Source organism: Haemorhous mexicanus, chromosome 4, assembly GCF_027477595.1.
Source record: "Haemorhous mexicanus isolate bHaeMex1 chromosome 4, bHaeMex1.pri, whole genome shotgun sequence".
NCBI lineage: Eukaryota > Metazoa > Chordata > Aves > Passeriformes > Fringillidae > Haemorhous > Haemorhous mexicanus.
In genome coordinates this window covers 54,870,552-54,992,447 of record NC_082344.1, presented here as the reverse complement: position 1 = coordinate 54,992,447, position 121,896 = coordinate 54,870,552, and the positions used below count along the sequence as shown (strand labels likewise).

The following is a 121,896-nucleotide window of genomic DNA, read 5'->3' as shown; positions in this document are numbered from 1 at the left end:
TCACGGTCGAGGAGAGGAGGCTTCAGCTGTCCACTGTCGCGACATCGGCGCCCCCCTGTCGCCGGCTGCCCGCCGTCTCTGCCGGGCGCCCGTGCCGTCCGCCCCCCGGGGCCGGGACCCGCCGCCTGTTGCTATTTTCGCCCGCGCTGGAGCGCGGCCCGCCGGGTGTGCGGTGTGGCTCCCTCCTCGTCCCGGCCCGCCGGCAGGTAGGGGCGGGCCGGGCGGCGGGCAGCGGCAGGAGGCGGCGGGTGGGCAGTGGCGAGTGGCAGGAGGCGGCGGGCAGTGCAGGAGGCGGCGGGCGGGCAGTCCCTGGCCCGGCCCGGCGCCCGTTACCGGCCCCGCCCGCCTCCCCGCGCGGGAGGTGCCCGGGCGCGCCTGGCAGCCCGCGGCCGCTGCCCGCCGAGGGCACTTCCCTGCGGCGAGCACATCCTGCGGCGGTAAGCGGCGCCCGGGCACCCCCGGCCCCAGGCCTGTCAGGGGGCGGCGGTGGGGCCCGCCGTGCCCCCACTCTGGGCCGGCCCGGGGCAGCGGCGCCGGAGGGGCCGAGCAGTGTTTTGGGAGGTAGGGGGGAAGGAGGAAGAGCAGCTCTTGGCTCAGAGGAAGTGAAGAGTTGTGGAGAGAAGCGCGGCACCCGCCGCGAGCGGCCCGTGCCTGCACCCGCGCTGTGAGGGGGAAGCAGCCTCCGGCGCCGGGCGGGTCCGGCCGGGGCCCCGCAGCGGGAAGGGCGGGCTGCGCGCTCCCGGCGGGTCCCGCCGTCGCTCCTAACGGGGCTCCCGTTAGTAGGCGCAGCTCTGGCTGTGGAAACAGCATTGCTGCCGGACGGGGCGGCCGAGCGGAGCGCAGCGGGGACGGGGGCGCCGGTGCCGCTGTTCTGAGTTGGCTCCTCGTCAGAGTAACCAAAAGACCGGCTCGAATTTAATCTGTCAGTGACCTGAGGTTTAGTTCCTTTTCTGTTGTCTGCTCTTTCCTCGCCCATCTATGCAAAATAGGTGGGTATAACTCCTCCCAGACCGCGCTCCGTCTCAGACCAGCCAAGCGGCTCTTCCCCGGGGAAAGCGGACCTTTCGGACCGCGGCACGGCCGAATGTAACTTTCGGTCTGCCCACGGCGGCGCGGTGTTCCTATGGCCCTTTAAATTCGCGAACTAAGCCAACAGGGGAATGATCTCTCTGCGTTCACGGGAGGTATGAAACGAATGTGGCTATTTATAGCGCAGTTCGAAAAGATTGAGGCCTTTGTGTGCTGTGTTTTATTTGGGAGAGAGGCAAACATGGCAGATCTGCTGTAGAAACCTTTAGTAGTGCAGATGGTGGGATTTGTGGCTGCGTTAAGCCCAGAGATTGAATGGTACATCGTGGGTCAAAATTAATAAATTACACATTTTCTGAATAGCGAATACCTCTGAGCTGATGCATATGACTATACTTTTAATACTTGTAAGTGCTGAAATAGAAAATTGTCACAGTTTGTTATATAGGAATGCTGAAAATCATAGGTAGTGCACGGAAGTAGAAATGTTTGCAGGTGAGAAAAACGACAGGCTGAAAGGAAAGTGAAAGACATATGTGGATGACCTAACACTGTTTTCACTTTAATTTGGTTAACTTCAAAGTTGCATGCAGGCATTTTGGCTGTGGATATGCAGTTGAATGAAAATGAATGGCATTCATAATGTAATTTACCTAGCAAGCTTTCTTTTACAAAGTTTGTTTTTTTTTTTTTAGTGCATTACATTCTTAGAACAGCTCAATATTTTGTTCAGGTCTCTATGAGGCTGAGTCAGAAGACTTCAATCATCAGCATATTCATTTCCATGGACTTGATTAAAGAAATAGCAACAGGTGTTAAGGGCAGGAACAGCCAGCTATTTTCTTCATTTGATAGTTGATCATAAATGTGTATATTTGTAATCAAGAACATACCACCATTTTGTTGCAATTTTTTAATTAATAGCCTATTTATATAACTTACTTGAGGAGTGATATAAATGCTGGCTGTGCTGGTAAATATTTTAGGTGTGTTTATTAGTGGAACTAGTACCAGAGTACATGGTTATGTTATTCAGCACCCAGTCTGGAGTTGCTAACAGCATTTAAGCCTTAAGTCTTTTAAAAGTCAGCATTTAATTAAAAAATAATGGAAATTAAAACTAATTTCTGAGGCAGATTGGTTTCTGGACTTATGTATGCTTTTGGCCACAGCAAAAGAATATCCTTGCAACAAGAGGGATATGTCATGCTTCCAAGTGCCCATTTGAGTTAAATAAAAAAACTTTTTGAACGCTGTTCTCAGGAGAGACCGTGTCATGATATACTTAATATATTTTCTCATTTATGTTTTTCTATATATCCTGCCAGGTGGATAGAGAAATCTGTCCGCTTGAACAAAAACAATGTAAATTTCAGTTAGGGATCAGAAAGAGAGGGAGACAAGTGGTATTTAGTTCTGGCTGGTGTTCCAGAGTTCTGGCTGCAAGCCAGGGCTCCTCATAATCCTTAAGTAGTATGATATTTCTGCTAAAATAATCAGTGGTGAAGTGCAGTCAGTACCAGTGCCTCTGGTTCCATTTGTCAAGAGGGTTCAGTGCTAATGCCATGCAGAGAAGAGCTGAACAAATTTGTACTATTTAAGACCAGCTGTTTTTCATAAGAGCTAGCTGTATGGTTGTATTTTTTGCTTAGCTTCTTGAAGGGGAGGAAAACTGACTTACAGAAACTTACATAAACTAAAGCTGCTCTCATGTCCCGAGCCTGATGTGGTGTAACTGCACAGTTGTGTCTCAGAAGAACTGCAAAGGTTGAGGATGATGGCATCTTTCTGTTCAGCTCCTAGGTCAAACCCCTCATTTATTCCTTGCTGTGTGAAAGCCCTGACTGCTTCCTTGCGTGACGCATCTTCCAAGCTCGTGAGTTCTGCTCTGAGTCCCAGCACTCCAACTGCTACCAAAGCAGGGAAGGAACTGGAGGAGGGTGAAGGGTTGCTTAAGTCTGCAGTTACCAATGTTCTGAACAATAGTTTAAAACTTTTGGCTGCATGTCTGTATTGCATTTAGTCTGGTTGAGAAGAAAGGACAAAAGAAGGATAACACCTCACCACTGTCAAAATTTCTGTTTGTGGGGGGGTTGGGGTTTTTTTGGTTTTTCGTTTTTTGGTTTTTTTGGGGTTTTTTTGGTTTGTTTTTTTGGTTTTTTTTTTTTTTGTAGCGGGGTGGTGTTCTTAGAACATTCTCTCTCCTCTCTTTTTTGTGTATTAGTTTGAGTCTATCCAAGATCTGCCTGGTGTTCCCCCAGGTACACAAACCTGATCTTCAGTACCTCACTTTTCCAGGTTACTTACACAATAACCTCACAAGATTCTCCTTCCTAACCTCAAAGCTTACCTGATCCCATCTAACCAACTAGCACCTGGAGCCAATACCTTGTCCTTGTGATATAGTCTTTGCTCTCTTGAGAGAGGGTGAGTTTTGAGGAATGCTGTCCTGCATGATGCAATGCTGCTTAGACATGTACCTTCACATGGGGTCCAGAATAGCAGAAATAAGAATTTGTGTAGCTCTCCCTTTCATGCTGTCTTGCCATCACCCTCACTTCTATCTAAAGGGGTCCCTTTTAACTTGGTGGCGTAACATGGTGAGACTGTAACTTGATTTTGGAGAGCAAGAGGCTAATATTTTAATTTTTTTTTAATCAGGTTAGGGTTTTAAAAAACACACTATCAGATTTTGCTAGAACAGGACCATCAGTGTAGTGTTGCATGCTTTCTAAGCCCCCCCACTTGTGAGAAGTGGCTGGGTTGATCAGAGCAAAAGAGAAGCTGAGGACGAAGAGCCATGCGTTCCCATGGGTATCTTCCACATTAATGAGTCAGTGTGGTGTTCCCTAGTATATAAGGCAGGGATAGATATATTAATGTGGTTTGTGTGAATATCTTATGCATTACAGTTCGACTGGCTGTTTTTATGCTGATGGAGCAAATACTGCTGAATCAAAGAAGGCTGAACAGTAGGAACAATAATGTTCATATTCTCTATATCTCTATAAACTGTGTCTTAGCAGCAAAGCTGTCAGCTGAGGAGTGCCACTCAAGCTGTTCTCAGTTTTGAGTGCAAGGGCAACCAACACCCTTTTAAAGATGCTGGTGGAGAGGAAAAAGAGGAACTGTCCCAATTATGTTTGTGAGCACTGGGAGAACAACTGGAGACATCCAGTGTGCTAAACACAGCCCAGAGTAATGAAGCTGAATGGTGCTTAGAGCTGCTAAAGGAGCATCAAAGTTGAGGTAGAAGAAGACTAGTAGACAGCTGTATTTATATATCTTTTCTATTCCCTCTTGGGTTAGAAATGAAATAAACACTTAATAAGCATGAGTTAATCAGACACTTGGGAGGAAGAGGAAACTTGTTTGAGCCTACTGTACTAATGTGTATGGTAACTCCCATGGCACCTGCAGAGCCAAATTTCAGAGGGGATGAACTGAAAGGTGGCAACCAGAGATGGGTAAAGGTGCTGAAATTCTAAGCAGTGGAGTCAGGGCAGACATGGATGGGCTGAGAGCATGGCTACTCTTTGGCTTTAATGTGTGTTTAATTTTATGGCTGGGAATAAGCCTGTTGAGAAGAACAAAACTATTTTTAGGTCTAAATTAAGTGTGTACATAAATACTTCATGGTCTTGAAGTAAAACCTCGTCCTCAGTGGAAACTTGAAGGACATGGACACCATCAGCTTGAAACTGGCATAATTTCTGGTGGGATTTGTTTACAATAAGTGGCAGGAGGGGAAAACAAAGAAAGTATGGCTGGGAAAGGGAAATGGAACATGCAGAAACGTAATATACAGAATGATACGGGTTAGATAAGGAGACTTTCTGATGCTGCTAAATTTGTGCTCTGAGAAACTGCACTTTCAGCCTCTCCTAAACATTAGGGAAAAAACCTAACATTTTGACTTCTACTTAACTGGTTTGATTTAGTAGTAAGTGTTTTTCTTTGGAAATAACAAATTGGAGTATTTATGCTGTTGACTTTGCAAGGTGTTTATTTTTGTTAAAAAGAGATGAATGCCAAGAAGCTTCACATTTATATTAAATACATTCCAGCAGTACAATGTTTGTTTGAGTATGACAGAGTATCACCCTTGGGTTTTTTATGTACTGTTCAGTCCTCAGAGTTAGCATGCAAAATAATGTATTATATTGTGATATTCATTTCTCTTTGAGAGAAATGCATTGCCTCACAGATCAAGGGTAAAAGAGCAAAAAGAAATTTGAAAAGTTGCTAGAAACAAGAGTGATTTTGTTGTATTTCTATGTGCCTTTACTTACATTTTTTTAAGAAGGGTTCTCAGAAAATACAGATAAGAAATTGGCTACAAAAAGCTAATACATCAGTGTCTGTCTGGTAGCTCAGTTCTCTTGTTTACAACTAAGAATGAAGTTTTCTAAGGCTTTCTTATCCTGACATTATTATCTATGCCACTGAGTGACAAGAGCAGTAGAAGCTAAAATCTCGATTTTAATGTAGTTTAGACTACACAACATGGTAGTTACGAATTAATCCAATCTTCCCTGCAGTTGCTGAACTATTTTTCGTTGTTGCAGTTAAGGAGAAAAAGTTTGTAGTAGTTTGTGAAAGAGGAGACCATTCTGATTCTTGGCTGAAGGAAAACTATAATGGTAACTGTGTTTATCAGTCTGTGTTGATAAGGTGTAAAAATGCTTCCTTCAGCTGCTATCCCATTTAGAACCACAGAATCACTGATGTGGGGAAAGATCTCCAAGATCATCACGTCCAGCATTTGACTGAACACCGCCAGGTGGATTAGATCATAGCGCCAAGTACCACGTCCAGTTGTTTCTTGAGCACCTCCAGGAACAGTGACTCCACCACATCCCTGGGCAGCCTCTCCCAGTCTTTACCACCCTTTCACCCTTTCCTTTACCACCCTTGAAGAAATTCTTCCTGATGTCCAACCTGAACCAACCCTGCCACAACTTAATGTCATTTCATTTAGGATGTAATGCATTTATATTAATCTAAAGGATGCTTCTTTTCTTGATCATTTGTGAAATAAACAAAAAAACCCTCCCAACTGTAGTATACTTAAAATGAGGCGTACAAATTCTTGATTTTCATGGCCCTTTTCCCCACACCTCCCATGCCCAGACAGACACACAGAGGTTTATGAAAAGACTTTTAAAAATTTGATCTACGCATCTGGAATGCTATTTATTATTAATTCATTGAATGGTATCTTGAAAACTTGCACTCTTGCTAAATTTGCTATTCTTGGAACTGGTAATGCTGGCACAGTGTTCATTTGTCAAAAGATGAAAAAGTTTCAAAAAAGTAAATGTATCCAAAGATGATTTCTACAGCTCACTTGTTTTTACAGTTTGCTAATTACTGCAGAAACATTTTTCCCCAGTGGGACATTTACAGATTGGTTGCATTTTAAACAGCTCAAAATTAATTTCAATCTTGAAAATTTTGGGGCTTTTTTAATCCTGAAATTTCCTTTCATTTTCAACAAGATGAAGGACTGTTAGAAACTCAGTCTGAAAATGTTATTACAAGAGCAAAAGAAGGACAAAGTTCAGTGGAAACTCATGAGAAAAATAGTGCTGGTTTTGATCATATTTATAGATGAACAAAGACAAGAAATACTGTTACCACAGTAAACAGACGGCGCTTATTCAAAACTTGTTCAGATGTAATTAAAATGTTATTTAAAGATATCTTGGTACTATTTATGTTGTTTTAAATATGCCTTATCATGGGAAACTCTCATAAGACTGATGGTAAACCAGTGTCCTGGTATTTAAACACAGGCAATTACAGACCTGTCAGCCTTGCATCAGTCTCACACAATATAATGTAACAGCTGAAACTAGGGGCAGTTAAAGAGGAATTAAAACAGGGTATATAACAAATGCCAGTCTTTGTGTTTTCATGGACTGCATTTCGTGAAATGGAATTTATGAAGAAATGCAATTATTGGATTTCATTACTTAAAGTACTAGTACATAATAAGAGTAGTGGTCATAGATGCTGGGTATAACCGGGTTACAGCAGGGTTGTGTGTAACTTGGTATATTCCATTTGATATTTTAAGAAATGAAAATGATACAATGTCAGTCAGGCTAACATTTAAGTATTCCTGTCTGGCTGACCAGCGTTAAAATGCAACTGCAAATTGTGATTGTCATCTGGTTCCTCCCAGAATGCTGGAAGAATTGTCGCTTTTGACTGCTATCTGACAGGTTTTTCAGCGATCACTCTGCTGACTGCAGCTAGCATTTTTACGTGACAGTGATTTCTAGGGTGTTATTTATTGAAAAAATCTGTTTGGTTACAACCAGTAATCACTGAGCAAACTATACCTAAGGAAACAGCTCCATGTTCATAGCCAAATTCAAAGTCATCCACCTATGGACAAGAAAGCTGTCAAGCTGACTTGTTTTTTTCCCCATATGTAAAGGTGTCTTAGCAGACAGTGACTTCAACTGTCATGAAGGTCAGAGTAGCTCAGCTGAGTTCTTCCTGTGATAACAGGATTGAGATAGGCCCATGTGATCTGCATGTGCCTGCCCCTGAAACAGACAGGCTAGAAAGAATGTTCATTGTAATTTAGTTACTCATTAGATAGTTGAGCTATCTAAAGTCATAAAGCAAAGTTTTAAATCAGCACTGTCTCTTTTCCAAGCAATTTATTTATTACAATTATGTTTGTTGGATCTGAAATAGTAAGGCCCAGTGTAAAGAGGGGAACTTGCTAGATGGGCCATGGTAGCTCTCTTCTGATGTTAAACTATTAATTATTTGTGTTTTTGAAGTTGGTTTTTCATAGAGTTCCAGCACCTACATAACTCTTTCTTTTCCTTCCAGAACTCTTCTGTTCCTTAATCAAAGGAGCCCTCCAGCATCCAGATAATGTCATTCCATGGAACTGAAATATCAGTGAATTAGTCCAGGTTCCCTAAAGGACTGTAAAATGGAGCCAATAACTTTCAAAGTTAAAAAGTGTCAAACACCTAGTGATTTCTCAGCAAGTTTCAGTCTCCAGCTCGTGGGTTCTCTCCCGGTGCATTCCCTAACCACTATGTCAATGCTGCCTTGGATTGTGGCCGAGATCCAGTTGCTCAGTGCAAAGTCTTCCAAAGAAGAACCCAGTGTCAGCCAAATTCGACTTTGTGTTTCACCAGCCAGTTTGCGATGTGAGCCAGACACAGGGGAAACCCAGCAGTGGGATCCTTTAATTTGTTCAAGTTTATTTGAATACAAGCCACAGCAGGTCCACAAACTGATTCACAACAGCCACGATCCAAGCTACTTTGCGTGTCTGATAAAGGATGAAGCAGCAAATCAGCAAAGTATCTGCTATGTATTTAAGGCGGATGATCAGACAAAAGTAAGTATAAAGAAAAGAATCAAAGCAAGCATCCCTGGAGTTGCTTTTGTACTGTTTGAATCCTTTAACTACGCTGTAAAACCTTAAGGTTGTATTTACAATTAGAGACAAGATCTCATTAAAACTTACTGACTTTATTTGGTGTTAATTGCTTGGTGAAATTTGAGCTGCTCAATATGTGAAATGAAAGGTGTGTACATCTCCTACAGAATCAGGGCCTGAATTTCATCAGCTTAAAAAACACTTTAGTTTGGGATATGGGCTGAAATCTTGACCCTCAAGTCAGTGGGAGCTTTTCTGGTGATGTCACTTGGGCTAGTATTTCACTCTCGAGTCACTGTGAACTTTATCTAATCCTGCACTCAGACCTCTCAAATTTCTGTTTTCCTGAGTTGAGACCTATGTGACTGGGAAACAGAGATACCTCCTTTCTCAGAAAGAGGAGAGGGTAGTGTGGAGCCTCCATATGTATCATATTTCTAACAACAGGAGCCTGTGAAAACCTTTTCCTAGCTCTGTAATTCTCAAAGCCTGGCAGACAGGTTTAAAGAGTGGGAGAAAGGCACAGTCTTTGCACCTCTGTGACATGCAGGCTTGCTGCTGCAGGATGTGAGACAGGAACTGGGTATGCATGTCTGGCAGTGGGTGAGATTTGGCTTAGTCTGCATTTCCTAACCAGTTGCTAACCAGCTGTGTCTTTGCCAGTAAAGTGAAAGCTTTGAAATTGTTGATCTCTTCTGTTTGAGAGTAATGTGAGACACTGACTCTCATGAATGAGTAAAATGAGTAAGATTTAACACAAAATTATTGTGAGCTACTGAGGACAAAATGGTGACGTATCCTTCACCTCTTGAGTGTCAACTCTGCTCTCCATAATGTTGGAAAACAGCATGCTCACTTGACTCATAGGTGGTGTCCTGCTGAAGAACCCTGGAGGTATTATGTGAATGTACAGCACACATGGGATTTATGCCAACCTGCCCAATAGCAAAACGTTGTACAGTTCCAAATCCGTGGTCTCAAGCTTACAGCCCAAAACATATGGAAACAGCTTTAGTTAAATCCCCCCAGATAAAACTGCAGTTCCAGTAAATTAAAAGGCAAATACATTATAAATCATAAGCATTCAAGTGAGAAATCCTGTCAAGTTAAATGTGGAATACCAAGTTTATGTATGTAAGAGCCAGAAATAAGGAATAGTTATTTCAATACTTGGCATTGGATAGCAGCTGGTGAGTGCATTTTTCAGTTTGCTTCTGCATTTACTTGCACTTGTGATTTTCCAGGATTATGGTGAAAACACAGCACTGATCACTCCAGTACATTTTCTTAAGCATTTTCTTTTGCAACAAAAGATTCAAGTACTTTTTTCTTCATGTTTGATCAAATTCCTGGACATGTTTGAAATTATCAAAACCAAACAGAGTCTCTGGTTAAATTTGCAGCTGTGTCTACTTATTTTTGGAGACAACACCCACTATTTTAGTATGCCTGTTTTAACTACTTAGCTCTAGGTTCACACAGATAGCCATCCTTTCAAAAACTGCCTTCCGCCTGGCCTCTTGCCTCGTGTGCAAGAGTTGTTTCTCTTGACTTTGCAGTCTAGGCAGACATCTAATCAGCATTTGTGGACCTATGTTTTAACAAAAGGGTAATGGAAATGCCAGGTGTTCTTACCATCTAATATTAAACACTGCCTCTTTTAATTAAATTTTGTGCAATTTCCACATTTTAGGTAAGTTCTATGTGCTGTGTAGGATGTTGTTACTTTGCCCTGAATATGATCATATAATGCCTTTTAGCTAATTTATGTTTGTGTATTTATCAGGAGGAGGGAACTGCTGTTACCTGTTTTGCAGATGCCCAGCTTGAAAGGATAGGGAGTGCACACATGCTTTTGTTACAAACTGAAGGAGCTGTTTGTTAAAAGCCAATGAGTTGTGATGAAGGATTTAGGATTGTTAGTGCAATTTATGTTGAATTTCAGAAGAAATAAATTTTAGAAACTGGGCTTTTGCAGCCTGTGCAACTCAGCAGATTCTTGTGTCGGCACTCTTGTTTGTAAGAACTATTTTTTTCCTATTTGCTTCAGGTCTGTAAAAGAACCACAGCAGTTCAGATACGTTTAGTCACAGAATTTTTGTGTTCATTACAATCTTTAGCCAACAATCTTGGACATCCAGACTTTTGTGATAATTACTAATTACAATAATATTTTAAACTGCCACAAGAGCCACAATTTTTTGTGTCTGCATATATAAATGTATAGTAGGGTTGTATTTGATGAAGAGTTCTTGGATTAAGTCACGTCTGACTGAGGATTTGAAGTAGAAGGTACTTTGTGGCTTTGTAAATAAGTTCTGTTGTATATCCTCACCTTAAGATAAGTAGACTAAAAAGGGGCAGAAGTATGTCTGTGGGAGAAGTACAGTAGGAAGATTAGAATGTTAAGATAATGGCAGTTGAGTAGAAGACTAAACAATTAAAGCCTTTAAGAGGAGGACAAGAAACTTGAAAGTCCTGCAGACAAGCATAGTGCTGGAGGTGGTAGTACAGAAATCCAGGAATGATCAGTCTTTTAGCATCAGCATTGCAGATAGACTGCAGTCCATTAACTGTAGTTTTACTCCTTTATAAACACAAATTGAGCAAGATCATACATCTGATTAGTGAGGGATTATTTTACTGTTTAATATGAGAGTTTTGTTAATGTTGCTGGGTCATATTTAGCTCAGCTCTAGAGTTGATGGAGGTGCATGCGATGCCATGCAATGTTTTTCCTGAATACAAGGCTCTTGGGTTCATTGTTGCTGCATTTCCAACATAGCCACTTTAGAGAAGAAATCCATAGACAGGTAATTAACACTAAGTAATGTGGAGATTGTTTGCAAGGAATTCTTTGTTATGCTGCTCTGTAGCAGTGAAAGAAAAGGTAGTGCCCCATTGTAGACTTTGTCTTCCCTCTGTAGGATTTGCTGTAATTATTTCCATTGTACCATCATGGCAATGTGTGGCTCACTTTCTCTGCTGGATAGCAGTAAGTAGGGAAGGATGAGATGACTTTACTTGAAAAGAAGCATGTGAATATGGAGATGATTTCACTCTACTTTGAGCTTAAAGGATGGGTTACTCTGCCTAGAGAGGGCTTCTCTAATGGATTAGAGTCTTCTTTTCCAAGTCAATTTGTCAGACATGGGATCTGGAGTGTTCCTTTCTTCATATATAACTTCTGTAAGTTTCCACTAGTTACAGATAGTGGAGTTTCTTATCCTTACACCCTCACGTTCTGCAGATGTTCTAATGTGGCCTCATGATTGAGTAATTTCTGCCTGAGGGTGGGGCTGAAGCATTAATGCATGTTCTTTGTAGGTGCTCCAGAATGGAGCTGGCTTCAATTATATTGCCTGCAGGGAGCTTTATGAAGGCTACTTATAGGTCAGGTGAGTAATGATGGGGGAAGCTGGGGAAAAATTAAATCTCCCTTAAATCTCTTTGCAGAATAGTCCCTTTAGGATAAGAACACAATCTTGTTGAACACCTTGGTGAGAGTGCTTGGCTACTGTAGGAGTGCAATGGAAATGAAACCATTCATGCTCCACCCTCTATGTCTCCCCAGTGGCCTGTGGTCTGACATTTGCTTATGTACTACAGAAGTGTGATGCTATTGATATCACTGTTGTTGAAAACTATATACTTTAAAAATTATTGGCATTTTAGTCCTACATTTCAGATGTGCTTGTTCTAAACTGTTTAGAACTGCAGGTGAGGAGTGCCATTTCCTTCCTGAGCTCATTCTCCCCAGGTTTCCTTCTGTATGGAAGGAAATCCCTGCTTTATCACAGCATTCTCTCCAAGAAATGGAGGAGATAAATGACATGAGGCCAAGGGCATACTGTAGCAGGGATTCCCCCTCCAGCAGATGCAAAGTAGCCAAAACATTATGGAGGATGAGTAATTTTTGTTCTTATTTTCAGCTTAGAAAAGTAATTCCAGATGTCATTATGTTGATCCTTCTTTGGTGTATCAAATAATTTGTTTTACTTAGGTATGTTTAATCTTACTTGATGGATGTTTGGGCTGGCAAATGGAACATGGGTCACTAGTTTATCTGACTCATGCCCTGAGCTAGTTTAGATTTAAGGCAAGTTAAGGTTGTACTGCTTTTATTATACTTTTATATTTATTGTAAATGAAGATTTACAGCTCTAAATTTAATGTTTTCACAGAGGTCTGAGTCAAAGAGGACATTCAGTATCTCAGCCTTTTCCCATGTCCTGTGCTCCATTCAGCAGCAGGCTCACATTTTCCCAGGCCTGTCTTCTGCCACCTACATAGCTATAAAGACTTTTTTGTTGCCTTTGCTAGATTCAATTCCATGTGGACTTCAGCTTTCCTAATCATGTCTCTGTCTTGGGTTGGCAAATTCTTATCGAGGCTCTCTGGAAACTGGCTGGATTGGCTATGCCCTGCTGTGTTTTTCCTAAAGCAGATGTTTGAGTGGCTGAAGTTCTTCATCAGGACCAGTGTACGCTAATGTGAGGCTACTCTGAGCTGTCTGTAGAGTGCATCATCCACCTATTCTTTCTGATCACAGGGTAAAATAAATTCCTGTATGCGGAGCAGAAATTGGCAGACAGCCCTGTCACTTTTTAGTTTATTTTTTTAGTGAAGCAGATGTTCAGAATGCTTGAAAGTTTCCCCTTTTTTCTTCTGTGATATGAACTGGAGGTTTAGAGAATTTGAGGGAAAGCCTAGAAACTTGAGCCTGATGTCTTGCAAGGAAAATATTTCTGTGACATTACTAATGGAGAACTGGAGTATGAAGAAAGGTAAAAAGTTCATGTCAAATTTTTAAATGGTTACATTTTGTACTGGTGTTTTTGTTTGTGTGGATTAGGGTTTTTTTTGTCCCCAAGACTCTGGACACGAGTTGTCATAACAGCCTGTAATATATGCTTGTGTTTACCAGAGCATTTAATGCTATGATGGCAAAACACTGTGTAGAACTTCTCTGCTTAATAGAAAAATATTGCCTGTGATTAAACAGGATCACAGCTGCACAAGACATGCACAAGTCTATATGGTGCTTCTGAATCTTCTCTCTGTAGTGTCATCAATCAGGGAGAGCTTTTGGCCCAGGCAGCTGCAGGGTGTTACCATGAGAGTTGGAGTGTCTGTATGATTGAAGCAGACTGGGACAGCTGCTCGAAACCTGAGCCTGCTGATTGACTTCACCTGTGCCAAATTTGCCCCAAGGCAAACACAGATAGAACCCATCTCCTTACACCGAGGAACTTCTTGAAATGTAGCACCTGGGCTGTTGTGGAGCTTTTTGGTTACAACTGTGATGCCTTCTGTTGTCTGAGATATGCGAGTTTTTGTTCACCCATTGCTTTAACAGTTATTTTGCTTTTAAACAACCTTCACCTACTTTCATGAGTTAAAATAGCTTATGCACTTAAGTAGATCACGCTGTCTTACCTGGAATGCAGCACTCTGTTACATGTTGTTTATGATCTGATTATGTGCTGAAGGAGCTGGTTTCAGATAATCAACACTTAGCTCTCTGTGAGGCTGCACAGAGCTGAACTTCACATTATTCATCTATAAAAGGAATGGCAGGGGCCCAGTGAACTCCTAAGCAGTTGTTGTGAGGCTTGGCTTCATGACTGTCGATTCTTACACAACTTGTTTTTACTTTAGACTTTAAGGTATAGTCTCACTAAGTATCTCATTTTTAATAGCACCATTTCCCTTTCTTAAAAGAATTCAGGGAAGATAATTCTAAAGGTAGAGGTGATCTTTTTCTTCTGTATTTTACTGCCTGATGAGTCAAGGGAGATTAAAACATGGTTCTTCTTTTGCAAAAAGCCATAAAACACTGAAACAAAAGTAACTGGACTAATGTCAGTGCAAGTGACAGCTTACTTTGGCTGGTTTTTGCCTCCTTGTGCACCTTTGGGGTTTTTGATTGAAGCTGTGTAATTGCAAACTGCTAGCACTGCTTTTTGATTTAGGACATCCCTCCTGTCTCCCAAATACTACCTGAAGAAAATGTAAAATACAGAAGGAGAAAAAAAATGCAGCAGAACAAATGAAAAATCAAATGCATATTTGTGATGTGCATATACACAGTCCAGTTTATAAAGTAGGTCAAAGTTTAGCTATGTAAATCTTAGCAGAATATCCTGTATAATGCAAACAACCAGCTGTGCTTTCAGTACTCTCACAATTAATCAAGCTTTACAGGCTTCTTGAGCGTGTGATGACACCAGTTCTATCCTGGGATCTGTTTGAACAATCCATGTATGTGAGCTCTTCTGTCAGGGAACTTCAGTGGCCAGTGACCCTATCCCTGGCAGTGTCATTCCAAGCCTTTATGGGGTTCTTGTCAAATCTTTGAGTGACTTTGTGACATGCTGCATCAGCTAAGTGCCTGTGTGTTCGCTCTCATTTTATAAAAAAATATTGTGGGATTTCCCTAAACCTTGTGTGATTGCCACATGGAGGAAGTAATTTGTGCAATACCAGTGCTCCTGAGTTACAGTCAGAGATAATGTCTGATCAAGGAAGATGAAATTAATCACTCTTTGTAAAAAGAGTTGCCTATTCCCATTCTTATGGCAGCAGCAACATAAAAATTATATATTCTTGTGATTTCTTATCTTAGTGTAATAGTTAACTGTATATAACTCTTTTTGTCTTATTTGTGGCCTATGATGTCCAGCACAGGTAACTGGAGCCATGAATATCTAAGCATCCTCCATATCTGTTGAAGAGTTTTCTTTAAAAGCTCCTGTTCACACAGAGAAGAACTTCTATGCATATGTCCAAAGAGAAGCTCACTCTTAACTTCTTAACCAAGTTAGAGTCAGCTTTCCATGGCCTTGTAATCCTTTGTTTGCTGGTTTGCACATTCCCACCTTCCCCCCTGTTCTTTATACTGTGGTATCACTCAATGATGTGTTTCAGAGTAATTTGAATATTCCGAAGGAAAAGTGATAAAGTTTCAATGAAATCAGCATCCTAACATGATCACAGAACAGTTTCATGTGCGCCTTTGTGAGAGTCAGGGCACAGCCACCTAGAGCCCAGCCTCAGATCCCCAATTCATTCAGTCTTAAATTGTTGTGGGGTTTTTGTTCAAGTGTAATTTATGATGGTACACTGAGAAGATTTTATAGCTGTCCTCTGTCAAAAGAGGCAATTCTGTTATTATTTTCTCTTCTGATCCATCCCTTTATGTACTTCCTTGGTGTTTTCCCTTGTGCTGGCACTGATGTTTGTCCAGCTCTGTGTTGAGCTGCTTTAGGGACTAAGGTAAAAGAAATTAATTTCATTCTGCTCCAAAACCTATTTGGTGCACCTTGCTAGATCACCATAGATGTTTTTTGTCAAATTTTAAGTTGACATAAATTTGGCAACTAAAGTGAGCATTAAATATTTTGGGGCAAGGTTTTCATAAGCAGGTGAGGGGAAAAGAGTGCCACACCAGGAGTACTCCAAAGGGATTGGGCTGTGGAGCAGAAACCTGTTCTTTCTTTGTAGGATGACATAGATGTTAAAAGTAAGACTATGAGGATGGAGGTGCACAGGTACACTTGCAGGTTTCTTTGGACTCTGCACACAGAGCCACCTTGTTTGGAGCATACCGCTTGTACCACCAAGGTTGTGGATTCAATCCCCATATATGCCATTTACTGAATAGTTGGACCTAATAGTTGGTGATCCTTGTGGGTCCCTCCCAACTCAGAATATTCTCTGAAAGTGTTGCTGGCATTGAAGTCTGTCCTGCTAGTAATGTGTGAGAAGAAATCAGTGCATACTTGCCCAATGAGTCCAGAGTAGCCTTGGTCTAAAAAGACAAACATCACCGGGTGGGTGGTCTTAAATTGGGAAACTGTCTATCCACATATTACCCAAGCACTAATCATTTTAAAAGTCTCAGCTTCACAACTTGTAACAAGAACAAAATATGTAGCAACAAAGTTATCCTGCTGAAGTTGATTTCAGACTAGAAGAAGTTTGGAAGTTTGAATGCTGTTTTGTTGATCTCTAACTCAAGTCAGAAAGTCTAATCTAGATTCAGTAGATGGTTTTTATTTTTATAAAATTTTTTATAATTTAGAGTCACTAGATGGTTTTTATTTTTTGTTTAATTACTTAACACTCTCAAGTAATATGAAGTATGCACAGTTGTGAAGGTCTTAAATTAATTTTGTGGATGCTTGATGCAACGATAGTTGTATGCAATTTAAAGCCAGAAAGTAGCTATATTAGATAGGGGGGAAAACTGCTTTGAAAATAACAGTTTTTATTTTAAAAATCAGTCTTTCCTTAAACAGTGTTAGTTGTTGTGGTGCACAGTACAATAACATATTGAGGACGGTGTGATTTAGGTGGCAAAACTGAGAAGATCATTTTTGTCAAATACATGAATAAACAAAGGCTGTATCTGTCATGTAGGTTAGTACAGTCTCTACAGAGAGACTCAACAGTGTTCTGGCTCCTATCTGGTTGATACCAGTTATCTTTCCTCAAGACTAATAAAACCAAAACCTCCTTTTTAATCTGCTTTGCAAGTTTCATTAGTAAGCATGGGCTTTAGCTCACTTGGAGCTACTTAAACATGGACATTTATGTTCAGGCAGTTGTATTTCTTCTTTTCAGATTTTAAAATGGCTCTAAAAGACAAACACAAGCCATCCACATTCAAATATGAAGACACCAAGTCATAAATTATGATACTGATTAAATCATCTTCCTGAAATAGCTCCTTATGTTTCCATGCAGTTGGCTTTTCATTTAAAGTTTTGCCTTTCCTGGGCTGACATTTATGCTGTGCCCCAAGGTCATCAAATGGGGGCTCTTTGGCTGTAGTGGAGCAGAAAACCAAAGCAGAGGAGGCATATATAACTGCTGTATTTACTTTAGCAGCACAATCTCCCATCCTGTTACATGTCAAAGTGAATAATGGTAGAAAATCATTGTCGTAAAATCAGTGCTTTCCCTTGCCTGGTGTAGACACAGTTGTTCTCTATTTCTGTTTTTTTTACCCTCTCTATGGACGTCAAGTTATGGGAAGGGCTGTGGGAAATATTTTCCTAAAGAATGATTAGTGTGACTGGACAAATACAGGCTTAAATGGATATGTGTGTTTGCCCTAAAGGTTGATCATGGAGGATCTGATACAAGGATTGAGTGGATAATGCCAGCTTATACTTGGTTTGTCCTTTGTATGAAGCTGCTGGTCAACGTGGACTTCCCCTTTCTTTCCCACCCTCCCCCCCACTTTTTCCAGAGTGACAGTAATTGAGATCTATTGCTAGTCATAAAAACAGCTTCACTGATGGTGATTCTTCTTGCATTGGATTAAGTTTGGTTCTTGTGCATAAATGATTGAACACTTTTTCATGTTCAAGCTTCTTTAAAAGACCCCCACAAAACTAGCTTCACACAGGCAGAATTTCCTTCAAAACTGTATTTTTAGTAATCATTATGTGGTTTGTGGTGTTGCTTTGTTGCTTATATGCTATGCTTCTACTTACAATGTGAAGAACTTACACAGAAAGAGGGAATAAAAGCTAGATTTTACAACTCCTCATTTGAGATTTTTGGAAGCTACGTTCAGCACAAAGGTTTAAAGTAGAGCTTGCACTGAATATCTGGTGGTGTATTTGCATCTAAAACTGTGGCTAACTGAAATGGAGATTTTTTTTGAGAGTTTTTTGAGAGTCAGAAAGTAAATTGTACATAAATCTTATCTCTGAGTCTTTGAGGCTAAGATCTGTATGCACTTTAACTTCAGGCTAGGTCCTTTGAAGACAACAGACATACTTGCAGCAATGACTTTGAACATGCTTGTAGATACTTGCTTGGTTTGCACCTATAGCATGTAATATATTATTCAGCTTGGTTTTAGCCTTAGATTTTTTTTTAATGACAGTTATGTTGTTCATGTAGAAAAAGGAGGTTTCCAATACCTCCAGCCTCCAGTTAGTTTATTTAGAAAGATTTTTAATGAAACAGAAGTACTTTTAAAACGAGACAAGAAAAATTATAATTCAAATACAAGAATATATTGAGGATGATTAATATGGTTGATTCGACACCACTATTACAAAACTTAGGTTTCTTTCCTTATTTAAAATTGCAAATAGAAGTATGGCACATATCTATGAAGCAATAATTTACGAAGGTTTTAAGAAGAGCAAAGCCCCGTTCATCACTTTTAATTCTTTACAGACTACAAAAACCGTGTTCTAATGTGCATCTTCAAGTACAAATAGTGTTGGTACCTTCAGAGGTCTCTCACTGAAGCTGAATTCAGAGGCATTTCTAGAAGCTGTGTTGTCATGTTAGAAGTGCCTTTGTTGGACCAGCTGTCCAGCAGCAATGAGGCACTTCATATTCTCTACTTAAGTGCAGATTTCAAAGCGACACAGTAGTGGGTAATGACACACTGGAACAAGGCACTCTGACTCCCAAATCAGGACTGGGATTTAGGAGAGAAAAGCAGTTGCTTCTGAGGAGCTCTCTGCAGATCTCTGCTGCTGTGGAGTGCTGTACAGTGTTCTTGACAGTAGCATTCATAGCCAGGCCGTTAGGAAGCTTTTCTAATTGCAGGAAGAGAACTTCATTGTTCTTGAAAGGGATTATTCCCCAAAGTGCATAACTCCTTTTGTCCCTCCAATCCCTTCACAAGTTTGCAGCTTCATCACGGTTTAAGATGAGGTGTTTAAGTGCCACTTAGTGGCTGTGCAGAGCAAATGTAAGATCCTGCGATTGCTGTGACAGTTTTCACCTCTTCTGCTTTCCACCGGCAGGAGAATTGCTCAGCTTATCGTGGAGATACTGAAGGCTTAATCTAAAACTGGTAGAAATCAATTGAAAGATGCTGGTGGGTTTTCAGTTAGAAAGTTTCAGTAGTGTAACTTCCATTTTACTTTTTTTCCCAAATTGTCCTACTGAAGTTCTGTTTGGGTTCTCCTAGTGGGTTTTTTGGGTTTTTTTTTTGTTTTTCATTTGAGTGATTTTTTTCAATATTTTTGCAGTGCCTCTAAAAGTATTGGAATGAGTTTGTATTTTACTATGTAACAAGAAGCAGTGCTGTGTAAAGTCAGTAGGACAGAAATACTGCTGTTTCTCTAGTTTATTCTTGTGTGTTAAATTTCACAAAACAAGATGTGCTCTAACATTGGTTAGTGTTTGACATCAGCCACTGTTCTGGGGTGTTTCAGCTCCCCTCAGAAGAGTATCTGATAGATGTGAAACAGTTAGTTCTCGGTCATGTTAGGAGCTTGCTATAAAAAAGTTTTACGTGTGCAAGGACAAAAGTTTATATTCTAGAAACTTGCAGGACTTCTGGGTATTCTTTACATGTATATTATTAACCAGGTACATCCTTAAGACACATAAAGGTATAGTAGCCACTTGATCTGTGATTTAAGTGGGGGCAATTCTCAAATGAATAGCTTTTACATCTCAGAGTGCATTCATTGCCTGTATGCAGGCTTCCTCTTTCCTGGGAGGAGGTTTTTCAGTGGGGTTTCTGCAGGGAGTTCATGTACTGCAGAAGACATGCTTCAAGTTTTTCTTTAGAATGGAGTTGTCTTTTTTTCCTTCTCTTTCAGTTTTTGTGTTTAATAGAGTATCCATATGCATGCTAGATTCGGAAGAGTCAGAAAAGTTCCCAGGAACCTCAAATAAACAAAACACAGATTTCCGATTACATTTTTGTTAAAGTTACAGAACAGAAACTGTCGAGGTCTCAAGATAAACCCCTTTGCACATGTTGAGACAATTTACTTCCAGCAAGCCATATAAAACATAGGTATGTGACAAATTTTCCTTAGCCAGATAACCCTCAGTGACCTGACTTTAAGTGCACATGTTTGCACAGGCATGTCAGCCTGTTCTGAAGTCTTGAGGCCAGCTTGAAACATCAGCTGAATTAGACTCACAGGTTTTTGTCTTTTGTTGTGAGCAAATTCAAAGCACTTCTATGGGGATGACATTGTGGATCTACAGTGAGAGAAAGTAATACTTGATTCTTATTAAGTTCTTGTTGTTTGACTGTATATTACAGCATTGCACATGCTAAAAGAAAAAGCTGGGAAGATTGATTAAAACGTGCCTTCATTCAACTCATGAATTATAATTGAAAGCAATGGGACACTTGAGAATTTAATATACCCTGGATGAAATGTCCTGTTAATTATCTTTATCAATGATCTGGACTAGGGGATCAAGGGCACCCTCAGTAAATTCACAGATGACACCAAAGTGAGTGGGAATGTTGATCTGCTGAAGGGCACAAAGGTTCTGCAATGGGATCTGGTCAGGCTAGATAAATAAGCCAAGGCCAGTTGCAAGAGGTTCAGTATGGCAAAATGCTGGATCCTACACTTGGGTTGCAACAGTCCCAGGCAGTGCTATAGATGGGGGGCAGAGTGGCTGGAATGTGGCCACAGCTGGCTGAACATGAGCCAGGGTGTGCCCAGGTGACCAAGAAGGCCAGTGGCATCCTGGCCTGTGTCAGAAGTAGTGTGGCCAGCAGGACCAGGACTGGGACTCAGGACTCAGCACTGGTGAGGCACACCTTGAGTCCTGTGTTCAGTTCTGGGCTCCTCACAACTGGAAAGACATTGAGGGGCTGGACCAGAGAAGGGCAAGAGAGCTGGTGAAAGGTCTGGAGCACAGAGCTTATGAGGAGCAGCTTAGGGAGCTGGGATTGTTTGGCCCAGAGAAGGCTCAGGGGAGACTGGATCACTCTTTGCAACAATCTGAAAGGAGGTTGTAGTAAGGTGGGGATCAGCCACTTTTCCCAGGTAACAAGTGACAGGATGAGAGGAAGTGACTTCAGTTGCACCAGGTAAGGTTTAAATTTTATATTAGGGAAAAAAATCCTCAGTAATTGGGTTCTCAGGTATTGTATCAGGCTGCTCAGGGAAGTGGTAAAATCACCATCCCTGGAAGCATTCAAAAATGTGTGCATGTGACACTTGAGGACGTGGTTTAGTGGTGAATATGACAGTGCTGGGTTAGTGCTTGGACTTGATGATCTTACAGGTCTTTTCCAACCTAAATTGATTCTATGATTCTAAAAGACCTGCTCAGATGACTTCTGAGGTTCACTTACCCATTTGAGTCTTTGCACCTGTGAACACATTCAGATAAGTGAGTTGAGACTTACAAATTATTCAAATATGCTCAAACTTGCAAGTTGTAGCAGTATCTGAACTTACCAGATCACTTCAGTGAAGAATTCAACTGTCTAGCCTATCCATCCAGCTTTGTGCAGGTTTCTCCTGGAATGCCAGAGTTCCCTGTTGGTACTAAGAATACCCAGAAAGGAGGAAATGGCAAAACTGACCCATGATTAGTTTTTTATTTATTTGTGCATTTCAATAGTGTACTGCATGTCAACTAATATTTCAGACTTTATTCTTGAAAATATGTGCATATTTCCAAATTTGATGAGTCTTACATGCGATGATGCCACTCTCTCCCCTTCTTGGTGACAAGATGGTTAACAGAGCCTGTGGTGAGGGGCTGTGTTGGATCTGTGTGGATCCGTGGGTTTTGGATGGCTGACTCAGCACGCAGAGGCTTCCATTGTTCTGGCATAGGGGCGGAAGCGCAGTCAGCACATGTGGGTGAAATGTGCAGTGGTGACTTACAGTAGTAGATCCTGAGCCCTTTGAAGCAATGTAGCTCTGTCAAAACCACAAAAGAGCCATAAGGACAAATCCTGCTGCTGTATTTTAAAGGCCTCTCTATTGTGTATTATATTCCACAAATGTTTTCTAGTGTGTTTTTTAGGAGTTAAAACAGAATTATCTTGAAGTAACTAAATGTGGAATGTTGTTTGTAATGAAACCTGGAACTGTAAATTTCTGAATGGAAAGCCAGGTGTATCATGGGGAAAGTGATTTTTCAGATTGGTAAAGACTGAATCTTGGTTTGAAAGATGGTTTATTGCCATTTTTTGGCTTTCACTGTAATTGAAAGACAGTATGATTTAGCCAAAAATACAAAAGCAAAAGAGTCCACATCACTGGCAAAAATACACTTGATGGGTTAATAAGCCTGCAGAAGAGGGTAGGAAGGGGAGAGATTAGAAACAGTGAGTTAAAAATGTGTGCAAGGGAACATTGCTGACAAAATTTTCCACTTTCAAGACAGCTGAGAAGGAATATAATGAACAGCACAACATAGCAAAATAAAAATCACAGATAATTTAATAAAAAGGCAGATTTATGTGCTCCATACAAAGTTACTGTTCATGCAAATTATTATGTTAGTAGGTTCCAGTAGTATTCTCAATTTCACATTACACTGGAACTACCTAGGGAAGGACTGTGCTTCAGCTTGTAATCAAATGGAAGGCTGGTGATGGGAAGTGATGCAGAGCAAGGGTTGGGCAGGCAGCTGAGTGCGCTTCTTAATCAACTGCAAGGGGCTGCAGTAGTTCTCAGCTGGCTGCTACAGTTCTTCCACCAGGGTTTTGTCCAAGAGCACCCAAGCAGGGAGGCTTATGGTATGAGGCCAGCCTTACATACATTAAAATTTCTTCAGCTTGATTCTGGAAAAGAACAGGACAATATGGTATTTGTTTCCTCCTTTTGTTATCTCTGCTTAAGATGCATAAGGATATAGTAACAACTTGGTCTGTGATTTTAGTGGGGGCAATTCTCAAATAAATAACTTTTACACTCAGCTGCTTATCATATATGAACTGCAATATCACTCTATTGACTGTAGGTAAGTTCTGGACCCTATGCTTACTGAGAGATAAACCTGAACAGATAGTTCTTATTGTTAAGCAATTCCCCGTAAAACCAAGAAATATTTTGGTTTGGCGATAGAATAGTTAACACTTCAAGTTTTATTTTAACTGTTGAAGTTTTTTCAGTTTACTGAAATGGGTGTTGCTTTCAACTATGTGAACTACAATATAAGCCCACTTGAATCTGTGTACTGTCTATGGGGATGATGGCTGAATTAAATAATGAGAAATCAGTGCTGTTAGAAATAGATTTATTAAGTAAATTGTGGAGAAGTGAGAAGACTGGCTACTTTCCATTTCTCTCCATTCTATGGAGCTCAGTATACTTCCCGTGTCTCCTACTGTTGCGACTGAGGTATACAAAATAATATGTCTAGGACAGTGAGACTATTTTTGTATTTGTAATTAATTATGTAAACAAAGAGCTAGGCTATAACTCTGTAAAATGATGCATACATTATTCCTTATTTTATATTACTCATTACTAGAGTGTTCTAGTGGGCTACAGTAAATATATATAACATGAAGGCCCATGTTACGGAAATAGACATCCATAATATATATGCCTCCCATAGCATATAGGGAATTGATAAAATTATAAATATGTTTTGGTTTTAACCAGTCAAATGAGAGGTGTCATGTTCTGTTCGTAGGTTTTCCACAATATTTTTAGACTTTTTTTTACTCTATTACTTATCTGTTATTGGAAATAGAAGTGCTTAGTAATTTGGAGGATTTTTTCCACTGTGATGTAATGCTTCTTCACAAAGGAAATGAGATCTATCTTCAAATGAATTGTCTTTTTTCCCATGTGACTTGAGTTAATCATATAAGCTTCAAGATCAACAAGCACTTTAACTTTTAACTAATTGCATTTTGAAAATGTTTTTTAAACTTTAAGAGGTTTTTTTTTATTCTCCTGAGATCTGTGGTGCTTGTCACAAGGAAGTAGCAGGAAGCTGGTGGAAAAGGGTGCAAAGTCCTTTCAGGGCCATGTGTCTAGTGCCAGGGGACATTAATGGCAATTTGATTTTCACATGTTTTGCATTCCAGTGCCAGGAGAGTTTTCAAATAAGCAGTCTTGCATAATTAATATTTTATAGTTTATCCAGTTGCATCAGGATCTGTGTGCAGGTGTATGTCATCCTTGTGGCATCTGCTGCTCTCTCCCCAAAGCTACCTCAGCATTTTGGAGAGCTCAGCTAAGTTATCCCTCAGCTTGGTGACACTAAGCTACAAAAGCTACAGCCCTTGATTTGGTTCTGCAGTTTTCTTGTTTGCTCTACCTGTTTTTTGCTCTTCCTGCTCGTTTCACAGCTTCCAGAAAACCCTCATTACTAAACAGAATAAAGGTATGGAACCTCTGATGTCTCTTTGTGGCAATTCCCTGCTGTGCTCTGAGTTTCCCCTGTTGCTCATTTGCCACATTGTCCTTGTGAGTTTTCTGCATCAAACTATTCAGATCAAAGTGATCTCCTCACAAGATATCTTCATAAATCTTGCTTGGACTTATCTGTAGATTCAGGCTGTGTTTTTTCACTTATTTATAGAGATCTGATAATTTAATTACAATTAGATAATTCAGCAGTGTACATTTCATCTTGGTCAAATGCAGACATATGATTATGCTTGAGTAGAATTAGTCAGAGCCCTCGGCAAAGTTTCTGACAGCTTTAGGCTTTCTTTTGCTGTCTGTGGGAAGACAAAAAATACGTAATCCAGCATAAAGCTTGCCAATCCAAAGTTTGCTCATCAGTGTTTTCAGAAGTGTTTGAAGTGGCACAATGATATCAGTCCAGATGTGCTCTTTGCATCAGATGCCCCTAATGTTTATGAATGGGCTCCAATGGACCCTAAAGCTAGATTGTGTTACCATTTTACCTTTACAGGATGATGGGTTCCACATGCAGTGAGTAGTATTTTCTCCAGTCCCTTGTTTGACTAAAGACTTCACCAAAACCCTTCCACTCTGAACTTTCTGGAGCAAATACTGAGAAATTATCCATTCCATTCAAGGTAACTGACTGATCATCCCAGCATCTGCTATCACCACAACTGCCTTCTAACAGGGCATAAGAAAAGCACAAACTGTTTTCTCTAGATACAACTTTTCAAATAAAAAAAAGAATGTCTAAATACTTTCTGGTCCAAAACAGACCCGTGGGAAAGAATCTGAAGATAATGGTAGCCAATCAGGAAAGCTGCTTCAACCTTATGAGGTGTTTTATCCTCTAATACTCTCATGACCTCACTCCAGTTGATGTAACCCTGCCTCTAGGATATGACTTGCCCAAGGAGGACTTCAATTCCACTGTCTGCTGAGTGAGCAACATGGCCCATGTGCTCTTACACTTCTCTCCTACAGGTGGGGATCACCTTTCCCTTCACAGATCTTGCTTTCCCTCAGTCTTCTTGCTGAGGTGCAATTGAGCCTCAGCACATGGTAACCCTCTTTTGCTCTGACACTGTTGGAGAGAGAAGGGATAGTGGTGGTAGGGAAGAGGACAGATAGCCCATCACCAACATGACTTTTCATTCCTGAGTGAGAAATCCTAATATCACTTGAATCGAAGCATTTTAGCAATTACAAATTTTGTGGTGGAAACTACACTTATATGTAAGCTAACCTACAGGAGAGGTTAGAAAGGACTCTGCTGCTGAATCAGAGCCCAGCAGTCTGGTGAGGTACTGTTCTCTTCTGTCTGCCACACGGGGAGTGAATTACAAGTTATCTCTGGGCACCAGCCCAATGTCAGCATTTTTCATATTTGCTACAGGTTAGCAAATAGCCAGAAAATTTCACTCCCATTACTAAGAAGATTATCCAAATCTGTGTAATTTCTGCTTCCACTTAGTGTCTAGAAACCACCAAGAAAGTCATCCCAGGTGCTTTGGTGAAAGCTGGATTTCATCTTTAACATGGGTGGTGTGCTCCTATGCACTTTAATTCAAAGGGACACCCACTACGAGCCTGTGGTTAGGTGTTGGGTCTTGCTGTTGTCTTTCATCTGGGGGCTGCTGGAGGTCTGGTTTGGTGAAGTAATTGGTTTTATGATTAATATTTCATTTTGTATTGAGAAAAGTGTTAGCTTATAATTTAGTCAAAAAAAGTAACAAAGCTTACTCTTTTCTTCACCATAGTATCTATTCAGAAGCCACTGAGTTAGGCTTGATTGAGTCTTTGGATAGGATGAAATCCAGAGGATTCATTACTCTTTTCCATTGCTGGATTCAGATAAATCATTTTTGCATCTTGCATTGTGTGAAGGTGCCATAAAAGTCTGGTGTTTCCTTAGACACCTTTGGTTTGGTATGATTTATTACAGCTGCATCTAAGAACCAAAACATTATTACATTTTGAATTCACATCACAAACAGTACTCACAGTAGTTATTTTCTTTCTCTCTTTTTTTCTCTGATAAAGTAGAAACCATCACACCTGGAGCTTTCGGAAAAGGATGAGACAGTACTTAGGGAAATCCTAAAGAACAGTGAGAATTAAGTGATAAAAACACCCACAATTTTTATCCTTTAAACAAAGACTAAATATTGGAAAGTGATAATTAATGACAGCCATAATTTTTTCTTGTATTTTTTCCACCTGATTTTATCAAGACCTTCTTGTGTACAGGAAGGAAAGAGTTAAGTGAAAGTTGCAAGTTGCAAGTGAATGTGGACAGAGGGGATAATTCATGAGAAGAGTAACTGCCAAAGTATGTTTAAGTACCATTCAGAAGAAAAAACTTAAAATGGGGATGGGATCTGCTTTAAAATCTCTATTAGTGGTAATACAAGAGCAAAAGGAGAGGCCAGTTCTCAGGTACCACAGTTGTGGCTATACCCTTAATGCAAGTTCTTGTGAGACATCATTCAGGGATGACACACTGTGAAGATTCACAAAGATATTTATGGTATATGAAGATATTCATTAAACCTAGAGAAACTGAAATCAGAGGAAAATTAGTCAGGAATACTCCTCTTTTGAGTTGAAAGGTCAACTGCACCTTCCTTTCTTCTTAATATTTCTGTATGTCTCCCTTCTCTTTTTATATCTCTTTCATTCTCCAAATGGCTTCTTTAAATGGAGAAAACTTTGTTGGAGAAAAAATCATGGGAGTATTTGTGTAAATTTATGTAGGACATCTGTAGAACAGAAAGATCACCTTTCTGACAATGGAAGCTCTAAGTTGTGTCTTTGAAGTATTTTAATTGTTGCTATTTTAAAAACAGCCACAAATATCTTGCTAATAATTTCCATGATAACATGAAACAGCTTATAGGACTGAGGGGTTTGTTTTGATTTTTAAGAGATCATAGACTTGGATAAGATGGTGTCAAGTGCTACTTACTATTTATGCAAAACAGATGTTATTCCCGGACCCTGAATTTTTCCATTTCCCCAAAATGGGTATGTAGTATTTTTGGAGAGACAGTTATCTACACAAGCCAAACTTAAAATACTAAAATACAGAAGTTGTCTTTTTAGAAATTTGAACATTCTGAAAAATGATTCCAGTTATTGTTCCCACTACATGTCTAAATGCATCTTTTTTGGAAGGTAAGCAACAGAGTGACCTTTTCATTTACACTGAAGAGTTTCAGGCATTACTAAATGTTTTTATAGCTGATCACTTAAGCCTCACTTCCAGCTGTTTCTCAAATGCCAAAGTGTGCCCACTTCTCCTTCCTTCAAGACCAGCATTAACCAAATTTTAACAGATGAACTAAAGCAGAGAGAGCAGCTATGTAGCATGCCTGAAAGTCATGTTAACAGCAGAAGCTGGAATTAATTAATTGTTATTCTGTCTCCTAATTCAGTATCTTCACCACAAGACCACTCTCCTACCCAATCCTATAGAAGCATGTAGAAGTTTTCAGAGTGCATTTAAAATACAAATGTCACTATAACAACTGCATGCAACAGGTTTCAAAATTAAGTAGTGTGAAGTGACACACTGGAAATGGCTGTTTGAGCCAGTTGCAGACAGGGTGAAAAGCCAGATATCCTGACTGACATCTGTGTTTAATGTAGACTCTTGGGCAGGTGTATTGTTAGTTTAAAATTGTGTAAAGATGTCAGTCAGGAAGGGGGAGCTGGAACAACTCCCAAGCTGGCAGGATCTCCTCGGACAAAGGGGGAGAAATAATTATTTAGAAGTAGTATTGTTCACACCCCGCATTAGAGAAATGAGACTCTTGAGACTCTCATGCTACCATCAAATATAGTGGTTATGCTGTACAACTATGAGCACCACATAATGAGGAGGAGCATTCTGCCTTGCTCATGCCCTCAGTTACTTCATGAAATAAAAGTAGAGCTCTTGTCAAGTTCTGAGTTTAAGGCCCTGAGAACAGATGTTATTTTTTTCACGTATGTACTCTGTACATCATGAACAGTAGCAGCAGTGAAAATTTCTCCCTCTGTCATGCCAGTAAGCCTTTAGAGACTGCTACCAGAATGGGTATCAGTCATATTTAGTGACTTATTGGGCTTATGACTAAGAACATCTGTACAATCAAAATATCCATGGCCACTATCATAATCACAGAGAGAGCCATTGCCATAGTTGTCAATTATCTCTAATCTGTAGAACTATTAGAAAATGGAACTCCATTCTCCTTTTATGAAGATCTGAAATGCATTTGTTAAGGTTTTCATTTCAGAAACTGTAGCTTGGGTACAGCCTGAGAAGAATCACCTTTGTGTTGCCCCCTCATCCATCTGTGGCCCGTTGCAGAGATGCAACAGTGCTCAGGCACTCACCAGCACCAGTTAGGAGGTGACAGAGCTCTCTGGCTGCTTGCCTCCTTGTTTGCTTTGCATGAACCAAACCCAGGGCTTCAGGGTCATGCAGTCTGGGGCAGGCACCAAAACTGCCCCTTTTCTGCCTCAGTGAGCTGTGAGATTGGCTCTGCTTCTCCCCAGCCCACATGCGTGGATGTCACTCTTCCCCTCCTGTTTTCATTTTAATAACTCAAACAACTGGAGCAGTGTCAGCTCTGACTTGGAGATCATTCCATTGGCCATAAGTGTGCAAGTGCAAGCGTGTGCAGGGCATACTCACAGTGGAGTAGCTGTCTCAGTGAGAGTGTCTTTGGGCATAAAGAGCTTACATCATCTAAATTTGACCAGTTGAATTTTATTGAGAAGTGCCTAGCAGATCCCTATGCTTTTACTGTTATGATTGTGCAAATCTAGTTCTTCATGTTGTTTCTGAGGTGGTGGAAAATAAAGGGCTTTTTGTTTTGAGCCTAGTGGATTATTTCCTGTGAACTCCAAGCCTTTTTTCCTTTCCTGGTTCCGTACCCTTCCTCCAAACTCAGGAAAATTAGTAGTCTCAGGCAGCCCTACAGCCACTGAGTAGGAGAGGAGGGTGTTCCTAGCCAGCTCAGCCGGAGCAACGTCAGGAATGAGCATTCCTGGCTGAGTGGCAGGTAACATCCCTGGACCTGCTGGAAACATGTACACTACTGCCTGGCTTTCCAGAACGACAGTCTGATTTCTAGAAGTTGAGCTGCTAGCGTGTTATGTCAAATGCCATTAGCTAACACGAATGGCAAGACAGACTGGAAGTGTAACATTTCACAGTGGTTTCAAACAGATGCTTTTTCGCTCGATCCTTTAATGTTAGGAATGGCTTCGATGCCAGGATGTTCCCAGAAAGTTTTAGTTACGAACCAGTCCCGCGGTCAGCTCTGCATTACGTGGCCGGGCAGCGCGAGGCGGCGGCCGGCGGTTGCCTGCGTTGCTGGGCGCGCTGCCGGAGGGCGAGCCCGCTCCCTTCCCGCCCGCCGGGATCGGGCGGCCGCAGCCCGGGGGCGAGGAGCCCCGCCGGAGGCGGAGCGCGGCGGGGGCGGGACGCGGCCGCGGCCCTTCCTTTCCCTTCTCTTCCCGCCCCGCAACCCCGCGGCTGCAGCCGGCGCCGCCACGGGCAGTGTCCCCGGCGCGTAGCGCTCGCGGTGCCGCCGGCCGGCGCTCGGCGGCGGGGACGCCTCGGGAGTCCGCGCGGGCCCGTCCCTCCCGGCGCATGAGGCAGTGGGAGCGGCGGGCGGGAGAGGCGGAGAGGAGCGGCCGGAGCCGGGGATCGCCGCGCCGGAGCCCCTAGGATGTCACCATTGTTCAGCTGGGTGGCCAAGGTAGGCGGCGCGGCGCCCGCTGCCCTCCGCGTTCGGGAAGTAAAGTCCAGCCTTCGGGCTTTCAGATGTTCGCGTGAGATTTCCAGGCAAGTCAGTCATCCCTGGGAAGGGAGCAGAGCCCTGCTTTATTGTTCAGCCAGGGAAACGGAGGAGCACTCAAAGTAAAGTCAACGTGCTGTCAGACATGGCTTGGGTTTAGGGGCTAAAAGCGGCGCTGCAGGTCTGGCCGACTTGTTCTACGTTGCTGCGGATCTGCCAAAGGGGAGAGCTGAGATTAAAACTGCTCGGAAGGCCCGATCTTAGTGCCTTTTGAAGTCTAACGCTACTTTTGCACTCTGGGGAATGTGTAACAGCGCTCCCACTGTTTGTTTTGGAGTCTTTTTTTTTTCGATGGTTTTTGTCATGCCCTTGTTGTAAATGATCAAATCGGCAGCCAAATTTATAAAAAAATAATTTTATAAATTCATTAGATCGACAACTAGATAGAATATCATAAAACCGCCACAGCCAAGACAGCATCAGTCCCGGACTTTGAGGCTGGGTGAACTTGATTCGGACGGACGTAGTGTCAGCATCTCCCCGGTGGTTCCCACCAACTGCTTCAGGTAGCCAGTTTATATACAGTTTATTCCGCCTGAAGCAGAAATGTCATAAGATTTCTGTATGTCCCTTCATATGTAACAGACTCGTACAAAAGTTAGTCCATAGGTTTGGATGGCTGTCTGAGCTTCTCGAAATAGTCTTCTTTTCAATTGTAGCCAGGACGTCGCCGGTCTTCGATGTAATCTCTTCCAGGTGCAGTTCCTTGAATGTTCTGGACGTTCTTGGGAAATGGCTGCTTATTGCCCGAGAAAGACTTATTCATTCGTTAATAGGCATGATTTTATCTGGGCGAGTCCGGGAAATCTTTGAATAGAAAGAAGGCCCTGCTTCTGGCCATGGGGGTCAGAGGCATGGCTGGATCTTATAATTTTTATACAGTTTCAAAGCATGAGTTATCTCTATCATATACTACACTCTGAATTTATGAAGAACAATAAGTTGGATTTTAGTGGGACACTTACATGTTTTGCTATGACAATGCATGTGTCGTGCTGCTTTCTTCATCTGTGTGTCTACAGCTTCAGTAGGATTTTCCACTGTAACTGAAATTACATATGGATACAAAGCAGTAAAGGTGGTTAAAGATTTCTAGACTATAGCTTTGAACTGATGTTTAAAAAAATTCTAAAGTAGCCGTTATTATGAAGGAGCTAAAATGATGTTCTGTCTCAAGGCACAGTTCAACATGTAAAAGAGGACAAGTGTGTGAAACAGCTGTACGGCAATCAAGAATTGTAGGTTCCTTGAATAAATTAGCTGAGGGGAAAAAACCGTATATCTTGAAATTCAACAGACAGCGTGGGCTGCTAGGCAGTCAACATAAAACCTGATTCTCCCTCCTCTGTTGTCATGTGTAAATGGTCAGTTACTTAATTACTTCTGCATCCCCGTTCCTGAATATTTAACAGGTGAAATACCTGCCCTCAGAAGATACTAAGAATGAAGTGCTTGATCAGTGACTGTTGCCTTTGTTCAGATTCTCAGATAGAAGGATTTACTCTATTCTGTTTTGAAAAGAGATTGCTGACTTTTAGACACACCCTGAAAAATGGAAATGTATCCTTCTGTCTTCCACTTGCCTTTTTGTCTCTGGGTGAAGACCTGTTGGGTGGAGCACGTGTAGTGACCTCTCCTGTCACTCCTCAGGCTCTGTCTCATGCATAACCTTAGACCCAGTTTGCCGTGCAATCTGCAGGAGCGATACCGGCTGATGCCCGTCCCGGCTCTGATAAATGTGCCGGTCTCCTGTGCAGGGGGCTGCTGTCAAGGATGAGTGATGCCATTGAGTAAGTACTTCACGGATGCCCCCAAGGCATGGCTGATTTCCTTCCCTCGTTGTTCACTTGCCAGCTGGGCAAGGCAGCTGGTCGCAGAGGAGTTGGTGTCGGAGGAGGTCAGAACTTGTAGCACACGGAGCTCACTGTGTTTTTAGAGAAACAAGCTCTTGCACAAACGCACTTCTGGCTGCTTTTAGGAGTACTTTCTGGGCTTTCAACACTAATTATTTCAATGCTGGTTCCTCACAACTACTTAGTTTTATTCTTTTGATGGCCATTAATTGTCAGCACTAATTTGGGAAGGAAAGCAAGGCAGTGTACTTAGAAATGTAAAATGAGGCTCGTTAATAGACAAAACTTTCCTGCCCGCCAAAATCTGATCAGTTAAAATGTAGGAGCTATTGCTGTGGGCTTTCAACACAAATGCAAGGCTTTCCAGTATTTATAAGATGATGGCCCATTCCAGAACAGGGAAGGACTGTAGGAGGAAAGAACTGCCCCCTTCGAAGGAAAGCTGTCCCCTTGCATCTCTTACTTAAAAATGAATGACCCCCCCCACTTAAGTAAGGTGTTTAGTCTCACCAGGCAAGTCACCAGGCCTGCAGATACTTACATGTGAAGCAATTTACTCCCATGTGCTATAAAATTGATTTCCCTGGTGTTTGTATAAACATTACCTTTTAATATATTTTGTTGACACATTTTTACCTGCAGTTTCACCCAGCTTGTCTCTTACCTACACACAGGTTCCTCAGGGCTGAGTTTTGCAGTGCTGCCAGGCTCAGCTGTGGGGTCTATTCTGGACTGGAGGATAAAGCCCCACTTGAGTCATATGTGGATTGATGTTGCCCCCATTGGCCATATGGATGCTGGCTGAACCCCTCCCTGTATGATGGTTCTGTGGGTAATGAATTCTAAAGAACTGACTCGTTTTACTCTCATACAATAATTTAAATAAAAAAGAATCGTTATACCTGTTTATCCTGCATGGTTTGATACGAAGTTAGACAACTGACTTAAAGGAAACCTTTGACTAAGCACCTGAAAACACAGTCTCTTGGAAGTGTAAACTATGTTTGCACTGTTCTGAGTAGGAAATACAGTTTTGTGCTTTGGTAGATACACAAAGACTATTCATATTCAGTTTCAATCACTGAAGTAACTGTTACTAAAAGTAATCATTGTGGGCTTGAAAAATGTCACAAAAAAGACATGCAGAGTTTTAGTGGCAAACTGGCACATTATTAATTCATTAGTAGGAGGTAATAATACAGTGACAAGTGTTAGAAATAATTTTATTTCTTTTCCTATAATATTTGATACAGCTTTAGTAAAAAAAATATTGTCTTAGTTCTTTACAAATTGCTAATTTTATAATTCAAGTTTCTATTTGGAAGCAGCTTTACAGCAACCAGAATTAGAGAACTGATTGCTTAAGAAATTGAAACAGTTCTTAGTGCAAGAAACTGTATAAATAGAGAATTTTGAGTAAATGTGTCCTCAGATTCTCAGCTAGCTATGAAATTTATACAGTTTGTCTTTCTAGTTACAAAAAAAAGGTGCTGTATATGATTTAATAGCTGTGTTCTACTTATTTTGTCTGAAGGATTATAAACCAAGAAGGAGCCAGTAAAGAAAATAAGATAAAATGCAAAGCAAAGTTACACAATTTAATTCAAGTTTTTTTCTATAATTATTAAGAGATGCTCCCTCCTGAGGGGAGCTGCAAGTGCTAGAGTGTGGTGCTGAAGCTTGAGGAACCTCCACTTATGTGCCACCAGCACTGGAAGAAAAGCGTGGGTTTGCAGTGTAGCTGTCCCCAGCTGGGCTGGCTAATCTTGCACCTTGAGTCGAGAAAGCCAATTGTTTGGATTCCTTCCCCTATGAAAATCAGATTTTAGGGTGTATGCACAGTAGATGCTCTGAAATTCCCAAAAGCAAAACAAGAAGTAAGTTTTAGTTTGGTTTGGGTTTTTTTTCCAAGGATTTCTGAGTCGGAAGGGCCTATGAGCTTTCCGCAGTTTGGGAAGCTCTCAAATCATCAACAAAGAAAGTTTCTGTCCATACAAGTTGTGGTTACATGGCTTGTGCCATGAAACATTACTGACAAAGTAATCAAAATAATATTGGAAAGGCCACTTATATTTCTTGTAATCAAACACAGTTTTTTATTCTGTGTTAGAATTGAACTTGCTGCTGTTTTGCCATCATTCCTACTATTCTCTATATAACAGAGTGCCTAGTAGACCTCTGGAGGAGCATGCATGGGAGTAATGATATACTTCTTAGTTTAGGTCAGAAGCTGCAAAAGAAATTAATTTGCCTTCTGCAAAGGAATGAAGAGGAATGAGAGACTGAAAATTATAATGGCAATGAAATCCCCTCCTTTTTGTTTTTTTTTTTTGGTCCTTTTTAAGAGTGTTTTGAAAGGATGATTTTGGCTTTTTTTGCTGGTCTGTTCTAGGGTATGTCACACTTATTTATGAGGATGTTTTGCTCCATTTTAACTAATATGCCTCTTTCTTTTATTCCCCTCAGCTTCTAGCAAAGTTGAGTACCTTTGGTTATCTTTAATCTCTCAGTGAATGATTTACATTTTAGCCAAACAAATCAAGTTTTGGTCTCTTCAGGAGCCCTCATAACCAGCCATTTTAAAACAGTCTAGAGCCAAAAAATTTACACGTTTGTTAAACCTGTCTTACTTTTAAGTTCATCTTACTTAAGATAAATTATTTGGGTAGATGAGTAAGTGGTGGTGGTATTCTGTGGGGGGGTGCAACTCTTGTTTGTGCTAGTGCATTTATCCCTTAACCCTAATTGTAAAGTAATTTGAATACTTGCATGCTGTATCAAGAATCAAGTAGTTAATAGAGAGCTAGTGCCAGGGAAGAATTGGGAATTGCTGAGGAGGGAAGGCTCAAAAGCCACAGTTTTGCGTGTGGAAGAATCTCCTTGAAGCCATTGATGCTGTGGGTAGGGCTGAAAGGACAGACCCTCACTTGTCTCCCAGGCTGGATGCCAGCAGTGTAGCAAAGAGAAAGTGCAGATTTCTGCCAGAGCCGTGTTTTGGTGCCCAAGCTTGCACAATGCCCTTGTCAGAGAACACTATGTTTCTGCTCAGTGTGATTCTCCAGGTCAGTTTATGTTGGGGTAAAATGTTGATGCCAATTGACAGCTTTCGGATAAATGCCGATTATCACAAACACCGAGCAGTTGAAGTGCACTGTTCTCTGTATGCCAGTCACTCCCGCCTGCCCCTGCGGGGGCCCGGCTGATGACTGAGGAATATGCGCTCAGCATTGGAAATGAAGTCAGTCCTCTGGTGAAACCCCTCAGTTACTCAGCACTTAAGTTCCCTTTGGAACTATTTGCTTTTATTCTTCATCCTTCCATTTCTTTTTCTGCATGCCAGGCTCAAATTGCACCTGCTCTGGTTAGGTGTTCCCCATTTGATGGGAGAGGGCTGGAGTATAGTCGCTCACATGGCTTTTGTGTGGCTGCACAGGTGTAGTAGGGCAGTGTCCTCTGCATTTGTCAGCTACATTAGGGGTGCTTAGTAAGGAGCAGAGCTTTCCACAGAGAAATTCCTGGCCATGTAGATTGCAGTTTAGCAGGGTTTTTCTCTTGAATCATTTATGCCTTTCTGAATTAATTTCTCATGAGTATCTTCTTTCAGGTTCATGTTGACCTTCAGATTTAACAAACCAAGCCTGACAAGGTAGCTGAGCTTGCTCTTTTGTGCAGGTTCTGTCCTCTGCAATTCAAAACACAGTTTGCTTTTCTTTGCTGACAGGCACTCTGAAAGTTGGTGCTAGCTGTCTTCATGTGGTTAATATGTTCTGAACCAACCAGTAGCAAAACTACTAGTAAATCCTGCAGGATTAGGGAAAACCCCAGGTCATTTCAAAAATAGATAATACTAAGGGTTTGTTTGGATTTTTTTCCGTATATACATATGTCTGCAGCATTGCAGTTTATCTTTATTTGCCCTACATTTGATGATTTAAAATACTGTTTCACATTATAAGCTTTTTTTGAAAGGCTACTATAATGAAGCAGTCTTTTATGTGTACTAAAGGTGTTCATGAGAACACCAAAGCAGCAGTTCCACTCTGGGTCCCATAAACAGAAATATCCTTAGGGAAAAATCAGGTAAAGAACCTCTTTACAGTCTGTAACTTCCCATCATTCTGCATGTAGAAGCTGCAGCATTTCTGAGAAACCTCTCTTTTAAGGGGTTGGAATTATTTTACTGGGCTATCTAATAAAAGCTTTAAATACTTTCAAGAAGTCTTCTGAACCATTTTATTTTAAATTTGAAGGAACTGAGGTTGTGGTGTATGGTGTACAGAGGTTGACTAATGACTTAACAAGTAAATCCTCAATGGAATTATTAAATTATTATTCAATTAATAGAATTACAGCTTGACTTTTCCTTTTTTTTTTTTAATTAGAAGCCTTTACAGCTCTACTGTTCAAGCTGAAATACTTATGGATGGCAGTGACTCAGAGGAAAAACATTCTCAGCCTCTGTTTTGGTAGTATTTTACATATCAGTTAAGATACACAAAATATGTCAAGAGGTGCTTACTAATTTGTATGGGGAGATGAGGTAGCAGAGCTGGGAAAAGCAGCCAGAACTCAAAGAGCAAAAGCTGAGGCAGGGGAATGACTTTAGCTACTGTGTATTGGTTTTGTCACGGAGTTAATTCTACTGAATTGTACTTGAATTGTTTTCAGTTATTCTTGCTTTTGAAGCGAGTTACAATAACAAATCATGAGATGCATTAATGCATAAATATAGAATTTTAATGGGAGCATTTTCACAGAATCACAGAATAAGCTGAGTTGGAAGGGATCCACTAGGATGAAGCCCAGCTTTCTGGCCCTGCACAAGACACCCCCAAGAATCACACCACGTGCATCGTCCAAACGCTTCTTGAACTCTGTCAGGCTTGGTGCTGTCACCACTTCCCTGAAGAGCCTGTTCCAGTGCCCAGCCACCCTCTGAGCAAAGAACTTTTTTTTAATATCCAACCTAAACTTCCCTGACACAACTGCAGGCCATTCTTTCGCATCCTGTCACTGGTCATCATAAAGTAGAGATCGTTGTCCCTCCTCTTCCCCTCATGAGGAAGTTGTAGACTGCAATGAGGTCTCCCCGCAGTCTCCTCTTCTTGAGGCTGAATCAACTGAGTGCCCTTAGCCACTCCTCATACAGCTTTCCCTCAGGGCCCTTCACCATCCTCATTGCTCTCCTTTGGGCACATTCTAACAGCTTTATATCCTTATTATACTGCAGCACCCAAAACTGCCCCCAGCACTCGAGGTGAGGCCGTCCCAGGCCAGAGCAGGGCAGGACAATCCCCTCCCTTGCCCGGCTGGTGATGCTGTGCCTGATGCACCCCAGGACAGGATTGTCCCTCCTGGCTGCCAGGGCACTGCTGGCTCATGTTCAACTTGTCATGGACCAGGACCCTCAGGTCCCTTTCCATTGAACTGCTTTCCAGCATCTCATTCCCCAGTCTGTCTGTACATCCAGGTTTGCCCCATTGCAGGTGCAGAATCTGGCACTTTCCCTTGTTAAACTTCTATATTTGGTGATTGTCCAATCTGCTAGTTTATCGAGCTTGCTCTGCAGGGCCTCCCCACCTTTGAGAGAGTCACAGCTCCTCCCAGTTTTATATCATCTGCAAACTTGCTTAGTATCCATTTTTTAAAGTAAAATCTTTCTGAAAAGCATGGTTTTCTTGCTAAGAGGCAAGAGGGAGGTTCAGGCACCTTTACCCTGTTTCAGTGGATTAGAGCATAACAACAGGGTTTCTGCTTCCTCTTTTCCCTTGTGCTTCCAAGTTCCCAAAAGGCCAGGCCAGTATTCCTGGATCAGCTGGCCAGGTGCACAAAAGCTGCAGTTCTTAGCCTGGATGAAATAAATCCCCTGTAGGTGATCTCTAGGTTAGTAAGTGCCATACAGCAACATGTTGTTCAAGGGGGGCTGCTGATGCTGAGGATAGGTTCTATACCTCACTCTGGGAAGTCACTTTCACTTTGAATTGCCCCTAATTTGGTGCTCTAAACCAAATGCCTGTTTGCAGTGAAATGTATCACAAAATGAAGGTTTAGTTCTGTTAAATGGGTGACAGTTCTGGTGTTTTGAGATATCCCCATAATGTAGTCTGTCACACAAGAAGTGGAATGGGAGAATTCCACTCTCAAACACATTCCTGGTTCAAAATAAAATAGTGAAGTAATCACACCAGATTATACTTGAGAGTCCAATTAGAGAATGGGCAAACAGCATACACGTGGCTTTGGCTGTGTGGACACACTGTGGCACAGTGGATGGAGGGAGTAAGGGCCCATCAGGGAATTTTTGTTTTATTGGGATATTGACCTTTTGCCTAGTGCTTAGTGAAAATATCAGGCCTGAAGAGGTTATCTGGAATTTCTGTGCCCTAAACTTCTGTCTGTTACTAACTGAAGAACTGTGAAGAGAGTATAAAAATGTTTGTTGCCTTCCATTCTCAGGGCACAGTGTATGTAAGCACACATGTTGATGGTCACATTTTCAAACCAAACATTATTCTGGAGTATCTGGAAGCTTCTTTCCAACTCAAAAAGTTGCTAGCTTTGGACATGTGAATGTTTCTCTTTATACCTTTGCAGCACCATCACTGTAATCAAAAGCATGGTTTTTTTTTCCAGAGAAAACCTTTGATATGCAGCTACCAAACAGGATTTTCAGGTACAGATATTCTGTGAAATTGCAGGTTTGGGGAAAACAGGCTGCTTATGCATAATTGCACAGGCACACTCCCTGCTACTGAAAATGGCAAAGCTGAGCTAAACTAAACAGCTTCTTTCTTTTTCAATGAACCATTTTGGGGGATTTATATGTTTATTTCAAGAAGCTATATAGCCAAATATCTTACTTTTACCAGATCTTAACAGTTGCCTCACTATATTTACTGAACTGTTGGTCTGTTGCTGTAGTACCAATGAGGTGAGCTCACTGAAGCCGTTGTCATGGAAATTTGGATGGTTGGCACTAAATGTTTCATGCTGGTTTTGTTTCTGCTGAGCATTTTATAGCTTCTAATCTCCTCAAATGCAAGTCATGGAAAAGAAAATTTGTAGAAGTGCTTTGGAGTTCTAGACAATTATGTATGAGGGGCCTGTCTTTAATAAAACTGTTGTTACCCAGAACCTGAACCAGTAATATGTTTTGGAATTTCAGATTTGGGTATGTCCCATTGGTATGTAACCTACAGAGTTTATCATTCTGTGAAAGCAACATTTCTGCTTGACGTACAGTCATTGAGGACTGACCATTTTAGACTAAAGCATGTTTTTTGTATGCAAACAGTTAATGCAGTTGATGTGGTTTTGTTTATGAATTTTGGAATCATATAAAAATTATTTATTGTAGCTTGTTATAATTCCATCAGCATTTTTTCTTCTGTTTTTTTTTTTTCTCTCTGTTAGCAGAGAAGGATGGAAACTGGTGAACTAACTGCTCTTTTAAGTGAAAGTCAGAGTAGTTTTCATGGGATGTTAGTCATTACTTTCCCATCTTGCTCTCCTGGGAGTTGACCTGAGGCAGCTGAAATCTGTTACTATATGACAAAGCAGCAAATGTGCTCATCCACAAGCAAATCAGAAGTTTGTACCAATCAGGCAGAATGCTGGGAAAAGCTGATCAGCTTCTTCGCTCCAGTTCCCCTGGGGCCTTTGTAAGTTTAATGTTCAAGTAAGTTTCTTCCAATTAAAAACCATCTGTCCCTATGCTGCCCACCAGCAGCCCTAGGAGGAAGGGCTGTGTGGCTGGCTGTTTCCTTTGGAAGTCTGTCAACTCTGTTGTCAGAGTAAGAGATGGTGTTTTACTCTGCTGCAGATAAAACTTACACATCATGTCAACCAAAAGTGTTCATAGGTTGACTTCCCCCCACTACCTTCCTTTGTGAAAACATCAAAATAAATTTTGAGAGGAGGGAGATTTTGACGCATTTGGGTCAGCCAGCAAAAAGGTGATGTCAGAAATAACCTTAGTTGTTGTGAGGATACACATAGAGTTTTCTTCTTTTCTTGATTGGAGTTGGATATTGATAAGAAGGACAGAAGAACTTCAGGCTTTTTTTAATTTGTAAAGAAATTATATTCACTTCTGTCTGTTTTGTTAACCCCTATTTTGGCAGTTGTACCAGTTTTGGTAACTGCCAGAAGCCCAGGAGCAAAGGAAACCAGGAGAGAGCCTGTATGTTATTGTAAAAATGAAATTTAATCTGATTAATAATTTATAAAAAAAAGTTACTACCTAATTTCCATTTTTAAGTCCTGATATTGCCTTTCAGTTATAAAAGACAAATTCTCCGCCCTGCCTCAAAAAAAATCAAAACAGAAAAGAACTCTTGTCCTGAAAGCTTTGAAATGCCAATGCTGCCTTTTTCCATTTATAGCTATTTAAGAGTAGGCTTCCTTCTGTTTCCCACCCCATAGCCTCCAGCAAAGTCCCAAACCTGTCTCAGCCCTGTGAAGGGAGCTGCTTGCAGTTCCATCTTGCACCTCTCCCAAAAAAAAGGATTTCATCTCTGTTGATAATGAATGAACACAGATATTTCTAGGCATAGCTTTGCAACAGGTATTGCCTCATTGTTCAGTACTCACCTTGTAAAATGTGAGCCAGGACCCCTGTAGGTATGACCAGCAACTAGACAAGAAATGCTGTTTTCATTTGTGAAATTGTGTGAAAAGAAACCTTTGAAACAAAATACGGAGAAAATACATCTGAAGATGTTAATACCTTATTTGAAATATCTTTTAATTTATTCCACAATTGTTCCATTTACGTTTATGGTACTGAATGGAGGAGCTGATAAAGCTGTGCAGGATGAAAATGATTTTTATTGTAAGGACAGAAAGGACTGGGCAAATATGAATTAGTGAACACCATGTAATAAGCACACCAGGTATATGGCAGAGTATACCTGTATTCTTCCCAAAAGCACAATTTGTAGGAACAACCCCTTCAGAACTAGTCAGGTGCTGTTGCATTTGGAGGTATTCTAAACACACATGGGATTTTGCCAACTGCAGTTTGCTTTTGGGTCATGCATTTTCATGGGGAAGGGTCCAAAAGTAAGAAGCAATCTAGGAAATGGAGGTTTATTTATGGAGAGTAGCCAGCTTTTTTTTGTATTTCAGGCTTCAAATAAGGTATGTCTTAAAAGCATATGTAAGAAACCCTTTAAGTGTATCAGCAACATGGTTCATCTCTCTTGGGGAGAAAGCACCGTCTCAAAACTGAACAGTCCAACTTCAATAGAGTACTGAGTACACTTAACTTCTATTTCTGAGCTTGTTTACCATATCCATGAGCAGATTCTGCAAATACTGGTTTGGGTTTGGTTGTTTTTTTTTTTTCCAAGAGGAAAGAAAACCTTTTTTGCCTCTTTAAGTTATATGGAGTGCTCTCAAACTCACATAATTTTTCAAAAAGTGTACTCTTTTCTGTCTGGCTGAGGAATCATGAGGAATGTTCTCGAGCTGAGATTTGCCTGTAATATTAAAAGGAATGCGATACTGTGAAAGTGGCATACAGTACTCATGACATCAATCTGCAGTACTTTAACAGTCTTCTGGAGCTAACACTTAATGTGTGTGGAAAGTCTAGTCCCCTTTACAGTTCTTCATGATAATGTGTAAACTGTAAAGAGTATGTGTTGACTACATGGAGCTCTATTCTTCAGCTAACTGTGCTTACTGTGTCAGTCATCTGAGACAACGATAGTGGCATTCATCCAGTCATCCAGGTCAAAAAGAACTAGATTTAAACAGAGAACTCTCTTCTGCCCCACACAGAATATCCTCTGAATTTTAGTGCAGATTCATCAGCTTTTTAAAGCATCCCTGCAAAATTTGAGTCTTAGCCTTATCACCCTCACTTATCCCTTTTTCTGTATAATGCCCATTCAAACCTTACTAAGGAAACCATGCCCACAAGTAAACATGTGTATGACTGTTCTTCCTTTCATGGGCCCATGGTGATACTCAGCTGTTGAACTCTCCCTTAGTAAGGCTGAAACAACACTTTTGTCTTGCTTTTGTAGGTTTCACAGCCCTTCCTAAGCAGCACACCTCCACTGTGGTTAGTCCTGCTGGCTGTTACCCTGGCTAGCCCTCCCAGCCCTCTGGTTGTGCTCCAACTTGTTCTCCTTTTCAAAGGACATTCATGAGTTCCCTGGTTAAGTGAGACACCCAGTGCATCTCATGTACTAGAGAGAGAAATGCCTTAGACCAAGGTGTGTGGCTAGTGAAGCTACTAAGAGTGGCACAGTTTATAGCTGTTTTATGAGCAGTGAGGATACAGCAGCTAAATTTTGGTTCATATGTGTTGAGAAGTGAAGTCATGGAGTAAGGGTGGCTTGTCTTTCTGTGCACCTGCCAATCTGAAGTACTTAGGGAGCTGTAGGTAAGAATGTCACTTCAGTTCTACCCCTGGTGCATCTGCTATGCACAGAAGATCTGATAGGAGCTTGCAAGAACAGTAATCAACCAGGGACTGGAATCGCTGTGAACTTTGTTGTTCCCTGAATTAAATCTGGGTTTGAAAGTGGTTATGTGGGTGGAATAAAAATCAAATAAATCTGTTTATTTAGGGTCAATAGGTAAAAATGTTTTAAAACAAGATTTGAAGTTAGTGACGGAGAAAATCGGGGAGGTGTAGGAGACTGTAGACCAGTCTCAAAGCAAGATAACAGAAGAAGAAAAAGCATGTGAAGACACTTAAAATAAGATGTGAATATAAAAGGCCTTTCACTGAAATAGAAATGAACTGCAAAGTTTATAACTCATTTCTCCCTTGAATTTCTGCTAGTGTCAGAGACTAAGAAAATTTTGTCTTGGTATTCCTATGTGGATTTAGCTGTATGTGACCCCCAGCATCTGATCCAAGTTTGAAGTTGTATCTAACTTGGAAGTTTGCCTTGCTTTATGTGGGAGACTGCACCATCAGAGGTCACTTCCAAATTAAGTCATTCTGTGATTTTGGAAGGAGAAATTGTGCAGTATCTCAATTTAAAAGAAGAAGAGTATCTGTAAACTATATTAATTAAAATGATTTTGGTTTAAAAATGCCAAACTTTAAATCCTATGAGTGGAGAAAAGTGTTCAAGAAGTCAGTTGACCACTACTATGGGTTAAGGAGTGGTAAGGACAGGAAATGCTGATCTGCATTGATTTCTGGACAGCTATTTTGCCACCAGTGTGCTGAAAACAGACCAGCTGCTTTTTATTACATATCAAGCTTCTGAAATGAAAACTTTTATGCAGTCTTTTTAAAAATGCAAGTAAATAATGTGCTATATTACCTTTTATCTGTGTTGTATATGTTTAAAAAATTATTTTAATTTCTTCATTCTACTGCTTTTACAAATATTCCATGACTGTAACTTACAGTTGACAAAAATATTGCTATCTGTCCTGATACAAATAGATAGCTTCTCCCATGATATAGCTTCTCCCATAAATAGCTGTGTACCCTGTCTTTTCTGTAGCAATACTCTCTACTAAAATCAAGAAGGAAAGATACTAACAGCAAACAGTATTAGATTTCTTGACATATTTTATTGAGCCTGCTCTATTGATCAGGAAAGAAAAGCAAGTAAAAGCACTTAAAAATAATTCCAATGTCCTCTCTAGCTTGAGTAAGCTAGCAAAATTCAAGCAAAACATCTACTTGTTTGAAGAGTTTTGTGAAAGATTTTCAAGGCTTTGTTCTAGCTGGGATGGTGTGAGACCTTCTGAGGTTCAACCTAAGAATCTGACCCTAATGTTTTTCAGTCTCCAGCAATTTCTGGAGTCTGTTGCGTAAGACCAGTTCCAGTCAGCACAGGTCTGGCTTAGGTTAAACAAAACCCCCTATGTCCTTGAAATCGTTAAGCTGGTGCTTGAGCCTTATGCAGAGACTGGTAGGTATAAACAAGTGGATTTGTACTGCAGATATAAACATTGCGTAGCATCTAGAATAATAAATTATCCCACTTTTTTCTTTTTTCACCTAGTCCTCCCAGCTGATGTGTTAGCAGGTTTTTTTCTGTGGCACATTTTGCTTTTTTAGCTACTATGCATAACAGAAATTAATCTTTTTTTAGTCTAGTCTTACATACCAAAAGACAGCTGTTGCATTCAGCTGTTACTGGGCTCTTTTCATTAAAATAGTTTCTTTAGTAGTAACTCTTTCTTATATCTACTGACAAGATAAAGACCTTGACCTCTTTATGCTTGCATGTAAACTTTCAGGGTGACTGCTAGTTTCAAGGGGTAAAAATGCAACTGGAATTTATGTGAGGGGGAAGAGCTGTTCTTTGTTCTTGAGATGCAGCAAACCTGTGCATGCTTAAAAATTACTGCCTTTTTTCATTATTTGGTTCACGGCATAGAAGCTGTAGCTATTTGTCTTGTAACTGAGTAACATGCACTAGGAAGTCCTAGGTGTTGGTTTGTATTTTGTTTGAATACCCACAAGCCAAGTCACAAGAATACTCAGCATTTCAGTTCCCTGCTTTGTCTCTGCAAAGTAAACATTCTCATTATGGCAGAAATAATGTGGTCCGTTTTAAAAAAACCCACAAGTCCAGTGTTATTTTTAATGGTTATAGATACATGATCTTTTTCTGTATCTAATTCAGACACTCTAAACACAAAACCTTTCCCTAGTACATTTCAGTGTACATTTCAGTCTTGAGTTCAGCTGGCTTGTTTGGCCTGAAGTGATAAGAAGGTAATGCTCTCTGTTTGGTAAAGGTTCATTTTTGCTTACACTGATGTTCTGTACACAGTTTTGTGGGTTTAGGGAAATCATTGTAGGTCAGCAGCAGTGGTTTTCTGACTACAGAAATAATCTTTATCCACTAATTATATATTTGCATTAAGAAACAAGTCAGAAAACACTTTGGAGTAGAAGTATCCTAGAAAAGAGGATTTCCATGGCAGGAAGAAATCCTAACTGTATGCAACAGTCTTTTCCCACTGTCTTAGCAAGTTCAGGTTAGAAGGCACAATTACCAATAGGTATGTATAAAAGCAGTTGGTATCTAAATCCCCAGGGTGGCATAGGGTGGCCCCTCAGGAGGTCATCCAGTTCAGCCCCCTGCTCAAAGCAGGGTCACCTAGAGCAGGTTTCTCAGCCCATGTCCAGTCAGAGTTTGCATATCCACAAGGAGGCAGACTCTGCAATCTCTCTGGGCAACCGATGCCAGCTTGTAATTAAACTACCTTTGTAATTAAACAAAAAAGATAAATATCTTGTTTATATATTATATCTTGTGTAAACATATTGTGTATCTAATTCTTGTGTTCAGAAAGAGCCCACAACCTTTAAAAGACTCCAGGCAACATTAACTTAATTCAGGAGCAATTTCATCCTTGCTGCGTTTTGATACAAATTAAAGAGCCATAAAACCTGATTCTGTTTACATCCTAATTAATTTTTGGAGGTTTGCAAGAGATGTGGTTACTGATCACCCAGTGGCATGCTGCTTAATCTGGAAATGTTCCAGCAGTGCTTAATAAACATTTGCCAAGATAGAGCCTACATCTTTATTCTAATGACCTGAAAAAATTATATTTATTTTTAACTACTGTTTACTTCATGTTTATTTACTAAGCATCCAGGTCTGTTCACTTGGAGAGCCAGTGTCAGAGGATACAGAGGGCAAGTGGACTGTTTATTTTCCATCCTTGCGTAAAAAGTCTGGAGTGGTACAGGTAGATAAAAAGAGCACAAATCTTGATCGGGCAAATAGCAGTTTCAGGGAAATAAGTATTTTGGATTTTTTTTTTCATTCATCATGGATCTTGTCTTTACTAATGAAAATAAATGTTTAACATACATAAGCATCACAGGAAAGTGAGGTGATGATCTGCTGCTTCTACATCAATTGCCAAATCATAAGGAATAAATTTTATTAGCAGGCTGAAAATTTTTTTAGGTCTGTAAGTGAGAACAGAAGAGTCTGTGTTTTTTAGTAAGTATAGTACGGAAGCCAGCTGTTACTTATCAATGACATTATTCAAGCCCTAGCATGTGTGAAAATAAATAAATAAATACTTCCCTTGATTTTTCATCAAGATGTCTCCTTGGTCTCCTCAGACCAAGTTTATTAACTACTGCAAAATCCTTCTTTATGATGTAGTGTCTTTCCCTAAGCACTGTCTGTATATTAGGTATAGCCATTGTTGAATAGCTATTTTGTCAATGTTCAAGGTGTTAACAAAAAACATTGAAGAAGTTGAATTCAGTAAGTGCATAGATGTGCTGGATCCCTAATGCCTTGTCAGGGCTTTAGCTGTAACCCTTGCAGCACCTGCCCTACTGGAAACTGTCCTTATAGTCATTGACATGAGTGTAGCTGGGGGAGCTTAACTGTGGTTGAGATAGTGGTCCTCTTTTGAGAGCTGCTGTTCCTGGCTTTACCAAAGTAAGCAGAGTTCAGAAAATGCCTCAGTCCTTTGCTGCTGCCTCTGCAGCCTCAGCAGAAGTGGAGGTGGGATTGCTGGTCTCTGCATGTTATCCTGGGCAGCTCAGTAGTAAAATTGCCTATGGCTGGTGAGTCCTGACACTCCCAACAAGAGTAAATTGTGTTTATTAAAAATTGCTAAAGCAGTTGCAGCTTCCAATGTGGGTAGAATGAAGTTTTATGTTTTACTGTAATTCTCATATGTTATGCCACTCAGAATTGTTTCTTTGAAGGAGTAACAACTAAATAAAACTGAGGTAGACCTTAAGCTCACTGTAGAGCAAATGCATATTGTTTGAGGTACTAAGGATTTGTTATACCCTCAATGTTGTTCTTGCGTATGACGAAGTTCAGCACAAAGCTGCCTGAGCCCAAGGCTTTCTGACTGGTTTGTGACATATCAGAGAATGGACTAAAAAATTCCTGACCCTGTTTTTCTTGCCTGATCGTCCCTATTGTCTTTGCTGAAAGATTAGCTGATGACTCATGCCTTGTGTTGAAGGGTGAAGTAATGCTTCCTGAGTTCCTATTTTGTAATGTGTTACTGTTTTAAATCCACTAGCTATATGTCTGTGAGTATTTATCAATCTACCTACCTACCTGCCTGCCTGCCTATCTATCCGTATCTTTATCTTTGTTTTCTTGTCTATAAAAGGAATCCTATTGAGCTCTTTATGAGCACCCACAATATTCATTCAATTTTCACAGTCCAGACTTTCTTTCCAAGTCCTTTACTGTTTCCTGAGTTGGTTTGTGCACATTACTGCATTATGATTAAGCAATAGGTAACCATAAAAATGTCTGAAATAAACCAGAGGCCAGGTCTTGAAAATATTCTCTAGGTTTAGGGATGCCTTTTCTCGTAGGGGAGGTGGTTCTTCTGGGCTGCTAATTTAGTCTGCTGCTCTCGGGCTTCCTTCTGTCCTATCTGGAATCAAAAATTTGTAAGTAAAGTGAGTTCCAGTTGATGCTTGACAGGGGAAATTTGTCAGGAAATTAGCACACTTTGCATGGATTTTTCTCAAAGTAAATTTGGTAAATGTAACTGGCAGAATTAGCAGTTCTAATCATAGATGGTGGCCTCACATTTTTCATTACCGCAGGAGCAGCACAGACTGCAGAAGAACCTTAATCTCCTAGGTCAGTCAAAGTGGTGTGATGTAACCAAGCATTGGCCTCGCAGCAGCTTAGCAGAGAGCATATGCCTATCACTACCATCTAACCATATCAGCAGCTGAGACCGTTTACTGTCCCTCAGAATGTGTCACATGGCAGTTTGGGTTCTAATTACAACATCTGTGATCTGTACAGACTGCTGTCTCATACAGATGCCCTGCAAGTCATACTGTATGTGAAGTAATATTATTTAAGAGTGTCATCTAGGATAGTAGAATAAAAACGAACATCTAAAATAATGAATATAGTTATTAAAAAAATACAGCTATTTACATTTAAAAACAACCCCACCAAACTGCCCTAGCAATGTAATATTCTATTATGAAGGGGAAAGCAAATTTGCGAGACTCATTAACCTACGTGACATGAGTGTTTGAGTAAGAGAAGGGAGTGAAAAATAACAGATTAAATAACTTTACCAATTAATTAGTCCATGTCTTCTTGAATGCTTTTTGAAGTACTTCTCTCTTTCATTTTGAGTTGGAATATGTCACATTATAAAGGTTGCTTCAGCAGCAAAAGTTTTACTGAAGATGAAGAACATTGCAAGGGACAAAGTACTTTTGACATAGTGTCAGTGATGGTGAACTCCTGGCAAGGAGACAACTGAGAAATTCCTCTTCTCAGTGTTTAACTGCTATAATGTGTCTCTTGAATAAATGCAAGATCACTTTAACTGGTCTTTTATTTTTGAAACTAAATCAAAGTATCCTTCCAGGAAAATCACAACAGGGAGCCTCTATAATTTGCAATTTGCTTGTCATAAAGTACCAGATGTTAATGTGTATTTTTTCCCCCTCTTGTAGGTGCCTGAGATTATAAGCTCTATTCGACAAGCTGGAAAAATTGCCCGTCAAGAAGAGTTTCAGAATAATCTCTCAGATGTTGAAGACCCTTTTGCAAAAAAGTTTGAGGTGCTCTTCTGTGGACGGGTAACGGTAGCACATAAAAATGCACCTCCAGCACTCATAGATGAATGCATTGAGAAATTTAATCGTGCAAGTTGTACAAAAAATTCAGATTTCAGCTCATCATCCCAGCAACATGAAACTGCCAATAACTTTGGCGGTTTCTCTTTCAGCAGCAAATTGCGGTCTGTGTTCCAGCCCTTGGTCAATGAAGAGGAGGAAAAAAGGCCAATTAGGAAATCTTTTTCTCAACCTGGACTTCGTTCCTTTGCTTTTAAGAAGGATTTCCAAGAGGGAAGCCTTAGGAGTAACAGCTTTGTCAGGTCTTTTGAAGAAGATGCAATTTCACTGAACCTAAAAAGTCAACTCATCTATGGACACAGTGTTGTGCAGCCAACTGACATTGCAGAAAACCGGACTATGTTGTTTACGGTAAAGCAAGATTTGCAGCTTCTGGTGGTGTTTTCACATCTTGGAGTTTGGAGTGGCAGACACCAAAGCAGATGTTCTGACAGATGGCAGTTACTTCTTTGATAACTTAATTGCAATTACCAAAGCTTATCTTAAAATTGCCTATATATCTGGAGAGCATTACTTCTTAGTGCAAATTGGTTTACATATTCTAAATAAGTTTATGGTAAATAGTTTAAAACAGTACTACCTGCAACCTTGGGCTTCTAAAGAAAGTTTTTAGAAAGTTACTGCAAGTTAGTAGGTAGCTGTGCAATTGCAGAATGGTATGTACGCTTACGCTAACTAGTAACAGCAGAAATAAATTTCCAGGGGAATGAATTATCTGTAACTAGAGCAGAAGGACCAAACCGTGACTGATAGCTGGTAGACTTTGTCCCATGATAAGCAGTGTAATTGATGAAGGTGCTCCTGCTGCCAGCATGTTTGTGTAATGATGGAGTAGTAGTGGAATAGCTTCCTATGCTACTCCACACGTGGCTCCACTCCTGCCCTGCTTGCACGTGGCTAGCAATGCCTTTGCCTTGATAGGTGAGCAGCAAAACTATTTTCTAAGAACTGAGAAGCAAGTATGGAATGTGATATTTGCTCCTCTTAAAATCCTCATGATAGATAAGCTATGTAACATACTTTACTTAGCTTGTGTCTTCTGAGCATAATGCAAACCTGGAGCTGATGCTGCAAAGACTGACTCTCCTAAGGTCATTTTGGATCCATCAGCTGCAGTTGGAGCTGGGCATTCTTAAGGCCAGTAATGGAGTGTCTGCAATTATAGGTTTTGTAAAGCAGGGAAAGAGAATCCTTAAGGAGGATTGCTACTGTGTTATAGCCGTAAAAAGTAGCCTGCAGAAAATGTCGTAGTCAGCTATACCTGAATTAAAGCTTCTGTTTGGTTGTGGCAGGCTGGCATCAAACAGGGAGTGCAAGAAGGTGGAGAGATATTTCTTCCCTAGTAAAGAAAGCCATGTCCACCTTCTTCCCCTGAGCACGTATTTCACATAGAAAATACAGTACCCTTTGTAATAATAATGCCTAATTTTAAATAAATTATGACTCCATTATTGATTCATGCCACATATTTTAGAAATAGAGAGATTGTAGTTGGGCTAGGTAGGTCCAGATCCTCTTACTCCAGTGAGTGAATTTTTGATTTATATTAAATAGATGCAACAGTTCTCAAAGACACCTGCAGCTTCAGTCTGAATATAATGTCAGTCACCTGCTGGCAGCCACATTTCCAAATTGTGAGGCTTTGGTGATCTGGCTTTGTGTCTTGGGTTGCTTTCTGCCTGGGAAAATATTGTTTAGTATGCACAGCTGTATTCTTTTCCTATTCAGCTGAATATAAGGAAGTGAAGTAACTCTAGTTTGTGCCTTCAGTATCCACAGACAGCAGCTGATGGCAGAGCTGAATTTGTTGGTTACCTTTCCCCCATGTTCAGCAGGATCTGAGTCAGGGAATGCAGGCAGCATGCTTGGGTCTCATCAGTTTGTGTGTGGCTACGTGAAGTGCTTACAAGTAGCTTAGTATCCAGAGGAAAAAATGGTTGGTATATTCTCATTTAGTTACTTAGATTTTGCCCAAGACTGGAGCAAAGGTTGGTTGATGCATGAGGTGTGAAAAATATTCAGATTAATTATTTCGCAGCTCTCCTCACTTGTTTCAAACAGTCCTGATTTTCATATCTTCTTCCTGAAGAACTGCTTTCCTAGCCAGTTTCTTAGGATTTGAGGAGGGAGGAGGGGGTATTTTTAGGTTTTTCTCCTGGCTGTATATTGAGGGTGAGGGGGAAGATGTTCATTGGTCTGGGTTTCTTCCCCTCGTTTAGTTGACTTCAAATGATCACTACTGCCCAAGGGCCAAATGTGGAAGAATTCTGTGGGACTGGGCAGTAAGAATGAGCCTCTTGCTGCAGGAAGGGGAAGACAGCAGCAATCAGGAGGCTGCTGAGTAGGTGTTGGAAGGAATAGCCCCATGAACAAAGACAAGATCAGCCCCAGAGACAATACTAGGAAACCAGCAGGCATCTGGGGAGAACCATTGTGACTAGTTGAAGTGAAAGAAGAGGTGGAAGGTGAATGCACAGGGCCATTTTTAGACATACAGAGGTGGCATGTCTGATTTGATCTATTCACACATGAAATTCGTCCCTTCCCACTTTCTTAAGAAAATACAGTTATATTGGTGCTGCTGATGGTTTTGTGTGCATCTTTTGGAATTTGGTACTGATTGAAGCAGGTTTCTTCGAGTTATGCTCGTGAGTGGATCCAAATTCCACCCGCCTTCCTAAAATCTGATATGAAACTTGTTTTTAGTATTCTCTGACATGCTATAAAATATGAGGAATTTAATTTTTTCTGTTACTATCTTACAAAGATGTTGCCAGAAGCTGAAAAAATTAAAACAATAGTTTCACCTTAAAAATGCCCTTTGCCTATCCATACTTAGCATCATCTTCTAACTGCACAAGAATAAATTATATTAGAAAATAAACTCCTGTAAATTCGTTTGTATAGTTTTTGAGTTAAGTGCTTTAAATTAAATGTTATGTCTGCCATAAATAAATCAATAAAACTCACAAAAATTATTCGGTAGACTACAGGAAGAGGCACATGCTTGGATTTAAATTTTAAAGCAGTCTCATTAAGTAGCTTCTGCGACTGTGGTACAGTCCAAGACTGCAGAAAATAAGAAAAGGAAGGGTAAGTGTGTTTCTCTTGGTGCAAAGTAGGTTACTTGTGATACAATATTGCTCTCATCTGTTTAAACATTATTTTCTTGTCTCGTTAAACCTCAGTGCCATAATGTGCAGAGCTCTCAATGCCAAATCAGCGTTGTTTCAGTATTCTTTCTGGTAGTAATATGCTAATTGATATACATATACAGGTAGAAAAAAAATTGAGATCTATATCCAGGAAACATTTTTCTAGTGGGACAAAAAGAAGCATAATGTTACTTTTTAGCATCTTGCAATTTATTTTGTTCTTTTTAGATTGGCCAGTCTGAAGTTTACCTTATCAGTCCTGACACAAAAAAAGTCGCAATTGAGAAAAGCTTTAAAGAAATATCCTTTTGCTCTCAGGTAAGATTGCAGTGTATTCTTTTTATCTTTTTTTGTTGTTTAAATATTCTCTACTTGTGAATATTTACTTGTAATCCTCTCTCCTTGCACTCCACATGGATTCTCTCAACAGCAGTTTCAGTGATTGCTATTGAAAAGCTGCTAATTAATCAGTAATTTTATAAGACCATCATTCTTTTTTCATGCTTTGCATTGTGATTTCTGAGATGAAGACTCACTCCTGTGTGCAGTGGGTGAATAATATTAGCTAGAAGCAACACTGGTCAGGAACACGCTCTTGTTTGAGATTGCAGTGAGCATGATTCACAGTTGTGCAAGTCTTGGGATCTCTGAGCCATATTTTTCAAGAAGTGAGAATGAAAGGAGAAAAATTATATGGAAGAGTTATCTGAAAAAAACCTTAAAAATATGTTCTTTTCAAGAATATAAGTTGTATGAGTTTAACTGAGGACCTGCTATGCAGAGGCAGTATATGTAGGCAGGCATGTATCAGGCTCCTCATTCACTCCTAATCCCTGTTCCTTGTGCCACAGAGTTTGCTTCTCTGTCCTTCTGCCTGAGTTTTTATTTGTTTGTTTTGTAGGTTTTGTTTTCCATAAATTACTTTGTTTTTTAATTTGATGATAATAGCTTTCATCACTAAACACACAGGCACATATTCTGAAAATTTCAGAGTAAAATACATTTTGAATAGAATTTATTAATCTCTGGGTCTACTGTATGGGTCTTGTACACTTCCTCCATTAAAAACAAAAATAAAACCATAACAATGTCTGACTTAATTGAAATTAAAGATTTGGGAAGTATTAATTTCTATTACAGGCCAGAATTTTAATGGCCAGATGTCTTTAATGTAGCTCTAACAGAGGTAAGTGGCCTATATGTAATGCTATTTTGTTCTTTTCTTCCTGAAAGAAATACAGGTACAAAACATTGAAAGTAGGCATGACTGTTTCATTGCTGTTGTTTCTTTCCTAGGGAATTAGACATGTGGATCACTTTGGGTTCATCTGCAGAGAGTCTTCAGAAAATGGAGGCTTCCACTTTGTTTGCTATGTGTTTCAATGTACAGATGAAGCACTGGTAAGTGAAAGAAAAGAATAGCCAAATAGAATATTAGACCCTAAATATCTTCTATTGCTCTATGCTCTGTGTTTTGCTGAATGTCCTCAAATCCTATTCCACTCAGAAATACAAGTATTTCAAAAATGTACCTAATATAGCAGTCTGCAAGAGACCTTTTCATTTGTTTTGAGGGCAGAAGTTAAAATCCTCTTTAAAATCCACTAAATCTTCATTTCACCAACTAAGTTAGACCTTATGCTTCTTTTTTGGGGAGAGTTTTCTCTTAGGGCACCTGTTCTGAAAATCAGGACTACACTCCTGTGCTCTAAGTAAGACCCGTGCGTCACAACTGCAGTAAGCTTTTTTGATCAGAGACAAGAAAGGGGTTTGAGATAGAGGGTAGGATCTTTCATTAAACCACAGTAATAAAATTGGGTGGCCCGGAAGAGACATGAGTTCATTATGAGTTTTATTGTGCTTGTGTGTTTGTGCACAGAGCTGACATAGCAACAGCTTGGGGTTTTAATCATAAGCACATTCCCAAGCAAAGGACAGTATAATTCTAAAATACTGTTGTGTTTGTGTTAAGGAAAACAGTGGAAGAGTGAAATTCTGTTCTTCTACATGCTCTTCTTTTCAGGTTGATGAAATCATGATGACATTGAAACAGGCTTTCACTGTGGCTGCTGTGCAACAAACTTCCAAGGCACAGCCCCAGCTCTGTGAAGGGTGTCCTATGCAAAGTTTGCATAAACTCTGTGAAAAGATAGAAGGTGAGGTTTAAAGAATTTTCCGGTTGAATATTTTTTTTTGTGGCAGTTTCATTGGGGGACAGCATGTAAAATCCTAAGGAAATTAATTCTTAAAAAGAGCTTGGGACTTGGGGTGGAAAGTTGAGAGCCAGATAGTTTTGTTGAGAGGACTGTAGTATCAAGTTTTCTGTAAAGTAATAAGAATTTTCTAACAAGAGGTTAACTCCTTTATTGTGTTTTAGTTGAACTTTTGAAAACTGTTTACAAGTGTAAACATTAGTAAGTTGCAGCTTGTTTGGTTCTATTAGCTCTATAAATGCAGAAGACTGTGGATAAGGAACCTCTGAAGGATAGATGCTGCAATAGCTATGACCTGCTGTCCTATTGAGTCCACTTAGAAAGTGGCATTATGCTATCACTAAGCAAGAACTAAAGAGTATACTTTTAATATGTGTGTTTGTCTGCTCCTACATGGAAATGCAGAAGTTAGAATTGTAGCTGTTGCCCACAAGCAGATGTTCGATTCATAAAGAACCTACTTATGTTTCAGCAAATTTCACTGTTAGATTTTGTTCATTTAAGTGATGTTTGGGGTGAATAAAGGGCAACAGCAGCTTGTCAGATCACGTGGCAGTGGCTTGTTGGACTAAAACCTGCCTAGTGCTAATTTGATGAAACTGGAGCACTTCCAAAACTACTTTCATTCTATTTTGGCTTTCACCTAGCTGTGATTTTTGGGAGGTTTCTTAAAAGCAAATGTCCCTTAATGCCTTCAATCATGCCATCTTGTTAATCGTATCATCTGCTTCTGAAGGAGATATTCCATGATCAGAAACTGAAGTGCACAATACTGTTGATGGTTTGCTGGTTTTCCACAGAAAATAGAGGAAAGGAATTTAATCCAGGACTAGAACAGAAAAAATAATCTGAATGAAAGGGTAGTCTGCTTTAGACTGTCAATAAATGTTTTCATCAAAAGGCAAAGTAATACCTTCACTAACAAGCAATAAATTTACTTGTTTTCAGAAGGGCCCACAATATAGAAATTGGAGAAAATGAAAGGTAATTCTGTTTATACCATAAACATTATCCAAGCAGCACTGCACAAAACACAAACAAAACAGTCTGCTAAAATGCAGTCGATTGTGGGTTTATTTTATCTTGTGTCATAATGGAGTCTTCAGTTAAGAGTATAATCCTGGTCTGTTCTCAGTAAATCTCCTCATTGCAGAGTTCATGTCCCTCATTTTAAAGACATGAGTTTAGTAGTAGCTTTAAATTAACCTAGAGTTCTTTCTAATGCCCTCTTATGAAATCATGGAATGGGCCAGCTTGAATAATTGACAAGCTTTGGCTTAAATTGTCAGCATATTTATGTGATTGAATAATTCTGAAAAAATTGACCCTCTAATTTGTTCATTTTTGTTCTTCTTGGTAGGGTTGCACCCTTCTAAGACTAAACTGGAACTACAAAAGCATCTAACCACACTAAATAACCAGGAACAGGCCTCTGTTTTTGAAGAGGTTCAGGTAAGCTTTGTTCCCTACAAGATTTTAAAGCAGCTGGTGTTTTTTGCTAACATCTGTGTAAAACAGAGAAGTAATTTTCATTTTTTGTGAATCTTAAATTTTTTTACTTAATAGATTATTAGCCAGCTTGTGCTTTAATTTCAGTTGTTTTTCTATAGCTGTTAAAAACTTATCTTTTGATGAAAATTCCTGTTTTACTAATTTTTCTTCCCCTAAAACTCCTTGCTTTCCATGGATATGTTGCCTTTCCACTGAGTAAAACTGAACACATTTTTTATGGGTGAAGGCAGTAACTCGTACTATGAGGACATTCAAACTGTTACTTGGACCAAAACAAATCTCTGTAATATTCCCAGATGAGAAAATTTCTTGCCTAAAATTTATCCTAGATCTTAATTCTTGTCAAACTAACTAAAGAAGTGAAACTTTCTATCTCTCAATTAAATGTATTTTAGGACAAAGGAAAGCATAGCTGGATTTAAAACAGATGATGTGGATTGTAGGAAATGTCACTGGGATTGAAACACTGTTGAAGATAAAGAAATCTCAGGCTTTTAAAAAAGTAACATTTCCTTCCTCTTTTGAGTCATTTCAGTCTCTTTGTGTGTTTCCACGTGGCACTTTATCACTCAGTACCAAATTTGGAAGTTACTCCGTGGAACCAGTTCTATGAGCTGAGTAATTTCTTAGCGTAGGGCAGCTAGCATAGGGCAGCTAGCAGCACTGTTGCCTTTTAGTGTTCTGCACAGTCTAAAGCTTCTTTCTAGTAGTCACAGGAAACTGTTGATTGCTTCTGGTGAGGGTCTGCAAACCATTAACTTGGTAAAACTAAGGGTAAAGTACAAATCTCCTGCCCATTTTTCTCAGCTAAGTTTTTGAGTTGGACAGCCTGGAATGTTGCATTCTTACAGATCCATTTATTGTTACCATGATTCTCATTTTTAGGTAACTGTCTTCCTGTGGTACTTTTATTACTGTAATGGCTACCTTGGCATTAATTCGTACTGTATCCTCTGCATTATATCAACAGGCTTAAGACAGCATATGTTTTTCAAAAGTTAGGTTTCTGGGATTAAATTCTTTAATAAATTGTTTTTAAATCTGCTCTTAAAATAATTAAGATCAAAATAAAATGCAGTATAGATAAATAGGTTCACCTTGTGTGCTAATTTATAAAAAACCTATATCATTTCCCAAAAATTAAATGTCCAGCGTGAAGGATTTCTAGAAGTGTTGTGAATCCCGTCTCTAGGACAGTACTCCATGTGTTTTACAGAACTACAGTGGTTCAGTTTTAGAAAGAAAATTGGCAAAAATATTTTTAAAGCCTTTATTTGCTTGTGGCAGTTTGATATCTGTACAGTTGTCCTCTGTCTTACACTTCTCGGTGTAAGTTCTGTCATGAAGTGAGGGCAAGTGTTTTTGTGGCTGTGTTGGTGCTTTGCCTGGAACACTGGTGTCCTCTGGTGGACTGGAGTAGTAGCATTAACAGACTAAACTTGTTCCTACATTGATGATTTATTACAGTGACAAATGAAAAGTGTAAACATTTTTAAACTGTTACACAAATGTATCATTACTGTGCTTGTGGTGTTTTCAATTACAGAAATTAAGACCACGAAATGAACAAAAAGAGAATGAGCTGGTTATCTCTCTTTTGAGAAACATGTATGAAGAAAAACAGAAGGACCATATTCATGTTGGAGAAGCAAAACAGGTAAGTAATCACTCAATTTGAGTTCATGTAAGGAGAAGCCAGGAAAAAATTTTCCATTCGATTTTTATATCTTTCCAAAGGCAAATTTGCATCACCTGCAATTTGAAACTTCAGTGTGTAAGCAGTGGTGAATACTGGGTTTGCTTATGGTTCATAAACTATTGTCATGTGCCAAAACAGATATCTCAAATTTTGAGGTCCCTGGTACAGTCTGATTTCAGGCCTAGGAGGCAGGGGTGTTAACAAGGCAGACTACTAAATTGTTTATTTGTTCTCTCTTCAAAGAAAATTCAGTATATGTGAGAGAATGTATAATGAATTTGTGATTGCTCTCAGCTGATCTGTGGCGTTTGGCATCTTGCTGTCAATGTTGAGTCAGTGTAATGATAGCACATTGGATTTGGTCATTGATAAAGCCTGTTACATTTACTCAGGACTGAAATTTCTTGTGTACAAACAACCATTTCAAGTTGCCTTAAGATGAGGAGGATTGCTGCAGAAACAGCAGCAGAGGCTCTTATCCATGTCCAAAGAGATGAGCTACCTTTTATTCTCCATCAGGTTCCATCAGTGCTGTTTAACTGGCTATCCATACAGCACAGTTAAGGTTTTTCCAAAGGGATTAGTGGTTTTGGATGCCTTGGTTTGTGAGTAGCTACCTTGAGACAACTCAGGGAGGTTAGTATTTAAAAAAGGATTCCATCCATTCGCTGGAAACTTTCCATACCAATTATTTGGACCCTTTTAAAAGTCTTGGCTCTCCCTCTGCTGTTGGTTGATAATTCCACTGTGATGATTGTTGTCAGCCATTTGTGATACATACTAGGAAATAAATATATGGAAAGTAATTAGACCTGTAAAGAAATTAGGAAAGTAGCAGCAAATCTTCCTTTACTATATTTTCACTCTGTTAATCTCTTCTCCTTTTATGGCTTGCTAGCTAATTATTGACCTCCCTGAGTAAACAGAAGGAAAATTGCATATTTCACTCTCTGATTTATTGTCTTGGGCATCTCACCAGAAATATGCTTTTAAGAATAAAGCATTTCAGTTGTGGGATAAGAGGAAGAAACATTGCCTGAGGTCCTCTGTCATCGTACCTAAAATATTTTTGTTTGGTGCAGTGCTAGCTGATAGTCAGTCACAAACAGCTTGGAAATAGGGATATACAAAGAGAAATAAGATCTTTAGGTATGAAGAATGAAGTATTGAAGTATGTCTTCAATGATTTGAAAATTTGTAAGGCCTGCTGCAATCTGTTTGCTCAGTTCCTGAAACCAAATTGCTTAATATGACACTTGAAAAGATGCCAGTGTTCTAAGAAGAGAACTGACTTCCCCATAATCTATCATTTGTCTCAGCATAACATTTTCTATTTACTCTGATCATTTATCTCCAGGCCTGTATAATAGCAGATAACTTTGAACACACGCTGTTATTTGTCTCAGCAGTCATTAACCCATGACACCCTGATATCCCTGTTCCCTTCTGTTCTGTATATTCACTTTCATGCTTTTCATTGTCTTTTTAAAGAAATATATTTAAATCAGGGGAGAAAAAAGATGAAATGTGATACTAGTACATGGATCTTGTTTAACAAAAACACTTTAAAATAAATGTCTTTTCGTAAGAATAGCAAGCAGCATCTGATTTACCCTTGGAGAATAAAATGAGGGAAGGTGTCATGGTTTAGGAATTGTACTCTCCATTCAGTGCCCCTACCAAGACTCTCCAAGCCGGGCACCTACTGCAGTGGGATGGAGAGTACAGTTGGAGGCACAAAAGGCAAAGATCACAGACTGAGATAAGAACAATTTACTGGAAACAGCAATGAGGTAAGAAAATGACCAGCAATAGCAACAGTACTAGTCACAGAGGGTACAAGAAAAGAAATTATTCACACAGAACCCACCCCCCCAATGATAGACAGCACTGGAAGGCTCCCTCCTGATACATTTTTTTGACTGGAAAGAGCCCCTTCTCTCTGAAGTGAGACCCCTACCTCCAGCAATGACAGATGGTATAAAATATCCTTCAGGCCCTGGCCATGCCCCTTCCCAGCTACTACAGAAGTTAACCTTGGCCTGGCATAACCAGGACAGAACGTAAAAAGAAAATACAGGAGCCTGTAAAGTTGTCATACTGGAAATAGGATGTTTTAAAATTACATCTAGGCAGGACAATTTGGTGATGGTTATAATCTGTCATTCACCTGCCCAGTACTAATTGCACAGATCAGCCATTCAGATCTCTGAATTTAGGGACAAGTAGAGAGGGCTATGGTGCCTGTCAGCTTCAAGATGAACCTCCCAAAACAGCATTGAAAACTGAGCTCTGGTTTCTACTGCAGATATTGGGTCTGGATGGTAATGTTTGTATCATAGTATTGTTTTTATGTTTGCAACATTAGTATTCACCAGCACGAAAAATGGACTGAAATATTTATTTAAGAAGCAAAACTCTCAACTGACTGTTAGCTTTAAGGTGAAAATATTTCTTCTGGTGAAATATATAGAAAGAGGTAGATTGTTACACATCTTCCTGGCCCTTGGAAAGACCGATTTTACTATAACAGAGAAAGTTGAGAGTTTCTGTTAATGATGAGATTTTGATTAATTCTTGGTTGAAGCCAAGGCAATCCATAAGAAATCTCTGATCTGTTACACTTAAACATTTAGAATTTGTACAATTCTACATTGGCGTAAATGAAGATTTGTCAATAGAGCTGTAAATCAGTATCAAAATGGCAGTTCTTCTGAAGCATGCTAGTTCACTCAGCATGTTTCCTGTAAGAGACTTCCTGTCCTTATTTTAGGATAGTTTGTTAAACTTCAGTACAAGTATCACTAGAGAAAAATGCATGACAAGCTGAGGACACCAGGAAAAACTACTGGTACAGGTTATAGAAGTCTTCAAACCCTTCACTGAGATTTTCTCCATGTTGTTGAGTATTTTGCATTTCTGTTTCTAAACACTTGCAGGCTTCACAACCTCCTGCTGAGAATGCTGTAAATGAAGTGTCCAGCACTGCTTCAAGATTCAGATTAGACATGCTAAAGAATAAAGCAAAAAGGTCTCTTACAGAATCTTTTGAAAGTATTTTATCGCGTGTAAGTATCTTCTTGTTTATTGTCTTTGAACATAATGTCATTGCTTTGTTTATTTGATAGAAAAGTCTTATTTGTTAGCATTCCAGACCTTAGCCCAAAGGTTATTAAAGTCACAGTGACAAAAATATTTGAGTTTCTCCTCTTGTTACTTCCCAGACAGCATTTCTAGAATTCACCCCTATAAAATCATACTGCAGCTGTTCTCAGGATATGAAATATAATGTTAGTGTTGTTATATTAGCTGTAGTACTGTTCTAGTTTTTTTCAGTTTGTCCTGACTAGTATAAGCTGCCTATGTAAGCATAGCTGTACACTGGTTGCATTTGCACTGGCATTGCTGTTTTGATGGAAACTCTCGATTTTGATCAGATCTGGAGCCAGAGGTTTTGGCTGAACTAGAAGGACAGTCACTGTTCTGAATAATGACAACAATTTATATTTTACCTGGAATAAAACTTCAGAGAGAACATGAGCTTTAACTTCAGAACATTAAAAAATTATATGATTTAAGGTTAGGAAGATACAAGTTCCATAATTGTGTTAGCACATTAGAATTCATCAGATACTTTTTTTAGTTACACAACAACATTGCTTAAACAAATTATATAAAAATATTGTTCACAGATTCTACAGAAATATTTTTGCTTTCTGATTTGTAGGCACTGAATGGTAATACCAGAAATTATGTTTTCCTGTGTATTAAATTTATATGGGTTTAGTCCTTTGTAAAAGACATCCTTTTAATTTTTTTGTATCTTGGTAAGTACCTAATACAGAAGGTACTTTAATAGTAGTTCTAGTACATGTGAAATATGTGATAATGTACATATCATGGAAAGCACATCATTGCCCATGAGAATTCCTTAATTATACAGGATCCTTCACATTAACAGAGACTATCCTGAATAAAGCTTCTGTTTCCCATAGGGAAAAAGGGTATTTTTAGGCATTTCAGGAAATCAAATTTGATGCTGTCTGTGAAAATTACAGATCTCAACTGTGCTACCCAAATCTCTTTGGTGTGTCATGATATATCATAATCTTAACTGCTGATGTGCTTTATTGCCACAGGGCAGTAAAGCCAGAGGTCCACTGGACAGGTCTGGTTCTGTGGATTTGGACAGCTCTATGTCCAGTACCTTAAGCAGCACAAATAAAGTAAGTAAAGCCTGGGATAATTGTACATATTTAGACACTTTAAAAAATATTCCCTGAAACAACTAAACAGGTATGAAATATGGTCAGATGTGAAATGTTTCAAGTTGCTTTCAAGCTTTTCATTTGATTCCCTGTGTTATAAACCAGAGAAGTGCTATTGAATTAGAAATGCCTTGTACTGTATATAACATATATTTTGTATGAATATGTGAGTATATGTGAAATACAATATTATATAACATCATCTGAATTTTACAACAGTGTGCAGCAAAACAAGTGCTATAATGACCATGCTGCTGATCCTAATCTGACTGGTTTTAGTCCTGAAAGTTCGTACCATGAATGCAGGACTGTATTAAAAGAAACTTAAAACTAAGACAGGAGGTAATTTCCCTGTTTGTGTGGTTAGAAAACTTTAAGTATGTATAAAACAATACAAACGAGCAGCATGGAAGAATCCAGTCTTCTTCCCTGGAGGCAGCATAGCACTCTGCAGGCTTAGCTATACAGCTATTGATTCTGCTGTAATGCCTACTCACCTGCAGACTCCTGACGCCATGTAAACAAGAGTCTGCTCTTTCTGCTTATGTTTCTGAAAGAATGGCTGATTCTGCAGGAAGAACACAAGATGAGGAAAAAAGAAAATGCATGGTTTGGGATTGAAACAGGCATCTAGTCATAGGCTTAAGTTCTTTTTGTGAATCTGCAGGTAGACAAGTGGAATATTATATGGTTAGATTGGGTTGCTAGAGATACAGCATCCTGCAAGGGTGAATTCTGCATTCACCCTTTTCACTGCTAGCCAAACATCACCCTTTTGGTCTGACCCTATTTCTTTTGACTTGTGTTCAACATACTATAAAATACAATTACTCTCAAAATTACTTTAAATTTTCTCTGCAAAGTAAAAACTCTGCTTTGTTGGCCTAAGTGATGAATAAGGACATAAAACATCAAACATATTTCTTTGACCTAGCTTGATAAAAATGCGTGTGTTTGCGGCAGATGTCTGTGGGATGTGAATAATGACAGGTACTGCAATCTCAAAGATGGATTTTAAGCCCAGATATTGATAACCTTATTTCTTGCACTGATAGGAGCCACCATTGTGTGAAAAGGAGAAAGACAGACTTCCTACACTTCCTGCAGAAAATGCTGTCAAGACCAGTGGATCACTGGATGATCTCTGCAGCAACACAGAGGATTTCTCTCTGGAGCAGTCTGTCCCATTGCCCCAGCAGAGCTTCCGGAGGCGAGCAAACACACTCAGTCATTTACCGACTGAGAGCCAGGAATCTCTGGGGCCTGTCGAAACATCGCCATCTGTTCCTCAGAGGAAACTTATGAGGTATCACTCAGTGAGCACAGAGACTCCTCACAAAAGAAAGTAAGCCTTATTAAAAGCAGGCTATGATTTTGTTTGTTGAGGGCATATTTGGGGATGATAATTGCATAACAGGTATGTCTTCTGATAAGAGATGCAGTGTGTCACTCCTTGGAGGTTTGTAGGTATTCTTTTTAAAAGCACCTTTAGCCCTGTGTGCTTCACAGGGGAAAGAAGACATGAGATGTGTAGTTCCACAGTATATGTCACAAACTACTTGATTGTTATATTTATCCAAGCAATCATTTTTGTTGTTTTGATCTGTGAGCAGTATAAATAAATGCTACTTCTTGTTTTCTTTTTACAGAGAAATATCCACTAGCCTCTGTGATCCTGAAAACCTTACTAGTTGATGATTTCATATGTAGCTTTGAAATAGCACACAAAAGTGACTTAAAGTGCTTAGTTATTGGTAGAGGTTGGGCTCCTGTCTAGCTTTTCAGTGAGCCTCTCTAGAGTTTACTCACAAAACAAACTACTACTTGCTTTAATATGAATATTCTTCAAGCTGTCCTCCTTCAAAGGCCTGCCTCTGCATCTCTAGTCCCCTCTTAACTTTATGACAGTTTTCTCCCTCCCTTCTATCTGACATTTTCCAATTACTGTTGAAATACTTCTGTATTTCACTTCTCATTCATTGGAACTCTTGATCATATGCCTGACTTTCTCATTGAAATCAAGGGGAAGTACATGTAAGGAAAAAGAAATGGGGGTGTTAGTGCCATTTTTTGGTGAGTTATAATTGGTCATATTCTGAAATGCTTTGCTGAAGCCTGTAAACGGGAATTTGGGACTTTGCTGATTGGGTTAAAAACAGTTCGTGTTCTTACAGTTGCTGCATTAACTGTGAAAAACATAGGAAATGTCTCATTTACATATGCCAGCTCCATTTCAAATGTTAGAAAAGGGATTTCATTTTTTTTTCCCCTCCTTTCCTTTCTTTCTGTGTTGTTCTCTGTGCTACCTCAACTCCATCGCTCTGGTTGGAATCCGCACTATATGGTGTGAACGAATCTGTCGGCAAATCTAAAAGCTCTTCTGGTCAACTTGCACGTTCTCCTACTCTAGCTCGTCTTAATCCCTCGGCCTCTTCACCCAACTTTTTAAAATATCTAAGGCATAATTCAAGTGGAGAACCAAGTGGGCATTTTGCACAAAAAAGGTGAGCTAGTACCTGCAAATAGTTTGGTGTAGGGTTTGTTTTCCTGTGTCATAAATATGGAACTCTCTAGCACAAATAATTAAAACAATTTAGTATAGACCAAAGGTGGTAGATTTTTATGGGAGAGGGAGCTCTTTAACTGCTCCACCACTGAATGTAGAGCTGATACTTACATAATTTGTTGTTTTGATCCATCAAATTCTTTCAGACACTGGCTCTTTCTTTAGAACCAATTGTTCCAAAGCAATTTATGGTTATGCAGCAGACAGCAGCACTTCTTAAATTGTGTGAGGGATAAGTTGCCAAGAACCTGAGAGCTCACTCTGTCCTTCCTGAAGCATTTGGTTCTGTCCTTTGTTCATGGTAACACAAAAACATACTACTGTTCTTTTGTGCCTGACATTAAAGGCAAGTTGACCAAGTAGTTACATGGGGCTAGAAGCGTCAGGAATATGGAGAGCTGATAGAAAAAAATCCCACCCCCATCCCCACAAAACAAAACCCCAAGAACAAACAAACAAAAACCCCAACCCGTCAACCCATCATTTGTCTTGGTTACTTGCAGCAGTTCCAAGTTATACTTTTCCATGCCTTCTTTCTTAGAATTAAAATATAGAGAGAGAGCATTGAAGAAAAGGACATTAACACTTGTTTCCCTGAGAACCCGAAACTGAGTGGCTCCCTAAAAATCATAAAGTGTGAAACTCTTTCTTAACCCCTTGACCTAAGACTGCTTATTTCAGCTCAAAAGGCTAATGAGACCAAATGTCCTCAGAAGCACTGTCAACAGTCACTGGCCATTGGCAAGCAATTTTTATTGCTGTTGCTGTTTATTTTTTTGGTTTTGTTCTCTTGTGTGAAAGTTTCCTGTTTCCCCAAGGTGCTGATTTTTCTAAACCTAAGAAAATAGTCAACTGAGGATGCTGCTTCATCACTTTCTTCAGTTGTACTTGCTGAGTACTAACTAGAATCTCTTAATTCAGCTTTATCTCAGGAGTATGTTGTAGCTTGAGGCAGGAAATGCGAGCCTGCAGAATCCTGTTCAATCTTCAATTTAATAAGACTTACTTGAGTCATGGACGTAAAATTCTCAAAGCAAATTTTTCCAAGGGATTTGGTAATGATTCTGTACACACAGTTGCAACTTCTCCTTTCCTTTCCCTGTCTCTTAAAGGTATGCCATACTGAACATGTTAGCAGCAACACTGATAATGGAAATTGATAGGGATGCCAAATGGGTTAATGAGTTTAAATTAATACAGTCAAGCTTCCCAGTTCTGTAAGTGAAATTACCATGTAATTGCAATGGATTTACAATGTAATTGTAAGTGAGCCCTGTTTGCAGGGCACACCATGCTACAGCCTTATCTTCTTTATCTCAATACCAGCTACTAAAGAACCTGCTTCACTTCATGCTGGTGATTATCCCGGAGTATTCTACCGTCCCCCACCCCCTTCCATTCATATATTCAGGAAACAGCGCTAAATGTCATCCAAATAGAACATTATGGTTTATCAGAAACAATTCTTTCCTAAACTTACTTTTTCAGGAGTAAATTTTCCTACTCATGTGATTTTGTGTGCTTGTCTCAAAAAAGATCTTCTAGTATCATCAGCCAAGTAATTTTCTATATTTTCACTCCATGCAAAAACTTTTCATTATTTGAGTTGTTCTTATTTCATTCTATTGACCTTCTGAGTGTGTTTCAGACCAGTTTTTTTAAAAGACAAATAATTATTTTAAATGAAAATAATTTCTGTTAAAACAATTGTGTTGGCCAGAAGACTGTTGATGAAGTTTGATTAGAGCTCCTGTCTGTTGCATAAATAGAGCCACAATCCTAAATGATCAGTCAGAAGGCTTAGCTTTTAACTTTAGAGTTCCACGTTTGTCTGAATAAAGCCCTGTTAATGCTTTACAAAATAGTTTTTGTCAAAGTCTTATTTTTCATTTGCCAGCATAGTGATTATCAGTGTCAACTTTTCCTAACCTTTTCCCCCAAACTTAGTCATTGAAACTCATATTTAAGAAAATATAATAAAGTTGTCATTGGTTCTTATTAGATTAAAGGAATTTATTTGAAACATGCTCTAAAAATCTTGTGATATAGCAAAGAATAATAATTTTACTGGAAGTACATTTATATACATTGGAACATTTTAGTTTGCCCAAACAAATATGTATCTCAAAGTAGGGCTTTGTTAGCAGTTTTAGTTTTGACTTTGGTTTCCTTGATATTCAGACCTTCAGGATTTAGGTGCCTTTTGTTTGAAACTTAGGAATGTGTATTATTTTTATTCTGTGGATTTATACTTCTTTGTTCTAAACTATACTTCTCCCAACTGCACTCTCAGCATCTCCTACCGTACTGCCTTAAGGAAAAAGCTTCATTCTTCCTCTTCTGTGCCAAATTTCTTAAAATTTCTGGCTCCTGTAGATGAAAATAACACCTCTGACTTTAGGAGCACAACAAGGTAGGGTTCTCTCTTAAAGCCTAGAGGTAAAACTGTATTTTCAAAGATTTCTTTGTCTGAAATATTTCAAATGCTTCTTGCACTTTCAAAACCTGATTTGTGCAATGGTTCACCTGCATGTATTCTGCATGTAATTGCTGTCAAAATAATTAAGCTGTCCCAGACTACTCTCCTATTAGGATTGTAGATTTTAGTCATCTTTGATGTTGCAATGGTCATGCAGCTTCTATCTATGTATTTCTGTGATTGTTCCTGACATAAGAGAGTTTTCACTTAAGAGAATATATGATTCATCCTAAGCAATGTCAGTGTCTTCAAGTTGGAAGGAGAGGATGACCTGTAAAATGCTCCTGCCTGTTGCTGCCAGAGCTATCTGGATTTCATTTATCCCTTTCAGCTTCTACAAAGACTCATGTAACCATTTGGCTAATAGCTGGAATAAAGCAATGAATAGTTCTGAGTTCTAACAGATGAAAGTTATTAGTGGGATTTTTAATAGGAAAACAGCATTGTTCCTCACTATTTCATTTTGTATTCTGAATAAAAACCTCTCTATGGCATGTGTGGATGACATCAAAGGAGTAATATCCAAGGCTCTTGGATTTTGTTCCCAAGTTTGTTGCTTATTTCAGAGGTGGACTTGCTAACAGAAAGGTTTAAAGTTTTTCTCCCAGGCTGTGTTGGGAGGGGATATATTGCATACCCAGTACACAGAAGGTTGGGAGTTCAGTTGGTGTTTATAAAGCTCCTTGATGAGTACTGTCAAAAGGCATCAGCAAGTCTGTGTGTCACCTATGAATAATTGCTAAGTTTTATGGATGGCATGTAAATAGTGTGATGCTAAAGCTACCTTATTGTGTATGTATCTTTAATACATTCTGATTAATGTACTGCTGCAAAGAAAACTGAAAATTAATTAAAACTGGACAGAGTAGACTGTACAGAGCTGCCAGTCCCTGTTTGTGAACCCCAGTGCTGTTTGCAACCATGTGTAAGCCTCTGCCACAAAGCAAGTTTCACCTTCTTGACACTGTGAGCTTGGCCCGGCATGTGCACAGCACACTGCACTCCCAAGGCAGTGCCCACGTGTTCCCTAAGGCTGTGTGCCTGCTCCTGGCAGCCCCAGGTGACCTCCTCACACCCTGTTCTGTGTTCTGCCCTTTCAGTTCCCCAGGGCTGTGTGGCTGTTCCTGGCAGCCCCAGGTGACCTCCTCACACACTGCTCTGTGTTCTGCCCTTTCAGCGACTACGAGTCCAAGCACGGCCAGCAGCCCCTGGATGCCGACAGCCCCGTGAGGACTCGAAGGCATTCCTGGAGGCAGCAGATATTCCTGCGAGTGGCTACCCCTCAGAAAGCCTGTGATTCTCCCAGCAGATATGATGGTAAGGCCTGGGTTTGCTTCTGTGAGTTATTGGTGTATGTAGTGTGTGAAGTGTGAATCATTGTGTCCACCAAGGGGACCTATTTGCCTGGTGTTCTGTTTGTACTGTCATTGCAGTTTGCCACCTGCTTTTTGGTAACACTCAGCTGGTTAGCTGTTGAGTTTTTACATTTCAGCTTCACATGTAAATTGTTCTATTGTCTCATGTTAACTAGCCAGAGAAGAAATTATTTTTATGTGTACTATTTTAATGAGTTCTGGGGAAAAATGCATCACCAAGTATTGTGCTGAAGAAAAGAGGATGCTTCTATTTCATCTTTCTGTGTTGGAGTATAGAACTACAGACTAGTTAAATCCAGGTGTACCAGCTGGAATTACATTTATTTTATGATCTCATTTGAGTTCTGTAGTGCATGCTTTGTCCTCATGTATGCTGCTCTAGTCTGTGACATTTGCCACTTGAGTCATAATTATCCACTGTTCCCATAATTATTTTGTGAAATTTTGTAGAGCTGAAGAACACAGACTAGAGGAAAACCGCTGTGCATAAGCATGCATGTGCATCATTTTGTGCATTCACTTTATGTAAGCTGGATAGTACAGGTTAGTACAGGACATGCTGGGGCCAAGAATCCCTGAGAAAACCTCTGGCTCATTAAAGTTTGAATTTCATAGCATGAGCTTTGTAAGCTATAACTTCTGATTTACCTCTAAGGCCATTGTATGAAAAATAATAAAAAGTGTAAGGAAACAGAAAGGAAGACTATCTTATAGTAAATGTAGTAAAAAGTAACCATCTTAATGTCACTGAGATGTTTTTCTTGCATCTTAAAGTGAGATCTTGATTAGCTGGAGTAGACACATAACAGAAGTGTTTCTGTGCACTGCTTGCAATGGAATTTGACTGACAGTGAGGTAAGCTGCATATATGGGCACAGATGCCTCTCAGATTTAGTGTACTTCAACATGAAGTGTTTTCAGGAGCATGTTGTGTGAACATAGATGTGAAATGCTCTGTTGTACTTGAAGGCATGTTATATGAAGGGCTGTTATATGAAACTTCTATTTTTACAAGTGTGATGTCTCTCTTTGTGACTGGAAATAGTCTTACTTGTTTTTGAAAGCCACAAAACCTTCCCCTATTAAATAGGAAAATAAAATCCACCTAAATTGCCTACCCAAGCATTTCCTCTGAGACATAATAGCTGCAAGATACAATCTTAACAACCTACAGCTGGGTAAGCAGAATACTTTGGGAAACAAGTGTGGCCAAAATGGAAAACAGGATGTGCTATTAATAGGAGCAGCAATTTAAAATATTCGGCCTTTTTTCTTCATTCATTTTCTTTTTTGTTTCACTGTACTCAGTTTTCTTCATTCATTTTCTTTTTTGTTTCACATACTCAGTTTATTAACAGAAGAAAACTCAGTGTCAGCAGTTTTTTTAATTATTTAAAGCAAATACTGGGTTTTTATATTTGGACTTTTATGCATCACCTGGAACATTTTTGGCAGTGAAAGATACTCACTTGTTTTCCAGTCTCTGTAGCCTTAAAGGGAGCTGCTGTGCAAGTGGTCCTACATTGGACTCACCACCACAGTTAACTAAGAAACCCCTCTAGTTCCAAAGTAAATGTAACTACCTGTCATTCATCATCTTGTTTTTCTTTCATATTCTGTCTTTTTTTAAGTCTTTCTCACTCTTTTTAGATTGATTTCCTTTAATTTGTACAAACAGCTGATATATCACCAAAAGATCAATTTCAGCCAAATTGGACAGAAGGCAAAGAAGGTTTTAAAGATAACGTGCTTTGTCATGTTCTGCGAAAGTAAGCATGAAGGGAAGGAAATAAGGGAACATCTGTGATTTATGAGTTCCCCTTTATAGACACAGACTCCACTGACCAATTTCTCCCTTGAGGTGCCATGGTCAACACCCTGCTACAGAGTAATCTGCAGGAGAGGAGTGAGGAAAGAAGCTGGGAAAGGGCTGTGTTTAAAAGCCAGTAAGTCTCTCATCCAAGAGACCCAGATCTCTGCGACTCAGAGATGATACAGTTGTTCAAGTTTAACCTAGGCTCCCTTACTAAACTTTGTGTTAAATGTGAAATTCACCAGGGTGCCTGAACTGTGCATTGCTTTGACCGCATGTGGGCAGGCATTGTCAACAAAATGAAACTGCTCTGTGGCTGTAATTTCTCTGGGTTGTAATGAGTAAATTGCACATAAGAATGTGTAAGTTGTCACAAGAACTAGAGACAGCTTTAAGCTTTATATTCACAGAAAAACCTGGGCTCTGACATTTGTGGTTTTGGTTGTATAGACAGGTGGTGAGCTGAATCTCGAAGTGCATCATGTTCATTGCTGCTCTCTGTGTGGTTAACACAGCAGGATATGAAGGTGTATTTACTAAAAGTTATAAGAAAAAGAAACCCCAGAGAACTGGTACATAGCTTTTACTGAAATTTTGATCTTATACTTTCAAGGTACTGAACTTGATAAAAGTCTTGATATCCTGAGTTTCCACTTGAAGCTTGAACACCTTAAACAGCACTGAGTCCCACTGTCTTGCACTTGTGAATCCTGTAATTATTTAGGAAGTGCTCACTAATAGTTTGAGCTGAAACTTCATCTTCTGTAGCTCAGGTGGAACAAAATGGTTGCTGGCTGTGCTTTGGGGGCTGCATCACAAATTACCAGGCAGAGAGCAGTTTATTTTGCAGACACCATCATTTAAAAGGAAGGATTTACTCTACATGAAGGAAGGTATTCTGTCCTAAATCAGTAGAAGAAAAATCCTGCAGGTAGATATGTTAGAAAGCCGTTTTTTCTTGCCAGTTGAGATTCCTGCCTTGCCTGATGATTGGACTGAAGTAGCCATGCTCAACAAGGCAAGCACTCTGAGACAACACAAAGCCTTGTAGAGAAACCATTACTTTTGGTTGTTGTGGGAGCAAAGCCCCACATACACACCCTTTTCCAGCCACTTCCTGCTTGTTGGTGCTGCAACTTTCCCCTTCCCCTAGAATTTTTCCCTGCTTCTGTACATAACTTTACAATTAAGCACATCAGAGAACTATTATGCAATTTGCTGCCTGACAGGAGAGCCAGGTGATCCCTGGTGAGCCTGAAGATGAGGCTGATGTCCAGTTTGAAGACGTAGAAAGGATATTCTACATGGGTGAAATGATTTTTAGGAGCTGGTAGCTGGAGGATGGGATGCTGAATGATGCTAGTTCCACAGTAGCAAGCTGCAGTTCAAATGCTCCAGCCTCAGCTCCTGCTGTTGGCGGCTTCCCCTGAACGGTTGTGATTCTGCAAGTGCTGTGGAACACCAGGGGGCAGCGTTTCTCTCACCGGCACCTTCAGACGAAGTGACTCATCCTCGGAATTCTGCTTTTGTTGTTTATTTGTGGGAGTGTAATGAGTGCTGAATCCTGCTAAGTGGAGAGATGGAAAAAGGGAAGCAGAGTCTCCTTACCAAATGGATCACACTTCGATCTGTTACAATACTACATTTATCCTGAAAGGTTTTTATTATTCTTTTTCTAAACCTCTGCCTCTCCTACTCACTGTCTTAAACATTCTAAGTAACAAATGTGTTTCCTCAATTATTTGATTTTTACCTTTATACCTCCCTACTTGTAAGCAGATGTTCCTACTTCTGTAGCATCACTCAAGAGCCACATTTTTTTTGCTATGCAGGTGGTCCAGGACTCTTTAGTTCTCTGTTCACTGGTAAAAAGGTGAAGAGAACAACAACTTAGTGATCATTTTAAACCAGATGAAGTATGGACGTACTCAAATGCCCTAACTTTCAGTTGGGTCAGTTTTCTGTTCCCACTCACAGTATTACACAAGCAATAGAGCAGGTAGGGCAGGACGGTGAGGGTGGGTGCCCTTACTCTGCTCAGGAGCAGGACATCCTTAAATCTGTGTAGAAAGATAATGAAATTTCACCTTGCACTGCAGTGCAGCAAGATATTTGCTTACATGTATTCAGCATCTATAAATCTCTGTGCAGTGGACAGTTTTAACTACAGTTTTCACATATTGGCTGTTCAGAATTGGTCATATTAGGAGAACTGGTTTGCAGATTGTCAGAAACTCCCAGCACAGTCAAGTCAATTGCTGGATTTAAGGGGCATGTGAATAGTTTTTGAAGGAAATGGTGAGAAAGTAGTGGTGCTTGTTGGAGCTTTCTTGGTGAGGGAGGTGTGTTGGAAGTACACAACAAGATTTTTGTAACAGCTCTGTCAGTTTTAGGTTGGAGAATGGGTGATTTGTTTTAATATGGGCAATGTGTAATGAAGTTACCTGTTGAATAGTGAAAGAAATTGAAATTCAGAGCAATGAGATGCTTGTACCACTTAGCACTACTCAGCAAATAAATTCAGATAAAAAAAGCAATTGCGTTTTATTTTAGACCTTGAGTTGCAGAAAAAAAAGTGGTAGAAAGCACAAGTATCTCTGCACAAGAAAATGAACTCGATTCATTAATTAAAATTAATTCGGTTTCAGCCTCTGTCAGAGGTGTTAACTGTTAAATCCTATGTGCTGAAGAAAAGTTTGAATTAGAAGAGCTGTTATTCTTTAAACCAGCTGTAGTTAACACCTACCTATCTGTTTATGTGTTTTGTGGTGTGGGCCATATCTCTTCATTATTTAAGCAAATTTTTTAAAAATCATTTTGTAGTAGCATTGCAAATACTATAAGCTGTTGCTTTAGCATTCTGTGCTTAGGAGTGTTTATGGGGGATGTAAGCTATTTGTAATGTGTTTGCCAATACTGTTTTAGCAGCACAGTTATTATTAATCAAAACCAGTTGGTCACTCAGTTCTGCTCCTTTCAGAGCAGATATGTGCTCTTGATTTGCAGCACAGAAGTTTGGCTACAGCCAGTAAGTACATGATTAACGTTTGGATGCTTCTGTGCCCGCTGAAATATCAGGGCATTCCTTTCTCAGGGATTGATAATATTAGCAAATGAGATTAATTTGGAGGTAGGGAGTACTTTTTAAAAGGTCTTGGCTTTAAAAGAAGATCAAAGTCCAAAGCATCCAAAGCTGATTTTAATCAACAGTGTTGAAATACACAGTTTTTCAAGAATTCCTCATTCAGCCATTGCTTTAAGTTGTATATCAGATTAGAAGAACTTGTTGCTTCTTGTGATTCTGTATCTGAAGCTTTCCAATTACAGAAGGCTCCTGGTCATTTTACCACATCTGGTTATGAAGTTAAATATTCCCGGCAGCTGGGTAAAATAATAGGAATATTATATCTTTGGTTATAGAAGCTTGCACTCCTTTTTATTTCTGTGCGTGAAAGATGGTGTTGAACTACCTGAATGGAAAATCTGAAGAGAATTAAGGATGTTGTTGATGTCTTTTCTTTTGGCAATTGAATCTTAAATGACTTTGAAATTCTCTTGTTTGTTTGCCAAGCTAAATTTTGTAAAGTTTAAAATGAAACAAAGACAAATAACATAATGTAGTAAATAAAAGGCTTAATGGATTCTTCTGTCCAGATTCTCACCATATGTTGTCTGACTTTTTAACCCCAGAGAGTGGATGTGACTGGTAAACACTGCCTGTAGAGAGCCATGTGTAAACAATTCCATAGTGAAGTTGGTGGTAATGCATTATTATTGAGCCTCCTCTCTGTCAGCCCTTCCTTTCTACTTGAAGTGTTGGAGTTTCTAGTCACAGATGAATCTTTTTGTTTTGGTTTTGACAGTTGAGCTTGGTTAGACTAAGTGAACATTCTGAAAATAATGCTTTTTAAATTTAGGCTTTTAAGTTGGTTTGTCACTTAAACCTTGTTTAATACTAAGGTGGATTGATTAGGAAAATATTTGATAAACTAATTTTTTCTTAGTGATTTACAAATGAAATATCCTTGTTCATATAATTTCTGATCAGATATTGTCTGTTTTAGTTACTACTGAGGTCATTCACCATCTTTCCATGTACAGACTTTCTTTAGTGTGGGTCCTGGTACTAATATATCCTGATACTTCCTTCTTAATCTTTTGTACCTTGTTTTTGTGTCATCTTTCCATGTAAGAGTTTTGTGTAATGTGTTTGTTGATCCTTTTGGAGTGTAGGGATACTCTTCACCTTAGGGTTGAAGCACTGCCATGTGAAGTGAGCAGCTGAGTATAAATGAATAAATGAGCTGTACAAATTCCATCTTAGTCCATTGTTCCTACTGGCGTTGTCCTTTGTTGGGTATTGTAAGTAGTGGAAGCATAAGAGGAATGCTTTTTAGGTGCATATGGATGTGATAGAATATTTGAGCAACATTTCCATCTGGTTCATGAGAAGTGTCACGTGAAATTCAGTATCTTGAAGAAGTTCTCACAAGCCCAGGAAAGACGGTGGTTTTCCCAGTGAAGTGCAATTTCTCATGGAATCCTTGGGTTTGACCCAAGATTTGTAAAATTCCATTGTGCAGAAAAATAGTTCTGAAGTGTAGTCCAAGTATGAACCTCAAATGGAAAATTACTATAAGATTACCATTGATCAAATATACTAATAGTTATCGAGTCACCTTGCCAAATCCTGAGCCTTAGAGAGCAGAAGTGCTATAGGCTTGTAGGAGTAGCATGTATGGAGGTAGAATTTTATGTGCAAGCAAAGGAAGCAATATATTTGAAAGGAGTTAGGGCCAGGTCAAACATGGAATTGGAGTCAACAAAAGCTGACTAAGTTGGCAGATGAACAGGGAAGCAGTCTTTCAGTGTGTGCTGAAGCATTCAGATCCTGCTTAAGTGCACCTACTAATCTCATAAAAGTTCTGAAGGGTGCACATTGCTTGGCTGTTAATACACGGCAGTTTGGTTCAGAGGAATGTGAGCTCCCAGTCAGATGCAGTTCAATTGCTCTACTGTTTATCTTTGCTTTCTCTGCTATCCTCCAGATCCCCAGTGTGTAACAACACAATATTCAGTTCCTTGTCACATTATTTCTGCTCTTGTCTGTTCTGCATCTGGAAGCTGGGTGGTATGTCTATCACCTTGTATGTTCATGGGCATGGGTTAGTGCTGACTTACCAAATGTCTGAGTTTTTTATTTTGCTTCGAGGGATTACCTTCACGTTTCACCTTCTTCCCTCCTTTACCAGCCAAACAGCTGATGCAACTCTGCAGACTTCTGACAGGCCACCTGAGCAGTTAAACAGGTTCATTTTGCTTTCTGTAAATCCTGCCAGTGTGCAGACAGGAAGGAAGGCAGCTTTTGAATGTCCTGCACTTTATCAGTGTAGACTTTAGACTTTCTGTTAAATGTCCACAAGTGATAAGAAGCGAAAGAAAAAATAGAAAAGGAGCTGCTTTTTGGAAGGCAAAATCAATCCTAGGATTCTTCACAGAAGCATTAGAGGTAGGGTTGATAATCGTAATTGTTCAGCTTATAGAATCTTGTAACCTTTTGGTTTTCTTTTCTAGCCTTAAGCATTATTTCTTTTAATGAATACTGATTTTATCAGATTAGTAAGCAACAGAGGGGAAATTTTCAACCTAAGTGGAAGCAGGACTGTGGTCTTTAATAATGCTTTGCAGCAGTTCAGGTGTTGCCACAGTTTGACAACTGGAGAACGACAAGTGAGTAACGTCTCTGAAAAACTTGTGAATTTGGTACTTGAAGACCAATCCCTGAAATTTGTTCTGAGGAAGCGGGATGTGTACATTAAAGACAGGAAGATTCTGGATGTTGAATGTGTTTATTCTTGCTTTAAGAATTCAATGTGTTTTATCCGTTTCCTTGCATGTGTTTTGCCAGCCTGGATTTTTTTGCGTTTAGGGCTTTTTAGCAAGTAGGTAGCCATAAACTGTATCTGGACATAGTCTATTATTTTCTAACATATCAGTGTATATATGCAGACATAAAATCAGAATACACATTTGACACTAAAAGAGATACATAAATCTCTGGGAGGATGTGTAGAAGAGACTTGCTTCCCCCAGGATGTGCCTGCATTCCATATTGGATGCTTTGAGAATGGAACACAAATGTAAGATGTGAATAGACCACAGACACAGTACGGTAGATAAGGGGTTTCCTATCTAGATCGCTTTCACTTTTTTGCATTGGTGTATGGTGAGTACTTTTGTTGATTCTTCTTTCTTATGGTGTCATTATTGTATGCAGCCTTAGAGGAAATTACCAACTTCCCTTGAAGATTGTCTTTTTATTTCTTTATTATTTTATTCCAAAAAAAGTAAGTGAATTCTACCAGCATTATCCTTAAGAGCATTTCCCTTTAAATATTTCTTAATATGCACTAAGGAAAATTGGGATCAAACCTACTATATTTAGAAATTCTACATTAAAATGTACAGAACATTGTTGATAGTATAGCATGTGCATTAAAACCTACAATTGCATCAAAACCAGCTATCAAATAAAAATAATTTTACTTTCATGGTCAATAAAAGTTGAAAGTTATTAAGTGTGTGTATCTTCTCTGTGTGCTGTCAGTTGCCTGTAGCTCTTTCATAATTGCAGATCTTAGCCCATTGAAGTCTTTCCATTTACCTCTAAAGAAAAAAGATAAATGTTTCCCAGTTTCTTTTAATGAATATAATAGTATCTTCATTGTATTGATACTTTTCATAACCAGCTGTATTTCTGAGTGCACCTGTCAGTTTTCCTATTTTCTTTGCAAAAATGGTGATTGCCATTAAAGTGTCAAATATTTGACCTTTGCCTGATTCTCATTCCCATGATGTTCATTGTTCTTTGAAATGCTGTAGATACTAGAAGTGTGGGTATCCACATCTAGACCCAGAGTGCAAGGTTGTAAAGGTTTAAATTGCTCTGATAGCTGAAAATGTTGCACTCTTTTTTATATGTGTATTTTAGCCCTAGACTTTGTGGTGGCAAGCAAATAAATACTGTATAAGGAAATGGGTGGTATTTGGAGCCACTCTACTTCTCTCTGACTCTTTGAGAGGAGAAGATTGAGAGTGGCAAGACTTAGAAAAGCAGAAGTGAACAGCTGTGAACATTTCCATTCTTAGTCATTTGAGCTCAGTTGTGTGAGTGCCTTCGAACAAACAAGAAAAGAATAGCTGCATATGAACTGCATGAGTCAAAGCAAAGTGACAGTCTGGGCAGAACTTAAAGGGGGGGAAACCTTCCTATTTTGTTAGTTTTGAAGAGATGACATGATGTCTGTGTTTAATTCAAAATCTTTACCACCATGCTAGGCAATGATAAAGACGTGGAGCACTGAGCTGCCATCAGAATAATTGCTTCAGGAATGTTCCTTTTGCAGGAGCTGTTTGAAATAGCACACACAGATGTACTTGTCCTTGGCTGGCAAGGCTGTGAATGGATTTTGTTGCACTAACTTTAAAGCACTGTCTTGCATGTATAGCTCAGGGAGCCATTTCATAACTATTCTGGTTGGGTGAAGAAGTGCTGTTGCTATGGCCTTCTGTTTGAGATTTGGTAGGAAAAGATTGGTTGTTTTGATCATTCATTTTAAAGTTGGTGAATTAAGTAATTTTTCTTCTAGATACAGGTTGTGTCAAAGACTGCTGAGCCTCCAGAGAAGCTATATAAAACTATAAAATTAAGTGATACTACAGCAGGTATTAAGAAAGTATAACAGCTTGTGCTTCTTACATTATTGCATATGTAAAACAATGTTATATACCCTTTCCCTAAAAATAAATGATTTTTTAATTTGCCTGAGATTTATTTAATGTTCACTTCCTTTTGTAATGTTTTCAGTCTTAAAATTGCTTTGCATGCTTGACAAAATGATGTATTTTGTGGTAGGCCATCTGAAGCCAAGAGAAAAAGTACAGAAGGTTATGATATAGTTAAAAATGAGAAGTGAAAGCAAGCAGTCTTAAGTGCCTGTCTCTCTTTCCACCTATTTACTTTAAGAACTGGTAATCATCCCATTGTATGGCCTTAGGTGGTGGTGTGTTTGTGCAGCTAAGGGCGTGTGTTTTCTTTGTTAAACATGCTTTAGAGATTATTCTTCAAATTATGTGGGTGTTATTTTTGATTTTATCTGCTATTTGAGTCATGCCACGTTTCAGCTGTAGGTTATGTTTTTGTAATTTCTCAAACTTGCCTTTTCCTTTCAGTTCTCTGCGGGTAAAGTTCTAATTAGCAAGATGTGATCCTGGCGTGTGGTACAATGTTTTTACCAGGTTATAGAAGAAAATATTCTAGGCTTTAGCCTGTATGATTCTTATTCTGAAGGAGCTTTCTGTTTGAAACTGTCATTTGGGAAACCTAGTTTGGTATTGCTACCTCTTATCTATCTATCTATCTATCTATCTATCTATCTATCTATCTATCTATCTAGATATAGATGGATACATGAGTTAGTGTGTCTATCTATAGATGTGTATATCTATATACGTGCAAACTGTCCCTTCATTCATGTGTTCGTGACATCCAAGTAGTTAACAACAGCTTCTCTTTTTCAAAGATTACTGTGAACTGGGAGACCTCCCACCCAGATCCCCATTGGAACCAGTGTGTGAGGATGGCCCCTTTGGGCCGGTGAAAGAAGAAAGGAAGAGGACGCCCCATGAGCTTCGTGAGCTGTGGAAGAAAGCCATTATTCAGCAGATACTGCTCCTCAGAATGGAGAAAGAAAACCAGAAGTTACAAGGTTGGTGAAGTTCTTCAGTACTACACCCTACTGCAATACAAATTCACCTTTTGGTTTTCTCTGTGGCCTTGGTAGTGGAGTGCACCAAGCCTTAATGAAACACTCTAGGAACCCACAGGTTTTTTATTACCTCACCTTATTATTTACTTGATCTGAAGAGACACTCTCTTTACCATGGCTGGGGTTTTTTAGGCTGGTGTCTAGAAGCTCTCACAAGGAATTCAGCATGATCATTATGATGAACTGATTCTTTTCTACATTGACATCCACAAGTCCTTGTCTAAGTATTGGTCATTGCAACGTTGTGTTTAGCCAGTCTTGGGGCTCAAAGGATGTACTTAAAGAGGTTGTTGTGGACGTGAAACTATGGGTTCCTGCAGTAGTACCTAACTGTGCAGGCAAGTTTTCTGCAGAGTGGTAATGACTTAGATCAGTCCTTGAGAAACTGTAATTTACAGTTGCTCTTAACCACAATTTTTCCGTGAATGACTTAGCTGCTACAAATCCATTTAGGTTGCAATTTTTACACATAAAGAACAGGTGTATGTAGAATCATAAGTAGTTGCCTTTGAGAGCTGCTTCTTTGAAAATATGAATGATGAGGACAGAAATTTTTATCTGGGTGATTTTAGATGTTCAGGGAGGGAGTAGGCACCTGAACCTTCAAAAGGCAAGGTACCTGGCATGAAAATGGCAATATTTCTTTTCCTTTTTCGACTTGAGGAAGGACAGACTTCCAGGAAGTGTGTAGAGAGAGGGCCCAGCTTTATGGAAAGTTCAGTACACCAAACATAAAGTCCTTCTTTAAACTCAGGCTAAGACACATGGCTGGAAAGACAGACCACCTCTTGGGTATTGGATATGGCCTGCAAAAGCACCTGTAGGCTGTTTGCTCCCAGCAGTGTAACTCTCCTGTTTCAACCGTCTGAAGAACACCTGACACCTGAGTTTCCTAAGAACTCCACAAGTGACAGGCATGTTCCCAGAATGTACTAGCTAATCCAGTAAAATAAAATATGACAATGGATGCCAGATATGCAGTGTCCTTGGCCAGAGGCTGAGGCCATCTGGAGAAGAGGTGCTAAGAGAAACTATTTATACAATCTCTTCAAGCTTAGAACTGTGCTGTTGTAAATGAGTTTCTGTAACTTTTTTATGGCATTTGGAAATAAATTTTCTTTGTTTTGTGTATTTATACTCCTTTTTTTTTTAATTTATCTTGTGTTCAAATTATCTGAATTTACAGCCTGCAGTCAATTTTTTGCCAAGTACAGGTCATTAATATCTATACACATTTTAGCAAGTTTGACTAGATGCTCCAGTTTTGTCTGCCCAAAAGAAAAAATTGCAAAACTGTCACACATATGTTAAGATGAGCATGTCTGAAAAGCCAGTTAGTGAATGAATGAGGTGGGTGTTGGCAGAAGTGAAGGCCCAGCTGTGCTGTATGCCCTGTGGGGTGAGGAAAGTGTCCTAGGTAGCTGCTGCATGAAGGTGGTGAGACAATAGTTGGAAACAACAGATGACCATGCTGCAGTGACCACAGCATCTTTACTAGTAGTGCTTATGTGCGATATTAGGAGTTGGGTAGTGTCAGTATCTAAATAAGCTTGTTGAAAAAGGCACATTCTCACCTCAGTCCTCAAAAGTCACATTTTTGCCCATAGCATAAGAAGACTGAATAAAGCAGAAAAGTCTGAAAAGTTGCCAAGCACCAGAAAACATTTGTTTGCGGAAGATGAAACTTTATAAGACTTCTCCAAGTTTTTTTTCCTATAACCTGAAATTTAAATGCGGGGTTTTTTTCATTATATACATACAATACCATCTATGTTTTAAGGTTTTTAATAATCTGATTTATAAATGTGCTGGTTTTGACGTAACAAAAATATGAAGAAGTTGACAAATAGTTTAGAAAGACTGAATTACCTTCAGTGTGAACACAGAGCTATAATAAAACTATGAGTAGATGTATTTCATGGATCTGTAGTTAATTACTTAATTAAAAATTAAATATTCTGAGGTCCAAATCTTGCAAACACTTAGGTAACCTCACAACTCACATGAATAGCTTCATTGAATGAATGAAGTCATTCACATGTGAAAGCAACCACAGGATGAGGAGGTACCCTTCTCAGATATAAATAGGTTTTTTTAGTTTTTAAAATCTAGATGCTTGTGTAATTAGTGGGAGTACAGGACCTGATAACCCTTTGTGACTTTGGAATTCAATAATCTAAAAACCCTGAATTGCAGATACAGATCTCAGAACAAGTTGAGTTTAGTGTGTTGATAGTTTCATTTGCAATGTAAATAGGCAATCTTTAACTGTTTATTAAATTTATATAAAGGAGTTGAAAATACAAATAAGGGAGAGTTAAATTATCAAAAGATAATATAATAACATTTTAACATAGATTGTCTCAAGACTGAAATGGATAGAAGTGATTCTGAGTGTATACTGTGAAATCCTCAAAAGTAGCAGCAGGCTTATGATATATGGCAGAATATCCTTGAAATAAAAGTATCTTGTTACCTTTACAGTAATGCATCCTCACAACAAAGAAGTGCTGTAAACACATCGGGGCAAATTAATAAAAAACGCGTGGTCACTTCATGATACACTATTTCACAAACATAGTTTCAAATCATGTTATTTGCAGGAGAATTACCTTTTAATTTTTATTTAATATTATAGAGCCTTTCCAGACTTTTATGTATTTTGAACTTCTGCTCTGCTTCATTTCCCACAAGTAGAGAGCTGCTCTTGTCCTGGAATTAGGTGCATTTAGTACTCAGCCACATTTCAGCCTAGTTAAAAATTTGAAACCTATTTTGTTAATTTCTCCATAAATTTCCCGCTGTTTGTCTTTCCTCAGTGCTGTCTTTGTAGCTTCATCTTGGTTTTCTTATAGCATTTTCTTTCATCATTTCATCCTTTTAGGAATAGATGACTGACATATTTGTATCTCGTATGAACTACACCTCTTTTTCTCCTCTTCTGTTTTTTCAGTCTTATTACCTGTACAGATCCATCCACTGTCACAAAACATGCTTAATTATTTCATTTACATGTTTAACATTAATAAATCCTATTTTCCAGGCACATTATAGTACTAAAATGCCCCCACAGGAAAAAAAACTTTACCAAGACTTCCTTTGAAATTCTCACTCTACTTCTAAACTTTGGAATTATACTCAGCTACAGAATCATTTTCATTTCTGCCATGGTTTTTTGATGCTTTCCCAGCTATTGTTTTTACTTAGTTACCACTATTACAGGGCTGTATGTATAACAAATAGATGACTGAATTGGGTTTGTGTTTTCATTTGCTGAAAGTCTTCTGCTGGGAAACTGAAGAGCTGGGAAAATGAAAATTCCTTTTATGAAAATCATATGTTTATTTCATTAGTCATCATGTCTCATGTTTCTTCATATTTAGGAGTAGGGAAATCATGATTAGGAGTAGGAAATTCAGTTTAACTGGCCAAACACAATTAATATCTTTAAAAAACCAAACAAACCAATCCAACCCCAGAATCATGGAATTTTTGATATTAAATGTTTCAGGCGATTGCACGAGACAGTTGTAAGTTAAATTAATCCATTTTAAAAATAGTAAACAATATTAACTTCTACATTCATTATATCCCTTTTTAGCATCTGAAAACAATTTGCAGAACAGACGCCTGAAACTTGACTATGAAGAAATCACACCATGCTTAAAAGATGTAACTTTGATTTGGGAAAAAATGTTGAGTACACCTGGAAGGTCAAAGATTAAATTTGATGTGGAAAAAATACACTCCGCTGTTGGACAAGGTAAACTGGTTTTTGAGTTGTTGAAATGCATGTAGATTGTATCTGAATAGTGTGGCCACTTAACCACTCCTTATGACCATATTCTCTCTAGTTCTGTTCCTCAGGCTGCTGACTAAACAAGTAACAATTTTTGGTACCATCATGGTTATGCAAATACAAGTACCAGTCCCTTTCAATGGTTGCTGCAGTTGTATCACTGGAGCTATAGCCTACATTTTTTAATAACATCTGTCCTAACCAGGAGAGTTGTATGCTACCTCAATTCATTACAGTTTTGCAATCTAATTTTATAAATTAAAAGTTACAGTTTAAGAAAAAAAGCCTGGATAATGCCAGTGAATGACTGTGTGAATAACTGAAGAAGCCCTCTGCCCTGTTTTCTGGAAATTCTCTGTTCCAGGCTGTGTACTATGTCTGTGCACAAACAGTAGACATGGTATCTCTGCAGAACTGCCTTTTCTCTGAGGTCAAGAACTTTCTCTGAGTTCAGGAACTTTTTCATTGCAAGCACCACTTACAGTCTTCCTCACAACTGCAGGGCTGACCAACACACCTATCTCCACTGCAGCAAAAGTAATACAACCTAAGGATGTTTTTTAAATATTCTAAGAAATTGGGCTATTACTCAGTGTTGCATTTGCCATGGTTGGACCCAAAGGCCTTAGGCTGAGTGCTATATGGACTAATTGTGAAGATGGCTACTCCAAGGAGCTTTTTATAGTTCTTTACAAAGCTTTCCAACCTGAAAAGGAAGTATCGAGATATAACCACTGTCAGAAGTTTAATATTTTAAATATTGCACCTGACTATGTGCAATTATACAAGCAAGTTAAACCAAATTGCCCATTTAAAATACCTGGGTAAGTCTAGATTTTAAACAATATCAAATCCTAATGTGTTTTGTTATCTTTCCGTGTAACTTGTATGCTTGAGTAAGTCTTGATTTCTCCTATTGTTATTGTCCTCCATATGTTACAAATATACCAAAAGAAAAAAACAGTCCTAAAAACTTCAAACTGTAAGTTACTTCAAACTGTAGTATCTGGTTCCAGTGCATTATGGATTAGACAAGTGAAAGTGCATTGATTTCTTGTGTAGCTGATTTAATGGTGAGTGATAATCTTGTGCTGAATTTATTTTGCTCTCAGAGCTTTACATACAGTTTAAAAATGAAGACTGTCATTGCTCATGTAAAATAGTTAAGTAACATCTACCCTTTTTAAAGAGAAATAAATTCAAACTTTAAAACATTTTTATGTGTACCAGTCATTAAGCAAGCCAATAGCAAAACTAGCAATACAATATTTGCTATCTGATTATCTGCCTTGTGTTGTAGCCTCTAGATCACATCTCATTTGTACCTATTTACATTTTTGGTATGTGTGCATCCCACCTTCCTAAAACATACTCATAACATCAGAGTCCATGCTGTATTAGTGAAAAGTGTGAATTAGTTCTATTCAGTACTTTATTGTGTACTTTACACAGAAAAATTTGACATAAGCATATTCAGAGACAAGTATTGCAATTCTTGATGCCTCTTCTAGTGCTTCTCAGACTGGATGTAAGCATTAACCTTAGGCAGTTCATAGTATTTCTTTCTGCTTTAAATCACTCCTGTTAAGGTGCTGATGTTTTTATTGGTTCAGAAAGTAAAAGCACTGTAGTTTCATCTACTTCTATGGTCCGCTGGAGGTAGCCAATAGGGATCTGCCTGACTGTATAGCAAATAGGCATCTTCCTTTCCTCAATCCTGTTAACTATAGCAGAACCCTCAGTAGGAGTACAAATTACTGGTTTAATTGCTTTCTCTACTCAGGAGTCCCACGTCACCACCGTGGGGAGATCTGGAAGTTTCTAGCTGAGCAATACCATCTTAAACATCAGTTTCCAAGTAAACAACAACCAAAGGACACACCTTATAAAGAACTCCTAAAACAACTAACTTCCCAACAGCATGCAATTCTTATTGACCTAGGTAAGTACAGTGGTGGTCTAAAATTAAAAAAAGGGTTTGTGATCTCTGTAAGATACGTAAAGAAGGTAACACACAAAATGCCTTTGACTATTTAATAATAGGTTGTTGGTAAGAACTGCTTTTAATCTGGTGTGAGAAACCAGGAGCTGATGTTTTTCCAAGAGGATCACAGCTCTTGTTTGTGAGATACTCCCATATTGAACTCAGTATTCAATATGCTCTTCCCTAATAAAGGCAAAAAATCAATGTCTTGCAGAGCATAGCACTGACACTTTGGTTCTGAGGAGCTGTGTGCATCAGTTTAAGAAGTCCATTTTCACTGCATTTGATTAAATGAATTTGCAATGAAAAACTCCATCAAAGGAAATTATGTACTGCAAGTAACCAAATGTCATGATAAAAATTTATGGGAAAAGTTGTACTTGGACTGATCTGAATGATTAATACCCATTGCATTATTTTCTCTTACATCTTTTCTGTAAAGCTGTAGTACAAAATTGTCCCATCATAATTCTGCTCTTTATAACTACTCAAACAGTATTTAAGCATTTTTCACTGCAAGAGGGTCTACCAAGAATAGGGTTTCTTGCCTGATGAGGAAGGATGACCTTTACCCAGAGCTGTCTGGGAGCCCTCATTTATTATTTTATTAAAAACTCAGTGTGCTGACTGTCTTCAGTGGGTACTAAACTGTGAGAACATTTGTCAAGTTTAAATGGTGACCTAAGCTTTAGATAATAAAGAAGCTGTTTTCTCCTTTTTTGCAACACTTGGTAAAGTAAGTCAAAATACCAAAGCAGTGCACAGAAAATACATAGGAATGTGAAGGAACAGGTGTGTTTCTGCAGAAAGTGGCGTGAGCAGAGGTGGGAGAGGCTGATGGCTGTCACCTTCACTTTCCCCTACTTGGCAGACCTGCCTGGTTTTGACTTGGCACTGGGAAAGTAACAGTCCAAGGAGCTTTAATGCCAGCTGGGAATGGGCAGTGGCAGGGTGTGTAAATTGCCTCCCTTCAGACTTTGTGCACCAATCTAGGCATTCCCCTGGACTGAGCCGTGCCAGACAACAATCTTTTGTGTTTGAGAGAGACATTTATGTGCAGCCAGAGATCATTTACTAGCAAATACCTATTGGTCCAGCGTACCTGGCGTTGATAGCCCTGGCAGTGAAGGGTGGGACACTGAAGTGGTTCAGTAAGAGGTGAACAGTTTAGTGCTGGATAAATTATTGAACAGCTTAGCAGAGGGATAGTGCTGGGATGACTCCTGGACAGTAGGGAGCACAGTGAGTCTGAGCTTGGTTGTCTCAAATAGCAGATTGGGGCTTACTGGCTCAGCAAGCTGTTCCTATTTTCTACCTGGTTCTGCACTCAAATACTTCTCATCTTAGCCATGTGCTCTTCTTGTAGAAACAAATGACTGCTTGTGTTGGCAAATTGGTAACTTCATGGTGGTTTTCATGCAAGCTGTTGTTTCTCCAGGGTGCTGTTTGCCAGCCCACTAGCTGAAAGAGGGATTGGGCCCTGTCATAACCATAAAGTGAATCAGGAAGCTGAAGACTTCCTAGTGATTTACATTGAAATATTGCAGTGCTGCATGGTAACAGACAGCATGGCTGGATAGGCAGCTAGAAGGGATTTGCGTGTTCTGACTTGTGTTCCTTCAGGCTATCAGAAGCATTTGCTCTTAAATCTTTAAGAATCCTTCTGAGAGCATGCACTTAGACCTTGAAAGAAAAAAGCTATGTTCTTGGAATATAGTGATTGTAATACTTGACAACCTTTCCCAAATTAGGCTAATTAGGTCTCGTTAACTCAGTATGAGCCAAAGGTGTAATAGTATTGCTCACACGAGTTGAATTGATGCATCCTCAGATGTAAATAGTGCTTCCTGAGGCCGGGACTGTACATATGGATGCAGAACTAAGGTATAGCAGCTGTTTTGCTGGCTCAATTTACATGTCACTGTGCTGTCATAGGAAACCATCCATCACTGGGTGTTTGCTGAACACGGTGGAAAATTAACAAATAAAAATTTGTTTTATTGCATTTTAAAAAGTAAAGTAATAGGTACTCACTTTCACATTCGGGGGCTCTAGCAGTATCACAGTTCATTTAGTCTCTTTTGGGCAGGGCCATTTACTTGCTCCAAAATTAAGGCTAAAATTCTTAGTTAAGCCAACATCAGAGCACTCAGAAGCACATAAGCTTGTGAGTTTAGCAGTTCTCCTCCTCCTCCATTTACTGGTTTTTTGAACTTCTTAGCATCTTTATTTTCCTGAGCTTGTAACTCTTTTTCATGACTTAACAAGAAACGAGCTTTGCTGCCTGAGTGAGGCAGTGCAGGTCTGCCTTTAGACTGTGCTGTAGTAACTTCTCCTTCAAGCGAAGGAATGCGAGCTCCTTTTCGTTTGAAAGCTAGAAATACTTATTCTGTAGCATTCAACTCTGACACCCTGGCCAGGGAAACCTACTCAGAACTGAATGCCTTGTCCCATGTGACAGGCTAGAGCAGCTACCAGATGGCAGAAGGACTCTGCCCCAGGCTTTGTCTTGAAACAGGAGTTCTGATATTATCTGGTAGCACAGCAGCATTCCAGGAGCTAAAGGGTGGGGTAGTATTTAACAAGTGGGCAACCAGAAAACAAGATCCACTTAATACTAGAACAAAAGAGGTATTCAGATTTCTCCTCTGTTGAGGTATTTCACAGAGGAAGTTTGATTGGGGAGAGTTTTTCCTAAAAGTGAAAAATTTGCCTTTGGAAGTTTTTTAAAAAAATCTGTTAAGGTTTAGTCTTTAATGTCTTTGTTCACAGAATCACAGTGGTTGAGATTGGAAAGGAGCTCTTGAGATGATCTAGTCCAAATCCCCCTTTCTCAAAGCAAGGTCTGCCAGGCTGCCTAGGGTCATGTTTGCTCAGACTTTGAATATGTCCGTAGATGGAGACTTCACAACCTCTTTGGGCAGCCTGTACCAGTGTCTATCCACCCTTACAATTAAAAAAAAAGGTGGAATTTCCTGTTTTTCATTTTATGCCCATTGCCTCTTGTTCTGTCAGTGAGCACTACTGGGAAGAGCCTGGTTCCTTCTTCTTCATTCCCTTCCACTGGGTATTTGTGCCCACTGGTAACATCCTCCTGAGCCTTTCCTTCTCTGGGCTGAACAGTCCCAGTTCTCTCAACCTTTCTTCATAGAAGACATGCTCCAGTCCTTCTGTTATCCTAGTGGCCCTTTGCTGGACTCTCTCCAGTATGGCTGTATCTCTTTTGCAGTGGGAACAGAGAACTGGGCACAGCACTCCAGATGTGGCCTCACCAGTGCTGAGTAGAGGGGAAGGATCAGCTGCCTCCAGCTGCTGGCAGCACTTTTAGTGCACCCCAAGATACCATCAGCCTTCTTTGCTGGCTCATGTTTGACCTGGTGAGCACCAGGACCCTCAGGTCCTTTTCTGCAAAGCTGCTTTCCAGATTGGTGGCAAATACTGGTGCACAGCTTTGTTCCCTGCAAGTGCAGGAATTTTGCACTAAACTTTGTTGAACTTTATAAAGTTCTTGACAGCTCATTTGGCCAGCCTGTTGAGGTCCCTCTGAATGGTAACAGGTGTATCTGTCACTCCTCCCAGTTTTGTATTACCTTCAAGCTTGCTGAGGGTGTGCTCTGCCCCATTGCTCAGGTCATTAGTGGCCCTCCCTTATAAGGGATCAGCTGGAACAAAGGCTCCAGGCATCCTGTCGTCAAGGGAAACTGACAAGGGTTGGTTAGCATCAACCTTACCAGGCAGCAGCAGTACCCTCACACTTTCAGGAGCCCCCTGATCCTGGACATAGTCTCTGTATGCTCAAAGCTCAAGGAAACAAAGCTCAGAAATGGCTGCACAAAATGCTGTGTCTGTTGGCTGCCTCAATTAGCTGTGCTCTCACATAGTATGTATATAGCAAATATCATAGCTTATATACAGGTACTCAATTCTTGGTATTGTATGGGCTGCAGGAAAAAAAAAGGCAAATGGAGACTGCGAGGGACCAAGGCAAGGAGGGCTCTGTGACAGGAGACACATTTACATGAAAAAGACAAAAAGAAAAAGTAAAGGGAAGGGGCTTCAGCCCACTTAGATGTTCTAGGCCTGTGCCTCAATCCTAATAGTTGTCCTTATTAGAACACCTTATAATAATCCTTATAATAGTTTATTAGACTTTGATGAAATGTTCAGGAGTCAGTCTTAAGAATCAGGTATTCAGCTATTCCAAACAACAGGTTTCCCCCACCCCCTGATAGTTTCTAAATTAACTTTGCAATAACTGTAACCAAACAGTGGTAAAGCATAGCAGTCAATTGTTCTGTATTGTTAACTTTTTTATGGTCTTCCTGTGGGTTGACTCAAAATCTACTTTCAAAAGAATCTAAATTTTTGAAAGACTGTTTAATTTGACAATATGACAAGGTTTTGGGGGTTATGTTGTTTATTTTTTAGTTTCAGTCACTAACTTCAGCTCTTTTCACAGGGCGCACATTTCCAACACATCCATACTTCTCAGCACAGCTGGGAGCTGGGCAGCTGTCACTCTACAACATTTTGAAAGCCTATTCACTTCTGGACCAGGAAGTAGGATATTGCCAGGGCCTTAGTTTTGTAGCAGGAGTTTTACTACTTCATATGAGTGAAGAAGATGCTTTTAAAATGCTGAAGTTTCTTATGTTTGACATGGGCCTGAGAAAACAATATCGTCCTGACATGACAATTTTGCAGGTATGATTTAATTTTTTTTTAAGTAAAGGATGCTAGTGTTAAATAATAATAATGATGCAATACAGCTAGCATTGTCAAAAACTGAATTTTAATTTAATTCTTAAAAATAGGGAAGGATAATCTAGGAAAAGAGTGCATCATCTTAAATGCATGATTTTCAAATCAAAATACTTCTGGGGAAACTGTGGAAATCATAAAAAAGAAGACTTCAACACATTATGTTCAAATGAGGTTCGAATAACCCTGCAAATGAGCCTGTTATAGGCTCACAGGACACCCATACTGTGTCTTTTAGGTGGCTTCCAGGTGTTTCTTGTTTTCACACAATTTCATCCAAACATCAATTGACAAATACCTTTCTCTGTTTCTGATAAGTATGAAGCATGGACTTTGCTATTATGAATGTTAAAACATGTTGATCTTTAGTCTCTTGTTGTTATTCCATGCAGATCCAGATGTACCAATTGTCTCGACTTCTTCATGACTACCATCGAGATCTCTATAACCACCTAGAGGCACATGAGATTGGCCCCAGCCTTTATGCTGCTCCCTGGTTTCTCACCATGTTTGCCTCCCAGTTTCCCCTTGGATTTGTATCCAGAGTGTTTGGTAATACTTCATAAAACTTCTCTCTGTTCTTTCTGAAGTCTTACATGTGGAATCTTGGTATTATTATAGCATTACTATCCAAGCAGTTTCAGACATCCAGGAGAAATACTTTGCTTACTGTGAACAGAAGAAAAACAACAGAGGTCACCCTATGGAGTGTGCAGTATATCAGTAAAAGTGGAAGAGAGAGGAGGAAAGTAAACAGCAGTCCCTAATGTCTTTTCATCCTCATTGTTATCTTTTCCCACTTTGTAACCACTTTTAGAGAGGATGTAAAATTTGATGCCATGAAGGCAGCCATTGTATTATGACAATGACACTTCAACACCAACAATTAGTTATTTTCTAGCTGAAAGGAGATGTAACAAAGGCATCATCTGAGAAGTATACCCATTTACTCCATTATCATCATTTCCAGCAGTGTCAGCAGAAAATTAGCTTGAGCATTATGTTTTAAAACACTCAGAGATGGCCTTGCGTGGATTCACTCTGCAGAAATACAAGACATTTAAACTAGTGTTTCCTGTCCTGACAGTTTTAGTTCCAAAAATGTTTATAATCGTCTGGGTTTTAGTTTCTTAAGTCAGTTCTGTTGCCTGTTTTTAGCATCTACAGAAGCTTTCTTTTTTAATTAAATTCCAGTTAAGAATTTACCTTGATGCTATCTTCTGGATGTATATTTCGTAGGTTGTTTGGTGTCTGAGAAGAAGCTTTGTTTCCTTTTCAGTTGTTTTTTTTTACACTTCATTATGTCGTACTGGATTGTCCATAATGAGTGGGGTAGATTGAAGCTTTCTCCCCAGTTCTTCTCCTCTAGTGAGAAGCCAGTTTCATTTTCCTTAGTCATTTAAGAGATGCAGTGAAGAAATTGTTTATTAGCAGATTAATATTGACACTTTCTTTACTTAATGGTTCTTAACAATATGGTCCTGCCTACCACAAATAGGAATATAGAGCTCAAGAAGAACCACCAAGTATCCTGTCTAGTTTCTGTTTAAGGGCATGCTAAAAGTAATGCTAGAAAAATTCACAATGAAAAGCATGCTGTATAGGAGTAAAACTATATGTCCCATGATTGCATCCAAACTCCAGGGAAAACAGTGTGTTTTTTTCCCTGGAAGAGTGCAAAGCAGGTTAATGTGCATCAGCAAGTATATAGCTGACAGTAATAATCTGTAGGAATCAAATTAGGTGCTATGTGCAAGTGTCATATACTAAGTTTATAATCAGCTCATCTTTTTGTTAATCTTTCATAGTATTGTGCATGGTAAGAAGTGTTTGAATTGGGCAATTGACTGCAGTGAGGTTGTAAAAGTGCCTTGTGTATCCAGTATATTTGGATTTCTGCCTTAATACACAGATTAGTATTTTCTCTGTCATTGAAGGACTGTAGGGCTTTAGAAAACAAAGACTTTGCATTAGAATAGAAGGCTCAGATACATGATCTTCACACATCTGAAGGTCAAGAAGAGAAAAGCATGTGTGACAGAAACTGTTGCCTCTTAGAAAACTCTGTTTTTTAGAGAGAAAGTTCAATGTGGCCAATGCTTGCAGCTTTGTATTTAGTATTTTCTTTAAATTCAGTACTTCCTTTGTATTTAGTAATTTCCTTAAAGCAGTATTTACTGGAGCTATGTTGGTTAGGAACATTGGAAATTCTCTTACGTTAGAAAGTAAAGTCTTATCCTCAGCCATACTAAAGACTCTGAAACACAACATTAAACAAAAAAGGTTAGAGCTGTCACTCTGCCAGTGGCTGTCAGTAGCAATATGGCAAGTTGAAATCCAGTCATTTTTGATCTATATCTTCACACACTTTTTCAGAACATACATATACAGATTTTCCTTGCTCACTTATTAGAACCCTAGGGAGGAAAGAATGTTGATGCTGAAGTAACTGAATTATACGTTACTAACAGTCTGAGATTGCACTGCCATTTTCTAACATGGTATCTCTGAACTCCTAGTATTTGAAATGAGCTGAGTCATATTTAATTATATAATTGTTACAGACCATTCCTTTGGATTTCCATAGAGCGTGCTTTTTGCAGGCATCTTGCAGGCAATATAAAAGAGAAGTGGGTTAGACTGTTTTATGAATCAAATAGCAAAACTGCTTTTAAGTTTTCGTTTATCTGTCCAAACTTTCCACCCTTCTGAGCAGGAGCTGATGAAAGTAACAGTGTTACAAAAGATGCGTTCTTTAGTACCCCTGCTTACTTATTCATAGAGGAGATTTGATAGAATAGTGTTTATTTTGTTTCAAGATTGTTGATAAAACTTAATTTTTTTAAATCCTGTAGGCTGCCAGTCATGCTGACATGAATTTGGGTACCTTCACTGTGTTGTTGTTGGCTGGGAGCCCACTTAATATGAAGCGTGGGGAGTGGATAACAAACAGGTCTTTGTTAAGTACTTGCTGTTTTAAATGAGAGAGGGATTTCAGCCGTGTATTACCAACTCAGTCATACAGACTTTCATTAACAATTTTCAGGTCACCTTGAGTTAATCTGCATGTCATTATGGGGCAGGTGCTGAATCATAAAAACACATTCTTTTTAGCTCTGCTTTTTTCACTTTGTGTTTCTAGCTGTTCTTCAGTATTTCCTGTCCTAATATAGAGCTTTCCCTATGAATCATTTTCCCATACTTTTGAGTTTCAATAGAGAATTGAGGCAGATGCCTTCTCTGTTACCACTTTTTAATCATTTCTGCCGCTGGAGTTCACATTCAGCTCAACACAGAGCTGAAAAATGTTACACACCTTCTAGGACAAATGGCAAGAAAGTGCAAGATTTGTGGTTAGTTTTTACTTATGCTTTTCTTTCTTGGAGAGAGAGAGTGAAATGAGTTATGGCCTCAATACTGCAAGCTAAAGAGTGCAAGAGGGGAATTTTATTATGATACAAATTTGGAAATAGAGTTTGGGTTTTACAAAGAAAGGCTGTTGGCCAGTGCTTTCATAGGTTCTTCACTATATCAGAGATAATTGTAGTTTTGCTAGTAGTTGTTTCCCTTACAGCATGGTGGGTTTTTTCTATCTCTGCTTTACTCTTCTTTTTTTTTTGTTTGGTTTTTTTTTTTTTTTTAGTATCAAGACATAATTTTTTTAAATCTTTTTTTTGTGTGTCAGTGTGCTACTTCTTATGTAAAGTGTTTGTGTATTGAAGTATTGATTGTGGCTGCATTCAAGCTTCAAATACAAAGCAGGGAAAGAACAAGAGAGAAGCCCTTTCAAAGTAATTTTATATTTAGGAAGTATGATAAAAACTCCACAGTATCTTCTATTCCTTTATCACCTCCATCAGTATTGTTTAATTCATTAGATGCTTCTGTCTGTGGCAAGGTGAGCCCTTCAATGAAGCCAGGAGCAGATTCTGGCAGTAGCAGGAAAGTCAAGTGCAGGACAATGCTGTTTGTACAGACTGGGTTTCTTGTCTGATGCCTTTATTGCAAACTTCTATTTCTTTACTCTATAAATACATAGGCACTTTGTAAAAGAAAAGAAAGGAAAGGACATTACATGGAAAGATCACTGTATATTGTGGTTTCAGTATGCCAGGTGCTGTCATTGCAGAGCCACCTGCAATATTTACACTTAACCTGTATGACTAAGATTTCAGGGTATTTATTAATATCATTATTAACATATTAACAGAAGTGGATGAGACACATACTGAAAATAAACACATGCACCTGAAACTTGAGGCTACTGGAAAGTGTGCATTTAGCCTCATGTGCTAAATGTTGTATTGTGGTTTTGTGGCTTTTTCCACCACATGAGAGAAAAACCAAATTTCAGATCTTCAGTTGTGACTTCAGGTATAGGTGTTTTCCCTGTTGTATTACGATTTTTAAAGGGCATTTGGATTAGATTTATATTCAGATTTATATTCCTACAAACATGAAAACAGCCCACTAAACTATTACATGGACAAAAAGTGGCAACATTGATAAACTTGACTACCTAGTTTATTGTAGACTTAGCCTAAACTTGAATTGCTTTTTTTTTGTGAAAACTCACTAAACAGATTAGTAAGTGATTGTGTTAGTCAAGTGTGCTATTCACAGTAGTAATCTTGATCCTATAAAACTTCTAAAGCCAAAAGCACATGTCCAGCATAGTGCATCTAACCTCCAGGTCACTCCTATCAGAAGTTGTTTTCCTTGGACTATTTATTGTTTTGATATTCTTGTCAAAAGATGTGTTTGCTTGATATAACCTGTTTTTTTCCTTGTTTTCACAGATATGCTTTTTCTTCAAGGATCAGAAGCTATATTTAAAGTGGCTTTAAGCCTTTTGGGAAGCCACAAGCCCTTGATTCTGCAGCATGAGAATCTAGAAACTATTGTTGATTTTATTAAAAGCACTCTCCCCAACTTGGGTTTGGTACAGATGGAGAAGACCATTAGTCAGGTATGAAATAAACTGAACACATGAGAGGTATGCAAAGGAATGCTCTTGTTAAGTTCTTAACGGAAAAAGCAGAACAACTACTACTTCAAGCTGAGAACTCCCTTGTAGTTTGGAAGATGTTGAAAACTTCTGGAAGCAGATGACTTAGTAGCTTTGTATGGGATTTTAACCATTGGTTATTGTCACTTTATGAAACCTTTAGTGAAAATTAATTCTTTTTTCTCTTAAGAAGCTTGCCTTCCAGGTCTCATAACAGAAGCAAAAATTGACTTACAAGAGCTTCACAAATATTAACCTTACTTAATGAAATTCAAAGCCTTCCCCCATCCACTCTATCTCTACTGGCTTTCATGGTGCTGGCCCAGTATGTAACAACAGCACCTTTCTAATTCTGTCAGGAGTACATGAGGCAGTGCAGACTCTTGCAGTGAGTAGTGACTCTAGACAGCAAAACTTGGAATCCTTGATACAATTCTTTTAAACAGCAGACAAGGAAAATGATGCAACATTGCTAATACTCCAGATGATACTTACGGATTATGAAAAGAACGGAAATTATTTCAATTAAGGTTTGCCTGTTTAAAAACCCTAAGTGTTTTTTACACTTGACATCTAAACTGCAGTAGGCAAAGAGAAGATGAGTTTTAGCCAGTTTTTCTGAAGGCCTTTTGTGGTCCAGAACATAGGGGCTGTACTGTGCAGAACTGCAGGTGCTGACACCCCCACCTGCCAGAGATCAAAGCCCATGGGTTGATAAAGAAAGCAGCAGCAGCAGCACAGTGCTTTGCAGAGGGCTGGTGAGGGGCTCCCTCTGAGCCCTGGCAGCAAAGCTCCTGGGGGTCGCAGCTCACATTAGGGCCAGAAAAAAGGCCCTAGTGCTTACTGTCAAAGGAAGGAGATGAGTGCTAGAAAGTCTGTGCAGGAGGAAGGAAAGCAAGGAGTTTCCAGGGGGCGAAGGGGGTTGTGTGTAACTTGCAGTGCTTAGGTGACCTGCAGAAAACCGTGTGCTTTGAGCTGAAGGGGAGGGAGGGATGCTCTGTTTAGGCAGCCCTGACTGCTCTAAATTGGAAGTAGGTAGATAGAAGTGAGTAGAAGGAAGAGCAGTTCCCTACTTTGATCAGGGCTGACTGACTGAAGAGGGCAGCTGTTTGACCAGCTCACAGTCCATACACAGCTCCTGGGTTAATACCCATGCTCCTCATCCTGCAGCATGGCCTTTGGTTCTGTGCCTTAACTTGCCTTCACTTAGCTAGGTTTCAAATCAAACTTTTTATTGCCTCATGTTTCCCTTCTTTCAGATTTGATACTCTGGTTATGACAGTAGGGATTTCCCTCCCTCCTCAGGAGCACAGAGGCTAGAAGTGGCAGAGGTCATGAGAGGAACTAAGATTCTGCCCTGCTGAATTGCACTGCTTGTTTTATTGAAATTTCAACAGGGTGTCTTCTCCAGACATGCTCAAATTCATATAAAATGAAAATTCCCTATGTGTAATCAAAGTTGAATTAAAATTGTGTTTCAGCCTTCTGTGCTTAGATGCTCAGTATATACATTTCTGCTGCTATTTAACTATGAGATAATTTTTTTATTGGACATGTGACAGAAACATTTCATAATCTTATGTTTTCTTTAACCAGCAGTTAAAGTTTTGTAGACAGAGCAGATAAATAAAATAGGCAAATATCCCTGTTACTTTTAATCGGTATTTCAGATGGGATTTGACATTTGACTCATTTTCAAAATGAATAAAGTACAAGAGGTTTAAAAATAAAGAATGACCCTGGAATTTCCCTTCTTGGGTTACTTTTCAAATACATTTTATTTTATTTCTTCTATGTTCTGTGATTGGCACACTTGTCCTTTTCATTTACTACCTTCTTCACTGCTTGTAGTGGAAATTGGAGTCATATTAATGAATAGTTGGAAGGCAGATGTTTGCCAAATCCTAGAAAAAGGAAAAGAAAATAGTAGGTTTTTTCCCCTTGGGTCACTCTGCATCTCAATTTATTTATCTGATTTTAAAATAAAAGTTTTCCTTAATGTTCATGGATAAGATTAACCATTCGTTTCAGTGATTTGTAGTTAACAATAAAAAAAACTATTTTGATGTTACATAATGTTTTTGTTAAGTGTGTTAGTGTAAGGATAGAAAATTTCATTTTCTTTCAGTCTGTAAAAATACTATAGAGTCATAAATAAAGATAGCAAAGTCTACTGTTTTTCATTCAAGACTTTTATTTTACTTAGCCTTACACTTGTACATGTGGCAGGAGTGTTTGGATCACACTTTTTCTGAACTGTAGCCTAATTTTGGGTATAACTAGAAGGGTTTATGCCAAACTGAGATGTATTATATTTGAAAAGGGTAATACCCTACAAAGTCCACGCCCTTGAAACCTTTAGTGTAAGTAGTTCTGCTGAAGTCAGGCAGCAAATCAGTAGCAAATTTTTAAAGTAGATTCAATGCCAATGGATTGCACTCTACTGCCTCAGGCTTGCCATTTGCAAAAGAGGAATTGTGAATGCCAAAAAGTAATTTTTTGTATGCATTGATTAAATGTCTGAGCCTAGATCTAGATCAATAGATTTTAAAGCCTTGAAAAGCAATGATTTTGATCTGCACGGGACCTAATAATATTTTTATATACAACAGGTGTTTGAAATGGATATTGCCAAACAGTTGCAAGCTTATGAAGTTGAATATCATGTGCTTCAGGATGAGCTTATAGATTCATCTTTAAATGACAATCAGAGACTGGATAAATTAGAAAAGGCAAACAGCAGCTTGCGCAAACAAAACTTTGATCTCCTGGAAGAACTGCAGGTACAGTTTATATCCCATATATGATTAACATTCTAATTTTCTAATTTATACACCTTTTCAGAAGAGCCTGTCCTACACCACATCACAGGAGGGATTGATGTTTGGTCTAGTGAATTTAAAATGTAGCCCCCCAAAGTTTTATTTAGTTTTGCCCTCAACGTTTACATGCAGAAGAAATCCTGAGAGAGGGGTGGTTAGAGCATATACTTGTAGTTAGTGAAAAGTTGTTTCAACACACTGCCTCTTCCCTTGTAATTAAAATCATATCTGTAGAAGATAACTAAAAATAAAGTGCTTCTTCAACTTCATTTTTATGTTTTCAGTCACTGCTTTATTACAGCAGGGATACTACTCTGCCAAAAATGGGTATACTCATTATAATGTCGCAATTTAGGGATACATTAGAGAAAGGATACATTGTCTATAAAGGCATACTTTCTATTACAATTTTTTAGCTGTTATCCAGATTGTTTAAACATTATGTGAAAGAATAATTTCTAATATGTATAGTCTGCAGCTTTTTCAAAGGCAGTGCACCTGTTCTTTGCAAGGGGTTATTCTTTCCTTATCTGAGCAAGAAGTCAGTTTTCTGGCTGTTTTATAACAGGATGTTTGCTATAAAACTTTTGACTGTGCATTTAGTTTAATGGAGAAAGAGTCTTCAAGGGTAAGAAGCAGACATTTCAAACCTCTTGATTATTGTTAGACATAAACTTTGTAAGATAATTGGTGAGGGAGGTTTAGGTTTCTCAGAATTGGTTCTTTTTCCTGACTAAAGCTAGTCAGTCATGCAGATTTAGATTGCCCCTCCTAACAAAAATTTGCTTCAGCTGTACATTCTGATCCTGTGGGAACTCATCCTGTTTTAGGTTCTAGGTTGAGCCTTAGAGAAGTCAGAAGGAGAGGCTCTCTTCTGCAAGATATTTTCATAAAGCTTTGGGCAACATGGACAAGGAAATTGTTGAATATAGTAAGGGGAAGATTTCAAGATGTGATATATCAAGGATCTTCAGCTTGGGAAGTGTGGGCTGGACAGTGGACTCTGTGGTGGATTCAAACTGGCTGAAAGGGTTGTGATCAGTGGCACAGAGTCCATTTGGAGGCCTGTGACTAGCAGTGTTGCACAAGGTTCAATACTGGGCCCAGTATTATTTGTCTCATTCATCAAGGACTTGGATGAAGGGGCAGAGGCCTCCTCGCTGATGACACAAAGCTGGGAGGAGCAGCCAATACCCCAGAGTGCTGTGCAGCCCTTCAGAAGGGCCTCAGCAGGCTGGAGAGATGGGCACAGAGCAACCATCTGAAATTTAACAAGGGCAAGTGCAGGGTCCTGCAGCTGGGGAGGAATAACCCCTGGCACTAGCACAGGCTGGGGAGCAGCTCTGTGGAGAAGGACCTGGGGGTCCTTGAGCAGGCTGTCCATGAGCCAGCAGAGTGTCCTTGTGGCCAGGAAGGTCAATGGGATTCTGGGGGGCATTAGGAACTGCATTGCCAGTGGGTCAAGGGAGGTGATTCTGCCCCTCTACTCAGTCCTGGTGAGGCACATCTGGAGTGCTGTGCCCAGCTCTGGGCTCCTCAGTTCAAGAGAGACATGGAGCTCCTGGAGCAGGTCATCAGGATATGAAGAGAAGGTGTGAAATGTATAGAGCCAGGCTCCACTCGGAGGTGCAGAGCAGCAGGAAAAGAGGGAATGGGCAGAAACTGATGCATAGGAAGTTCCACCTGAACATGAGAACTGGCACAGGTGGCCCAGAGAGGTTGTGGAGTCTCCCTTACTGGAGATATTCAAAAGCACTCAGGACACAGTCCTAAATGACATGTTCTAGGGGACCATGGTTGAGCAGGGAGGTTGCAACTGGATGACCTCCAGTGATCCCTTCCAACCCTATCCACTCTGTGATTCTGTGATCTCCACCCACTCCTGTCCCTATAGACTTGACAGCCTTAAGCAGTTTATTACGAAGCTCATCTCCCCTTGAGTGCTGCCAAGTCAGCAGCTAGAATCACAGCAGGGAACTTAACTATCTAACACTGTAGTGTTGGAGCAATCCCTTTGTCTTGGAGGTGTGCTGCATCAGACTTTGTTTCATGGGGTGGAAGGCGACCCATTGCTGATAGGAGGAAAATGCATCATCAGATAACGTCAATGGGTCAATATAATTTGTCAATACTTTGTCCCCAAAGGCTGAACTTTTTAACCCATCATAATTACATGATGGGTAGTGGGCTCATCAGAAAGAGAAATGCTTTCCTGACAGCAGAGACCATCCCATACTCATCCTGTCTCCAAGTGTTATCCAGTGCTGAAACTTCCAAACTTCCAAACATCTGAAGTTGTCATAGTACCTACAGGTCTCACAAGATGACTTTGAACGATCTAATACTTTGTTTCACCATGAAGTAGTATGTGCAGCCTTTTGAGGGAGAATTTTTGAAATTTTTCACAATGTGTTTCCCATTGCATATTGCTCTAAATCCTGTTCTTGCCTTCAAACCTGGTATTCATTGGACTCAGTGTTGAGATGAAATGAGGATACAGCTAACATGTTGAGTTGTCTTTGTCTTGCAAAACAGCATCTGTGGCTGGCCAAAAATATCTCCCAACTGACCCCTACAGAAGCTTATCTTAACCTGCAGTTCTTTGGTATAAAATTTGCAGATTTGGTAACTTTCTAATTTCATTACTTTGCATTATATTTTGAGTTTAATTTTTCATAATTTCTTTAGTATTTTATATTTATTCTTATATCTCAAAAAATAGTTTAAAGATGGTTTCTGTCATTAATGAATTTACCCATTTTTCCCTTCCCATCTTTTTTCCCCTATCTTTTTTCTTTGATAGGTGGCTAATGGAAAAATCCAAAACCTTGAAGCTACAGTAGAGCTTTTATTGACCAATGAAGGCAAACTGAAGCAGTCCATTCTCGCTCTTGAGCAGGAGCGAGCAGCTCTGCTGAAAGCTGTGGAAGAGATGCAGAAAAAGATGGGTGATACAGATGGGAAGCCTATTCTTACTAGACAAGAATTGGATGCTGACTGACCTGCACAGTTGTAAAGGAGCAGAGAAGCTGAGCAAGAAACAAAGGGAAGAACTGAGTCATTTTGTCATGATCCATGGGGATTTGACATTGTCGTGTTAGTTGTACACACCTTACTGTGGCAAAGCAAGATATGGGCATGGTGGCTTTCCATATCAGAGAAGCTGGTTTCCTGGGAAAAGGCTCTTCTCTTCTTAGTATGTAGAAATACTGTGAAGAGTAAGATGCCACATAAGAAATAGTAAACAGGAGAAACTTAATAGTGTGTGCACTCATACACACTGTAAATATGGTATGGATTCTTCAATAAGTGCTTCTAAACCTAAGTGCTTTAGGTTTGTCACATTTTTGTTAGTGTCTGGATCACCACCAAGTTAAATAGCACATCCTTTAGAAGGTCTTTTGAAGAAATATGTCAGTGTAAAATCTTTGAATGGATGACTGCCTCGTTGCAGCTATGCAGTGGTAACATTTACAGGTGATTTGTGATTGGACTTGAAATTTTTGTTGGTGTAATTCCCCTACAGCTTGGCTGGGTTCTGTTAATTATGTTGTTTACACCTCAGAAAACGGCTTCCTGATGCTTGAAGGTGTCAGTCCACTGAACTCCAGGGAGCTGGACATTATCATATGTAACTATGCATAACTGGGGGTTGCCTTCCTTTTTTTTAAGTATGTTGGTTTAGTATATTTCTTCTTTAACTACCATTCATTTAGTGTATTGCTAGTTAGCATTATGTGATAAACATACTGTATATAGTAAGTGCATTATTCTTAACAAAATATACTGACCTGAATTTGTTGAAGCCTGTGACTCTTGCAGCATCATTCAAGGATTTCTATTCAGACTCCTCAAATTTCATCTTATTTATTTCTGATCTGCTGTGTGATGTAAGACATCTTTTTTGCTGGGAAAGTAATGTCCACTGTCATTTTTTCCCCCTTTATTTGCTACTCTATGCCCACCCATCTTCTGAGAAATCTAAAGACTTGTCTGAAGAAGTGGAGTCATTTCAAGAGCTTCATGGTTTGCCAGATATGCTTAAACTGTTTCATAAAGGGTATAGAAGTTCTAATTAGGACACCATTGTTTTGCAATGCATCTTTCAAATAAGATTACATATCTAAAAGAGTGAGTCTCACTTTCCTTAATGCAAAAGTAGTTTGCAAGCCAGTTAAAGCAACATTGTGCAATAATACCCGTGGATATGCTGTTGTTGGGGTTTACTTCAGAATTAGGAATATTGCCGTAGTTTTTTTCAGTCGCTAAGCACTGAGTTTATAGGCACTGGTGTTTTGTTATAGTGGAGATTCACCCAGGACGTGATTTTTATACGTTTGGTTTTTGCAAGTCCACTTTGTATTCACTTAGTATTGATAATCCACATACATCAGTTATTATTAATCCATTTACCTCTTAAGCTTGTTTTTTTAATTTGGAAATCCACAGTGAAGCTTATGCTTCATGTTTAAAATCTTGTCATAATGGACCTCATACCGTTAGATCACTCAGTAATGTTGCGTTTTTACAGCATAGTGCCGTAGTTCATACACTGACTTTTTAACAAAAGCAATAAAAATAATAATAATCTATGCCTACATCTATGTTGTTACATTTTTTGGTATTCAGAAACAAAACCACAGTTGGTGGGGTGCCAGTTCAGAACCATGTGACTTCCCCTGGTAGTACAGTGCTGTCTAAGTGGTTGTTAATTTCCATTCGGCTCCCTGGTACAATGAAACAGTTGCTTCTATATAGTTAGAAAAGCCTAAAGTTGCTTGTTACCTATTTACCAGTCATGCTTTCTGAGAACAGTGACTCTAGTTCTCATCTAAGTGCACTTAGTAATGCACTTAACACAAATTCTCAGTAAAAGGCTTTGGACTAGAAGTTGAAGGGAAGTAATACCACTTACTAAGTTCTCAACTTCGTAAAAACTTTGGGGCTTTTCCCTCCAAAGTATGAGAAAGAAGTCGTAGAGCCCAGATACTTGATACTCCAGCTATGCTGTAGCTGAGCAGCCTTAAAAATGTGTAAAATTAGGTCTCCTATCTTCTGAGTACCAGAAATTGTCATCACATACTGTCTTCTTTATGAACAGTAATTTCTGATTCAGAGAATATTTTTTAAAAAGCCACCTGCAAATCCATACATCATATCCCTCAGCAGAAATAGCAAATGAACCACTCCCAGAAAATCAAAGTTGAAATAATCCACATTTTCTCCATATCACTTCTGCAGATAAAAATCCCCAGCAGTGATGCCTAATCTTTGAAGAAGAGAAAAAACAGTGAAGAAGGAAAGGTGCAGTGTAGGTGTGCTAGTGAATTGCATGGATGCAGTAGTCCAGAGAGATAGCCTGAAATGTAGAAAGAACTGATGTTGACATGCGCAACAAGAAAAAGGCAGAATCTCTGAAACCTTTGCAGTGAACAGTGCTGCATGGACAGGGGACCAGCTGCGGTGTGTCGTGGTCACCAGTTCTGGTTTGGTTTTCTTCCAGCAAGTAATTGTGGTAGGTGCCTGGGACTCACCGTGCTTCTGGCTGTTTGATGGACTTCTTCCTGCCCTGGTGTCTATTTCCAGAGATCATAATTTAATACAGAATTGGAGAAATGATACAATACCTGTCATGGGAAGATCAAAGCACTTTCATAAAGGCACAAGTTCTCTTGTTTAGAGTGAGAACTGAGTCACAAAAAAGTGCAATGACTTGCACTAAATATTTCAATTTCTCACTGGTTGCTGGCATCCAGTGCAATCCAGATGATCTAAGTCATGTCAAACTGTCTTACTGGTTTTCTGAAAGATTGTTCCAGAAGGTCTGTAGCATGTACTTGGTATGTCCGGCAATGCTCTGCCAAAACAATGTAAAATGGGAAATGCAGCCCCTGGAACCTTGTTCTTTACTGGCAGCTATTTCTCCCTCCCAAAAGTAACTCTGTCAGTCCCACTAAAACATGTTGAGTCCTTGCCAGGTACCTCCTGTGCAGGTACCCAGCACACACCAGCTCTTGGTTGGCACATGCTGGAGTGGAGGCAGTGCCAGCAATCCTGAGCATCAATGACTGTAGTATAGCAGTCAATAAATATTCTTGGAATTTTTTTCAAACATAATAATCTGATAGGAATTGCATTATTTAGGACTAAGTCACAAAACTGCAGCTAGTAGGATTCTGAATGAAGGACAGTAGTCTCTGCATGGCAAAGAAGACAACAGAGCTGGTGCTTTTTCTCCTTTGGGATCTTACTCCATCATTCAGTGGAGCAAGACTGAATCCAATTTTTTTACTTCAAGCCCTCTACAATAGGTGCTGTAATTCCACTGTAATAAAACAGCCTGATATGTCAAAATGGCAGAGCATACCACTTTGTAGCCAAGTCAGGTGGGATACTGTCAGTGCCCTCACTGCATTCCCCTATCTCCTGGAGATTTGGCTACTTAATTAGATAATGCAGACATCTGTCTTAGAGGCATTTCAGCATTGGGCCTCAATGCCTGCTGACCTTGCAACATTCAACAGAAAGCTGGAAGAAGCCAGCTGCTTCCCACATTGCCGCCATCTTATAGGAGATGCATTTAAACTGCATTTCCTGTGCTGGGTCCTTGCCTGAGCTATGTTGCAGCCACACCTGCATCTGGCTATGCACCCTTGTTGATCCTGACCTATGGGCTTGGCTTTTCTGCTTGAGCTCAGCCTTGACTGGTCATCTGAACTGTTGACCTACCTTGCTGGTGTTTTTTGAGTATTGTAGGATATGCCCCTTGTCAGTAAGTTGTTCCCTTTGCCTGCCTGTCACCCTCAGCCCCTGGCTCACTGTCCCCTTCAGAGCAGCCCTTCCCTTGCTGCTCCCCAGCACACAGCTCAGGTTTCATATCTGCACTGCTGCTGTTTCCGGGGCTGGGCTGGTCAGGGCTTGTTTAGGTGTCCCTACATGCCACTGCTCTTCCCTGAACAAGCCAGCCTGTTCTCTTAGAGCCTGCTTAGGCACCTCCAGCACAATGGTTGCTCTTTGTAACACAGCCCTTTACTAGTCTCCATCTGTTTCAAAACTATGTTCACATTCTTTTCCACATCAAACACTGCACCGTATTTGCAAACACAATTTTGGTGTTGATGACACCAGAGAAAATGCCTGAAATGAATACATTTTGACTACAGCTGGATGAATGCCATGGTTGCTTGAGGCACCTAAGATCATTGCACAGCATTTATATGGTGTCACACCCTGTGACATGAAGCAATTTTTCTTCAGCAGAGCTTTACTGGAGCAGGTGCGTGGGAGGGAGGAGAGCGCTGGCAGCCAGGCCAGCCATGGGGAGTGCAATCCAGGCATTGCCTTCAGAAGGCACATGTGTAGCTTACAGCCACTAAGTTTTACATAACCTAAGTTAGGGTGGATCGCTAGGCACTCATTTGCTCCTGTAGCTGCCAGGAAACATTCCTTTCATCTAGACAAACCTGAGGCTGCAAGAACTTTCTGAGGCTGCAAGAACTTTCTGTGCCTCAAAGTAGGCCTTTTCAGCATAACCCAAAGCAAATCAAGAAGGACTTAATTATGGACAAGACTCTCGTTATTCTTTTGTATAAATGTATTTTTCCTTCTGTCTAATTGTATCATATATTTTCATGGTGCTAGAAAAGCATTGGGGCTATAGATGCTAAAAGATGATGAAACTCCTCTTGCAGAGAGAACAGAGATGATTAAAACAGGGCTTCTGGAAAAGCTTGTACTAGCTCCCCATCCCTGACTTTCCTCATTCATCATTTCAGAACCAAAGAGATTTTAGAAAAATTTCATTACATTTCTTTTTTGATTAGGAGCAACTGACAAAAAGCTCTGACAACAGCCATTGATCCTAGGTTCAACCAAATGCCTATTTGTTTCTGTCATTTTCTAGCACTCTTCTGTAATACCTTTCCTTTTGTTAACATTTCACACTAGACTGCTTGTCTGCAAAGGAGATAGAAATACATTTTTCATTTTCTAGGTAAAAGCAGAATATGATAATTATCTTTTGTATCTGTCTGGTCCTCTGTTACTAGTGAGACAGTGAGTTTCCATTTCTCAGTAGTTATGTGCAAGTCATTCTAATCAAGATAGTCCTCAGGAAAAAGTCTTGCTACAGTTTGGTTCATCCTATTGCCCTATTTCTTTTGGGAGCGGGGGAGGGAGAAGGAGGAGCAGGAGTTGACGGTTTCACCGGCATTAAGAACTTTCAAGTTCAGTTTTCTCAGATTTCTTTTTCAAAAGTTGTTACAGGATGAGTGAATACTAATAACACTCCTATATACAGTCTCTTTTTCTGTGTTTCCAGCATTTGATGCATAGAATGTTGTCAGCTCTGTAGATAGTGACATTTCTTGTAATGTTGCAGATTTGAAATTGCCAAGGCAATGTTTGTCTTTAAGAGCATTTCTTCCATGTACTAGTTAAGATGAACTGAGTAGCTTCAAGAGTCAACTGCTGGCTGGGACTTTGAGCTCATGAAGTCATGGATTCTTGGTGGGATTAGTGGTACATGTATGTCTTCCCCGCTCATTATTCACAGTTTTCTCTTAGGGCATATCACAAAAAGTCTGATTGCAAAACAAACAAAACCTGAAATGCGGATGTTGTTTAGTGCTTAATGGCCTGATACACCATTTGTGTCTCGTATTTTTTTGATAAGGAATCTTAAATGGTGGTTTCAGTGGTTAGAGACTGAGGTAACAGGCAGATACGGAGGAACAGAGAACCTTGCAAATGGTAAAATAGCAACATAAGTAGTAGGTAAGTACAGAATCATTCTTGAGCCTTTGAAGCTCATTCTATACAGGAAAAGTGTCCAGCAAGTTGTTAACAGACATGCCCATTTTTGAGAGAAGGAAAAACCAAGATGCTTATTAAAAATGGAGAGAGATGGACTGATAAGAAGGCACGTAGGGCCAGACAGGATAAAGCCATGACATTTTCAAGCCCTGCAGTAGGATGTCTGATACCCTAAAGAGATGTGAGTGCAAATACCCATGGGACTGAGAGGCAATACAAATCTGAGCATAGTGAAATAATTGGGATAAGCTTCAGAAAATCTTCAGATTTTTTTCAGTCCCTGATGGAGCTCATAAAGGCAGGCTTCAGTGTCAGCAGGGATTTTCTGATAAAGAAAGTGTTCTGTTCTTTTCAAGCCATGGAGAAAGTCAAGTAAGACCTGATTACATAACATTGTCATCTGGTCAGAATGACCTGCTAGAATGGAAAATAAAAGAAGACTTCTTAATACAAAAATATCTTCCATATCTTCCAAGAGCTTCTGGCATATCTTTGGCATATCACTGACATCTTCATCATGCTGAGAACAAGCTTCCATAGTACCTAGAAATTAAATAATTTAAGTAGCAAGTTCACCAACAGACACTTAGAACATGTAACTTTTCTGGAGCTTACGCCAAGGCAGTCCATGATGCTGATCTATTATTATGCAGCCCCTGCTGGGACCATTTTTTGCTGATACCTGCCACCTTACCTGAGGTTTAATGAGAAAGTTATTTGCTCACAAATTTGGGGCTTATTGTTTGACTGTCATGTTTCTGACCTTAACCTTCATTGTTTGGCATTAAACTACTAAACTATGTCAAAGAAGTAGAAATATTGCTTTAATGCCTCACTTTGCAGGAAAACAAGGAAAAGGATGGTGAGACAGAACATATGTAGGTGTTTTACTATGTCTGAACAGAAATTGTAGCTGCAGAAACTCCAGATGGCCCAGTTGGCTCCTGCAGGATTTAATAGGATCGAGTGATGGAGTCATATATAACTGCTGACTTCAGTGTTACTGCATGCTGCCTTAGATACATTGGCTGGCATGAAAGGTGCCACAGCAAGCCATTACCCATACTCTGGTAGCTGCCAAGCTCCATATAGGGTAGGAAAAATAAGTCAGTTTTAGCCTAAATCCAGCAGGCATAAACAGCGTCTTCTATCCTCAGAACATCTTTAGGCATCCAAAATTATTACCATTTGTTTAAAAGGAAAAAACCAAAACAAACAAACAAACAAAACCCCCCCAAAAAACTAAAGAAAAAAACAACAAGAAAAAAAAAAAAAAAACAAAACAAAAAAAAACCAAAAAAAAACCCCCAGCATTTCAGATTCTCTCTTTATTTGTTCCAGCATCTCAGTTTCAGAAAGCAATACTGTTTTAACTGGGGATAATGGTTAAAAGACATGACTAAATAGGTACAAATGAAGGCAATGATTGCTTAAAATTGTGGACAAATTAAAGAATGTATTTGGACATTTGACATAACATTGTGTTAATTATTATTTGCTGAGTTTATGTTGCAAGTACAGTAAATTCTTGTTTCCCCTTTTAAAAACCTCATGCCTCAACAAAAGATAAAAACTTCCATTGTCAGCTTTTGCTTAAAAAAGAAATAGGAAGTTCTCTGATTAAAGGAACATAAGTGTACGTGAGAGGAGGAAATGAGAGTTTCAGAAGCAAAGAGCTGACAGCAGGGATTTACCCAAACCCTTTGTGTGACCTCCAGAGAGATCCCAGCAAAAAACAGTTCACTGCTGTGGGCTATGAATTTCAGGAATTTGTAGTTACTGCAGTGACTGAAAATTCTCTCAGAGAGAAGGTTATTATATACTTTCCCTGTTGTGCATTCTCCTCCCACCAGCTATTCTATCTTGCAACATAAAGGTGGGACATGCACACAACACAGACATAAGCAGAATATCTGCAAGCTCTGTTGTCTGTCACTTGAGCACTCTGTCCTGATGAGCTAAACAGTCAAGAGGAAAAACATCACTGGGGACTAAGGTACTTTTTTTTGTGAGCTGTGAGGTCCACGAGAGTCACTGGCCCTGTACTAACACCAGTCCTGTGCATTTTGGTGAAGTATCTATTCTGGAAAACCAGCAGCATATGATCCAGCAAGTGTCAAGAGATGATGACTCTTCCACTTTCCATGAGAGTTTGATCTAGAAGGGTTGACCCTTCTTTTGTTCAAACAAGAACAAAACATTGAAGACCCTGCAGAGCCAAAAGATTTTGTTGTTGTTGTTGTTGAGGCTGATCAACCATTGGAATGGAGTTCTTTAAAGATTTTATGTTTTCTCCCAGACTTCCTTCATTACCAAGCATAGTTTCTGCCCAGAAATTGTTGGCACTGCCAGCACTCTTCCCTAAGGAAACTAAGGGCACGGGCAGTCTGGAAGCTTTTATGCATACCAAGATCTGGCTCTTTTAGTCAGAAAAGAAGATTAAGTTAGACCATGTACCTACCACTCCTGATGAATGGTTCCAAATTCAGCTCCTCCCTTCCACTCCTGATTCTTGGCTATCTCCACAATTCCCAAGAAGCAGATCTACAAAAAGCTGTGTGTGATCTGAGATATACTAAGCCTTCCAAAAGAGGTAGTTAATTTTACCCAGAACCTACACCTTATTGCTTTTCTTCCTGGCCAAGTTTGTTCGTTTGAGCTCAGTGCAGTCCCAAACTCAGGACATAATTACCAGTTTGGAGTTTGCCTGTGCCCAGCAAGCTTGGACTATAGAAAGAGCTCACTCATGTCAGCCTACACCATTCCATGTTGACTTGCTTTGAGTGTTTTCAGGTCAACTTTAAGACTTCTCTTCACTAAAGTACGAGCATGCAGGCAATATGAAGCATTTTACCAGCCCCTGACCATTTATGTTGTGGGCTTCTGTATCACCTTTCACGTTTCATAATTATTGGAAGACAGGTACAGAAATTGTGTGAGATGGTCCACTTATGGTCTTCTGCATGCCCCGAGGTAGTCCTTCATTTCCAGGTTTGTAGATAGCATTCTTGCTTCAGCACCCACTGGGAACTCGTTAAATTTGCTGGCAGTGGCCATAGCTCCTAAGGTCTTTTCAGTCATTTTTGATCATCCCAAGATTTATTCTGTAGTTATAGCATAGATTATTCATTCCCAATTATGTAATTTCCACTGTGTTAAGGCATTTTTTTTTTCCTCAGGACACAGTAGCATTATAAGAATCAAGACCAGTAAGAAATCTTCCTAAGCTTGTTCTTCTGAAACATCTGTGCAAAAAATCTTTTATACCTGCATTTGTTTTTCCCCTTTGGAGGTTTGCAAGGTTCACTGAAGTTTCCAGTCTGGAATTATGTACATCATGACCACCCAGCTTCTCAATCCTGTTTCCAGTCCTCATTGTTACATAGATGGGCAAGGCACTGGTCTAAGACCAGATTGTGGTTGCATTTTTTAAAGGTAGGAGAACATTTAAAAGCAAGCAACATTTGAAAGCAAGTGCTCACAAGATGTCAGCTGTGTTAGTTTACCAAGCTCCCACATATCCAGTCTAATGTTGTCACTAGATACCAAAGTGGCCTCATTTGGAATTTAAAAAAACCAGTTATGAGTCTCACTGGAGGTTAAACAGAATTGTGAAAAGATGTACTGCATATTCCACAAAGAAAATGCCAAGCTCATTCCCTTGCCTTAATTCATTTGGCCATTTTTCCTATTTTCTGACTGTACTGAATGAGTTTTTTCCAGGTCTCTCTAGCAATCTCTTGCAAAAAGATTATAAAGCTTCAGCCAATTAGCCTTGGTATGTAGCCATTGCTGTTACTGAAGAAGGTTTAAAAATTAAACAGGTCTCAGACCCAGGCCCTTCACAAAAATCAGGCTGATTTCAATTTACACTGGGCATAGTGTAATAATCTTCTTAATTACAAGTTTTAAGGTCTTTCTGTCTCTCAGATCTACCGTGTTCTGTCTATGTAAGTGAAGAAACACCAACAATTGTGAAGTATTACCCTGCTGCATCTTGTCAGAAGGGAAGAATTTGATTCTAAAAAGAAAACTCACAAAACTTTTGGCTGATATTTTATTGTCTCATTTTATTTTCTTTTTAATGCCTGATATTCAAGTACCCAAATTTATCCCCAGGGAGGAATTTGATCATCGATTCCAACAGGAACAGGATGACACCCTCAGATAACAAACTGCCTCTGGGGGAGGGGCTTTGTTGTTGCTGCTGGGTTATTTTTTAATGTGTTTATTACCTTAGGAGTTTAAGACCTAAGCCTGTAATCTCCAAAGCAAAGCAGCTCCTGTGACCCCAAGCTCAGGAGGTGCTGTAACGCTGTTATTCAGTGTTGCGCAACCCCTGTGGCTGCGCTCACAGAGCGCTTCCGTCTCCTCCAGACAGCAACTCCCACGAGTGCAGCTCTCCTCAGTGATACCAGGGCTTGTGCAGAGCAGTAGGGAAAGGGGGAGAGATCAACCAAGTTCCCAGTATGACTTTCCACACGTGTGCATGATGCTCTAGGCAACCTTCTACAAGTGAAAGTGTGGCCCTCATCTTGGATGGATTTAAAAGCAGCCATTGGCCTTGATATTTCTGTCAAGCTTTCTACTTTGGCATTTGAGCACTGTATAAAGTGCTCAAATGCTCAAAGTCCCCAGAGGATTGTGTGTTTTCCTAACAGCTAACTTTCACCTAAATCAGAGGCGTTTAGGCCACAGAGGACTGACAAACTAGCCAAGTCTAGAGCTGCAAACTGGTTTCAGCCACAATGCTGAAGTAAATGTGGCAATGGGGGAAGAAGCATGGTAAGTCAGGAATGGCACAGATGAGACCAGACAGATTTAGGAGAGTTGTTTCATGTCCTGCATGCTCCTAGAGCTCTGCTTCACTGTGGAGGCCCCACTGAATGCTGGCTGTTTTACTGAAGCCTGTGCAGGGGAAGCAACTGGTGGGACACAGCAGAGAAACCAAATAAACAAAGTGAGCATCAGAGAGAAAGTGTAGGAAGGGCAGGGTGGAGGTGCAGGAAGTGAAAGCCCTGTGACCAGCTTTTTCAGAATGAATATCAAAGTTTTCTTCTGAAAATCGTAGAGAATTAAAACTAATCTAGAGAGTCTTATACTGATTTCCTGCGTTCTAATATTACTGATCTACAGTATGACTGAAAGACTCTTTTACCCCTCTGTTAAACCAGTCAGCTAACTCCAAGCATTGATTTTCAAAATGAGTATTTAATTGACTTCCTAATTCAGCATTTAGGAAGTGCTGAGCAGCCTTTGTGCAGCAGTCACACAGTGTATATTTCTGCATTAAGGAACTCACATCAGTGCTGGATCATATTCTCCACTAGATGGTAATGTTGTTTCAAATAGCTTGTGTTCAAAGGAGCTTCCTTGCCAAAAACTCTGAAAGAAAGCGGAAGCCATGAGATATGTACAAGAAATTCTCTTCGGATGACTTGGAAAATAAAGAAGTTTCTAGTTATTATAAATAATTTTTGATTTGAAAAGGTTTTGATGAAAACTTTGTATATAATGTAATTACTAGGATCGTGGAAGTCTTAGTTCATGAAACAAGTTTGAAAAGGTCTGAAAGCAATGAATCAATTGAAAGAGAATGCAGAAGACAAGCAGCGTGATCCCTACTTTATGCTATCCGATATCCATCGTTGTTACTGAGTGACTCAAAATCCTTCATTTGTTTTTAGCCACAGTTTTTCTGGGGAGTGGAAAAGCACTCTTCTCCTCCTTTTATGGCAATGGAGACAGAGGAGCAAAAAACCACTTCTGCCATGGTGCTAGAAAACCTCTCTGGTTCCATCGAGGCAAAACAGCAGCTGTGCTGCCCTTCCCCTGCTCCCTGGGGCTGGGTTTGGCAGGCTGCACATGCAGCAGTGTGCCTGCAGTGGAGACTGCACAGGCAGCGGTGTGCCTGCAGTGGAGACTGCACATGCAGCGGTGTGCCTGCAGTGCTGGCTGCACATGCAGCGGTGTGCCTGCAGTGGAGTGGCAGCCCTGCAGCGGTGTGCCTGCAGTGCTAGCTGCACATGCAGCAGTGTGCCTGCAGTGGAGTGGCAGCCCTGCAGTGGCGGTGGCAGCCCTGCAGCAGAGTGCCTGCAGTGGAGGTGGCAGCCCTGCAGTGGCGGTGGCAGCCCTGCAGTGGAGTGGCAGCCCTGCAGTGGCGGTAGCAGCCCTGCATGCCGGCACAGCCCCACTCTCCACAGCACACACGCGGGTTCCGGCGCTGCTGGGCACCTTCAGCAGCACTGGAAGCAGCAGCAGGAGCAGGAGACAGGTTCCTGAATGCTCACAGGGAATGCAGCTGCACTCGGGACCAAAGGGCATGCAAACACTATTTATTTATTTATTTATTTAATTATTTATTTAATTTGCGTTCAGCAAAAAGCAGCCGCTGTGAAACAAAAAGGGGCCAACTTGCACAGTTCCAGCATGTGCTGCAAGCAAACAGCTGCAGGCTCGCTCCCAGGCAATATCTGAGTCCAGTGCAGCTCTGGAAAATGTTTTTTAAAGTCTTTAAATAGCACATAGCATTAAAGCTAAACACTGTTTCCACCTTAGAAACACAAGGTTTCCAGCTTCTCTATTAGGATTTGTCATAAAATTCAGTGAAATCCTTAACATAAAATTTTACTGTAATGTGCTGACAGGTCTAAACCGATGAATTAAAAATCCAAACCTAAAATTAGCTCAGTTTGTTTCTTTGAGGTGACCCACCAATGTTACAAATCAAGAGCAGATTTATGCTGTTTGCAAACAATAACCAGCTCTCCACTAGCACTGGCTGAGAATATCATCATTTAACTTACATAAAGTTAGAGAGTCCCTGTCAACACTGGATCCTCTGATCACATGAGACTCAATTATATATACTTCAAAGTTCATCTCTGCTAGTTTTATTTTTAGTAATAAAGTGAAGTTTAAAAAAAGATTTTTCACCTTTCACTTGGAACAAGAGATTAAGAAAGGTACCTCCTCGGAAATTTCAGAAGAAGTTCAATTTAAAAAGCAATTCTGGAATTTGATAGTTCTGCAATGTGATTCCATTAATTGTTACTAATTAATTAATCCAGCCTTGGCTGCAGACATTGTTATGGCTGTTGATACAGTTATGGAAGGGCACTGTTGGTTTGGGTGAGAAAAAGGTAATGCCTCTGCTTCAAGTTTGGGATCGTATTCCTTATTCTTTGCTAGATGGAATAATGGATAACTGTCAGTTCTGCTTTAAATCAGAGAAACAGGTTTATCCCTCTCTCAAGGGACATGACATGAATCTCTCACTCATGGAAGTCTTTGCAGGCATTTCTAAGGGCACTGTCCCATTGCCAGTGCTGTGCCTGTGCCTTATCTAGAGAGGAGCATTTACAATGAGAGGTAATAGTTTTAACCAGAGCCAACACATCTGATATCCTTCTGGGCTCAGATTGTATTCGTTTGTCCAGGCAGGAAGCTGCAACATTGGAGGCATCCCAAGCATTCCACACTGGTTACCCTGGTTGCTTTTGCTGGCTTAACCACCAAAGGCACCTTCTTGTGGCTGTGGCTATTTCAGTCCCCAGCTGAGTAGCAATCACACAAGGTCAGAAAGACCTTAGTTTAAGAAGGCAAAGGTGATGTTATTTCTAAAGCTGCTAAATGGTGCCAGAACTGCCTCTGAAGGCCAAAGACCAGGAAGAAGGCTGAGTACATTGTGCTTACCCAGTCTGCACCACACCACAGCATATGTGCTGATTTTATCACAATATTCTGTCACAAACATAACAAGATAATTCAATAATATCATTATATTGCTCATTTCTTCACGTTGTGATTATCTGGATGCATAAAGAGAGCAGCACTTCTGACATGCTTTGCAGAACAAGCCCTTAAGAAAATCTCTGGGCAGCCCATCTTGTATACACATTACAAATTTCTATCTGTACTTGGTGACAGCAATCCACGAGGCCCAGTCAGCCTTACACAATGCAAGTGTCTGACTGTTGGCAGAACATCCTAAACGTGCTTTTTCCAGAGAAAATACACAAGAGAGCTGGAAAATCTTCCTTTTTTTTGTTTTCCTTTGCTTTTTTTCCTTATTTGCACCTGCTGTTCTATCTAATTCCGGGGCATCAGGATGTCTTGGATGTCAGACTCCCAGAGGTAAGGCAATACTTGACCTCACAATCTTCTTCTGAGTCAGGTGTGAGGGGCAGAACCTGTTTCACATCACTGCCACACGGCACAGCTGCCGGCTCACCGCTCAGTTTCTAGATACATGCAGAGAAAAAGATCTGAAAATGCAGATTTTTTGTTCAAGTTGACATGAGTAAGATGTTTGTGTCATAGTGCATGTTATTATGCTCATAATCTTTCAATATTATGACATTTAATACTTCCTATTGTAATTTGACAATTTTTTTAAAATCTTACCTAGAAAAAATTTAAGGTTTTCAACTTATCACTTCAAATTAGAATCCAGCAATTTTACATCTCTCTGTTCCTAAAGTGCTAGTTAGAAAGCATTATTCCATTTCTCTGCTCTTCTGATGCTCTTTTCATCTGCAGATTTTTCAAGTGCCTTGAGGAGGATGTCCCATTTTTCTCTCTTTATAAGCACAGTGGTGGGGACATAAAGAGTTTAATGTTTCTGTTTGGGCTCACAATGCTCTGCAGAAGCAGAGGCAGAATGGAGATGGGTGCTGGGAAGTCCTTTAGCCCCACTCAGACACTCTAACCCTGAAATAGCCCTGCCTTTCCTGGGCATAAACTCATCAAAGTGCAGAGCATGGTGGCACTGAGCCAGGACAAAGAAGCTCAGCTGTAGAGGCAGAAAATGTTGAAAATTATTGCAGGGCTGGGGGGGCTGTGAGTAGGGCTGGACATTGGGATGGGCAGCAGTCTGCTTTCCACCCAAGACATTAAGAAGAACCTTTCACTTTTGGCTATGTATTAGATATCTGAACTATTTTCTCTAAATGGATCATGGTTAGACATGTATCTTAACCTTTGGAAAGCTGGAATATTTAGCTGTTCTTCCAAGAGTGGGCCCTAACACTAAATCACCATAGATCTATATTGCTGCTAGGTCTGCACTGCAGTCATCCCTATTTTTAGCAAAAGGTGATTAACTTCCTCTGTCCAAATTAATGTATTTCTATAAAAAAACACCCAAGAACAATGAGACTAATGCTTTTTCCCATGCAACAAGAGAAATACATGAAGCACCCATGAGCAATGAGAGGCTGGGAAGGGGCACCCTGGATAGCAAACACACCTTGCCTGAGGTGGGGCCACTGTGACTGGCCAGGGATGTGTGAACAGGGCAGGGCTTGAGCAAGGCATGGCAGGAGTACAATTTTGTTGAGCAGCACCCTCCAAAATTCCCTAGTTTTGTATTTGGTGTGAGCAGGGGTGGCAGATCCAGAGAGTATCTCTTAAGACCAGAGGGGGCCTTGAGAAAAGCATCAACATGTGAGAGCCACTGGGCACCACTGGGACATGGCTGATACAGATTGGAACAGGCTGGTCTCCCTGGTTATTCTCATGTGTCACTGCCTGTTCATCCTGGAGGGACAGCCCCTTGGAGCATGACAGCCAGAGTGGGGGATAGGATACATTCTGTCATAGTCTGTGCAGAACAAAACACATGAGGTGAGGTGAAGCAGGAAACACCTCTGGGAAAGGCAGACTGATAGAGCTGAGATCACTTTGCCTGAGAACAAGTGTGGTGAGATTCTGTGCTGCCTCTCTACAAGCAACCAAGCTGACTTCAGGGAGAGGGTGACACCAACAAAATTTCTTGGGCTATTCATGGAATTGGCAAAGGAGCCATGGCCTAACATAAGCTCATATCTTGGCTTCCCACAGGCTAAACACCTGTCTCTGGTCAGCTCTGCAGCTGGAGCAGAGTTCCCTGCATTGCTGCCCTTACATAAACCAGCACAAGGGAGTCTTCGTGCACTCCCATCACTGGTGTGAGATAGGGAGGCACATTCCAAGTCTCCACGGGTCACTGAAGCAGCACAGCTGGCCAGCTGCAAGCTGCACCCCAATGCAACATGTTTCTACAAAAGATGCTGAGAAACTGCTCCCTCAGTCCCTATCCCCAGGGCATCCTTGCTTCACCTGTTTTGAGCCTCTTCAGCAAGGGGAACCACCTGCAGCAGGTAAAGGAGGGGAAGCTGAGCTGAATTCCTCACCTGTAGCATCTGTGTGCTTTGAAAGGTGAGCAGCACTGAGGGAAGAAAGCTTGTAGAGGAAAAAGGTGGGCTAATGAAGAGGGCAGCACTACTGAAACTGGTGTAGGCCATTGGGGTAAACCTCCTGCAGAAGAACTGGAAGGGGCTAAACCATGTATGTCATGTGCTATAAGTTGACTTTTTGATGTCATTAGATGCCAGTCAGTAAGGCTATGAAAAAATGATGATTAGGGAAGTCAATGCATACATTTGATGTCCAGAGATTTTAAGGAAAAACATACTAATGATGAAACAGGTACTCTCCCTCTGATCTTTTTGAGTCTAATATCCAGAACAAGCAGGAAGCATTACAGCAAAACTAGGATTTCCTCCTAGTAAATTCGATTTCCCTTGTTTCAGCTAATTACATTGTATTAAGTGATGTAATCCTTTTTTTAAGTTACAGACTGAGAATTTAAGGAAAAGGAGACAGAAAACCAAAAAAGAGATGAGGAAAAGCAAGAGCACATGTACTTGCATTGCCTTTGTGGTGTGAAGTGCAGACAGAAGTGACTTGTGGATAGACTGTGCCCTAGGGCTCTGTACAGCTTGTACCAGTGCCGGGGCTGTCCTTGCTGCCCTCGCTCAGAGCAGCTGGTGCACAGTGAGTCTGGATTACTTTCCATGCACACTTGCTTGTATCTACTAATGAAAATCAAGCCTAAAATACTGTGTTTCTTCAGCTATGTCTTCTTAATTTAGTCACTGCCAACCACTTGATCCCACTGTGGATTTCACTTCACTCTAGTTCTCTACCCCACTCTAGTTGTTTTATCCCACTCTAATTTTGTGGGTTTTTTTCTTTTTTTCTGCTGAGCTTCCTGTTCATCCAAAGAAATCTCATTTATTGATGGTCTCTCCCTAATATTTTAGTTATAGACTCAACAAAATTTTTTTTACCAAGGATCTGAAAGTTAAGTAGGATTTTTTTTTTTCCTTTTCTCTCCCCTTTACATTTAGAACAGTAGCTAACACAGACTTTAAAATTATTTTTCTGGATGGCAGGCTTGTGCAATGTGCCATTGGGAGAGAGGTGAAGGGAACAGGGGTTTATCCTGGGAGGGATCACCCCTCAGGACTCCTCAAGGCAGCTGCAGAAGGTGCAGTAGGAGGCTGAGGTTTGGGAAGGTTTGCGCTGTGAATTGGACCACTGTGACCCACCAGCAGGTGTGGCTGGCGCGGGTGGCAGCAGCGCCTTTTCTGTCGGGAGCGCCAGCAGAATGCAAATGCGGAGCAATTGGCAGGAAGGCTGTGCTGGGGGCAAAGCCAAGAAATCATATCCGCCCAGAGCTGCTTGCCGGGGGCCAAGTGACAAACTGTCCCGGAGGGTCAGGCAGCCCCAGCAGCTCCGCATTGCTCCATGAGATTGGCAGTCCCTTGGCAGCACCCGCATCCCGCACCCCGCACCCCGCATCTCGCACCCCGCATCCCGCATCTCGCACCCCGCACCCCGCATCCCGCATCTCGCATCCCGCACCCCGCATCCCGCACCCCGCATCCCGCACCCCGCATCCCGCACCCCGCATCCCGCATCTCGCACCCCGCACCCCGCACCCCGCATCCCGCATCCAGCACCCCGCATCCCGCACCCCCGCATCCCCCACCCCGCATCCCCCACCCCGCATCCCGCACCCCGCATCCCGCACCCCGCATCCCGCATCCCGCTCCGGCGGCGCGTCCCGAGGCCGCTCCTCGGGCCGGGCTGCGCACGGGCAGCGCCGAGGGCAGGGGATGGAGCGGGACTGCAAAGGTCACCCCGGAGCTCCCTGCGCGCGTCACAGAAACAAGGCTGGCAGAGGTGCGCGCACGGCAGCAGAGCTTGAACCCTTGTGCAAATTTACCAGGGGATATGGAAAAACAAACACGGAGGAGCCTGGAGAGAGCGGTGGTGGTGGTTAGAGCTACCTCTGAATAGCAGTTTTCAAACAGAGTTGGTAATGAATTTTGCAGCCAGACGTTTTAATTAGATATTGCCTGTTCTGGTCAGGCTTGAGAATCTTTCACTAGGATGTGTATGTATCAAACAAAATCTCTTTTCTTTCTTCTTTTCTTTTCTTTTCTTTTCTTTTCTTTTCTTTTCTTTTCTTTTCTTTTCTTTTCTTTTCTTTTCTTTTCTTTTCTTTTCTTTTCTTTTCTTTTCTTTTCTTTTCTTTTCTTTTCTTTTCTTTTCTTTTCTTTTCTTTTCTTTTCTTTTCTTTTCTTTTCTTTTCTTTTCTTTTCTTTTCTTTTCTTTTCTTTTCTCTTTTCTTTTCTTTTCTTTTCTTTTCTTTTCTTTTCTTTTCTTTTCTTTTCTCTTTTCTTTTTTCTTTTCTTTTCTTTTCTTTTCTTTTCTTTTTCTTTCTCTTCTCTTCTCTTCTCTTCTCTTCTCTTCTCTTCTCTTCTCTTCTCTTCTCTTCTCTTCTCTTCTCTTCTCTTCTCTTCTCTTCTCTTCCCTTCCCTTCTCTTCCCTTCCCTTCCCTTCCCTTCCCTTCCCTTCCCTTCCCTTCCCTTCCCTTCCTTCCCTTCCCTTCCCTTCCCTTCCCTTCCCTTCCCTTCCCTTCCCTTCCCTTCCCTTCCCTTCCCTTCCCTTCCCTTCCCTTCCCTTCCCTTCCCTTCCCTTCCCTTCCCTTCCCTTCCCTTCCCTTCCCTTCCCTTCCCTTCCCTTCCCTTCCCTTCCCTTCCCTTCCCTTCCCTTCCCTTCCCTTCCCTTCCCTTCCCTTCCCTTCCCTTCCCTTCCCTTCCCTTCCCTTCCCTTCCCTTCCCTTCCCTTCCCTTCCCTTCCCTTCCCTTCCCTTCCCTTCCCTTCCCTTCCCTTCCCTTCCCTTCCCTTCCCTTCCCTTCCCTTCCTTTCCCTTCCCGTTTTTTCTTTTTTTAATTTTTATTTTTATTTTTCATTTTATTTTTATTTTTATTTTTATTTTATTTTATTTTTATTTTTAATTTCTTTTTCTTTTCTTCTTTTTCTTCATTTTAAGGGAGAGAAAGAGGAGTGTTTCTAGGACAGAACAGGCTATTTGCTCATAACATCCCGTTTAGTTGGGATTGGAGCCCTCCCCTGGAATGAGAAAAAAAGCCCAAGGCTGGATCCATACCCTGCCAGCTCCAGGCCAAGGGAACAGCACTCACTGTTTTCCTTCCCAAGTGTTTTCTCTGTTGGGGGAGTGATAAGGAATTTGTTTTGGGTGGTTTCTCTGAAAGCTCCTATGCTTGTTATAGAAAATTGCTCATTTTGCAGACATAATTGTTTCTTCTCTTTATTGATGGTTCCTCTCACCTTGGGGCAGGTGGAACAAATGTCTGCTAGCCCAGGGAGAAGGACAGTCAGTGCTGAACACCTCAGGCCAGGCTCTTGGCTGGTGAGGCATCTCTTGGTTTCTACAAACTGCTTCAAAAAGTCTTGGGTTTTGTCCAGCTCAGGATAGGAAAGATTTCAAAGTCTTTTGTGGGAGGGAGAAACTATTTTCCACCAGATGCTTTTCCCCAGACAACATGTTAGGAAGCAGCCAAGGAAACTGCCAGAACAGCTAAGTCTTCATGTGTCAAGCTTACTTTTAGAGGGGTCAAGGAATGATTGGGCCTACTGCACTTCAGGGCTTTTCATATTTTGCCAGCATTGCTGTGTGAGTTTGTAATAGAATAGAGTTCTCTAAAGCGTTTTCAGCCAAAACCCATGATTCCAAAAATTGAGCTGAAGGATATTTCTCTTTGAGACTGGGTTGGGAATCATTTGGACTATAAGTTTAGCAGACAAGGAGATAAAGAGCTTAACTCTCTGTAAGCAACTCTAAGGTAAGAAAACTTACACTTCATAGAAACTTGTTTCCATAATGGTGTGTTTGAAGGAAAAAAGGTTTGCATTAACAAATACTTGTGCCACTGCTACTCTTTGAGACAAGAACTGTTAACAAGGCCTGAGTGAAGTCTCTGGCAATTGAAGATGAGTGGATATTAGGATAACTAGTTTGAAATGCCACTGAGGAATTTGTGTTCTTAACAATGTATGTTAAGAACTTTGTGAAGTATTTTGATAAAACACTACACTAGAGACACCATCTTTTTCATCACTAGCTTGGAAGCTCCAGTCTCTATGAACCCCAAGGTAGGAAGTTTAGCAAAAACATTCCTTAGGATTTTTTACTTCACTGCTTTCAATATCCAGAATATTTTCCCCTTCTTTTTAGTTTGAGTTGTCTTTTACTTAGATGAGTTTACACTTTTTGAAAGGCTAGGCAGTAAAAGTTTGTTTATGACAACATTAATTAATTAATAAATAATTCAGTGTGTGCATTATTTATTTTGCACATTACAATAGTCTCTTTGGCTTAGATAGTTCCCATTTGTTGGCTGATGCCTGTCTCTGAAAATGAATTTCTAAATGTCAATAATTCTAAATCTGTCTAGTTCCAGTAGCCTGCCTGATGGAAGGCTGTGTTTTGGTTAGATGGATGGTTTCCTGGACTCACAAGCACTAAGCACAGTGCCATCACTCTGCAAGGTTCTTGACATGAAAGCTCTGTGTGTGCTCTAGACAGTTCCTTTTGATGTTTTGGTCAGCTCACCCCAACTAATTGCTAGCTAACTTCATGCAATATGGAATACAAAACATTTCCCTCTCTTTTCCTCTGAGAGCAATTTCTACTGTAGATTCCTAGGAGGGAAGCTTGGCCCCTCCATAAAGGAAAGTGACTTGTATTTTCTACAAAATGTGTGAAGACACAGGTCTTTGTGTCTGGTCCCCACCTGTGTCTGTTCCTCCCCTCCATATAACTTGAAGTCCATTTTGTGGTTCTTGGTTTTTTGTCACAACTGAATTTATGTAAAGGCAGTGAGGGAAGCCAGTGGCTACAGTAAAGGGGAAACAAGTGACTGAGAAAAAATTTTGGCTAGTGTGGAACAAAGTGAGAAACAAAAGAGTCGTTGAAAGGAGAGAAGGAGGAAAGCTAAGTGAGGTCACTGCTGTGACAGGGTAAGAAAAGGTTTAAATGTGTTTCTGTCACAACAATTGCTTTGGACATTAGCAGCCATCAGCCATGTAGTAGTACAGAGCAAAAAATAAAAACTACCTTTTTTTAAAGTCCTAAATTACAGTTGCCATGTATTTCAACCAGGTATTGATTAGGCAGCCCCTGCATCATCAATGCACAGTCAAGTGTCACCCTCATGAGAGCACGTGAACCACCTGTTTAACACAGCTCCTATTCCCAGAGCAGTTCACAGACTTGTCTCAAGGCATACCTGACAAGTCTCCTCCTAATATTACTGATCTAGGAGACACTTAGGGCCTCTGAGATGAGCCATAACTCCTCTTTTTCTTAGAGTGCTGTTTGATATCCTTCCAAGCCAGACAAATCTTCTTTAGCACAAACCTTTATGGTCTTTTCTGTCTGTACCCTGCAGACTCCACTCCATGGCTTGACTGCTAGCTCTGATATCTGATTTCCCCAGACAGTGGCTAATCCATTTCCACTTTCTTTAATAGTAGCTTTGATGTGTCTCCCTTGTACTGTGCTCTGCTCTCATTTGTCATCCATCCAAACAAACATCACTGTCTAAAATGTGGAGGCACAGCAATGTTTAGAAGTGTTCTCATCAGTTCCTTTGTGGTCCCCAGTGTCTCTGAACCTGTTCAATAAAATTTCCTTCACATTCTGTTTAGAATAAAAGTTTATTTCTCCATTAATCTTCATTTACACATCACTATGAAACAGTA

At 40.0% G+C, this 121,896-nt stretch overlaps 1 protein-coding gene across 11 annotated transcripts; it reads left to right on the top strand.

The window, feature by feature from the left end:
• Window positions 1-343: 343 nt before the first annotated feature.
• Window positions 344-101,777, top strand: TBC1D1 (TBC1 domain family member 1). Of its 11 annotated transcripts, none has more exons than XM_059845008.1 (22): window positions 344-437; window positions 7,885-8,407; window positions 48,714-49,247; window positions 52,280-52,369; window positions 53,348-53,452; window positions 54,075-54,207; window positions 55,625-55,716; window positions 57,323-57,433; window positions 60,415-60,543; window positions 61,615-61,701; window positions 62,799-63,088; window positions 64,119-64,247; window positions 66,603-66,722; window positions 67,966-68,105; window positions 78,560-78,745; window positions 82,407-82,568; window positions 84,388-84,546; window positions 89,048-89,292; window positions 89,742-89,901; window positions 94,149-94,318; window positions 96,970-97,140; window positions 99,983-101,777. In XM_059845008.1, the coding sequence occupies exons 2-22, from the start codon at window positions 7,991-7,993 to the stop codon at window positions 100,178-100,180; spliced, it is 3,828 nt and encodes a 1,275-aa protein (XP_059700991.1). In that variant the 5' UTR covers window positions 344-437; window positions 7,885-7,990; the 3' UTR covers window positions 100,181-101,777. The 11 variants fall into 11 exon arrangements, with proteins under 11 accessions (XP_059700991.1, XP_059700990.1, XP_059700992.1 ...); XM_059845007.1 differs by lacking the exon at window positions 344-437 and adding an exon at window positions 997-1,184; XM_059845009.1 differs by lacking the exon at window positions 344-437 and adding an exon at window positions 998-1,184 and having other exon boundaries at window positions 62,799-63,049.
• Window positions 101,778-121,896: the final 20,119 nt, after the last annotated feature.

Coding starts and splice junctions, on each gene's coding strand:
- TBC1D1 (XM_059845008.1), top strand. CDS start 7,991: ATGGAGCCAATAACTTTCAAAGTTAAAAAGTGTCAAACACCTAGTGAT. Junction 55,717..57,322: donor CTGTTTTTGAAGAGGTTCAG/GTAAGCTTTGTT, acceptor TTTCAATTACAG/AAATTAAGACCACGAAATGA. Junction 60,544..61,614: donor TTGAAAGTATTTTATCGCGT/GTAAGTATCTTC, acceptor TTATTGCCACAG/GGCAGTAAAGCCAGAGGTCC.